Here is a 137,506-nt window from a genome sequence, read left to right on the forward strand (position 1 = left end):
GTGTGTTTAATGTATATAAAGGGCATTTTCTCATAAATGAATAATGACAAAAATGAAACAAATAAATTAACACTTGAAAATTAGAAAAAAAAAAGAAATAAGTAATTATTAACGGCTAAATTTTAGAAAAAAGGGAAATAACCAATAATTAATTAACAAATTAATAAAGGATCGGGTCTTCAAAAAGGAAATATCCATCGCTAAAAAAATATCAAATTTTAAAAAGGACGAAAAAAGGTGGCGACTGTTAAGGCGATTGCCAATCGATTAGGTTTTCTAAAATTTCTCGCCACGATCTTTGTGGTTGAGTGTGATTATGATGATAGAGTGGGGCATTTTCTCTCGGAATCTCACCACGATGTCTTTTCTCCCCACGAAGGAATCCATTTGCTTTCGTGATGCTGTAACTGCGAAACGGTTTGAGAGGATGTGTGTGTATAAAACCCCTTTTCTAGGGTCTATTGATACCACATTTCCTTTCAAAGCGTTAGCGAATCTCTTGCTTTACTTTTTGAAATTTACAATATTTCTGAGAGAAATATCGGAAGGTTTACGGAGATCAATTCAAGACATCAATTTAGGGTGTAATGATGCCCCTTTTGTGTTACCAATGGAGGTGGTTCGTCAAGCCGAAGAAGAGAACCGGTTCATCATCATTGGGCGCCCAGTTATGCCTAGACGCCAGAATCTCCGCGCAATTGTTGCATCTATGCCTCGAATCTGGGGTCTGGAGGGTATTGTTAGGGGTCGAATCATCGAAGGACGAAGGTTTCAATTTGTGTTCCCGTCTGAAGAGGCTTTAGAGACGGTCATGCGAAGAGGACCATGGGCATATGCTGAACGAATGCTCGTGTTGCAAAGGTGGACGCCATTGATGGATCTGGAGATGCTCAACTTCATTCCGTTTTGGATTCAAATCCGAGGCATTCCTCTTCAGTTCATGAACCAGGTGATTATGCGCATTGCAAGGGAGATGGGTCAGTACATCCAGATGGAGTACAATGAAGAACTTGGTGGAAGATTGGAGTTTGTTCGTGTAAGGCTAAACTGGAATGTATCTCATCCATTGAAGTTTCAGCGAAACTTCCAATTTACTCCGGGAGTGAACACGCTGCTCAAATTCCAATACGAGCGGCTTCGTGGTTTTGTGAAGCTTGTGGAATGATCACTCATGACACTGGAGCTTGTGTCATTAACAATTGAGGACCTGAACCAGACGACTGTAATGATGACAATGGGGTTGAAGATGAAGAGGAAGAGAGGGTTCCCAATCAAGGAGTCATCATTGAAGAAGTTCAGGAAGAGGAAGACATGGCTGAAGAGGATCAAGAGGAGGATCTTATGCAAGCAGAGTACAAACAAAATGTGGCCACTTTGGAGGCTGGGAATGATGATGAAGAGTTGTGGAATGCACCATACAGAGAGACGTTATTCTCTGAGGATTATTACCCTGTGGAGATGTTTAACGCGGGTAGCAATGTTGGTAGTATGAGTCAAAAGAGGAAAACTTGGATGCAGGAAGCAAATGGAAACATGACCAAGTTTCTAATCTCGTGGCAGGAGATCAAGCAGAGGCAATGAAGTTAAGCGACAGAGAGGAGGAGGAGAGACTGACATTGCAGAGAACACTGAAGACAGTCAGGCAGAGCAGAGAGGCGTGGTGGGCCCAGAACCACCTCTTCCTCCATGAGGACACTCAGTTGGAACTGTCGGGGTCTAGGCAGTGACTTGACAGTTCGACGCCTTAAGGAGATAGATAGGAAATATCTCCCGGACATCATATGCCTGTCAGAAACCAAGCAATCAGATGATTACGTTCGAGATGTTGGAGCTCAGCTTGGCAGTGTGTTTTCAGTTTTAGTTCCGCCGGTAGAAATAGGAGGTGGTTTAGTTATCTTTTTCAAGCATCATGTTCAGCTTTCTGTTATTAGTAGTTCTGCTAATCTCATTGATTGTAAAGTTTCCTGCAATGAAAATCAGTTCTATTTGTCTTTTGTCTACGGTCACCCAAATCAAGCATATAGACATTATACTTGGGAACAATTGATGAGAATTGGTATTAACAGAAGGAGAGAGTCGTGGTTTGCACTTGGCGATTTTAATGAGATAATCAGCAATCAGGAGAAGATAGGAGGCAAAGTACGACCTGAAGCTTCCTTTCATGATTTCAGAACGATGATGAGAACTTGTGGGTTTACTGATCTTCAGTCTATTGGTGATCGTTTTTCGTGGGCTGGACAGAGAGGTACTCACCTGGTTAGATGCTGTCTGGATCGCACAATGGCCAATGGCAGTTGGTTTGACCTTTTTCCAGTCTCTCATACGGAGTATCTTGAGATGGGTGAATCAGATCATCGCCCAATGATTACATTTATGTCGGCAGAAAGAGAAACACCTCGAAGGTTTTTCAAATATGATAACAGAATGTTACATAAAGAAGGTTTCAAAGATTCTGTGCGCAGAGGATGGTGTGGAATGGGACAATCTCAACTTGTTCGCATACCGTTAACACAAAGAATCAGTAGATGTCTCCAACACATATCTCAATGGAAGAGACTCAACAAAAACAATGCAGAGGAAAGGATTAGTTTCCTAAGAAATAAGTTGGATAATGCGGTTACATCTACATCTTTTTCTACGGAGGAAAGGAGCGCTATTAAGGATGATCTTCATCAAGCATATCTTGAGGAGGAGATTTATTGGAAGCAGAAAAGCAGAATCATGTGGCTAAGGTCAGGGGATCAAAATACACGGTATTTTCAGGCATTTACCAAAGCCAGAAGAGCTAGAAATACTATAAGCTCCATTCAAGATGAGCAGGGCGTCATACGGAAAGGTCATAAGGAAGTATCTGAGGTGGCTACAACAAACTTTCAGAACTTATATTCTTCAGAAGAGACAAATTTGAATCTCTATAATGAGGTTTTCTCGGGGTTCACACAGCGGGTTACTCAAGACATGAATGATGACTTAACAAAGCCGATCACTGAAGAAGAAGTTCAAGCTGCATTGTTTGATATGGGCCCTCATCGTGCCCCTTGTCCTGACGGATTTTCAGCGGTGTTCTATCAGAAGTTCTGGTTGATATCTTGCATATTTCCATTATCTTATCCATTCGTCCATGTGCATTTTCATCATATAGATTAGGATTTAGCCATGTCTAGGTTGCATTTTGCATACATATGTCTCCATTAGGTATTGGAGTACCACATGGAGTTCCTGGAGACATTTGGGTACATTTGGAGCTCAAGGGAGGTGATTAGAGTGATCATTGGACGAGCAATGCATGGGAGCGACCTACCAGGGCGACGCCATGAACTCTCTCGCCATCTACGCTTCGGAGCGACCTCCTAGAGCGACAAGGCAAAGTCGCTCCAGCTCCTAGAGCGACCTCACCGCAGCGACACCCAGAGGTCGCTCGGGTTGTGTTGATTTGAGAGCGATGAACAAGCCGGGAGCGACCTCCTAGAGAGACACCCTAAGGTCGCTCGCGTCTATGGTTTCTGAGCAAGCCGGGAGCGACGTCTTCGGAGCGACACAGCCAGGTCGCTCGCGAGGAAACGACCCGGGAGCGACCTCTCGCAGCGACGTGCCGAGGTCGCTCCGCGTCTATTTGTTTGGCGAATTCATGATTTCTTAAGGGCCTTTTGGTCATTTCATTATGCACGTTTTTACTTTTCAAAAACCTATGTTTTAAACATCTTTGGGAGCCACCAGGAGATTATCTTTTCTGATCTATTGAGAAATACACAAAAACTCTCTTGAGAAGTTTATCTCTTGGATTTTGATTGTTATGTTTTTGTGTTATTGTTGATTTCTTATCTATTTCTCTACATGATTAATCTGAAATCCAATATGGGTTTAAGAGGAATCATGGAGATTAGTGAGTAATCACCTTTTGAATTCATGGGTTAGGGAGATTAAGGGTGATTAGGTTAGTTCTAGGATGTTTTAGTGTAGATCATTCTTGTTCCTTGCTAGTAGAGTATTCCTAATGCATCTTCTGAGTTGGCCACTCAAAAGTTGATCAATAGGCATTTCCCACCCCAAAGGTGTTTGATGAAATGCCTGAGACAATTCTCCTAGGCTTTTAGTATACTTTGCCAAAGACATTTGTTGTTAAAGGTGCTAAAATAGCTAATAGACTTATTTGTAATGATTGCTTTCATATTATTCAACCAAAGACAATTGATGTTTGAGATATGTTAGCAAATGAGCATTCATCTAGACATAGAGCTTGCTTAGAAATGTGCCTAGGCTTAAGGTAGATAGTTTGATTGATCATTTGTCATCCTTAGTTCGAAACTTGATCACCCAAGGTCTAATCCCTATGCCCATGAGTTCTCTTTTCCCTTAGTCAAGAAAGTATCATTCTGTTATTGCTTATTAGTTTTAGTCATAGCTTAAAACTCATCTAAATCATTGGTTCCACTTAGATTAAGTGAGTACTTGCATTCTCGGTGCTTTGATATCCCTCAGAACTGGTTCGACAATCACTATACTACAACATTTGTCTTAGGAGCCTTGAAAAATCCTAACATCAAATTGGCGCTGTTGCCAAATTCTGAGTAGATTTAAACATTGAGATTTAGTCACTTGCTTGAGACTAAGTCATTTTAATTTTGTTTTGTTACTGATTCTTCTTCTTCACCTACCTTTCACTTTCAGATGTATGAACTTGAGGAGCAAAGGTCCATCAAACCTAGTTCCAATAGTAGCAGCCATCATAGCTTTCGAGAGGGAGTGTACTAGAGCTAGAAGAGAAGAAGAACAACAAGCCCACTTACAGAGATTGGATATTGATATGGCAGATCCACCGCAAGGGGCAGAACACCAACCGCGGGCAGCTCGACCCATTGGTACTTATGACCGGCCCAACATTCATGGTCATAGACTGGGAATCCGAGCACCGGCTGTGGCAGCCAACAACTTTGAGGTCAAGTCAGGACTCCTCAACGTGATCGAAAACAACAAGTATCATGGCTTGGCTCTAGAGGACCCATTTGATCACTTGGACAAGTTCGACAGCTACTGTGGGTTGTCAAAAACCAATGGTGTGTCCGAAGATGCCTTAAAGCTCAAGCTATTCCCTTTCTCTTTGGGGGATAAGGCACGTCAGTGGGAGAAGTCTCTACCCAGCGACTCTATCACCACTTGGGATGATTGCAAGAGAGCATTCTTGGAGAAGTTCTTCTCTACTTCAAGAACTGCTAAGCTGAGAAATGAGATTTCCAGTTTTCAACAGAAGAACTTGGAAGGCTTCAGCGAAGCGTGGGAGAGATTCAAGGGCTACCAAGCTCAATGCCCACACCATGGTTTTTCTAAGGAGAGCTTGCTGAGCACATTCTACCGTGGTGCTCTTCCTAAGTATAGGGCCAGACTGGATACAGCTAGCAATGGGTTCTTCTTGGGGAGAACTGAGGAGGATGCAGAGGAGCTGGTTGACAACATGGTAAAGAGTGATGCAGTCTACAGTGGAGACCACGACAGAGGCAGTCGAACAGATGATAAGCAGACGAGGAAGGAGTTGAAAGCTCTACAGGATAAGATAGACATCCTCCTTGCTGATAAAGCCACACCAGAGCAGCTGCACTTTGTTGGTAACCCAAGCCAAGAGACACCCCCTGTTGTCCATGAGGTTGAGGGTTTGGAAGGTCAGGAAGAGCTGTGTTTCATCAACAACAATGGTAGCTGGTACAAAAAAGAGCCCAACTTTCAGTACAACAACTACCAACAGAAATCCTATCCCAACAACCAACAGAGTGGTTATCCGCCTCGAAACAACCAGCATGGCAGCTATCAACCTCAGCAAAACCCCTCATCTGGTTCCTCTGCTCCTCAAGAGAGCAGCACTGACACCCTGCTGAAACAAATCTTGGAGTCTCAGACTAGAAGTGAGAAGCATGTTGGTTATGAGTTGAAGAACCTTCATTCCAAGATTGATGGGAGCTACAATGAGCTCAACAACAAGTTCTCACATCTTGCTTCTACAGTCAAGAATTTAGAGAATCAGTTTGCTTCCATGAACACTCACCAGACTCGCCAGCAAGGATCTCTACCTGGAAAATCTGACCAAAACCCCAAGGAGGCCAAAGCTATCACCCTTAGGAGTGGTAAGCAGTTACCTCCTACAACCCTCACTAGGGATGCTGAGAAACTAGGTGAAGAGGTGGCCATCAACTTAGATGATGAAGTGGTGATTGTTGATGAGAAAATCAATGATGAAATCTTGGAGAAGATTGTGGAAGCCAAGGGTAAAGGAAAGGTTGGGGAAGCGAAGAAAACAGTGAAAGATGGTGAAGTTCTTGCTCCAGCAAGTGAGAATTCTTTTGTTCCTCCTCCCTATGAACCCAAACTACCATTCCCTGGTAGATTCAAGAGGCAGCTGCTAGAGAAGTACAAGGCTTTGTTTGAGAAGCAAATGAGTGAAGCTCAGGTTGCAATGCCCATCATCGATGCTTTCATGTTGATTCCTCAATACAAAAAGTTCCTGAAAGATGTTGTAGCTGCAAAGAAGAAGGAAATGGAAAGCATGATGATTCTTACCCATGAGTGCAGTGCCATCATCCAAAGGCTTGATGTTCCAGAGAAGTTAGAGGATCCAGGATGCTTTACACTACCTTGTGCTCTTGGACCTATGGTATTTGAGAAATGTCTCTGCGATTTGGGGGCTAGTGTCAGCGTGATGCCTTTGTCTGTTGCAAAGAAGCTTGGATTCACTCAGTACAAGAAGGGTAGACTCTCTCTGGTGTTAGCTGATCGTTCAGTGAAGTACCCTGTGGGCATCTTAGAGGACCTACCTGTGAAGATTGGAAGGTATGAGATACCTACAGATTTTGTGGTGCTTGAGATGGGTGAGGAGGCTCAGGACCCATTGATTCTTGGAAGGCCATTCTTAGCTACAGCAGGAGCAATTGTTAAGGTGAAAGAGGGCACGATTGATCTCCATTTGGGTAAAGGGCATGTTCTCCACTTTGACATCAAGGAGAAAATGAAGAAACCAACTGTGTTCGGGCAAGCCTTCTACATTGAAGAGATGGGCACTCTTACTCATGAGCACCTTGAAGAGTTACCACCTGAGGACGACGAGGAGGGAGCATCTCCCTCTACTCATTCTCCATAGAAGGTAACCCACTACTTTCCCTTGTATATACCATTTCGTTTTTGCATATTAGTTTTCTCTTTTTGGGTATCTCTCTCTCCTTGACAACACAGAGACTGTGTCATTTAAATTTGGGGGAGGTACCAGGTATTTGATCACGTTTGCTTTGATGATTTTGAGTCTCATGCATTGCATTATACATATATATTTGCATAAAAAAAATTTCATTTAGTTTGCATCATTGGCATTTGTAGGAGAGTCTAGAGCATATAGGTTGCATTTACTTGCATTGGGAGCAATGATTTGAAATGCCTTGTAAAGAACATTACTTTGCACCTGAGTAGCTTATGCACCTCTCAGAAACACTTGTATGCTTCGAGCCTTGAAGACTCTTCTTGAAACTTGTTGATTGCTGAAACTCAGTCTTTGAAACCAACTACAACCTTATTTGAACTAAACGAACTTAATGCTTCTTGCTCATGGTCCCTTGTGTACTGAGTCATGGCTATACACACCTGAGTTGTCACATCCTTTATGCCAATCTTATTTTGACAAACTCTAGTGGTAGACCACTCCCAAAACCTTTCCCTCCTTTTAAGCTTTCATTGTTTGATGAGTGAGGCCTTCTTCGGAAAGTCTTACATGTGCATAATGTTGAGAGTATCGGGAACGACAATGCTTGATCTTCATTCTTGCTAGATTGGGCACTCTATTGTCTAGCTATAGGTGGGGGGGGGGGGGTGAGAGTTGTGATTATGATTTGGGAGCAATGAAAAAGGAAAAGAAATGACTCTTTGTGTTTAAGTGAATTGTCTTATTGGGATAAGTAGAAAAACCTCTAGCTCAAGTTATGAAAAGTCTTGGCCCCCATCTAAAAAAAAAAAAAAAGAAAAGAAATAAAATATGAAAATAAAAGAAAAAGAAAGAAAAAGGGGCTAGCAAAGTTGTTAGAAGCTAAGTAATGTTTTGAGGTTGTGAAAAATCCCTTGTAGATTTCAACGAGAAGGAGTTAGTTAATGTTCTTAGGATCTTTTGGTGAGAGATGTGAGTTGGGTTTGACATTTGGGAATGATTGTGTAATTGTATGTTTGGGAATAGGGTAGAACAATGGAGATTGAGCATTGTATACATGAGTTGATCCCTTTCTTAGATATATTATGTACAATGTCAAGGCTACTTGTTTTGAGAGTGAACCACCTTTAAAATCATATATTTTGAACCTCTTGACTCACTTGAATAAAAGCCTTCCCTTACCCAACCAAATGACTTGGACCAACTGACCATTTGCAAGAATTCACATGATGTTTTGTGCTTAATGAATGTGAGAGTTGGCTGATTTGCATGTGTGAATGCATGATGATGAGTGTAGGGATGAAAAGAGTTGAATAGGCCTAGAGAAGCTAGAGTATAATAAGAGAATGTGTACTAATGCTGAATTTAGATGTTGATTTGAGTGCTTTGTGTGTTTCTTTTGGCTATGAGCTCTCACCTTCAAACCTCTCTCCCTATGAGTTCTAGAAAGTTCACTTGTGGACAAGTAAAAGAACAAGTTTGGGGGAGTTGATATCTTGCATATTTCCATTATCTTATCCATTCGTCCATGTGCATTTTCATCATATAGATTAGGATTTAGCCATGTCTAGGTTGCATTTTGCATACATATGTCTCCATTAGGTATTGGAGTACCACATGGAGTTCCTGGAGACATTTGGGTACATTTGGAGCTCAAGGGAGGTGATTGGAGTGATCATTGGACGAGCAATGCATGGGAGCGACCTACCGGAGCGACGCCATGAACTCGCTCGCCATCTACGCTTCGGAGCGACCTCCTAGAGCGACAAGGAGAAGTCGCTCCAGCTCCTAGAGCGACCTCACCGCAGCGACACCCAGAGGTCGCTCGGGTTGTGTCGATTTGAGAGCGACGAACAAGCCGGGAGCGACCTCCTAGAGCGACACCCTAAGGTCGCTCGCGTCTATGGTTTCTGAGCAAGCCGGGAGCGACGTCTTCGGAGCGACACAGCCAGGTCGCTCGCGAGGAAACGACCCGGGAGCGACCTCTCGCAGCGACGTGCCGAGGTCGCTCCGCGTCTATTTGTTTGGCGAATTCATGATTTCTTAAGGGCCTTTTGGTCATTTCATTATGCACGTTTTTACTTTTCAAAAACCTATGTTTTAAACATCTTTGGGAGCCACCAGGAGATTATCTTTTCTGATCTATTGAGAAATACACAAAAACTCTCTTGAGAAGTTTATCTCTTGGATTTTGATTGTTATGTTCTTGTGTTATTGTTGATTTCTTATCTATTTCTCTACATGATTAATCTGAAATCCAATATGGGTTTAAGAGGAATCATGGAGATTAGTGAGTAATCACCTTTTGAATTCATGGGTTAGGGAGATTAAGGGTGATTAGGTTAGTTCTAGGATGTTTTAGTGTAGATCATTCTTGTTCCTTGCTAGTAGAGTATTCCTAATGCATCTTCTGAGTTGGCCACTCAAAAGTTGATCAATAGGCATTTCCCACCCGAAAGGTGTTTGATGAAATGCCTGAGACAATTCTCCTAGGCTTTTAGTATACTTTGCCAAAGACATTTATTGTTAAAGGTGCTAAAATATCTAATAGACTTATTTGTAATGATTGCTTTCATATTATTCAACCAAAAGACATTTGATGTTTGAGATATGTTAGCAAATGAGCATTCATCTAGACATAGAGCTTGCTTAGAATTGTGCCTAGGCTTAAGGTAGATAGTTTGATTGATCATTTGTCATCCTTAGTTCGAAACTTGATCACCCAAGGTCTAATCCCTATGCCCATGAGTTCTCTTTTCCCTTAGTCAAGAAAGTATCATTCTGTTATTGCTTATTAGTTTTAGTCATAGCTTAAAACTCATCTAAATCATTGGTTGCACTTAGATTAAGTGAGTACTTGCATTCTCGGTGCTTTGATATCCCTCAGAACTGGTTCGACAATCACTATACTACAACATTTGTCTTATGAGCCTTGAAAACTCCTAACATCACTGGTCAGAGTGCAAAGCTGATATAATGGAAGAAATAGAGAAATTCTTCAACACAGGAGAGTTAGATCAACAAAACAACCATACAAACCTCTGTCTCATACCAAAAATATACCCTCCTAAGGGTATGAAGGAATTTCGCCCTATTGCCTTATACAACGTTTCATACAAGATTATATCCAAAATCTTAGTTAACCGGTTGAAGACTCATCTCCCTAATATTATTTCGGAGTATCAGAATGCATTCATTCCAGGCAGGTTGATCTCAGACAACATTGTTGTGGCCCATGAAATATTTCACAGTCTTAAGGCTCGTAAGAGACAATCCAATTCATACATGGCGGTTAAGACTGATATCACAAAAGCTTATGACCGGCTTGAATGGAAGTTCCTTCAAGAAACGATGCAGCACATGGGTTTTGGAGAGAAATGGATAAGCAGGATTATGGCTTGTATCTCTACAGTTACTTTTTCAGTTCTTATAAATGGAGCTCCAGAAGGTTTTATTACTCCACAGAGAGGATTAAGACAAGGAGATCCTCTATCTCCTTATCTTTTTATCCTATGTGCTGAAGTCTTGTCTCATCTGTGCACCAAAGCTATGAATGATCGCTCTCTTCTTGGGGTTAAGATAGCAGTTCAGGCACCTGCAGTGAACCACTTGCTATTTGCAGATGATTCTATGTTCTTCTCTTTAGCAAATATAAAGGCGGCAAAGAAGTTAAAGAGCATCTTCTCAAATTATGAGGCTGTCTCAGGTCAGGCTATTAATCTCAGTAAATCTACAATTACTTTTGGAAGTAAAGTTCGAGCTGAAGTTAAAACTAGGATGAGGAATGCCTTAGGAATCTACAATGAAGGTGGTATTGGAAAATATTTAGGATTGCCTGAGCAGTTTGGATCAAAGAAGAGTGAGATGTTTGCATATATTGTGGATAAAGGGTACAAGGATGGAAACAAAAACATCTTACACAGGGAGGCAAGGAAGTACTTCTCAAATCTATTGCATTGGCAATGCCTATATTCTCTATGAATATTTTCCGGTTACCAAAGGAAATTTGCGAGGAGATTAATGCAATTTTGGCAAGATTTTGGTGGGGTTCAGGTGAGAAAAGAGGATTACATTGGTATGCTTGGAAGAGAGTATGCATTCCTAAGAAAGAAGGAGGACTGGGATTTCGAGATTTGGAAAGCTTCAACCAAGCACTTCTGGGGAAACAGGTATGGAGAATACTGCAGAACCCAAATATATTGATGGCAAGGATTCTGAGAGCACGTTATTTCCCTGATGGTGATATCTTAAGTGCTACACTCAAGAGAAAGTCTTCTTATGCTTGGAAATCAATTCTTCATGGAAAGGAATTGATACTAAAAGGGATGAGATATATAATTGGAAATGGAACAACGACAAAGATGTGGACAGACTCCTGGCTAAGCTTACGCCCACCAAGACCTCCACGGCCAAGGAGGGTAATCAATCACAATACGAGGGTCAGTGATTATATCAATGAAAATAGAACGGGATGGAATCTGGAGAATCTTAGAGAAGACGTGGTGTAGGATGATATTGTCAAAATACTGGCACTAAGGATATCTCCCAAGGCAGAGCAAGATCTGATGGGCTGGCACTACAATGATAGCGGTCTCTATACAGTAAAATCAGGCTATTGGCTGGCAACGCATCTCCCTGACAACAATTTTATACCACCAACTTACGGGAATGTGGCTTTGAAGAAAACAATATGGAATACAAAGTTACCATCTAAATTGAAACATTTCCTTTGGAGAATATCATCTCGGAGTATAGCTACAGGAAACAACTTGCGAAGAAGACATGTAACAAGAGATGTGATATGTAAAAGATGCTGGTTAGAAGAAGAAACAGAGGAACATCTATTCTTCACTTGCCCATATGCGAAAAAGATTTGGAGGGCTTCAAGTATTGCTAACAGAATTATTGATAGCATGACAACAAGTTATGAAGAAAAAATAGAGGCATGTCTACAAGTGTCAAACGTGATGAGATTGAGCCATCTTCAGGATATACCTGTTTGGATTCTGTGGAGAATTTGGAAGAGTAGAAATCTACTACTATATCATCATCGACAACTATTGGAGTATGTGTTGGGAAACGCTAGAAGTGATGCTCGAGAATGGAAGAATGCAGATCAACAAGAAACTGATACATTAAACTGTAATAGTGTATCTTCTGGAGTAAGGAAAAAATAAAAGTGGAAAGCACCACCAGCACAATGGTTAAAATGCAATGTAGATGCATCATTTATTAACACTCAAGTACCGGCGTGTGCTGGTTGGGTCATTCGGGACGATAGAGGACGATATCAGGGAGCAGTACAGACCCAAGGTTATGCAGTTTGCTCTTCTCTGGAGAGTGAGTTACAAGCTATCCTTATGGCACTAGAACACTGCTGGAGGAAAGGATATAGAAAGATTATAATTGAATCTGACTGTAAACAAGCTATTGATATTCTCAATGGTAAAGTGCTACACTTTGCTTGTTACAATTGGAAAAGAGAGATATGGTGGTGGGCTGAGAAGATTCATGACGTCTCTTTCACATGGATACACCGTGAAGCAAATAAAGTGGCTGATGCGTTAGCTAGAATAAGAAACCCCTCTATGCCTAGCTTTTGCTTCTATTATTATGTTCTTATTTTGATAACAAATCTTCTACATGAAGATTATGTACAAGTTTGATTTTAATAATAAAGTTGCTGTATTCATCCGTCTCTTTCACATGGATTCACCGTGAAGCAAATAAATGGCTGAAGCGTTAGCTAGAATAAGAAACCCCTCTATGCCTAGCTTTTGTTTCTATTATTATGTTCCTACTTTGATAACAAATCTTCTACATGAAGATTATGTACAAGTTTGATTTTAATAATAAAGTTGCTGTTAGAAAAAAAAAACGAAAAAAGGAACTATATTGGTTGGCAAAACAGAAAAAAAAAAGTATAGGCGATCCTACATCAGTGTCTCTATAAATTCCCACCCATCAGTCCCCTAACGAAAAAGATCTGACAAACACTCTTTTCTCTCTCGCAAGCGAAAACAAATCCGAGACTTAAGTTTCATCCGTCTCTTTCACATGGATACACCATGAAGCAAATAAAGTGGCTGATGCGTTAGCTAGAATAAGAAACCCCTCTATGCCTAGCTTTTGTTTCTATTATTATGTTCATACTTTGATAACAAATCTTCTACATGAAGATTATGTACAAGTTTGATTTTATAATAAAGTTGCAATTAGAAAAAAAAAAACGAAAAAAAGAACTATAGCGGTTGGCAAAACAGAAAAAAAAAAAGTAGAGGGGGTCCTACATCAGTGTCTCTATAAATTCCCACTCATCAGTCCTCTAACGAAAAAGATTTGACAAACACTCTTTTCTCTCTCGCAAGCGAAAACAAATCCGAGACTTAAGTTTTTTCTTCTTCTTTACATTACTGTTCGATTTCGTTCTCTCCCTCTTTCAAATCCAAAAAACTAGGGTTTAGCAATGTGGACAGCAACAAGTCTGGGTCGTGATCCGTTGTTCATGTCTTCTTCCTCCTCAAATTCTGATCGTGCGGCAGCAATAAAGATTAGGTTCGCAGATATAATTGTTAAGTCAAGTAGTAACAAGTCCGAGGCAGGGCCGTGCCTAAACGAAAGCAAGTAAAGCATGTGCTTTGGGCCTTAGATAAAATTAAGTATTTAAAGGGCTAATTATTTACGAAATCCTTCCCTAGTTTAGTTGGTTAAAAGAGCATTTTGTAGGGTTAAAGGTAAAAAGTTTGATTCTTTTCCTAGAATAAATTTTTAAATTTCACTAAAATAGCCATATAATTATTTTGTGCTTGGGGCCATTTGATGTCAGGCACGTCCCTGGTCTGAAGCTATGATGAATATCAAAAGAGAGAAGCTACTTCTTCAGAAAAGGCAGCTTCAAGAAAAAGCCAGGATCGAGGCAAGGATGAAAGTTAGACAAGAGGAAAGGCTTGCGTTAGTTAAGATGGAAGAAGAAGAAGCAAGATCAAACTGTAAGTTCGAACAAGATCCCTTGTCTGCCGAAAAAGTCGAAAACGAACTGTTAATTCTCATTGGCGGTTCCCGTAAGGCAAGAGATCGATCTTTGCTTAAAAAGTTTGGGTTGGTTTTAAAAACTGATCATATTGATGATGATCGTCTTTATGATCTTGAGGAAGGTGAAATCTTTTAAGAGTAGTAGTAGTTTCCTCACAGTTGTTTGATTAGAAGATCGTGTAGAATTGTTTGATGGTTAATTGGTCTTTGATCCTCTAAAGTTTTGAGTTTTATTGTCATGTCATTCTTTCTTGAAGGTTGTAACTGATTTACTAGATAACATCAACTTGATTTGACTGCTCAAGTCATTGCTTATTTGCTTACGCTTCTATGGATATTACACTGACACCACTGGACATTGCCTTACATTCCATGGTTTTGTTTTGATTTGGTCCTTTCATCCTTTGGATCTCTTTGATTGATCTTTCTTCTTTCTGTTTCAATGTATTTTGTGAGGTCAAATGGCTTCCTGTATCCCACATATTTTCTCGTGATACTTAACCATCTGCATCTAAGCAGCCATTCAGTGTCTAAATATAGCAATTATGAGGAAAGGCTGAGTTCAACATCTTCTGTAAACATTGGTGTAAACCGACTCTGTTTCTTACTTAGAATCCACCTTGATCTTCCGTCTAACTTCTTATGCATGCTCTGTGTTCATCAAATGTGGCAGATCCGAGGGATCGACAAACACCTCTTCATTGACCATTCTGTTGCTGTACCTTTTACCAGTGCTCAGGTAACACATAATTTTCTTTCAAACTGGTTTGTTTTACTCCTTTCATGAATCATTTTGGTAAGAGAATCTTCAACATTACTGAAATTTGAAAGCATACAACTTGTATTGTTACTGTTCAATATGGTAAAACCGAACCGTACCGAACCGAACCGAACCAAAATAGACAATATGGTTTGGTTTTGGTATATACCATATAAACCGAATGGATATAATTTTATAAAAACCGTAGGATTTGGATATGGTTTGGTATATAACCGATTAAACCGAATAAACCGAACAAAACCGATTAAAAGTAGAAACATGTAAATATGTATCTATTTTATAACAATACATGAAAATCTATTTGTTATATAAGTTAAATTTGTGTTAATAACTATTACCATAATGTTATAGTAATAAAGAACCTTATATAATTTGTAAAACACTTGAATACATCGCAATTCAGACATCTTATTTTCTAAGTTATTTTTTTTTTATCTTTTTGCTTTATTTTAGTATTCACTAAATTAATATGAATATGATAAATTTGATGGAAAATAATTAATGGAAAATTTTTACAACTTTTTTCTTATCTATAAACAAACAGAGTTTCGTGTTCAATCGAAAAATCATGACTTTAATGAACACTACATATGGAAGAGTGGAAAAACTTTTCTTTCATGTTTTTGTTTTGTTTCATATTTTTATTTTCAAAATTTCAGGCTCTGATTTTAATTATAGATTTGATGATTTTATTTGATGGTAGAAGCATTTTTACGTTTTTGTTCATTTATTTGAACATGTAATATATTTTTAATAAATGACTGTGTTGACAATATGACTCTAAAATTCATTTTATATGATTTCAAACTAAATAATTATGTTTTTTGGTATAAAACCGAATAAACCGAAAACCGACGGTATATAAACCGAACCGAACCGAAGTAAATATGGATTTAGAATGGTAGTTATATTTTACTAACCGAAATACCGAAAACCAAAAAAAACCAAACCTAAACCGAACCGATATCCGGATTGAACACCTCTAGTTAATATCCAATTTCTGCATAATAATACACATTTACTCCAAATGTGGGTATTTAATATTAAGGCAAAGTACTGCACAAATGGCCTATTAGCTCAGTTGGTTAGAGCGTCGTGCTAATAACGCGAAGGTCACAGGTTCGAAACCTGTATAGGCCACTCTATTTTTGTTCCCCTTTTTTCACTCATTATTTGTTATTTAGGAGGATTAGTCAGGCTTTGAAGGAGCCAAGCTTCATTTTCTTCACAGTTACGCTTCATGTTTTCTTATAGCTGGTTGATCTTAGTCAAGTTGAAGATCCAAAGCTAGGCTCTCCATCGACCTACAAAGATCAGAGGTATCAACATAAAGAATGTAAGCGCTGATGATTTCTATACCATTGTGGTTTCAGGCCAAACGTTTGATTTGATCGCATCTTTCTATACCTCACGTCTCATCAACTTTAAAATGATTATTAAGAAGGCTTCTCTTGTTGTGTCTATATGTCATCATCACTTGTTAATTCTTTAAAACAAACCCGTTTGTTGAGGACACTTCGGCTCATGGAAAGATCATAACATAGGGTTTCCAAAAGATGACCAAGAACATACTGTAACTTAAATTCTGTCACCCCCCACCCCCAAGAAAAAAATGATTCGCTTCTTTGTTCCCTCTCTTGGTCTTATAATCTGAAGAACAGTACACTTACCATGAGATAATAGCATATGATTTATAGTCTTTTATTTGATTGATTTCAAGAAAAAAACGAACAACCGTCGATTATTAGAAAAATAGAAAAAAGAAGGAGTAATTAGTAACGGTTAGATTTTAATAGATTTGTAGAAAAAAGGAAACAACCAATATATTTATTAGAAGAAAGGGAAAAAAAAACTATTGGTTGTTTCCTTTTTTCTAATACGTTTATGATCAGGGTCTTGAGAAATGAAAAATAAATAAATAACTAATTAACACTGAATATTAGAAGAAACGAAAAAAGAAATACCTAGTTATTAACGGCTGGACTTTTGTCTAAACAAAAAAAAAACGAAATAGGGAAATTAGGTGATATTCATATAACCAAACAAAAACCCATAATTCATTATATAACCAAAATCACACCTTCTTTCCTCTTCTCACTTCCTATCTATCTATCTATCTCTACCTTCTTTCTACAAAACAAATTTTACTTTTTTTTTTTGGTTATATCACAAATAACTCCAAGGAAATATACCCATTGCAAAACAATAATCGAAATTTAAGAAAAAGGAAAAAGGAAATAGAGCGGGTCCCGCTTAACAACATCACCTCTCCTTTATAAACACACTGGGTCTCTCCTACAGAAATAGATTTTCTTCACAGACACGCTTCGCTCTCGCAAGACAAACAACAAATCTGCTGTGTCGATCACGTTCTTTCCCACTCTCTGTTTCAAATCCAAAAACTAGGGTTTTAGCAATGACGACAGCAACAAGTCTGGGTGGTGATCCGTTGTTCTTGTCCTCTTCCTCCTCCTCAAAATCTGATCGTGCGGCAGCGATAAAGATTAGGTTTGCAGATATAATTATCAAGTCGAGTAGTAACATGTCTGAGGCTATAATGACGATCAGAAGAGAGAAGCAACTTCTACAGAGAAGGCAGCTTGAAGAAAAAGCCATGATTGAGGAAAGGATGAAAGTCAGACAAGAGGAAAGGCTTGCGATAATGAAGATGGAAGGAGAAGAAGAAGCAAGATCAAACTGCAAGTTCGAACAAGATCCCTTGTCTGCCAAAAAAACCGAAAAAGAACTGGTAAAACTCATTGGCGGCTCCCGTAAGGCAAGAGATCGATCTTTACTTAAAAAGTTTGGGTTGGTTTTAAAAACTGATCATATTGATGATGATCTTCTTTATGATCTTGAGGAAGGTGAAATCTTTTAGAGTACTAGTAGTTTCCTCACAGTTGAATCATAGTAAAGTTTGCATATTAACAGTTTTAACCAGTGATGATGATGGATGATCTGCGTGATGATCCTGAGGAACGTGAAGCGTTTAGAGTAGTATCTTTTTTTATTTCTGTGTATGATTTAGGAAACATGTCTACACTTTTTAAGTGGAAGATCGTGTAGAATTGTTTGATGATTAATTGGTCTTTGTGTTCTCTAAAAAGTCTTGAGTTTTACTTGTCTTGTGTTTTTTTTTTTCACTGCCTTCAAACGGATGATGATGATGATCTTCTTGAGGAATTTCTTAATAGCTAATTGCTCTTTGTTTCTTTATAAAAGTAATCTGAGTTTTGGTTTTGATTACCATTGCTGATTGGGTTTCAATCTTTTCAATCCCCTGTTCTGAATACAGATCCAACAAGTTTTAATTCTCCTTTAGTCTTCTTGATTGCTTTCAAACTCGTTAAATCTATTCAAAGATCCTACTTCTTCAGCTGAGATTTTGCTTTGTCTGTGCTAAGTATTTCAGATTTTCTTTAGGCAAATTAGTCAAAGTCATCTCCCTAAACCTTTTTTGACCACTCAATTGATTCTCTTTCTGATTTAGGATGGAAGTGACCAAAGCTTCATTCTCTTCACAGCAAACAAACGCACAGAAACAAGGCTCTGTTTCCAACCACTGTAACAAGGCATTACGCTTAATGTTTTCTTATAGATGATTGGTCTTGTAAAAGTAGAGATCCAAGGCTAGGCTTTCCATCGACCTACTAACAGCAGAGGTATCAACATAATTGTATATACTTCTGTTTTGTGTAAGGATGAATTTCTTACAGTTTAAGAAGATTCATATGGTAACCTCTGGTAGTATGGTTGTTTCTTTCAGTGATAGTCGCAGGTTGTGGCCCATGGAATGGAAGCTTCATTGTGCAAAGGCTAGTCTTGTTTTCAAATAGCAGAATAACTAATTTCTCTCAGCGTAATCGACATCAGAGTACATTCCCTTGGATCCTGAGAAAAGGTCGCTTCCTTAAGGGTTGTATTGATGATACTTGTGTAATGATTATTGAAGCATCAATTGGCGGTGGCTGCCAAGGCTGAGGCTAGTTCCATAAGTTACATAATTGCTCAGAATATTGATGGTTTAACATTTTCTTATTTTCCGAGAAATTCTCTTGTAAATCACACTTTTGTTTTTCATGTCATGTGGTTTATTGTTTGATAAGAAGAGGTGATTGTAAAGACAACAATACAGTCATTGTGATGTACTATGATTGATAAAACTAGAGTGTTAAGCCATCCGCATTGATGGAATTCTCCCCTGTTCGGAATCGCGGTAGGCGCTAGTCGGGCGGTTAGTCTACACCTAGCGATTTACTAGAAAATCGGAGAGTAAACAGAGAGTACGCGGGATCTAGTTTTTAATACAATTTAATATATTTATATATATATTTATAGTTATGCAATAGATTTCAAAGGCTGTGGTGTGGTCTGGTGGCAGTTCCCTTGATTTAATGCCAACAGGTCTTGAGTTCGAATTTCCTCAGATTTATTTTTGATTACCCTTCACTATAGGAAGGGTGTTTTCGTAATAAGCATTCGTCTTCCTCATTCTTAGGGTTTCTGCAAATGTTTTGTGCGGCCGCCAAGATTTCTAATACATTATCTTCACTTTTTTTTTTGCGTTTCAACCCTGATTTTACTCTTTGAACATACAGATTAGTCATATATAAAACGATCTGGAGCTTTAGAATGACCAAAACCGAAGTTTAGAAACAAAAACGCCTAATTCTTCGATTTGGACCAAATCGACTCGTCTGAGAACCGCCCAGCGTTTAAACGCCGCAAATCCGGTCGCGGCGGCCGCATTTTAGAACAGAGGAATTCTCAATGGGTTTCTTATAAACTAAAACAATACAAAAAGAAATAAAAAAGCAAAGAACGGATGAAAGAGACAAGAGAACATCTCTTTACGAAGAGACTTTGTCAAAAACTATGAGAAACGTTTGCCACTTGTCTATTATTTATTCGCTTATCTTTTTTTAACATTAAACTCTTTTTTTTTTCAGAAACGCTACTGCGTTTCTACCGCTGTGGGTGCCCTTACAAAACTTTCCTTACCTTTAACCAAAATCTCAGTTTATGCCCAAATTCTAGATTCATGCTTTCGATACCTTTGTGGTTTATGGGCCAAACTTTTTCAAGATTTGGTTGAATCTGTAACGCCGTAACCATCCACATTTCAAAGGTTCGAAATCATTGTTTACTGCTTTTATAATCACCACATGACATTTCTTCGTGTGGTGGCCTCATATGGTATCGCGAATCACTTACGATAGGTCACCCATAATTCCATTACTCTAGTTCAAGCACCCTTAACCCTGGAGTTCTTAACAGATGTGTGACGAAAAATGTAACTACACTTTGGTGACATAGGTAACCAAATCAATTCTCTTAAGTCTTTCCATATACCATAAACCGGGATGTTACAATTCACCCCCTCTCAAAAACGCAACGCCTTCGTTACGCCCATGATCGTTATCCATGTCAGTATGAGCCCTCACTGATTCAACACTCTCCTAGGTCCGGCTCTGATACCACTTGTAACACCCCAACCGTCTATGGCTAATGGGCCATCCATACCCGTTCACTCAACCCGTGGGCCCTATCCCATCCGATGGATTGTGCATTAATTTTTCGAAGGCTCGAAATCATTGTTTACTGACCTTTTAATCACCAGAGAACTTTTCCCCCATGCATTGACCTCACTCGCACGGTATCGCAAATCACTTCCCGATAGATCACCCATCATTCAACTACTCCAACTCAAGCACACTTAACCATGGAGTTCTAAACAGATGTGTGAAGGAAAAGGTAAACGCACTTTGGTGACATATGTAGTCAAATCAATTCTTTTAAGTTTTTCCGTATTCCACAGACCGGGATATTATAGAATTTTTCCACGCTTCACGGGTCTCTTTAATTTCGAACTGATTATTTGGATACATATTGAAGGTTTCTTTTGTTGTGATGTCTTCACTTGTTAGTTCTGTTTTTATGAAAGATATCTTCACTTGTTAGAGTGTGAATGTTTAGTGCCGTTCCTGCGGGACAGTGAATAAACCGCTCATTTGTCACCATTCAACCAAGTTTTAGTATTGTGTTTTGAATAAAAATAAAAATATATAAATACAAACGCACACAGCTTTCCGGTGGACCGCAGCTGAAAACAACGAGAAGAAGAAAAGGTGCGGTTGGTTTTACTGTTTAGCTGTTTAGTTATTTTATTATTTTTTTGTTTTCGTGTAGAATTTTATATATTTATTTTTTTGTCTTTTTCTATGTTCCATGTTTACCTTGTTTTATTATACCTCCTATTTCTAAATAAGATCTAATAAATACTAATTATATGTGTTTCAAAAAAAAAAATACTAATTATATACTATTGACTTTTTCTGTTATTTACATACGATTACTCTTTACAAAATTTTATTAAATATAATTTGATCACTAATAAAACAAAACAATTAATAAAAAATTGGTTAGTTTTTTTACCTATCTCACATTATAATATGTAATCTAACTTTAACAACAAGAGTCCTTATAATATACTAATTTCATTCTTTAAAGATATATTTTATTGTTTTTAAACATATTAAAAACACATTAAATCATTATCATAAATATAATATGTTCTATAATTTAAAATTATAAATACCTAGTGCAATTATAATTTTTAAAAATAAAATAAGATGTTGGCTATAATATTTCAGTTTGCATATTAACTTTTATATTTCATATATATATATATATATATATATAATATTTTAAAAATAAAATATATATGCTTCAAAAATTTTATTAATATTATTAGATTTTTAGTTTGTAACATATATATATATATATATATATATATTATATGTATCCTGCAGTTACTGTTCATTACATATGTTACCATTCATATTTTCTTAAGCCGTTTATTTTAAGTGGACCGCAGTTGTTCCGCAGTATGCGTTTTTCTTATACAAACCATAGTTGAACCGCACCGCAGTATCCAAACCGCTTATCCCGCACCGCTCAATCCGTTGTTACCATTCGGACCATTAGTTCTTTAAACCAAATCCGCTTGTTGAGTACACTTGAGTCATGCGACCATAACATAGAGGAACTAGTTATCAACGGTTGGATTTTATGCAACGCTCCAGCCATTCCTTGAAAGAGTTTCCTCTAAGCTTAACTCTTGGACTGTCAAATCACTCTCTTTCGCTGGAAAAATCACGCTTGTCTCTTCGGTAATTTATGGCATGGTAAATTTTTGGAGCTCGGTGTTCTCCCTACCTAAGAGATTCTATGCAAAAGTCGACTCTATGTGCGCCTCCTTCTTGTGGAAAAATAACACTACATCAGCTGCGGGTGCTCGTGTTAGCTGGGAGAATATATGCAAGCCTAAAAATGAGGGAGGACTTGGTATAAGACGTCTAGAAGAGGTTCAACAAGTGTTTGAGCTCAAAAGAGTGTGGAACTTCTTTTCTGAATCAGGTTCCCTTTCGGTGGCATGGCTGAGACAAAACGTTTTCGATGGTCAAAGTCTTTGGACAGTTTCTACTTCGGTCAACCGAATGTTGAAGCTGAAGCCGAAACTGTACGATCACATGAGATGTAATATAGGGGATGGAAAGACCGCTAGCTTCTGGTATGACTGGTGGACTGACATTGGCCCCCTCCTGTCTGCTTTCGGGCCTAGAGGTCCAAGAGATTTACGAATTCCGGTCAACTCTACGGTTGCCTCGGCCGCGGCAAATGGAGCTTGGAATCTCCCCTCAGCACGGTCTGATGAAGCGCTAACCCTGCAGATTGTTCTCACAACCATGCAACCTCCAGAGGAATCTAGGGGGAAGGACATCTTCCTATGGCGTAGTGGAGATTGGTCCTTCTCGAAAAGTATCTCTTCTAAAGCAACTTGGAATGTTCTGAGACAGAGATCCCCTGCTGTTCCCTGGTGTGATCTTGTCTGGTTTAAAGAAGCGGTCCCGAGGTACTCTTTTGTATCTTGGATGACGATGGTAGAAAGGCTGCCTACTAGAGATAGGCTCATCTCCTGGGGAATGTCTGTCCCAGCAGCTTGTCCCCTGTGCTCCTTAGCAAATGAAACACATGACCATTTGTTCTTCAATTGTGTCTTCTCCACCGCGGTTTGGTCTCATTATACTGGATGGATGTTCGCTGCAGCTCCGGCCTCCCCTGCAGCTGTTTTGGCTATTCTTGATCAGCCTCATATTTCCTCTTGCTCAGGTGCTGCGGTTATAGTAAAACTCTCGATGCAGGTCATCGTCTACAATCTCTGGACAGAAAGGAACCATCGCATTTTCAGGCAAAGCTCTTCATCAGAAGCCGCAATCATCAGCAAGGTCGATCGCTCTATCAAGGACCGCCTTCTGTCTCTGCCTCCACCGCGCGAGGGCTCCATCTCCTTCCTGCTGCTGTATCTCACCTCTCGCTCACTGTTTCCGCCTTAGTTCTCTCTACTGTTTAAGTTTTTTATGTTTCTTAATTTCTGCTGTTTCTTTTCTTTCTTCCTCTGTTTCCGTTGTAATAAGTTGTTCAACAACAACAGTGTAACTCTTTTCAGAAAATGGTAAGCTTAACATTTTACCAAAAAAAAAAAAAAAACGGTTGGATTTTAGAAAAAGAAGCAAATAAGCAATACACTAACAAACTATCACGTCTTCAAAAAAAAAAATTAACTCATCGTAAAACAATAAAATAGTAAAGTTAAAATTGGGATGGTCTCTTCTTTGGAGATTATACAACCGTAAATAATTACGTATTTCTTTTTTCACTTTTTTTAAATATCATTGATTTATTTGTTTCCTTTTTTTCTTTTTAAAATTAGATGATTTATTTTATTTTGTTTTCTTTTACTTTCAAGAACGAATGAATATATGACAAATAAAATAGGTGAAATTTAACATGATTTATTGAATTTGATAAATATGTATTATAACAGAATTTCATAGTAATTGATAAAGTATATTTCCGAAAACAAGTTTGAAAGTATGTTTTTATATTTTTGGATTTACCTATTTAGCTATATATTAGTACTATGATAAGACCTGCACCTTGAGCAGAGTGAATTTATATGAAAAATAATTAAAAAATATCGTATGAAAAAATAAAATTTATATTTTTGATAGAATTAATATTTTTGGCTTTTAAATAATTTTTTAAAAATTTTTGTTAATTACATAATTTGTTTACTGATGAGTTGATCTCATTTTTAAAAATATTTTAAATCAAAAAATCACTTATCGCATAAAAACCTAACGTTTAGGCCGAAGAATCTGAGGCCTACTATTTGGTTATAATGAAACTATGTCAGCTCGGTTTTATATCATGACTTAGCCATTTAAAAGTTAATTATGGTTAAGAGAAGTTTACGTTCACGTGTCAATCCTATCTATGTTCAATATTTTTTTTTTGGCCTGAGATTTAAAAAATGTTTAAGATTTAAAATTATTAAAGAGATACATACTTAGGTTAAGATCCGTGCCTTGTGCATAAATATTTTATATTTATAACTTATTTATGTTTTTCTGCATATTATGAAATAATAAAAAATAATTATATATTAAATAACTAAGAAATCAGTTACTATTATGTAATAAATTGGCGTGTGCATATAAATCAAACGGCCGCTCTTGTTTATTCGCAATTATTTTATGGTAAATAAATCAAAACAATCAATCTTGTCTATCTTATATGATATATAATTAAATTTAAATGATATTAACATAGATATATAGTATACTTTTAATATGGATATTTATTAAATGAGGTTTCTACTCATATGATTTTATGATTATTTGCATATTTGTGTAACAAAATACTACACCAACGATTTTTTTTAATGTAGAATGTTTAGTGGTTTCAATAATTTATAATAATTTAAAAAAATAATGAAGATTTCAAAATTAAAATATTAACTTTTCAATATATGTTCAACGCATATATCAAAATATAAGTATGTATTTTCATATGACGCATAGTTTAATTTAAACGATATGAAATATATATATATATATATATAAACATAAACACATATTAAAAGAAAATTATTTATTCATATGATTTTATAATCATTGTATCTTATTATAGAAAAATATTTAAACATTGATCACAAAAGTTTATGTGAGACTTTTAACAATTTTAGTAATTTATACGCGTTTTGAAAAATTCAAAATACAACATATACAACAAAATCTAAAATTTTATTATATGATTAATGTAATTGTGTAATTTATTTTAATAATAAATAATTAAACAAAAATGATAGAATATATACATATTGCTAGCAAATCTTTATTATTTAAAATCATTAATTGCCTTATATATCTTTATCATATAAGGTAATTCCGTTGGTTTTATTTACGGAAAATATATATAATAATTTAAATTTGATAAAAGAATGGTCCATAATGTACATACTATATAATATAACATTCCCTAGCAATTTAATTTTGGACTAACAAAATTCTTAATTGATTTTCAAGCCACCTAATCACATTTAACATTCTAATTACGTGACAACTCAGCATGACATTTTTTAATTAATATAAACTTTCGGTTTTAACTTTTTAAATGTTTCTCAATTAATATAGAGGAGATTACTATTCTTTCGCCTGGAAAGCAGCAAACATTGGTTATTCTGATTCTCTTTTCTCCTGTACTATTTTGGAAATTTACTGTCTCTCTCTCAAGTCTTGTATTAAGTTTTTTTAATTAGTTCAAAGTGTTCATATTTGGGTTCTAGTTGTCCAATTTATAGATTTATGTTTCTCGGGATATTTTTCATTTTTCGCTACCCTTTGTATTTCAGTTTGGTTCTTTCAGACTTTCAGTATGAATCAATATATATCTTCAGAGGAAAAAGGCAGCCTCACACTTCTGCATAATATATCATTCTCAAGGTCACACATTAGCTCAAGATTTGGTTATTGAATATTACGTTGAGATTAAAATAAATGGCTCATTAGCTCACTTGGTCAGAGTGTTGTTCTCAAGGTCACTTCTCATAATATATCTTTTTTTTTTTTGTAAAATGCTTCTGCATAATATATCATTCTTTTTTAATCTCAAAACCACAGATCGACAAGAAAATATGAATTTTCTTTGTTTCATTTATTCAAGTTTAGAGATTCTAATTATTTTTATTTTCTTAAATGTGTTTCCACAAAAATTATTTCACTTGTATTATATAATTAGTTTTGTCATATTTTTGTGGTACAAATGTTCATGGTTAATATGCTATATATTTTAATATGTAATATATATGAAAACAATTTTTTAGTTCTATTATATATATAGATATTAATTTTTTGAATTGGTTAAATGTTGAAAATGACTTCATTCATAATATGATTCACAGAGAAACTCAAAACATCTGATGGTCAGATGGGGCAAGAAACACAAGATGTATCATTTCTCCTTTTACATGTGGAATTGATAGCTTTCATCTGGACGATAGATTGCATGAAGAATCTTCGAAAGTTTCAAGTGACGTTTGCAACAATTTGTTCTCAACTGGTGAATATGGTTTCCGAACAAAAAAAAATGGTTTGCAACATATTTGGAAGCAATTCAACGACTTAGGGAAACGTTCTCCGCAGCTGAGATCATCCATGTCTCTCAGATTTAAAATACAAGGGCATATAATCTTACACGCGGTGCTTGCAGCCAATCTCCTACTTTGTCTTTATGAATGCAGAGTCTCATGTTTGCTTAGTAAAATCAGGATATAATCTATTTATGATACTGATGACTAAAAACTTAAAAATTATAATCCTATAAACAATATTTTTGTTATTAGATTTTTCTGTTATTACCATTTTCATTGTTTTATATCATTTTAAATATGTTATAATAACTATTAATATATAGTATATTTGAAAATTGCATTAGGCCCCTAAAAGGGCTCGTACGGGACTGACCATGAGATTTGCGAACAAAAATCAAACTTGGATTTGTTTAACTGCAGGATTTTAGTACTTTTTGCAGCAACTGATCGTCATTTTAACTTTTAGTAATGGGACAAGACGAAAAAGCAAGGGAGGAGGGGATAAGGCTCATGTATAGCCATTTTACGAGTAAACAATGATGATGTAATCATTTGAACTATCCAGAACCACAAAATTATCAGTGCTTAATACATTCCTGACGGCATTTCCAACCTATTCCTATGATACTATTTTACTATCTAGATTACACTATTTTAGTATCGTTTTAGCGCTAAATATTTTTGATTTTTCAACCGTAACACCAAATATTACACTAAAAAAATATTCTTCACTATTATATTATTAAAGAAGATTCTCTTAGTTTTTAATTGTTTGGTAAAATATTTATAATGTTATAACTAAAAGATATTAACAAATATTAATTTAAATGATATTTCTATTTCACCTGTTTAAAAAATATTTCTAATTTAAATATAAATATATTATATGACAAAACTTATATTAAAATATTATTATCAAAACAAACTCTTACATTTAACAATTAAAAACACATAACAAAAGCTAGATTACATTATACAAAATTTAAGAATTAAAAACACTTGACAAAAGCTAGATATTACGTTATCTGATTGTATGCAATGTTATCTTTTATGTTGTTTTTTAGTTTTAATTTTGTAATTTAATTTTTCAGTGTGTAAATTAATTTTCTTATGTATTTTCAACTTGTTTTTTTGTTTTCATATAAATTAATATTTTATATTAAATAAACTTAAAAGATAACAAAACAAATATGGCATATTTACTTTATTGAGATATCATATCCAGTGAAAAAAATAATAATAAGATACATAAAATATATATGTAACTAGTTTTGATCCCATGCTTCGCATGGAAAAAAAATTTGCTTGCAAAGAAAACCAAATTTCAGTTATAAGTAACTCTAATTGCTTTGACAAAAAAAAAACTCTAATTGCATATAAAATAACTTTGATTTACCAGGAGGAGATGAGTACATTTTATTTTTGACTTCGGACACACTATGACTTGTTTATGTCTTGCTTTTTACTTCTTTATGTCTTGTTCTTCTTATATTAAGTTATGACCGTAAAAACATGTAACAGAAAAATACCAGTAGCAAATCAAGAGGTAATATCAGTAAATAATCATGGAAAATCATTAAGTAATCAAAGTTAGCTGACTCTTTAGTTTGAGAATAGGTGATATTTACTACTTAGTGTATGCTATCATACCTTTAAGATATAAATGACATAAATGATAAATTTACACATTACATAACCAAAACATCAAACGTAGATTTAATATTGGTATTGAAACGGTATATTGAAAGTATATGTATGATAGTTGCACATTAATTTGATGAACATGACAGAAGAGAGAAAAATGAAGTATAATCGTTTTTCCGATTTCAGATTTTCTGACCATTATTAGATATATATTCTCAGGAAAGAATTCTTTTTAAAATGTTACCTTAGAGAATAAAAGCATTAAAGCACTGAATAATTTGATTGTTTGAGTGCCGACTATATATTCCTTGCAGTCAAGAGTCAAGAAAATGCAGTAGAGTTGAACTAAATTATTTTTCGCTTTCAATAAAAAAATATATATTCAAAAAAAAACATCTAAAATAAATAAATTATGAAGACTGTGAACCAATTTCTCAAGAAACTTGAAATGATATATACCTCTGTTAGTTTTCCTCAGAATTTGATCAAAGTTTCCATGTCATCATCGATTTTGCATCTTTTCAACGCTTGACGATCCTACACAAACCAAATTTTCTCACTGAATATCTAAAACATTAAAATCAAGAAAACCCTTTTACCTTATTATCAAAATTCGTTTATCTTATTAGCTATTGTACCATGTCCACATCTCCTTTTTTTCCTCCTCCTTTCTTTCTCTTTTAAGCCAGATCATACCCACTCTTTCTTGAACCATCTTATCCCAAAACAGACAGCATAATCTTACAGAGGATTAAGATAGTATAACTGGGGAACTTGGATTGCTGAGATCTGTTTACTCGGTAAATAGAACACTGGCTCATGACATTTTGAATTAGGGTATTGAAATTGAAGGAGTATTAACCTTTCATATTCTACTTTCATTGGGAGTTTTGATGTCGCTTTTCTATCAAATTTTAGAGATGTGGGAGTATAAAAAAAATAAAAAGGTGGACAAATGATGATCATGGGTGCCGTAGTGGGATTCTGAAACAGTTAATAATTTTTTCCCTTTATTATTATTCTGTTTTAATTGATTTAAAAAAAATGTAAACACAAATGATGTGACATCATTTGATTTGTTATGTGACTTGTGCTTTAGTATATAAGGGATATATAAATAAACAGTTTTGAAAGAAAAAAAATACAGTTTTTTTTACCGTGTGGTTGGAGAGAGAAAACTACAAATGTTGCACTATTGTACAGTTATACATAGTGTTCAATTTGACTTGGCCTAAGAGCAACATTATAGGTGGGATTTGATTTTATGTCCTTAGAATACTTTATGATTAATTTGGAGTTAAGGACAAAGTTAAGGATTTTCCCTCAAAAATTAGATTATTGGTGGGACTTTTGAAAGTCCCTTAGTAAATAAATTAATTTTTTTTAATAATTAATGACAAATTATTTTAATAATTAATGACATTAAAAAGAGAAGTTTAAAATAAAAATACATATAACATTAAAATTAAAAACATAAGGAAAATTACAAAGTTGTGAAATTTGTTTTACAAAAATCATAAATAAAATCAGACAAACATTTTATTTAATTCATAGAAAGCAAATAACATTATATGTTATTTGGAAGATGTCCAAATTTATCCCATATATTTTCAATCAAATCTTCTTTTAATTGTTGATGGATATGTGGATCCCGAACTTCTTTACGACGAGCAATTATATTGCCGGGTTTTGTAGCCTTTTTGACGGTATATGTAAAATCCTCATCTTGAAATTTTTCAAGAGTGTTTGAATTCCGTTCATCTTGGACAATCATATTATGGAGTATGAGACATGCTCTCATAATATTCGATATTTTGTTTTTATCCCATAAATTAGAAGGATTTCTAACAACGGCGAACCTAGCTTGCAGGACCCCAGAGGCACGCTCGGCATCCTTTCGAACGGATTCTTGGGTTTTAGCAAATAAAGAATTTTTCGCACCCTGTGGCAGTCGTATAGATTGAATAAAAGTTGCCCAAGGTACATGTTCTGATATAATTGTTTATTTGAATTCAAGCTTATTTGGAATATAGTGGATCACGAGACAACTTATATGTGGATCCCGAGACATAATTCAAGCTTATTTGTCATATAGTACAAAACAAATATATGTTTACAGTCCATTACATTACATATTGTCAACAGAATCCGATACACAAAACACAACACCATCTTCATTTACTTTACCATAAGCACAATTCCTATTAAAATTGTCACGACAATCATTACCTCTACAAAGTACTCAAATCCCTGCCTAAACTTCGATTGTTCCTTGCCTATATCACCCACAATTTTCTCTACTCTAGCCAGCCGCTGGTCAGTCTCATAGTCACTGTAAAGTGTAAGATTTTCTACCTTTTCTGCCAGCTGAAGCACGTGTCTATCTCTGGCTCTCATCTCTTCCATCACGGCGATATCCCACCATTTCCAAACATGGCAGTCTCCATCGTTCACGTTCTCACATGTGTAGTATCTTCTACCTGTGGTGAGCACACACGCAAGAGTATATGAGCACACACGCAAGACTATATGAGCACACACGCATTGACAGTAGCATTTTACTTAACCTGGATCATTCCGAGTGGTAGATGTTGCAAGGAGAGGCGTAGCACCACAGTAGCAAGTCTGTGGGAAGCCAAACTCAACCTCTGGTTGCGGCGGATACTGAACCTGTGAACGAGCATGTAAGCTTATCTCAGCTTGGTCACGTCGAATGAGATCTTCCGTCTCGCTGTAGCCACCGTCGTCTGAGTTTCCAAATATATCGTCTGACTGCGAAGGCTGGCTGTAACTGTAGTCAACTCCCATCTTTAAGTCCACCTGCATAAACACATAGTAATTATTAGATACACATAGATATATAAGCAGTTGTCAACTTTTTGTGGTTGCAGAGGACACATAAACAAGACCCGGAAGACAAGAACATAAAAAGACTTAGTTATTATTAGCCATTTAAGCAATCAAGACATACTAAAACAGAGATTATAAAACAGAGAATTTAAAAGACATAGTTATCATTGAAGACATACTAAAACAGAGATTTTAAAACAGAGATTTTTAAAGCTTATATCCTAATCTTTCAGAAATACTTGGCTAGGAGCTTATTCTTCACAACTTCCTCCGGCTCAGTTAATGGTTCTTTCTTGGCGAGGAGAGTGTCTAGTATGGCTAGCTTTGACAGTCTCTCCTTCATAGCCAAATCCTCTTTCTTCATTTCCCATATGGTCGTATACTCAGCAACAGACTTTCCTTGAACAGTGGACCTTTTTAGTTTGGCAGCCTTGCAACCTTCAGGCCGGATCTCCTAATCAAGGACAGTGGTGCTTGAATCTGTCTCACCATCCTTTCTCTTTGAACTGGCAGTGGCTTTTGGAGTGTTAAGGCTAAGCCATTTTTGTTCAAAGCGCAACACACACCAAGCACGCTCAAGGGTAAACTTGGTTTGCTGATCAGAGTAGAAGATGTCGTGAGCCTTCTTGAGAACATCAGTGTCACTCTCACCTCTGCCAATTTGTCTCTCTGCTGCTGAGTATGCCCCACAGAACTTGGTAACCTGATCGTGTATTCTGTGCCACCTCTTCTTACAAGTAAGATCCCCTCTCTTTTCACCATCCTGTAGACCATGTGGACTTGCTGCATAATACTCTCCAACCCGTTTCCAGAAGGTCCCCAACTTCTGGTCATTTCCAACAACGGCATCCTTCGAAGTGTTAAGCCACGCAGAGATTAGAACCACGTCATCAGCTGGGCTCCATTTGCGTCTAACATGACGCTCCACTGGTGTGTCTACTGGCGTGTGTTCAGCTTGTTGTGAACTGAAGGGAGGGATCTCCGATTCTCCAAAGTTAACACTTGAATGAAAACTTTCATAAGGAAAGTTTTCATGGAGACCACTTCCATGTTGACTGTAAAGCAGTCCTACGTAACTAGAGGACTGAGTTTGATAATTTCTTGAATCCATACGAGTTATAAAAGAGAAAGATTTGAGAGAGAGTTGTAGATTATGAGATGATAGAAGAGAGAAAGCAGCTGTGTATATTTAAGGGGAATGAGATGGGAGTTTAATATGAGCAGGTGAAGAGTATTAAGTTTTCCACATAAAAACTAACCATAAACAAGATATGTCTAATCCGAAGTTATTACTAACCTATCTACGGTATCAAGTAACGACGACAGTGCCTTAATAATAAAGCTAACATTAACAACATATGTACTTTCACTGGAAGTGGTTTGTCTAGTTGAGTAAAGAGTTAAAGCGGTATCAAAATAAACGATTTCCCTCATTGCAATCTATTGAAGAACTAAACCATAATTCTAATTTGTTAAAAATACTTCAAATTTTAACAGATATCAAACCAAAGAATCTTTCGAAACAAAGAATCTATACGATTTTGCAAGCTAGAGAAGCTATACGAATTTTCATTCAAGCTATACGAATTTTCATTCTCAAACAACCATAGAATCTTTACGATTTTGCAAGCATGAAACAACCATAAAATCAAAAATCTACACAAGACCCGAGCCGACCATACAAGCTATACGAATTTTCATTCAACCTATACGAATTTTCATTCTCAAACAACCATACAATCTTTACGATTTTGCAAGCATCAAAGAACCATAGAATCTATACGTTTTTTTATATATCTATATCAACCCACCACTTCAATCACAAGAGCCGACCATAGAATCTATATCACAAGAGACGAGAGAATCAAATCAAACATATAATCAAATCAAACAACCATTAAATCTACATAGCCCTACTCGGTTTATCAATCTTACAAGGGAGGTTAAAGACATACCTTGCCAAGATTGGGTCGATTCTGAAACGATGTCGAAAGGACTGAGTTAGCCAACGATTCTGAAACGATTTGGAAGCGAACCGACGCAGGTGGAGTGAACTGAGTTAGCCAACGATTTGAAGAGATCGATTATTCCTTTTGATTTTACTTCGCCTTCGGAGATCGCGGCGTCGCCATTGGAGATTTCAGATGTCGATTGATTTTGGAGAAGAGAGAAGAAACACACCGACTAGGGCTTCATTCGACTTCGAATACATCTCCCACTCCTATGCTGCCACGTTGCTCACGGGACGCGTCCAAAAATCCCTTAACTAAGGCCCGAACCCAACGATATCTTTTCTTTTTCATTTATTTTCGAGCCCAAAAACACTAAGGACGGGCCTAGGGCCGCCCGATAATGTTGCTCTAAAGAGTTATAACCCCACTTCTATAGAGTTGATTAGTTATTGTTATACTAAACACTCACATCCGATAGGAATCCTGATCTATGGACGCGATTACTCATTAGCCCCAGACACTTTACTGATTTAAGCATCTTATAGCATTCGAAAAGAAAAATTCTTTATTTTTGTACTCAGGGCTTCTAAGGCCAGTCTTCTTGTGTATGCTAAGTTGTCAAGTAATAATCTAGAGGCCCAATGCACTTTTTGTGGAGAACAAAAATCCTACCTAAACTAAACCACTGTTCCTTTAAATTAAGATGCATCATGCATTCGACTATTACAAAAATCATACATGCAAAATAAATATCAATTGATCCTAAAAACTATTTAATTATAATATTGATTTAAATATCAAATTTTCAATTTTACTGTATAAAAACAATTTGACATTTTTAAGCATATTTTGAATAACATTGCTAATATGATTTTTGCCGTTTAGTGTCGTTTTCCAATGTTAGTTTCAATTCAACTATGGGGAGTCTTGTCACTATACAAATTTATTATAACTGTTTAAACCAAAAAAATAATTATTTTTAAAAATAACTCCACTCTTGTTCAATGGAGTTAACATTTTCAAAAATAATATAAACCAATGGTGAACTATAAGTTTTTATCTAATTTGAGAATGAAAAATTTAAATTTAAAATGTACAAAAAATTATGGCGGTTTAAAATGATTCATTTTATATGAATAACATTAACATTGCATGTTTCATAATTTAATAGATTTGCTATATTAAAATGTGATCTGCTTCATAACTGGAACATAATCGGATTGAATAAATGTATGTAACAAATGTGATGAAATCCAATGACAAAATGATTCTTTTTTTTTCCTAAGTATTTAAATAAAATTTAAAGTTATAAATAAGAAGAATAATATAGGTAAAACTAATTTATTTTTTATTATTGAATACTTTAATATGCGTCACTGAAAAACAATTTCTAATACATTAAGATTTATTACATTATTTTGGAGGACGAGGACATATAGCATCACACGAAGCTTTGTCTTTCCAACATTTGCGATCTGGTCCTGGACAGCACCAACAATCTTTTTTAAATATATGAAAACACCCAGCCTGAACACAATTTGATGTTATGACTATGTTTGAATCCTCTATTCCTTTAACACTCATCTTTGCACCTTCACATATAAATCATCATACGTCAAACAAACATTAACGACGAAAAAATAAGAAATAGTTTGAGAAAAAATTAAAGAATAAACAAAGAAATATAAATTTTAAAAATGATAAAATATATACATACACTGATGTAAAGCAAAGAAAGAGAAGATGAACATGAGTATCAAGGATGCCTGTATTTTCATGGTTTTTGAGTCTTAAACAATCTTGTGATGTGCTTCTCTTGAAAAGTGTGATTTTATATTCTTGGTATTATTTATACAAAAAGATAAATATAAAGTAAATTATGTCACCAAATAATTTTAAAAAGGCAATATATTTATCCATTAATTATCATTTTGACTAGTCTTTTTTTTTCTTTACCTAAAATATGTGCATATATATTTTCTTCTTATAGATTATTTAGAAAATCTTGCTATATATTCCTTCCATATCAATTTAAGTGGTGTTTACAGAAAATATTTTTGTAGCAAAATAATTGATGTATTCACTATTCTAAATAAAATTTAATATCATTCGAATTTCGTGACCAATTACAAATAGTATTTTTTATTGGTTGAACTAATTTTATTTAATGATATTCTTATGTAACCAAAATAAATTATATAAATTTTTTTTTTATTAATCTATGTGCAGAAACTTTAAATACCACTTTTAAACACAATATCCTTGATGACAAAAAGCATAATATCGCTAATGTTTTACTTATTTCTTTCTTCCTTTTTTTTTTTTTTTTTTGTTCACTACTTATTTCTTTCTTCCTTTTCTAAATAAGTGGTGTATAAGATTCGACAAATTAAAGGTCAAAGAAAAAATTAGGAACATTACTAAACAAGATATGTCTGATTGACCATTGACTATGACCATTCGATCTATAAAGTATGAATATTACAAAAATAAAATTATATTGAGAAACAAAGATTCATTCTTAAAAGGGAAAATTCCATAAAAATAACGCAACTAAGTTTTGTTAAACTTTTTAATACCCAAATTTTTTTTATCCAGTTTAATACCCAAACTAATTATTCTGCTCATTTTAATACATTTACTTTTAAATTGTGCTCATTTTAATACATAAAGTATGCTCATGTTAATAATAAGTTTCAAATAAAACTTAGAAATCTCTAAAATTTCAAAAAATCTTAAAATGATCAAATTTTATTTTAAATTTTAAGAATAAAAGTAACTATATTTAGATAATCTTGCATTTTCTTAATATTAGTTTTAGTTTTAATTTCAAATTTAGTTTGCTTTTTAAAGTTTAAAATCATTTATTTATTTTATTCAAAATGTTTTTTCTAAATTTAAAAAAATATCCAAAATTTAGATAATTTTATTCTTAAAATTTAAAATAAATTTTAAAATTTTAAGATTTAAATTTTGAATTTTAAATATTTTAAGCTTTGTCTGAAACTTATTAATATTTTTTTTATTAAAATTAGTATAGTTTGGATATAGGCATAGTTTTAAAAGTAAGTGTATTAAAATGAGAAAAAAAATAATTAGTTTGACTATTATATTGAGTAGCAAAAATGTTTGGGTGTTGAAAAGCTTAACAAAATATGGTTGGACTATTTTTATAGCTAGATAAACTTGTTACAGTAATACATCTTATATTACATTCAGAGAAGTCCTGGATGATGGGTCTACTATTATATTAAATAGTTTCGGGCCAAGAAGACAGTAATATTTTACTGTAGTCTAGTTGTTTTAACCTGATTTCTCCTTCATAATGTCATAGGTTCGAACTTTCATCCTACCCATACTTTTAGTGTTTTTAACATATTAATTATTGGCCTCAAGTATTTTAGGCTTGGGGTCCATCAATCTTCAAGCTTGACCCTGAGGATATTATCTATATATAAAAAAAAATGTTTGTCTCCCTCTTATTGTGCCACGTCATAAAGTCATTGATTGTGAGTGCGACACCTGTCTTCTTTGCCTAAAACTCATCGTTTCATTAACTTTTGATGTGAGATGCTGCGTTTCATAATTGTTTACGGTTTAGTGGGCTTTTTGTTCACACTGTGATATAGCCCAAATACAGAGACATAGCCACTATAATGAAAACATATGAAAATACTGAAACTTTTGAAACGGAAAAGAAAAGAAGGAGCGTACCGTGAGTTTCTGGATGCTACTGACTTCGCCTTGGTTGGAGGCGATATCAACGATGACGGTTCATTTCGCTGCCACCTCCGGTAACTCAATAACATTCAAGAGTTTAAAATTATTGGCGATAGGTTTTGCAGAGTATGAAGAGGCAGAGGGAAGAGGATGATGAGCAACAACACTGAAGAGGTTAAAAAAGAAAATCGAGCCAATTAATAAAAATATTCCACAGTTTAAGCGGTGGCGAGTAAATCAGATCGGTTTCTCAATTCCACTATGACTCGATCAAGAGAGAAATATAGTTTTTTTTTGTCCAAAGAAATGTAGATATTATCAAAGCAAAGATTGCTCCGAATGAATCATAAGAAGATAAGGGAAGCAATCAAAGGTTTTTATTTCATTTTTAATTAGTTATTGGGAATTAACATGAATGGAAGTGTCATACACGCGCAGAAACATGCGTGTTGGTGATATATGAGATACATATTTTAAACTTAAAAGGGAAATAGACATGAAGCAATACGTTCTATTCCAATTGGGTCTTTTCTTTTGAGCCTTTTGTTTCAAAGAAAAATGACAGAACATAACCAGATTTACTTCGGTTTAGTTTAGATTCGATTCAGCTTTAATGCATGCATGATTTAAGCTACACAAGTTTCATTCAATAAATAAACCAACGGAAAATTTTATTGTAAGAAATTGGGTTAGTTGAAATTCATAAGACAGAAAACAATAAATAATTAAAAATAATTTTTAATTATCTAGCTACTTATATTTATATAATATTTATATATCAAAATAACATATATATATATGATTATAATTAATATTTAAATAAAAAAACCCGTCCCTAGTATCTTATATATTAAAACAGATGTCACAACATTGATTCATGTGTGATTTTTAAAAAAATGGACCTAATGGACTTATTCCTAGAAAGTCATGTTACATTTAATCTCTAATCTTATCATTTAAATTTTGGGCGTAGCAGAAATTTTTATTGGGCTATCAATAATTGGATTTAAACAATAGATGATCCATTGGATTTATAGATAGTATAAATTAAATAGATATAATTTAATGTTGTAATACTAGACCTCCATATGTTAAATATTTAAATATTTTTCGATGTTAACTTTTAAAATTATAAAGATTTTTTTGAAATAACAAAAATCATATTATCTAACAATGATTAATCTTTACTACCTTAAGCGAATGAAAACAAATTTTAAACTATATAGTTTATTTTAAAAATTAAACAAAAACTAAATGTTTAATTATTTACTCAATAATATAAATCTATGAAGCGAAAAGTTTAATTTTTTAAAAACTTTATAAATTTGTGAAATGTTACAATATCTTTGAATATGACAATAAAACAATATTTTACTAATCTTTATATATATAGTTACGATTTTAATAATGGAATAATAATCCGAAAATATATATATAGAAGAAGATACAAATACATGTGAAAGTTTGAAACAATCTATTCAATGAAAAAATATACCGTAAACTTATTATGTTTTAAAAATTGATAGACACATATATATTATATGTATACCAATTTAGAATTGAAAACAAAATATTTATATAAAAATAAATAAAAACAAAAATCCGTGCGGTTGCGCGGATCGAGATCTAGTTCATATTAAGAAGGTTTCTTTTATTGTGCCTTAAATTAAATATATTCGCTTGTTAGTTCTTAAAACCAAATCCGCTTGTTGAGTACACTTGAGTCATGCGATCACAACTTAGATGAACTATCAACGGTTGGATCCCCTATATATTAATTGAGAATCATTTAAAAAGTTGTTACCTTAAGTTTGTACTAATTAAAAAGTGACCCTGCTTAGGTGTCACTTAATTAAGATATCAATTTAGCTTACGTGGCAGCTTAAGAATCAATTGAAAAAAATGTTGGTCCAAATCTAATTACTAGAGAACATTATATTAACCAAAAATATAAGAAGTGTGTATTCTTTCCTTAAATAAAAGCTACGGAATTATCTAATATGATTAACATATATATGGTAATTAATGATTATGAATAATAAATATTTGATAACAATTTTTGCATCCTTCTTCATTTTTGTTTAATTTTATATTATTAAAAAAATTAAACAATCACATTAACCATGTAATAAAAAATAGATTTTTTCTTATATGTCATATTTTGAATTTTTAAAATGACTTTAAATTACAAAAATGAGAAAACCTTATATGTTATATTTTAATTTTTTTTTAAAACGACTTTAAAATACAAAAATGAGGAAACCTTATATGTTATATTTTTTCTTATATTTTATATTTTTGAATTTTTAAAACGACTTTAAATTACAAAAATGTAAGGTTTCCTTAAGTATACGACTAAAAACATTAAAATTGCATGTATCAATTCAATAGTTGATCTGAAACCTTTCAAAACCATATGAAAGATAAAAGTCAAAATAATTCAACTGTAGAAGCAATACTGTTCACTTTTTTCAAGAATGTGTTTGATGGATAAAATAAGGTTTTTATGTCATAATTTGTTTAATGTCCAATCCGATCAACCCATAATATATTAATTATAGTTTTGTTCCAAAATTTTTAATAAAAATTGATCTGATCCATTGGAAAAAAATTATATAATAACAAAAAAAATTGTATATGTATAAATAAAATGATCAAATATATAAAAGAAATTATCGATAATATATACAAATAAACTCAATCTGCGCAAGACGCATGTTTTATCCTAGTTTTATAAAAAGAAGAAAGAAATAACTAATTTTCTAGTCATTATTTGAGAAGTGCTTTGTAACATATTCTCTTCACAATCAATCACATTCACAAAAAAATGTGACATGTCTATTAAAATTGATGACATGGATTACGACTAAATATGACATCGGCAATTTACATTTAATGTTGATTTATATTTTTGGTAAACTTTTTAGACCAAACAAGTCTAGGTTCAAAGCAAATGATTGCTTATCTTTCACTCTTTAGTCAATTCATGATGAATTGATGACCATCATTGTATATAACATGTACAGGATATAACGTTGTATGTGGAGTTGGAATACTTTCATTTGTTTGAAGCTGCCAAAGAAGGAGGATGGTTGGGACTAATAATACTGTTTATATATGGTCTGCTTTCTTTCTACATCAGAATACTCATGCGTTACTGCCTCGACAATGAGTCTGACCTCGACAATGAGTCTGACCTCGAGACCTAACTCGACATTGACCAAGCTGTGTTTGGTACCACCAGACGTATCTTTGTCTCGGTAAGGGGGCTAACATCTTTCAAAAAAATCGGAATCTACTTTTATAGTAAAGGTAAGAACCATATAAGAGAAATATGATTTTCCTTTTGGCTTTTGAACAAATGGACAGCTGAAAAAGCTAAGGGCAGCAAGTAGATCAGTCAGTCAATCTCTCACTAATCATTCCCTAATTGCTATCAAAAGTCAATAGTACAATACTATAAGTTTTTACTATGTTTCATCAAATATAGCAATAGAATATTACAACTATGTGCTTAGTGGAAAACACTACTCTCCTTTGTAGTAAAAGTATATTATTGTTAAGAAAAAGTAGAGATTATTTGGTAGCTTACCACCATTAATAATGGAATCTGATAACATTCATCTTCATATTATTTTGATCATATTCTTATATTTTTAATGTATTGTATATAGTACTCTACTTGGAGTACTCTATTTTAATCATATACTTATGTAAGTACTTTTCCAATCCATTAAATGACTTTAGTTTGAGTAATAGAATAGCCGTTTGTTGCAAAAAAAAAGACTTTAGTTTGTACTTTCGTAACTTTTTTGTCAAGCCCCTGCTCGACGGGTGGGTCTGGCGATTAAGCTCCTTTCTGCCTTTGCACTCGAGAGCCAAAGTACATAATTAAAGAAGATTAGAAGTGGCGTTAAAAACACACAACATAAGAGATTTTGAAGTATGTAGAATCCATGGCCTCATCCCCCATGTCGTGAAACAAGTTGGCATAGAGCCCCATTGATGAGAGCATTCAAACGAATCCAGTTTCCATTTTCGATTCTTCTGGCCTGATCTCTAATTTGATTATGTGCATGTTAGCCGTGTTATTTATCATATCCTTTTGTTTTGCGAATGATAGTAATTTCAGTCATTGTTTGTCAATTGTTAAGATACAAGTCTAGCCTCTCAATTCATTTATTTTCTTTTTTTCTTTTTGACATCAATTCATTTGTAATAGAAGTAACTATTTTTGGTCCTCAGCGTTACAAAAACCAATGGCAATATTGTGCACTAATGGGACCGGGACTGTCTAAGCATACACAACTGATTCTGGATTTAGAGTTTGCTGCAAATAACAAATAGTATTAATTAATACTTAAACAATAATCATATAAGCATTACCTTCTATAGTAAGTAGACATGGTAAGTTCTCTTACCACAATCAAGCTCTTCGCCATCTTGGATGTTTAGACAAAGCATCAAAGACATTACAAAAGCATTTGAAGTTAGGTTATGTTTTGCTTTGGCAAACATCATTATTTCTTCGATAGGAAGGTGAAGATAACTTTTAGAGCATCATTATCCATGTATCTTACACACAGGTTTCTTAGTATAATTGGGATTTAAAAAAAAAAGAAAAAATGTAATAATCATGGGAGACGTCACTTAATTAAGCACTGGAAGAGACGTCTCTTCTCTTCATGTCTTTGCCTTCCTCTCTTCACCTTTCTCTCTTCCTCTCTATCTCTTCCTCTCTGTCTCGTGCTTCCACAGTTTGTTCACCGTGAAGATGTCGTTGACGGAGCTAGACGATGGACTGGTACGTAGTATGGCCATCGGAACAGTCTTCTCCGACTTCGTACGCAACTACTTTTTTCTATGATCTCCGATTAACTTTGCCAAAATCCAATTCTCGAGATTGATCTCATCGTTGAATTTGCAGGGAGGGAAGATACGTTCGGTGGGGTTCCACAGGACTGATGATCAGCTGGTGACATCGAGCGAGGATGATTCGCTCCTTCAAGATTCTGCTTTGTTTCTCAGATTTTTGCTAATGTTTTTCTTGGTCTTCTGAAGGTAACGGAATCAATCAGTTTCAATCTGAACTTTTAGTTTTTCCAATCTTCAATCAATTCCAAGTTTATTCACAGTTTTGGGGAAGATTTGCTGTCTACTCTCCAATTCGTTTTCCATAAAGTTCGTTTCTTTCCTGCTTAAAAATGGATGCTTCGAGGTGATTTCAAGAAAAGTTTGTACCTTTTCTAGATTTGGGGTATCTTTGTTGATAACGACGAAAAAATTGGAGTAACAATATGACTATAATGGAGGAGAAGCAGAGTGTCGAGAATCATCATCCCCCAAGCAGGCTCGGAAGATCAATGGAGAAATAGCAGAGCTTCCGAGGTGTTGCCACTGTACATAATCAGAAACGTGGAGTTATTATGGAGAAGCTTCCTAGTTTTGGCAAAGCAGCAACGATGGAGAGGCAGAAGAGTTTCCGCGGCGGGTTTCTAGAGAAGCAGAAGAGATTCCGTGTGGTGATGGAGAGGCAGCTGAGCTTCATCGGTGAGAGGAGGAAGAAGACTGAGTCGCCAGGGAAGAGAGGTGACTCGCCTCTCCATATAGCTGCTAGAACTGAGAACTTAGGGAAGGTTAAAGTGCTGATTCGAGGCGGTTGCGATGGAGAGGAGTTGAGAGAGTTGTTGTCAAAGCAGAATTTTGAAGGAGAGACTCCTCTTTACACTGCTGCAGAGAATGGTCATTCAGCTGTTGGTGAGAAGATGTTGAAGTGAGCTGATCATTTTTTCTTTGTTTTGTAGAAATGTGGTTTTAGTTTGGAGCCTTCACAAGGTACATCCCTAGAAGCCACCTTCACACCAGATGGCAAGTATTTTCTGCCAGGTAATATGGTCATACACTTGTCCAGATAATGCTAGATTCTTTTTGATTGTTCTGTCTTTGTTGCCTTTACATGGATGGATCAAGTGACATGAGTCAGGTTCCAGTTGCAACAGAGGTAAATCTAAAAACTTTCAAACTTTTAAGTTGTTTCTTGTTGCTTAACCTTCGGTTTAATTCTCTGTTCCTTGTAGTTCAAGTTTCTTGTTGTTACTGTCCTTGTAGTTTAAGTTTCAAGCGTCTTGTTGTTTCACTGTCTTGTGTTCTAGAGCATTAAAAGATTTGTGTTTCTCATTCTTGTTGTTTCAGGTGGTGAAGTGGAGTGGAGCATTGGAGTGGAGCATTCATGGGTATTGGAGTGGAGCATTCACGAGTGACAGAGAGTTGTTGTTTCATTGTCTTGTGTCATTGAGTCATTGAGTTGTAATTGTGTCATTGACTTGTATTTGTGTCACGGGTGTACAAGAGTGACAGAGAGAGTTGGAGTCTTTTGGTGTTTGTAGTCTTCTGTTAAAGTTCACACATATAGTTCACGAGTGACAACTTCCATCCTTCTCTATATATATTTGCAATTCACTTGAAAAGCAATTCACAAAGTAATCTACTCCATTCTCTACTTCAACTTATCTTCACAAGCAATTCACAACAACTTCTATCCTTCTCTATATATACTAGATTTTTTACTCGCGCTACGCGCTAGTCTGCTTTAATAATTTAATTTAATTTTGCAATATTTTTTAAGAAAAAGATGAATTTCGTAAAAAATATTTTTATTAATATTATTAAAATATTATTTGATTTCCTGTTTACATTGTTTTTATAAATTTGTTATTTTTGAACTTAGCTATTTATTTGTTTGTATTATAAAAGTAAAATTACTGTTACTAAAGTATTTATAGTTTCTTATAAGTACATAATTTTAATATCACATAGATTTCTCAGTACATATACACTACTATACTATGCTATACACTATTATGAATACTTTATTAATAATTAGTTTTATTTTTTAATAATATTAAGATAATATAATAGAAAATTGTTTTATTTACATTTTTCTATGAAATTTACTTAAAGTGTGCTTTATTATTTTTCATAGTTAAGTTTTTATACAATTTTACCATTTAAATAACTAATATTTAGATATCAGTTTGTTTGTATACGTAAATGTATAAATGTATTTATAAACATGTGTATATTGTTTCTTAATAAAAAAATTAAATGCGTCATATAGATTGTTTCATGCTTATTAACTAATACAACACTGTTATAAATATTTTATTATAATTTTATATGTATTTCTATTTGAATGACATAAAAGATTAATCCTTATGCAATATATCTAACTTTTTTGTATTTACCAAATTTTTAGAATGAATGTATTATTATATACTTATTTTATGCATATTTGTATTTAAAATACTCTTATTTAATTCTTTTAAATGCATATCTAATAGTTTTATATGTATATTTAGGTCTAAATCATAATAAATATTTTGATGAAATTTAAATAATAGTAACTATCTGTTTGTTAGATATAAGAAAAGGAGAAAATATATAAAAAAAAATTATGCTAATATTAAGTAATATTTTATTTATTAAAATAAAAAATAAAAATCTAAAAAATTAAATATATCTCCTACTTGATATAGTTACAATATAAATTAGTGGTGGGATTATGATGTTTTAGCGGTACACAAAATGTTTTCCCCGATTGAGAAGTTACTTTTCTCGGAAAAGGGTTACCATGTACTTCGATTTATTATTATTAGTGACCTAATTTAAAAAAAAAATATTTTAGATAATAAAAAAATTTAGGTATGTTTCATAAACATATGTTTGGTTAGTTAAATGAATATTTGGATTATGACTTTTTAAAAACAATGTCACAAAATTTATTAAAATCTAATTGTTGATGAGTAAATAACTATGTTAATTTATTTAATTGATAAAATGCAATTCAAAAGCATATAAACAAACTATTTAATCAACAATATGTGTATTAATTGTGGATTATTCTTACCACATTTTATTTTTAATAGAACTTTGTAAGCTTATTATAAGCCAAAACTGAATTAGCCCGGTAAGAAAGAAACGAAAATTGACCAATGTTTTTAAGAACCTTTTATAATCTATTATAAAATTAGATGATTTTGTAGCAAACACCAATATAAAAATACTAAAATTTTTATTTTTTACTTATTTGATTAGGTTAATTATTTTAATATTAATTATATATTTTATTTTTATGTATATGCTATTTTATGTTTTGACATACTTTATGAATTTTTTAAATAAATTTTAGTGTTATGTTTAAAGATAGTTAGCATATATATCAAGTTAGTTAATTTTAGTTCATATTTTGAAATTAATTTATAGATTTACTTTAGAATTATTAAGATTTATAAAAATATTAAACAATGATACTGATTTGGAATATTTTTCGTATTTTTATTTATATATGAATATTTTTAATAGTATATAGCCCTTATCGTAATATTGGCTGTGGACATAATTTTTTTTTTCTTGTTAAACTCTTTTTATGTTAAGTTTTCAAGAATTTAGTATAAATACCAATCTAATTTTTAAGATAATTAATACATTAGTTAATTTATCATTTTTGTAATTTTGTATTTATTTTTATTTTACTTTCACTTACATGATTATTAGAACATTTTTTTATGTTGATTTCTTTTTTAAAATGTTATTTTTGTTCGATAAAATTTTATTTTTAATTTTCAAATATTTAGTTTAAAAATAAAGTTAATTATTTCTGGAAAAAAAATTAAACTTATTTAATTTTATTTTGAGAGAAATAAAATATCTGAAATTTTATATTTAAAAATATCAAATTAACATTTTGAGAATACATATTATTAATAATAATTTTAGCTTCTATGTGACCACTTTAAATAACATATAGCCTCAATTTTAAAATCATATGTGCTTTAGATTCATATTTTCTTTATTATTTCAAATTCTTTTATTTTTAAATATTATATTTTTTACGTAAAATTTATGTTATTCTTCCAAATATTTAGTTTATATATCAATATGATTCCTTTAATGATTTTGGCTTTTTCTAAATTTTACATTGATTATGAAAGAAACAATTTTTGAAAGTTCTATAAGTAATATATAAAATGGTGATTAACATATTTTTCTTGGTGCTTCAAGATAATATATGGATATTCTCAATAATTTACGGCATCAAATTATATATAGTATATGTTATTTTTGAATATTTTCAGTTATTTCTGTTTTTTAAAGCATATAGTCCATATCATATTAAAGGTTACATACATAATTATATTTTTAGTAATAATATGCGATCACTACCAATTCCTATAAGGTACGTGAACAATCTCTTATTATATTAAGTTTTCAATAATTAGCTACAAATATCAATCTAACTTTAAAGATAAGTTTTACAAATTTTAATTTATCTTTTTATAGTTTTGTGCTGATTTTTATTTATTTTTACATACGTGATTATTTATAAATATGTTTTTTAAAACTTTGTTTCTTTTTGAATATTTTTATTTTTGTTAATTTTTTGTTTAATTTCAAATATATAATTATTTTATATATCAAGTTAATTATCTTTAATAATATTTTTATTTACTTTATCAAATTAAGATGCTGATTTTTATATTATTATAATGATATTTTTAAATTCTATGTGAACACTTAAATAATATATATCCTCAATTTTGAAATCATATGTTATTTAGATTCATATATAATGAAAAAGTGATTTAGATTTACATTGGTGAAATTGCATCTCATATACACAATTTTCCCCATAATTAACTCAATACCCTAAATCCCACACCAAAGTATCTTTGTTGATTTGTTGATAGACACACAACTTGTCACATCATGTGTATTCCCCTAATTTCCAACTTCTTTGTGGATTTTTAGCTAATTGACTCTTTACATTGTCTTTATTATTTGAAATCCTTATATTTTTAAGATTATTTTTGTTACTTAATTTTATGTTGATCTTCCAAACATTTATTTCTTATAATAAACTGATTCTTTTAGTTATTTGGCAATTTTGCTTACAAAATTTATTATTGATATTTTTTTGAAAGAAATAGCTTCTATTTTGAAATCATATTTTGTTAGATTCATATGTAATGAAAAGTGCTTTAGATTCATATTGTTTTTATTATTTTAAAATCTTGTATTCTTTAAGATTTTTTTTGTTAGTTGATTTTATGTTGGTCTTTCAAAGGTTTACTTTATATATCAAATTGATTCCTTTAATAATTTTGCATTTTCACTAAATTGAATAGTAGTTTCCTTTTTATTTTGAAATAAACATTTTGTGAAAATCTTGAAATTTTTAAAATAATAATTAAAATGGTAATTTGACATATTTTGGTGCTTTAAAATAATATGTGGATATTCTCAATGATTTATTGCATAAAATTACATATAGTACAAATTTTTGTTGAATATTTTCAGCAGTATATAACCTAAATTTTGTAAATCATGTGTTTTACATTTATATAGTTATAATTGTTTGAAAGTATTGCATTTTTAAATTAACTATTATATTTGTTTGTTATTTTTATGTTAATTTTCGAAACTTTATTTTATATATTATAGATTTGTACATGATGTTTTTAACTTTGTAAGTTTAACTTATTTGATAATTATTTATATTTTATTTTGAAATAAAAAATTTCGTAATATTAACATTTTTAGAAATACCAAATTGAAAAACGATTTGGTATATTTTTGGTGCTTTAAAATAATATGTGAACATTCTAAATGATTTATAATATCAACTTATATATAGTATATGTTAGTTTGAATATTTTCAATAGTATATAACTTAAACTTTGAAAATCATGAGTTTAAATTTAGATTTATATAGTTATACTTGTTTGAAAGTCTTGTATTTTAAAATTAATTATTCTTTTCGTTATTTATTTTTTAATTTTCGAAAAATATTAAACATTATGTTAACTTAATATAGTATTTATATTTTTGTAAATTTACCTTATTCGATATTGATTTATATTTTAGTTTGAAATAAACATTTTTTGGTAATATTAACATTTTTAAAAATAGTAAACTTAAATAATAATTTGTCATACTACGATTGGTCGTTTAAATTCTATGTGGACGCTCTCGATGGCTTATAGCCTCAACTTTTATATAGTATAGATTTGCAATTCACTTGAAAAGCAAAATTTTCAAAATTTTCAATCTTCCATTCTTCTTGTCTTCACAAAATTTTAAAAATTTCATATATGGCATCCTCTTCTCATAACATTTTTGAGGGACGGATGATAAAAATTTTGATCAATATTTATTTTTATGTTTTTATTTTAAAATCAATGTTTAAAATGTTATCTTGTACTATGTTTTAAGAAAAAATTTAAGTTTAATAAGAAAAATAAAAAAACTTTGGTGTTTAATTAATTTTTTTTAAGAACCCTTAAATAAGAGACTTGCAATGGAGCACATAAATTTTTGGATCTCTTAATCCAGTCTCTTAATTAACTTTTACAATTAAAATATTTAAAAAAAATAAGAGACCCATTTAAGGTATCTAGGATAATGGTGCTCTTAAAAATGATCTGGTAATAATTGGCCCACATGTATCACCTTTTCTGTTTGTCTAAGGTTTAAATTTTTTACCACAAAACATAATTATTTAAAAGGGTCTTTTTTGCTCAATATTCATATGAGACTTGATAATTAAAAATATAGCCATCAAATAGTATAAGGGGATGGATGGGACAATTAGGCCAACAAATTTCCCTTTCTCTCCCTCTATGCGCGTGAATATCATATAAGAAGATAAAACCCATGTGTTCTATTCTATTTCACCAAACCTATGGTATAGATATAGCATATCAAAGCTCTATTGTAACAACACATCTTGAGAGAGAGAGAGAGATTGTAAGAGGAGGCAACTAGTTATGAGGTTGGGTTTCATCTGTTAAATAGCTATACTATACATTATTACAACATAGTATGGAAAACTCGATACAACCACTGGACGTGTTATGCATAACATACTATAATATACTATATCAATTAAAAAATAGTATAGACAACTTGATACATAGAAACATCACAATGTAAATCATTTATAGATTAAGAAAGAGTGACAGTGATGCCTCATCGCGACAAAGGGGTAGGAGAGGAGGGGGAGGGGCACCGTGAAGGAGGGGAAGGGAAGGAGGAGGAATAAGAAATCATTTCTATTCTAAGTTTATCAAATAGAATAGTACACCACAATGTTCTGTGCATTATTTGTTTCTTAATCTACATGTATCAAAAATAACAAAATTGTAAAGCCAATCAAATATATGAAGAAAAATAATCAGATAATCAGTTGTTGTGTTTGATGATTATACAGCGTGCGAAATCAGAATCTTATGCTCTTCAATCTAACCGGATTACTTTGATTAGTTCGTTTTGATTGCAAAGTTCATCGCAAAATTTAACGGTTCCATGACTTTTGTGATGAAGAGGAAAAAAAAAAGAGAAACAAAAAAATAGAAAAAAGAAGTGCGTGTTAGTTGGTAAGAGGTGAGGGTAATTTTGTATATATTGTAGATAATATATGGTATATCATAACACATACCTTATAGTAGTTATGTACTTAAATTTTCTTTTTTCCCCTAATTTCTCTATTTAAAACCAACCTACCAAACCTTTGCAAGTCTATAACAAAAAAAAACAAAACAGTGATCCCACTCATTATGGACTCAAATATTAAAAAAGCCAACAACACCAACACTATTGAAAGCTTACGTAGCATATCAAATATGTCACATTTATTACACTTTAGAGCAAATTTACCTCTATAATAGAGTTTTTTTATTTTAGATAAAAAATAAAAGAAAAATAGGGATGGATTGGAGATAGGCTGGATCAAATTCTCATATGGCTTATGAAAATTCTAAAATAGACCTTTTTAAAAAATAAAAAATAAAAATGGTACATTGTCGAATTTGCCTTTTTATTTTTATTTTTTGTTTCTTGTTAGTTGTTTGAGCATCAAAAACACATCGGCTCTTCAATGCTATTATTTGTTTCTTTATAAAAATTGAGTTTTGGTTTTGATATCCATTGTTTTACTTCTCATATCTTCTTGATTGCTTTAAATCTAGCATCCTACAATCAGATTATAAGACATCACACTTCTTTTTTTTTTTTTTGGGTCAAAATAAGACATTACGCTTCATGTTTGATTATACCTGATTTAACACCATCTCTAAAGCATTCTCCTATATTTTCCTCAAAAATAGGAGAATTCTATAATAAGATGAACACGTTTTCAATGTATTATTCTATTTTTCCTCTAAAATAATATTTTAATATATTTATTTCTATTTTAGATTAATATTTTATTATGATAGTTAGAATTTAATTCTATTTATATTAAATTTTCATGATTTTAGAAAATTATTATATTATTTGAACTTAAGTTTTTTTTGGAACACTAAACTTAAGATTTCTTTAAAGAAATAATATGTAAATAAAAAGTGAGACTCTGTTTTCTTAAAACTTTTATTTCTGTATAAGTATTTATTTTGGTCCTAGTTAAAAAAAAAGTTAAAGTTAGGGAATTATTTTTAAAAGAAAAAAAATGAATTTATATTGAATGCTATGTCTTCATTATTTCAAATTCGATATCTTTTAAAAAAGGAAACAAAATATTATCAAGTTATATTATGTTTTTAAAATAAAAAAGTGAAAAAAAATAGCAGCTACAGAAAAAATAGCAGCTACAGCAAAACACTAAACCCTAAATCCTAATCCCTAAACCCTAAATCCTAATCCCTAAACCCTAAATCTTAAACCCTAAACCCTTTGGTAAACCCTAAACCCTTTGGTAAACCCTAAACCCTTGGGTAAACCCTAAACCCTTGGGTAAACCCTAAACCCTTGGGTAAACTCTAAACCCTTGGGTAAATCCTAAACTCTAAATAAAAACACTAAACCCTAAAACTCTAAACCCTAAATCCTAAACCCTAAATCCTAAACCCTAAACCCTAAACCCTTGAGTGTTTTAGTGTTTGGTGATTTTGATTTAGAGTTTAAGATTTATCCTAGAGTTTAAGATTTATCCTAGAGTTTAGGGTTTATCCAAGGGTTTAGGGTTTAGGATTTAGGGTTTAGGGATTAGGATTTAGGGTTTAATGTTTTGCTGATGACGTTAAAAATATTTTTTTTTGTAATTACTACTATTTTTTATTTATTTATTTTTACTTTTTAATTTTAAAAGATAATATAAATTGGCAATATTTTGTTTTCTTTTTTATAAAAGATATCAAATATGAAATAACACAATCCTATTGGTTGGTGAACCTAGAGGGGGTGAACTCAAGAATAAGTTTTATTCATATACATCGGACATACACAAACCAACACACAACGACTCTTATAGGATGCACCACACAACAGTCAACAAACAACGTAAGTTTACTTTAACAACAGCACACACTTACAAACAAGGAGTACCCCAACATAACACACAAACACACTCCCTGGCAGTTTTCTTTTGCTTTCAGTTATTTCCTTTACTTACCAAACCACGACTTGTCATGATCACAAGCCAGCTTCCAAGCCTCTCTGCCAGTAATGTCATCCACCCACGTACGTACTTTAGGTCGATTTTCAAACAATCTTTTCGTTGGAGTCCCCAAAAGGTATTGTATATTGGGTAAGTGGTGAAGATCAACCAAAGTAAAGGTATTACAAGCCAAGAATTTAGATTCTCCGAGTCGTTTTTCATAGACATTTAGAACATTCTCTAGACTAGCTTCATTTTCTTCCACGACCGTCAGGTCAGTCTCTAGACCGTAGAGAGGTTTAATGACTTGCTCCCAAGTGAGTACAGATGCGAATGGATCGAACTGGTGAGCTTCGATTTCCATCCACATTGTTAGTGTTCCCATTGTCTTGTGGCTTTGTAAATTCAAAAGCTGTGTGCCTCTTGAGCTATGCACATATGCAATGTATTGTGTGATGGCTCGAGACTCTGTAAGAAGTTTGAAACTGAAATTAGTATAAAAATAGATTAGATAGAATAGAAAACAATTATCATGATGTTGTTTATTAGTGCGTAATTTAAATTAAATCACCACATAGCTTAATGTTTCCATCTTCAAACACTGGGACTTGACCAAATGGCTGCATCAATAACAACATTGTTAAAACTTGACATCCTTGTGTCACAAGTAACCAATCATTAGGTGATTATAAAACATTCAGAATCTATATCTAACAAATATAAGTAGAAGATTCACGAAGTCGTTCTATAAACCTGATCAAACAGGTACTAATAATTAGATTGAAATTTAGAAACATGCAAATATATACATCAAGTAAACATAGACGAGAATTAAACCTAGATATAGCATGATTTGAATGAAAATAATCCCACTTTGAAGAAACTAACCCCGTGTTCGGAATTATGATTAGACGTTAGTCGGGTGGTCGGATTGGGTTTATCCCCCAAATTAATAAGTCCAGGACTAAACGACATAAATCAAGAAGATAATTTGTGCTCTCTACCCACCAAATCTAAGAAAATTAACTCCATACCCTATTTCCCCTCCTTCCCCACCCCCCAATCATAAACATTTCCCTCCCTTCTAAAGGCATTCCACTTCTTTTAGGGTATTCACCTAATTTCTCCAATCAAGAATTAGTTTTGTAAAAGTTTTTACGTATGTTTGTTATTTATATTACTTTGGTCACATTATACAAAAAGTTTAACGTGACACTGTGGTTTAAATCCTATACTCTGTAGACATATGTGTTCATTTAAGCCGTTTTTTCTGTTCTTAAACCATTTTTCTGTTTTAAGCATTTAATGAGCATGTAAATAACATACATGCTCCTGTCTTCTTCTTCTGAAGATTGATAACTGCAACTCTACTGCGGTCGACTCTTTAACCTTCGTCACAATTACCATCTTTTTTCTTGATTATGTATTAGTTATAGTAAATAGACAATAGTGCTAAATCTATCAACTAAAAACTAGTGTTTAACATTTTAATGAAAGAAAAAAGTGAACTTTTAAAAAGCTCTGAGTTTTTGTCCTAACAAACCATAATCGCCGCAAAATCGGACTCCTAACATGACTGCTGACTAATCTTTCTTTCTTTCTTTTTGGCGACAAAAATACGTACGTTGATCCATAATCGAACAAGCTCAAAGTTTTTTTTTTAATTATATAAATTATTTCACGATCCGAAATGGGATTTCAAGTTTCGATTACAAGCTCAATTTGAACAAAATGATCTAAATCAAACGTAAACTAAGCTAGCTTCGCTCAACCACCACCCCGGCGCATTCCACTAGCCGTCTCCGCAATCCTTAGATTATCAATTGCCGTTCTCAACCGTTAATGGTATCCACAAGGAAGGTGGCGTTCACCTCGTTTCCTCGGTTGCCGGTTACTTCTCGTACCATTACCGGAGTAGCTGGTTCTTGACGATCTCACCAAGCTTGTTCTCTCCACCGACTTTAAGCTCATTATCCGAGTGGAAGAGAGGCAGAGATAACATACCAGAGCCTCGAGAATCCAAGGGGGACTAGGAATTGCATCAGATCCGAAAGGACCACCAATACAATTCTAATCCAAGAAACAACAGGTTGTGATGAAGGCAAAAACCAAAATCGAGCGTTCCTTAACCGGCACCAAAGAGAAAGCTGAGCCTGTTCAAACGACCAAGAGGCCATCGAAACACCGGGATGGCCAAACTCCCGACAGGTCTCCTCGCCGCCAGACTCCGACTGACCCAACCGAAGTAGCAAAAACGGCGCCCTGACCCGAGTAAGAGAACCTCACCCGGCCTTCGATGCGCTTCAGGACTGCATCCCGTTGGAGAGACAGGACGAGCTCAAAGATTGATGGTACATATGTACCCAAACATTTCAAGATTGATGGCTAGAGAACTAACATCTGGATGGAGCATATTAGAGACAATGTCCTCATATATAGCAGAAGTTAGAAGGGGTTATAAGTTATAACTATTATAAGTGATATTGACCAATCAAGTTATCACAAATTGGCTTTAATTAAAGTAGATATTCATCTAATGTAATATGTATTAGGATAAGACTTGCGCCTTGCGCATGGTGAATTTATATGAAAATTATTTAAGAAATATTGTATGGAAAAATAAAATTTATATTCTTGATCGAATTAATATTTTTGGCCCTTAAACAATTTTTTTTAAAAAAATTTGTTAATTACACAATTTGTTTATTAATGAGCTGATCTCATTTTTAAAAATATTTTAGGTAAAAAATCACGTATCGCATAAGAACCTAACGTTTAGGCCGAAGAATCTCAGGCCTACTATTTGGTTACAATGAAACTATGCCAGCTCGGTTTTATATCATGATTTAGCAATTGAAAAGTTAATTATGGTTATGAGAAGTTTACGTTCACGTGTCAATCCTATCTATCTTCAATATTTTTCTCATTTTGTGTCGTTTTTTTCATTTTGGTTATTGCTCGATATAAATATTGATTTTTGAGCTTATTCTAATTTCGTTATTTTTTTTTGGCCAGAGATTTAGAAAATGTTTAAGATTTAAAATTATTAAAGAGATGCATACTTAGGTTAAGATCCGTGCTTTGTGCAGAATAAATATTTTTATTACTTATTTTATGTTTTTCTGCATATTATGAAATAATAAAATAATTATTATATATTAAATAACTAAAAAATCAGTTATTATTATGTAATAAATTGGCGTGCGCATATAAATCAAACGACCGATCTCGTTTATTCGCAATCATTTTAGGGTAAATAAATGAAAAAAAAAATCAATCTTATCTATCGTATATGATATATAATTAAATTTAAATGATATTAAAATAGATATATAGTATATATTTTACACCAACAATTTTTAATATGAAATGTTTAGTAGTTTCAATAATTTATAATCATTTCAAAAAAGAATGAAGATTTCAAAATTAAAATATTAACTTTTCAATATATGTTCAACGCAGATATCAAAATATAAGTATGTATTTTCATATGATGTATAGTTTAATTTATATATATATGTATATATATATATATATTAACATAAACACCTATTAAAATAAAATTATTTATTCATATGATTTTATAATATTTGTATCTTATTATAGAAAAAAATTTAAACCTTGATCACAAAAGTTTATGTGAGACTTTTAACAGTTTTAGTAATTTATACTCGTTTTGAAAAATTCAAAATACAATATATACAAAAAAAAAAATTAAATTTTTATTATATGATTAATGTAATTATGTAATTTATTTTAATAATAAATAATTAAACAGAAATGATAGAAAGTATACAAATTGTTAGCAAATATTTATTATTTAAAATCATTAAATGTCATATATATTTTAATCACATTAGGTAATTCTGTAAGTTTTATTTAAGGAAAATATATATAATAATTTTAATTTGATAAATGAATGGTCCATAATGATCATACTATATAATATAACATTCCCTAGCAATTTAATTTTGGACTAACAAAATTTTCAATTGATTTTTAATCCGCCATGTAATCAAAATTAACATTTCAATTACGTGACAACACAGCAAGACACTTTTTTAATTAGTACAAACTACATGTTATAACTTTTTTAATGTTTCTCTATCAATATAGAGAGGATTTAACATAGATAATAATTTAACCTAGAATTAGCAAGCCTTGAATGAAAAGTATGTAGAGGTGTGTAACCCAACCCCCAGTCTGAAGCTATCTTTTGTTTTCTTGGCTATACAATAACTTACGTTGAGAGAGAGGTAAGATTCCCGTTTGTGCTCCCCGGTTTTCAAATTAACGGTAATGGGCTCGTAAGAGATCCCTTTCTCAAGGAGAACAGCTAGAACACGCCTTGTGTTGGTGGAGAAAGGATCGCCATGGACCTTGTAACCTTCTCACATATTATTGTTAAGTTAGAATAATTATACAAAAGAAATTCATAATGTGAAATCACGAATAGCCTATTTTATTTTTACCAAAATCAGCATTTGGCATCAGGTTGAACACCATGTTACTGTCATCCATCGAGACACTATTTGTATAGCTCATTGATTTATAATGGGTTTTCAACTAAATGATGTAACTATACATATCAAAAAAAAAATATAAGATGCTAAGTTATATATATATATATTACTTTCTTTCGCAATACAAAAGCGAGGAACTTTTTGCTTTAACTGACATCCACGTAAAGAGTCGCCACCTTTCTTGTGTCCCAGGAGATGAATTGTTCCAATGATTAAAATAAAAACAAGGGATCGACAGTCAGTAAGATTTGTTTTAGCTGTTGATTAAAAAAAGACTTGTTTTAAAATTCAATCAAAAACTTGTATATAGAGAGATCTTGTTTGGTGTTCAAAAAAATAGATAGATCGTGTTTTATTATTTTTTCAAACAACTTAAAAACACTACCGCTAGTAGAAAAAACAGCTATAGTCACATTTCTTACGTGAACAAAGGGTAAATTTTGTGGCTATATAAAACTAGCTAACGTTTGTAACTAAAAACATTATGACTAATCGTAACTGTTAAATACCAATTAGTCACCAAATACTCGTGACCAATTAGTCACGATTTAATCGCTTTAGTTGTATCTTATTTAATCACAAAATAAATCGTAGCTAATACGTGACTACTTACGTGGAGTCATACCACTTAGGGAAAGCATCCAGTCAGGTAATCTATAAGTTATCACCATCAGATTCGACTCTTGTACACAATACCGGCGTCTAACAATGGCCTCTAAAGTTTCGAACCTCTCGCCATCCTTCATGATTACCGCAAATCCGCAATCCGTCACATCAGTTATGAAATGACAACCAGTCTTCTGACATTTATCAAAAATCAAATCAAATCTCAGACTTGGAAATCGTGGATCGTAATTCGTAAGTAAATTCCTACTTTACTTCATATAAGAACCCCTTTTATATCACTTGTGTGTTTCTACTACTCACCGAACATAACTATTTAATGGAGCAACGAGCTAGGTAGATGGTTAACCAAGGTTAACATTAAACGGAGACAATATAAATGCATGCGACATCAACATTAATTTTGTTTCACCATTTAGGACAGTAAACGACATACCGCTAGTACATGGCTTCTTCCATGCAACTAATTATTTTAACGGGGGAGGGGCTTAATCTTCATTTTGTTTATACCTTATCTTCAACGCAACTAATTTTTTTACTGGTTTTTGTATTTAGCTAATTTCGCTATCTTCTATGGTTTCTTTCACAATTACCTCTTTAAAATGCACGTTATTCACATTAAAACAAATGAGTTATCATTGATCCAAATCCATAACAATCCCATAAACTTTAGCATTGAAAGCTAGAAGCACATCCTCACAATGCTTGTTTCTCATTCACACAGACAAAATCAGATCAGTAAAGTCGAGAAAGATGATGAAACACAGGAAGATAGGAATCACGATGGATTTCTCACAGAGCAGCAAGAACGCATTGAAATGGACGATGGATAACTTAGAGGATAAAGGAGACACACTACCAATCTAATCTTGCCACAGCCTCTGGTTCAATTCCGATTCTCTTCAGTTCCTTCTTCTATTTTTATTCTTCTGGTTTTTTTGGTTCCGTGATTGATCTATCGGTTTAATCCGGTATGTTTAGTGCGCCGGGCATCATTACTCATTACTCGTATTAAATTCGCTATTTGATTTGTACCCGCGTTAAAAATTCAAGTACTCTGTGTTGTCAAAGTAAGTAACAAGTCAACAATTTTTATTACTTGCAAGATCAATTCAAGTATCAAGTATCATTATTATTTTTACTACTTACTCGTCATTTGCTCTGTTACTTACTTCATTACTTGTTATTTGTTACATGATCTACTAAATACTAGTTCTTTTTTTTTTAACACTGGTTAATTATGTTATTACAAACTATGAGAAACGTTACATAGATGATACTACAGCCGAAAATTCTACCTGCCTTATTAGGATTCGCGTCTGACTGTATTACCATGAGCCGCCCTATAAGATTCATTGACGATACTCCTTGCCCGATGCCGAAGATTTCTTTTAAGCATTTTTTCCAGTATTTTGCATAATTCGCCTTCTCCGGGGATTGAAACTAAGATCTTCTGATGTAAAAACATTAATAAACCTTTGGTCAAACCACTGGACCAAGAGGGCTTCCACATTAAATACTAGTTCATATTTATCCTTTATTTTACTTGTATTTAGGATTGGACAAAAATACTCATTACTCTTCTTATACTTGTTACTTGTTTCGTATCCATCTTGATTTTTAAATACTTGTCATCATACAGTCAAGTATTAAATAGTAACAAGTATAAAAAATTAGCTATATGGTTTGTTATTACATGTTACTTGCTTAGAAAAGACATTTTTTGTCATCGTGAAAATTATACAATGCTTATATATCATAATATTCATATACTTTTTTATTGTTATTCTTTATAATATGAACAAATATTTCATTTAAAATATTTCACATGTTATTTTAAATAAAGAATACACAAAACAAACTTGCATGTCTATTTTTAATAAAATATTATTTAGTAAGTAATTCTTAAGTACTCAGAAAAATTCGTAAAAAGTTCACAAGTACTCATAAATAGTTCATAAGTACTCGTGAATAGCAAAGTAATAGAACGGGGCAAGTAACTTGCAAGTAATTCATTTTCTCAAAATAGTAAGTACTAGTTTTAAACAAAGTCAAATACAAGTCAACAAATTTATTATCCGTGCAAGACAATTCAAATAGCAAGTACACGTAAAATTGCGAGTACTCGTCTTGTGTCCAGCCCTAGCTGCAAGCTCTCTTACCGTTTTAATGGTGGTGGAGTTCAGCGAAACGGAGTTTAATTATGGAGAAATACAGTGTCAAAAAAAGAGGGGTAGGGGGGGGGGTGTTTATATATTTAACGGTTTTGAGTAATTAAACCCCTCAACTAAAGACTAATCGTAAAAAAACTCTCAACTAAAAATCCTATGAAATTAACCCTCAACTTTAATTTCGTTAACATATGTTACCCTCCGTCTAAAAAACCGTGACGGAGGGTGACATACGTTAACGGTTTATAATTTGAGGGTTTATAATGTTGAAAACTTAGTTGAAGGATTTTTTTACGATTTAAAAATAGTTGAGGAGTTTTATCACTAAGAGTCATTAAATGGTTTAATAACTTTATTATCATTTATACGTTGTTTTATATTGATTTTTTTTTGTCATCAACTTATACAGACTCATACAGACTCTGTAAACCAAACCGGGAGATATTGATCCATGTGAACGACGAAAGAGAGTTGCTTCCTGACACTGTGTGCTAGGCTATCCGCCGTTGAATTTTATGTTCTTGGTACATAGATGATCTATGATTGGAAGAAACTTTCTTTCAGGATTTTAATATCTTCAAATAACTTGCAAAAGCTGTGCATTCTTCTGGTTCTGAAACCATCTTCACCAATTGAGAACAATCCGTTGCAAACGTAACCTGAAATTGACGTAAGTTTCTCATACATTCCATTGCCCAGAGTAGTGCTTCCATCTCCGCGTGAAGAGGAGAGAGACTAGCCCGAACATTCCCCGCTCGCATCAGCCCATCAAATCCTTCTAAAGTGCTGAACCAACCCTGTCCAGAGAAAATATCATTCTATTTCCAGGAACCATCTGTGAAACATCATCTTCCTGGAATTGACGGTAAAGACGTAACCTCTACGTGTGATATTGTCCTCTGTTCATTCACTATATGTACCTCAGCCCAGAGTGTTGATTTTGTTTCTGATATAAGCGTTTAAAACTAATTTAAAAAAAATAATACATTAATTTATTATAAAATTAGTTAATACATCCTAAATTAATATTTTTTAGTAATACTTCCAAGTTAATATAACTTCAAAATATTAAATTATTTTATATTTGGCAATAGTGATATAAGAAAATTTGTGTGTTTATATCGTCATTGTCAAATATCAAATAATTTAAAGTTTCTAAGTTATATTAAGTTTTAAGTAGTGTCAAAGATAATTCATCCATGACGTCAATTTTTCTATTTAGAGTAGGATGCATTTTTTTTTCTATTTTCATGATTTTCGTCATCCGGCTAATACTTTCCCCCTATATCCCCCCCCCCCCCCCCCCCCCCCCCAAAAAAAAAAAAAATTCATGATTATTTTTATTCTCATTGATTTCTGAACAGATATGTTATATTTTTGTTTTCTTAATCAATAAAATAATATATTTGATATATTTTTCTTCATTTATTGTATTACTTTATGTTTCAGTAGTATCACGAAGAATATTAGATTATTTTATCCTAACAAGTAGCAGAAATTGTAAAAACTTATAAAAATCGTATTAATCATATGTAAAAGTATTAAAATATTTATGAAACTTTATAAATCGGTTATAAAGTAATGTATTAAAATTTATAAATTAGTTTAAAAGGCGTATATCAAAATATAAAATAATGTATAAATGATAATAAAGTTCTTAAACCATTTAATAACTTTTAGTGATAAAACCCCTCAACTATTTTTGAATCGTAAAAAAAAACTTCAACTAAGTTTTCAACATTATAAACCCTCAACTTATAAATCATTAGCGTATGTCACCCTCCGTCACAGTTTTTTAGACGGAGGGTAACATATATTGACGGAATTAAAGTTGAAGGTTTATTTCACAGGATTTTTAGTTGAAATGTTTTTTTACGATTCATCTTTAGTTGAGGGGTTTAATTACTAAAACCCCTATATTTAAATGAGGTGCATGCAATGACAAAATTGTACTGGGGAAACGCAAGAGTGAAGCTAGTTTTTTTTTTTCTTGCTAAAGAAGAGAGAAGCTAGTTGCTGCTGTAAAAGATCTCGAGCTTGATCCTTTTGTCAAGTGCAGAGGGGACTCAGTGTCCTTGGTTTTTTTTCCTTATCTCTTCCTTCATTCAAAAGAGTTTCTTTTTTTTTTAAATCTAAAATCTTCTTGCCAGAATGCAATTATTTGTAAGGTTAGTATATTTGTATAGGAATTATAACTTATGACATAATATGGAGATTAATATAAGAGAATTTGGTGTTGGTCCAAGTTCATGATTCAGAAAATATTCGTTATCTTCAACTCCAAGACAATGATGTGAAATCCAGTGATTTGGAGACGATTGTTTACCAATTTTAACCTTTACATATTTTTTTGATAAAACAATCTCGTTTTTGCTTTCGACATATTATTTTGTGGAAAAACTATGGTGGATAAATATATTTATTATTCATATAAGATAAACATTGTCTTCTTTTTAATAAATATCATTATTATTCATATAAAATAATACATGAAGACAGAGAATGATGTAAAGCTTGTTTGGGCGTAGTATTGAACCTTCTAATCATCATCTGCTCACGGACGCATTTATGCTACAAATAAACAAACAAACAATATAATTAGTGGTAAATATATTTTTAATATCATGAAACTTTACGGGTAACATAGGGTTCGATTGGTAACCTGTACCTTTATGTTTTATACTCGATTTAGACTTTAGATTTTTAATTTTGGATTTAATTTTTTTTTTCTGTAGAGATCTTTTCAAAACACTGTATAAAAACTCTAGAGTAAGTGTTTTCTAAATCTAACGTATTTCTTTTTATAATGTTTTAGTTTTAGATTCAATTTTAAAAATTAAAGCATGATTTTTTAAAAAGAAAACTATAGAAATTAAATTAAAATGACTGTCCACAGCTCTAAAACCTCTAGCAATCAAACACTATATATATGTTAATTTAGGACTACCAAATTAGAAAATATCTCAGTACCAACATAAGAGAAAATAAAATTCTTAGGTTTGATATTTTTCTGTTTGTTTTAGCAATATATCTGGTTTATTAACAAGTAGATCTTTTTAATCACGCGGTATCATCAAACATATGTTTATATTTCGTAGTTGAAAGCTAACTTTATGACTTACGGTGTAGAAATAAAGGGAACAATAAATATTATGAAAAAATAAATAATGCTATTTTTTAATAGAACGCATAATACTTCTCTTGGTCGACAGTATAACATGAAATAGATCTTACTGCATTAACACTTACATTCACACTTGATATCGAAGTTAAGAAAGCATAGTTTGGGGATGGTACGGATAACATCCGCCTTGATGCCGAGGATTCTAGCCGCGTCAGAACGAAGAACGGCGCAGAGACATTCAGGGTTCTGCTGGTAACTCCACAGCAGATTACAACATTGTGCCGTCAAGGCTGTAGGCACACATTGAGCCAGCTTCAATGCCTCGCTAAACAGCGAAGAGCTACCCACTACAAGAAAACAGCGGCATACTGAGGGAAAAAATCGTCGGTATGTCGTCGGAATAACACTATTCCGACGACATACCGACGAAAAAAGTCCTCGGAAATAACTCCTCGGAAATTCATCTTTCCTCGGAAATCCCTCGGAAATTTCCGACGGAATTCCGAGGAAATTCATTACCTCGGAATATTCCGAGGACTTTTTTCGTCGGAAATTCCTCGGAATATTCCGAGGAATATGTCGTCGGAATATTCCGAGGGATACACTTCCTCGGAATATTTCCAAAATTCAAAAAAAAAATTATAAATTTATTTTTTTAAATTGAAATTCAAAAATATAAAATTAAAATTGAAATAGAAAACATATTTAAAATACAAAAAATAATAAAATAGTTTTTATAAATAAAAAAATGTTTTATAAATAAAAAATTAGTTTTAATAAATATAAATATTTTTATAAATATGAAATCATCTTTTTATAAATACAAAATAGTTTTTATAAATACAAAAAATAATAAAATAGTGTTTATAAATAAAAAAAATGTTTTATAAATACAAAATTAGTTTTAATAAATATAAATATTTTTATAGATATGAAATCATCTTTTTATAAATACAAAATAGTATTTATAAATACAAAAAATAATAAAATAATGTTTATAAATCAAAAAATGTTTTATAAATGCAAAATTAATTTTAAAATATGAAATCATCTTTTATAAATCTAAAAAACGAATTTATATACAAAGAACGTTTTGTATATTTAAAAATAGTTTTTATAAATACAAAAATAAAAAAATAGTGTTTATAAATCAAAAAAATGTTTTATAAATACAAAATTAGTTTTAATAAATATAAATATTTTTATAAATATGAAATCATCTTTTATAAATCCAAAAATCGAATTTATATACAAAAACGTTTTGTAAAATCAAATTTATATAAACGTTTTGTAAATACAAAAATAATAAACAATTTATAAAAAAAGTTCTAAATCAATTCAACACAACCAAATCACAATTCTAAACCTATTACACAACAAATCACAATCCTACCCAATCACCCTAACAAAAATCTTTCAAAAAACTTCTAAAATCATCAAATCTACTTAAAAACCTAACAAATAGGACCTAAGAGAGTGGGATAAGGTCCTTACATGATTTGTAAAGGAATGGAAAGGATTCGCCGGAGAGATCGTCGCGAGAGAAGGTGGAGAACGCCGGAAGAAGAGAGAGATCGCCGGAGAGGAAGAAGAGAGAAATGGGGAAGACGAGAGAAATGGGGAAGAAGATACGGTTCGAGTTTATAAAACCTTGGGTCTGACGGATATTTTCCGTCGGAATTCCCTCAGTATTTTCAATTTCAATTTTCGCGAAATATTTGGCGGCTTGTTTGCCCGGTTAAATGAAAATATTCCGAGGAAATTCCGACGGTCACTTAAATATCCGTCGGAATTTCCTCGGAATATTTTCATTAATTCGAGGAAAAAGAATATCCTGTGCATGTATTTCTATTAATTTATATTGTTCCTCGGAATTTCCTCGGAATATTCCGAGGAAATACCGAGGAACTAGTGTTTGGGGTTTCAAAACATCAATTTTTTTTGCCGTATTTCATTTCTTATACAATTGTAATGCATACCATTGAGGATTCTTTGTATAGATGAGCATAAACCATGAAATAACAAATTTCAAAACGAATTGTAAGTATTCCCTTTACCGTTCATTAAAGTGTATAAGTGTTTCTCTTATGTTGTGGGGATTTCGTTCATACAATCGGAAAAGTGTTTATTATAGGGTAATGAACAAATTTTTGACTTCATAATGAACGTAAGACACTTAATAAGGGTTATATAGGTGTTATTCAAACCGCAAAACGTTGTTTTCGGTTTAAAAACCCTATTTCCTCGGAATTTCCTCGGAATATTCCGAGGAAATTCCGAGGAAACCCTTTTCTTCCTCAGAATTCCGTCGGAATATTCCGAGGAAATTCTGAGGAACTAGTGTTTGGGGTTTCAAAATCTCGAATGTTTTTTTATAAACGGATCGATCGATGTATTTATGTCCAAAAACGCATCGATCGATCACTAAGATGGACCAAAGCGTAACAATGTGATCGATCGATGAGATTATCCCATCGATCGATCAAGGATATCAAGTGTTCCTCGGAATTTCCTCGGAATATTCCGAGGAAATTCTGAGGAGCTAGTGTTTGGGGTTTCAAAATCTCGAATGTTTTTTTATAAACGGATCGATCGATGTATTTATGTCCAAAAACGCATCGATCGATCACTAAGATGGACCAAAGCGTAACAATGTGATCGATCGATGAGATTATCCCATCGATCGATCAAGGATATCAAGTGTTCCTCGGAATTTCCTCGGAATATTCCGAGGAAATTCTGAGGAACTAGTGTTTGGGGTTTCAAAATCTCGAATGTTTTTTTATAAACGGATCGATCGATGTATTTATGTCCAAAAACGCATCGATCGATCACTAAGATGGACCAAAGCGTAACAATGTGATTGATCGATGGGTATATGTCCAAAAACGCATCGATCGATCACTAGTTCGTCGGAATTTCCTCGGAATATTCCGACGGATTGATGTTTCCTCGGAATTCCGTCGGTATATTCCGAGGAAATTCCGAGGAAACACAAATTTTGGGTTTCCTCGGAATTTCCTCGGAAATTCCTCGGGAAATTCCGAGGATTTCATTTTCCGTCGGAATGTCCGTCAGAATACCGATGTTTTCTTGTAGTGACCGCACTCTCCTTGACCGTCGACAACGGCTCCGGTAAGGAGGATCAGACCAAGTATGCAGATAAATTTCATGGAACATGCCATTTTGATAATGTTAGTTTGGCATCGACGCATCGTGAATGTGTGATTTATAGAACGAAATTGTCAAATTCAGACGATGGATGATTTTTAGAAGAAGTCATCCAAAGCATTTAATATTGCTGCACAAGTCAAGAAAAGTATATAAGCATATGGTAAATGTTGCGAGTAGAATATAATATTTGACTGAAACATTATAATTTTATCAAGGAAATACATTTACAGAAAAAGTCGTATCAGAAATTAATTATTTTGTTATAATATTTGAGAAGCAACACTCGTTTTCACATATAAAAATCAGTTTTTGCAATTTTTTTCTTTGACATACTTCAGTTTCTTTTACAACTGAACTATGTGATTTCTATACGTAACATTAACTTAATTCTAAATAAATTTGGATTTTAAATATAATCCAGGCAACCACATCATGCAATGCAAATCATTTAAAAATAATTATAATTTAAATTTAAATAGCGTAACAATCAACTACACATTCACGCGAGACTTTTTCTTGGGTTCTATCTCCTGGGATGAACTTCTACGTCCACCAGCTAATAGGAATATATTATATCATATTCGATATCTTCTAAAAAAAGAAACAAAATATTGTCAAATTATATTATAATTTTTAAATTAAAAAGTAAAAAAAAATAAATAAAAAATAGTAGTAAATTACAAAAAAATATATTTTTAACGTCGTCAACAAAACACTAAACCCTAAATCCTAATCCATAAATCTTAAATCCTAAACCCTAAACCCTTGGATAAACTCTAAACCCTTGGATAAATCTTAAACTCTAAATCAAAATAATTAAACACTAAAACACTCAAGGGCTAAGGGTTTACGATTAGGGTTTTAGTGTTTAGTGTTTTTATTTAGAGTTTTAGGATTTATCCAAGGGTTAGGGTTTACCCAAGGGCTTAGGGTTTAGGATTTAGGGTTTAGGATTTAGGGTTTAGGGATTAGGATTTAAGGTTTAGTGTTTTGCTTACGACGCTAAAAATATTTTTTTTTTAATTCTTTTTTCTGTAACTACTATTTTTTATTTTTTATTTTTTACCTTTTTATTTTAAACCCATAATATAACTTGACAATATTTTGTTTCATTTTCTAAAAGATATCGAATTTGAAATAATGAAATCTTATTGGTTGGTGAGCCCAAGAATAACTCTTCACGTGGTAACCAATTTTTCTGCAATTGGTTATATACGGTAACCAATTTTTTCTTATATAATTTTTGATCCGTGCGGATGCACGGATGTTTACTTTATCTTTTATATAAATATATATTTATTGTAAGTAGACAATGTTATATATTTTCTATTAAACGTTATTTTGTTTTTCTTATAAGTATAATATAATATTCCATATATTATTTTTATCAAAATATGTTGCTATTTATTTTTCATGTCACTATTATATATCATATATGTGTCATCAGATAATTAATGTATTTTATACATACCATCATATAAGTACTCATATAATTAATTGTATTTTATACGTACCATCATATAAATAATCATATATATTATATATTTTAAAAATTGATGTGAAATATAATAACCATAATTTAATTTGGTGTTTGAAATTAGACTTTGTATTGTATTTTTCTTATATATATATTTAAAGCATTTTTTATAATGGTTATTAGAAAAAAATTTAGTAAAAATCAATTTCTAAATATATGTATATTTTTGAATCATTTTTGATATAAATCAATTTTAAATTAATATTTTGATTTGAAATATGTATATAAAGTTTAAATTTTGTTTTATGATTATTTTTGACAAAAGATATTTTTAGGTAATTAGCTTGGGATATTTTCATATATTTTAAAGCTGGCCCAAATATATAGTTTCTTATAGTATAATGAACTTCTAATAACTTTTTTAATAACATAAGTGTTACTCTTTTTACTTAATATAATGTTATCTATGTTTTCAAATAATATTATATTTTTTTACTGCTATCTATGTTTCCAAACACTTCCTAAAAATACTTCTACTTTAATAAGATAGAATTTCCTTCGTCAATGATCATTGAGGAAGAAGAATCCAACTGTCATTTGATTTCTATACGCAAAGTTAATTAAAAAAATTTTGGATATAAATATTTTTTAAAAAAATATAGATATATTAATTAAACCTCTAAATGGATATAAATATTTGATCACCATAATTAGGAATGTCAAACAGGTTTATCCGTCACGTCCCGTCCCATACCGCAGCGGGCTCGTCTTCGAGCGGGTCACGGCGGGTCTGGTCCGCGCGGGCAGCGGTTGTTAAAATGGCTGACCAAACCCGTACCGCAAAACATATAGGTCTTTGGGGATCGGCCCGCGGGACATAGATTTACAACTGACATATGACTCCCGAACGCTTCAAGACATGATTCAGGACGCTTTATCAGTTTCATAACGCATCAATAAGTGAGTTTAGTCGAGGATTGAACAAGATAAAGCAATACACTTGTTAGTTGAAGATTTTAGTTGGATCAAAACACTAGTTTATTTACTTTTGTTAGACTCCAAACATTTTAAAAGTAAACAATATTTTAGTTGCTGAATCCAAATATTATAACTCATAAGTTCATAACAAATGCTTTAGTTTTTTGAATCCAAAATTAAATAAAACCAACACCAAATCAAAGATGCTAATCCCAAAAATAAATAAAAATAAAACACCAATCACACTTCTTATTCTTCATTTTTATCACCAACAAGCGACAAAAAGATGGATATTTCTCTTCTTCACCATCAACTTCATCTTCTGCAGATAAGAATAATAGAAATCAGTTAAAGATATATTGAAACCTAAAACTCCAAAATGTATGATAATGTGAACAAATACATATAGGCAAAAATACGAAGAACTCATGGCGGGAACTAGAACATCTTCTTCAGTGGAAAGTGAGTTTTCAAACTTCTTATGATGACTCGAAAAAGCTCCACCGGTGCAGATCGAAGGCGATTGGGAGACCGGAAGCATCATCGACCCTGAAACCACCATCACCGGAGCTACATAACGTCAAATCGCCTTCTCTCTCTCTCTCTCAATGTTTTAGGTGAAAACAAAAATTGGGACTTAGGGTTACGGGTCTTCAAAATCCTGCAGGTTAACCTATAGCCCATCCCACTTTCGACATGTCCTGTTTTGAACCCGTCCCGCGAGGCCCGCAATTTTGCAGGCTTACCAAATGGAGACCCAATCCCACCCTGCAGCAAACCTTTACGGGCAGGCCCGCGGTCCAGGTCCTTGATCGCCTACCCTAACCACAATACTACATGTTCAAGCAAATCACACAAAATCAATTGTAATAATTAAAAAGTGCTAGTGGATATTTTTAGGTCAAAATTGAGATGTAACATTTTCTTTTTATTAGTCGTGACAAGAAGTTAATATTCTTCAAATACGAAATTATTAGGTATATAATTCATAACTTGTATGCATGGCGTCCATTAACAGAATTATATTCCAACATAAAATATTATTTTTTATTAAATGTTTTATAGGAGTTAAATACATGAGCTTCTTTCAAATATGATTTGAAACTTGTGGATAGACACAAAAGTAGTGCCTTTTGAATTTTTATTAACCGTATTAATTTTAAAATTCAAATTATTCATGAACATACCATTATTATTTGTGTAAATGATTATTTTACTCAATAATCTTGATCTTTTATTTACCAAATTAACATTATCATCTGTACACTAGCCGCTATTAACAACCAATTTCAACATTTAAATGCACATAAAAATCAACAGTTACTTCTTCATATTCCATTTTTATACACATCAACATTTTTATCCAATTTCTCTCTTATTTCATCCAAAACTCCCAACTTTTGGATTTCAAAATTTGTAACCTTATTGGAATTACTCTAATTCATGATTATTGATTAATACTTCATATGTTTCATTATAAATGTCGTTTTAGGTTTCGGCACACGGATTAAGGAAACAATTAATTTTGTACATTTCCTATAGAAAAACACTATTACCTATACACTTAACCATATTTCAATCAATCTCTTGTTTATATTTGTTTTAGTGATACAAATATAAACAAGAGATTGAGAGTCGAGACTAAACCAGGGTCGGAAATTTAGAAGGCTAGAATACCAAAACACCTTAGATACTTTTTAAATACCAAAAATATGTTGGGTAATTGCATTCAATAACTACACAAACTTTAGTTAATTCTCTAGAACAATTTAAGAGCTATGATATGTTATACTCCCTCCGTTTAAAAAAAAAGCATATTCTAAAGAAAAAATTGTTTCAAAATAATATATATTTTATATTTTCAATACAATTTTTGTCAACTAATAATTAGAAATTGTGAAGTTCAAGAACATGAATTGCATTTTTTAAATTCTTATTGGTTTAAAATATAGAAAATATAAAATTACAAAAAACTATGCAGTTATACCTAAGTTTTAATATGTTTTATTAAAAAATGTGAAAAAATTAAAACATGTATTATTTTGGATGAAAATGCTCTCTAAAATATGGTCTCTAAAAATATGTTGGGTAACTGCGAGTTACATCTCTAAAAAGACTAATAACTAGCGAGTTATAACTATATTTTTAGTAAACTTTTTAGAATATGATAGTAAATTATACATCATTATTAAAGTAAAAATATTCAAATATGACATTAAATAATATAATAATAGAAATAGAAATTATATTTTACAAATTTTAAAATATTATTTATTTCTACTTTTTATAATTACAAAATTATTATAATAAAAAGGATTTTCAGATTTTTACAACTTTTTTAAAAAAATTATAATTTTAATTGTAATATTATTAGCTTTTTCTATATCCAGTTGTACTTTTTGATAATTACACAAATTTTATATTAATTTTTTATTAATTTTATAAAATTTTAATTAATATATTCTATCCAAAATAAATAGATAAAAATCTATCTAAATTATAATTTTAAATATATACATATCTATTCTTAAATATAATTTAAAATAAGCAAAAGATAATTGTTTTATTTATTTTAATTTTATGTTCAATTAAGTCAAAATTTGTATTAAAATATTAGTAAGAAGATAATAAATTAAGTTTATAATTTGTATTAAATTTATATCGATTTTTAAATATAATTTTATAATTTAAAGCATTCGAGGAGAAAAGAAGTTTCAAATAAAGTGTGCGTCGTATTATACAATTACATGTGTGTTGGTCTCGTCTCTATGAGCCAATTAAAGACTATATTAAGCAGAGCAGGAGCCCTTCTACTCGGATCCGCTCTCTCCGCGTCTGCTCTAAACGCGCCGTCTCTATCCTCCTCAGCCGCCATGGAAACTCACAAAACCAAGGTCTGCATCGTCGGAAGCGGCCCCGCAGCGCACACGGCGGCGATCTACGCGGCCAGGGCGGAGCTCAAGCCTCTCCTCTTCGAAGGATGGATGGCCAACGACATCGCTCCCGGCGGCCAGCTAACCACCACCACCGACGTCGAGAACTTCCCCGGCTTCCCGGAAGGCATCCTCGGCATCGACATCGTCGAGAAGTTCCGGAAGCAGTCGGAGCGATTCGGCACCAAGATCTTCACGGAGACGGTCAACAAGGTCGATTTCTCCTCGAGGCCGTTCAAGCTCTTCACCGACTCGAGGACCGTGCTCGCCGACTCCGTGATCATCTCCACCGGAGCTGTGGCCAAACGGCTGAGCTTCGCTGGATCCGGCGAAGGCGCCGGTGGTTTCTGGAACCGAGGGATCTCGGCTTGCGCTGTGTGCGACGGCGCTGCTCCGATCTTCAGGAACAAGCCTCTGGTGGTCATCGGCGGCGGAGATTCGGCGATGGAGGAGGCGAATTTCTTGACAAAGTATGGATCTAAGGTTTACATTATCCATAGGAGGGATACGTTTAGGGCGTCGAAGATTATGCAGCAGAGGGCGTTGTCGAACCCTAAGATTGAAGTGATTTGGAACTCTTCGGTGGTGGAGGCGTATGGAGATGAGGATGGGAAGGGGGTTCTTGGTGGTTTGAAGGTGAAGAACGTTGTTACTGGTGTTGTGTCGGATTTGAAGGTGTCTGGGTTGTTTTTTGCTATTGGGCATGAGCCGGCGACCAAGTTTTTGGATGGGCAGCTTCAGCTTGATGAAGATGGGTATGTGGTGACCAAGCCTGGTACCACGAAGACGAGCGTGGTTGGTGTTTTCGCTGCTGGAGATGTGCAGGACAAGAAGTATAGGCAGGCTATTACAGCTGCAGGAACTGGTTTGTTTTTCCTACTTCTCTATTTATTGTTTAAGGAACCCTTTTTTAGCTTTTTGAAATCATTAGCTTTTTATGATGAAACCCTTTCATGTGCTCAACGTGCCTTGCTTTGTTTACCATTTTATTTGTGAGACCATTTTAAGTGGTATTTTGTTGAAGTGAACAATTCTTTTTTAATTGTTTGATTGCTCTGTTCAAAATGAGTTGGGTTTTTGAAAGGCATTAGCTTTTTATGGTGGAACCCTTTCATGTTCTCAAAGTGTGTGGCTTTGTATATCATTCGGTTGAGACCTGATTTGTGTTTGCTATAGAGTGTTCATGTGGTTAAAGTCATTAGCTTCTTATGGTGGAACCCTTTCATGTTCTCTAAGTGCCTGCCTTTGTCTGTATATCATTTGATTAACTCAAGTAAGTAGTTTGAGACATGATTTGTGTTTGCTATATAGTGGTCATGTGGTGTGTGGTTGAAGGGTATCGTCTTTCATACTCACACTCTTTGGTAGACTAATAGTGGTCATTAGTTGTTCTTTAGAATCCTGCAAGTTAAATTGAACTGTTTAGATTTGTTATCTTGATGTTCTCTTGTTACAAAGAAAAAAATCAGATATATTTAGCTCTTTGCACGGTATGGTGTGTGGTTCTTTGAACTCTAACTAAGATGTAATCAGATTGTTCTCTAGTGGCTACTTGGTTCTATGAAACCCAATTTGACCTTTCTCGACAGTGATTACCTTCAAATGTTTTCTTTTTCTCACATTGATACATGACTCTGATGACAACTAATGGATGTTGCAGGGTGCATGGCCGCTTTGGATGCAGAGCATTACTTACAGGAGATTGGATCTCAGGAGGGTAAGAGTGATTAGAGAAGATGTAGGACAAGGACCGAGCTATTTCACCAATAAATGGTCTTAAAAACAATAATATGTGAGGGATTTTGAGTAGACTTTTGTTATGTGCGTTTGCAGTTGGAGCTGAGTCTGGATTGTGTGCCAAGTTGTAACACTTTTGTAGTCACACCTTCGACCCATTGTTCTTGGTTTATTCCTCAGGTGGGGACTTTTTAATTAATTTGATTATGTTTTTTATAGCTTCAACTTAATCAATGGATTGATGCAGTCTTAACGGATTGACAAACTATGAAATGGGTTTTTCTAGACTTTAATCCGGATTATAACAGACAAATAGAATACGAAGTCCTGTCAATAACTGTATGTAAGCTGCGCCCACTTTTTCAAGAAACTTTATAAATGGTGACTGATTCTTCATAGCTGATGATTCTTTGATTCATTCCTTATTACTCCCACCTTTGGTGAAGCACACACTCTCAAGATCTGCGTTCCTTCAAAAGCTGCTATCTCTCTCTATGTTATCATGTCTATTTAAAACGCATACATAAATACTCTCTCTCCATCTCTTAGTAGATATCTTGTGGCAGCTGGTGATGTATCTGAGAATAGCAAAAACGAATCTGAGCTACCACATAACGTTGAAAGGCTTGCACCAAATTTCATATCTTGTGTGTTCTTCTTTGCCATATTTCATACAATGATGCTTAGCAGACTTAAGGTACAAGAATCTAGTTAATGATCAAATCAATTTCTTATAAACAAGTTTGGTTACATGGATGCTTCTTAAATCTTAAGGCAGTGTTTTGTATCCGTGGGAAGAACTGATTACTTGACTCTGCGCCGCAGGGTCTCATCTCTGCGGGTTCAAAATCTTTCCCTTTTCTTCTTTCACGTTCTTAAATCTTTGATGTGTGATATTCTTGAACTGATTCAGGCTCATTTAGAATTAGCCCTGGGAAGAAGATTCATTTTCAAGCGATATATAAAAAGATCTCTTCAGGATGATTGCAAGTACAGCACAAACCAAGCATTGTTTGGACATCAATACCTACTGTGTTCGTAAGAGAATCTCTTTCTTCCTACGTATACAAAATTTCCAAGAAGATTTTGTGAATAAGAAGTCTTGTTGTTAGTGCAAGGTTCAGTCCGATGCTTTTAATTTGATTGCCCTCAATTGCTTCTTAATCTTATCCACACCGCCTTGTGTAATAAGTAGAACGCTTATTCAAACTCTTTCTATAGTAAAACACTAATTCAAAACTCTTAAATGTGTTTCATATTAAAGAAACGATTAAACATTTAAATACTAGTACTAAGTAAAATCAAAAGAAGCACTGACATAATTTAGTTAATATCTCATGAAGCAGGTGTCGACGTTTACTTGCGGTTCACGGTAAGGCTACGGCCACGAGAACTTTCAATTTTAGATATAGTTTCAGCTTCCTTCTGTTTTATAGCGTTTTCCAAACCTTCATATGAAGGCTTCAAAACCCAAAAAAAAAAAAAAAAAAACAATAAGACAATCAAACAGGTACCAGAAAAATCTTAAGAAATTATCCAAAAAAAGAAGAAGAAAAACCTTAGTGTGATCAGAGAAAGTAGGCCATGAGTCCAAAAATGCGGCATATTCTTTCTGACTTTCAATTAAGGCATCACGAAACATCTTATCTTCCTCATCTAACATCTTAAACATATAGTAATTTCACTACAAGAAAACAGGGGATTCTGATGGCCGAAATCGTCAGAAATTCGTCGAAATAAACCGATTCCGATGAATTTCTGACGAACCAATTCGTCGGTATCATTTTGTCGGAAAAAAGTATTCGTCGAAATTTCGTCAGACCTTCCGACGACTTTCTGACGAATACCGAGAAACGTCATTCTGACGAACTTCCGACGATATTCCGATGCGTACACACGAGACCAGAGTTCATCGGAAAAACTATATACTAACGGATCACGTTCCTCGGACTATACTGACGAACGTAGTCCTCGGAAAATACCGACGGACTATGGTTCGTCGGAAGGTCCCGACGGACTATGGTTCGTCGGAAGGTACCGACGGACAATGGTTCGTCGGAATTTTTCGAGGAACCTTCTTCCTCGGTATTTTCCAACGAACCATAGTCCGTCGGTATAGTTCGACGCCCTCAATTCGTCGGAATATATCAATTTTAAATACGAATTAATTTTGCATTTTTATATATTTTTTATATTAAAAATTAATTAATAAATAAATAAAATCTGAAATTTAAAACTAATAATATTATAGAATTTAAATTCATACAAACCGAAATAGAAAAAAACATTCAGAAAGTTTGAAATTCATACAAACCGAAATAGAAAAAAAAACATTCAGAAAGTTTTAAAAAGCAGAAAAAACTAAGAACTCGAAGACATCAACCGATCTAGCTTCTGCATTATCTCGGTGTTGAACTTCTTCTGGGATGCCAGCTCAGCAAGGATAGTGGCATTCTCCGAACGGATAGTGGCATTCTCAGAAAGGATAGTGGTGTTCTGCTCCTCCAATGCCCCAATCCGTTCATCTTTGTCATGTAGCTCCTCGAGAATCATGGGATCGGCATACGGAGCTTGCGAAGAAGATGCCGGATACGAAGAAGCACGGCGGGCCAACCCAACTAAACGGCCTCCTTTCCTTTTAGGAACCGCCTACAAAAATATTTAAAGTTAGTAAATAGGGACAAATTAGTAATCGACATTATGAAAAAAAATATTAATTAAAAAAATTACCTTTTCAACCATCTCATTTATTTGCAATAGGGACAAGTTGGTTGAAGCTCACGTAGAATCGCCGTCATCAAAGAGAAGCTGAGATTGAGATGCTATTTCAGCTTCCACCAAATCAACGACACCTTTAATCACGAGGTCTTGAATTTGACCCGTCTTCTTGTTAGTGCGAGCCACCTTAATGAGTTGGAGACGATCAACGGGATTATCGTCATTTGCTTCGATCTAAAAAACCGCCATTATTAGCCAAAGAATATATAAAATATTTATTTAAAAAATATAAAGATAAATAATAATAAAAAACTTACAAGTTCATCCTCCTTAGTAGACATAGAGCAAGCGCCGAGGTTGTGCACATACATACCTTTCCCGCCACGATCGCTCTTCCGGTTCTTGGAGTTCCTAGAAGACGTCTCTGCAGTTTCTTCCTTCTCCTAATGAGCTATCAACTGCTCCCACACCGTCGCGTTGATGAACCGTGGCCTCTTGTTCTTCTGCTGAACTGTCTTCCACGCGTTCATCTGCTTTGTATAAGAGTCCTAGCCTTTTCGTTGAATTTCTTACGGACTGTTTCCGTGAGATCGGAGTGCCAGTTGAACTCTTGTTACAAAAAAAACATAATTTAATAAGTAAATATATTAAAAAAATGTAAATTCTTTAAAAAAATGAAGAGTTACTACCGCAAACTGACGAAACCACAACTCTCGTTCGTCGGAAGGGATCACACTCCACTTTGAATATCCAAAACGGAGTATTGAGTACATCATCTGGTTGATGCTCCTGCTAATGTCATTTCTCGACTTGGTGAACCTTTAAAAAAAATACAAGTGAGCAAGTTAATTAATGGAAAAAAACATAATGCTACAAATAAAAAAAATACTAACCAAGTGCTATGTCCTCGTCGTGGGTTGGATTGGAGAACCGGGAGATGCTCTCGACCTGGTTGTTGAACCAATAGATCAACTGGCATGACCCCCGGATCCTGTTGAGCAGCAGCGGGAGGGGTAGCGGGAGCTGGAGCAGGAGGGGCAGCGGGAGCTGGAGCGGGAGGGGCAGCGGGAGCTGGAGCGGGAGCTGGAGCGGGAATATATGCGGGAACCGAGTTTTGTTCGTGAGACGATCCTGATGCACGGGAACTGCTCACCGAACTACGTCGAAGACGGGCTGCGGGGCGGGGTTCATCCTCGGACCTAAAAAAAAAATTAATACATTCAAAAATCTTTTCAAATCATTTCTATTTTTAATGTTTTCATTTATATATTTACAAAAGGTTTTATAAATGTTTTAAAAAAACTATTAAACCTTTTATTATACATAGTTTATTACTGGAAACTTATAAAAATTATAAAAATTTTAAAATTTTTTATTATACATGATTTATATATATATATATATATATATATATATATATATATATATATGTATACAAAATTATAAAAAAATTATAAATATAGAAAAATGTTGTTAAATATTTTAAAAAAATTTTAAAAATGTTTTATTATACATAGTTTATTACTGGAAACTTGAAAAACGTTTTTAAAAATCAAAAAACGTTTTAAAAATAGTAAAACGTTTTGAATTTCAACAAAAACACAAAATAATTCCAAAAAAAAACTAAAACAACAATCCAAACAACAATCCTAACTTATATATCCTAAACTATCCATTCAATCCTAAAATTTTCTATCAAACAACCTAAGATCCGAGATCTAACTTCCAAAACCCTAATAAATTGAGATAAAACAAGGTTGGGATGATTCTTACATGATTTGGGGTTTGGGGAAGAGATATGAGGGAGATAAGAGGATTCGCCGGTGATGGGAGCTCGAGAATGGTCGGAATCGCCGTGAAAGGGAGAGAAATCGCGGAGAGGATTGAGAGAGAGGCGGAGGCGGAAATAACGAAGAAGGAAGAAGAAGGATAATTATATTTAATGTTTCCGACGGACACGGGTTCGTCAGTATTCCGTCGGGATAATTAAATATATACCAATTGGCGATTCGCGAAAATTTTCACGCGGTTTGGTTTTCCCGGGTAAATTGAAATTCCGACGGAATTGGTGTCCGTCAGTATATTCCGACGGAATACTGACGACCTTTTCCGACGGAATTCCGACGACTTAGTGTTTAGGGTGTTGATTACAAGTTTCTAAATGCAAAATCCAAATCTTTGATAATATATATAGTATTTGCATAAAGATTTAACAATATACCGACAACATTCCGACGAACTTGTACTATACTAAACACTTATTATGTGTTATTTTCATAGTTTTGGCATCTAAATTTATAGATTTTTATGTTTGAAATTTTTTAGAAACACATGTCGTCGGTATATTCCGACGAATTACCGAGGACATTTCCAAACTTCAATGAAACCCTTTGTCGTCGCTATATCTTTGTCGTCGCTATGTCGTAGGTATTTTGCAAGGGATTTCCGACGGACCAATAAAAAAAACTAATTAGAATCTTCAGAATCTTCAGAATCTTCATCAAACTCCTCAACCTCAGCTTCTGGCTCCGAATGTACAACAGCATCAAGTCCAAACACAGTCAAATTCTCAACGAGTTCAACATTTGCCAAATCTTCAACTGCCTGGGCGTTGCTGGTAGACTCTGGTAGCAATGGTTCATCATCATCAGAAGTTCCATCTACTCGTCCTCTTGGGTTGATTTGCGTTACAGTAACCTATGGATCGTCTCTGTACGTCACCCGAGGGTAACTGATGTAGCACACCTATACATATCAGTTATACAAGTATTAGTAAAACATATAACATTAATTAATTATATTGGTAAAAAATTATGAATAGATTGACATACCTGATCAGCTTACGAACCAAGAATGAAGGGATCATAATATTGAAGATTCCGCCGCGAATGAACTGATGTAACACCAAACGCATCAATCATCACTCCTCTATCTGGGGTGGTGTCATACTTATCACAATAGAATACTACACAACGCAATCCAACCATTCCAGGAAATTGGATTTCCAATATTTCTTTTGTGTTGCCGTAGTAGACATCGTCACCGGAAGAAGATGAAACACCAGCATCATATGTTGTCTTAGAATGACCTTTCCTTGTGAATGCATATCCTCGCGTACAAAATTTTGGATATGATTTGACCACATAGTTTGGTTCCTGCACAAATTCGCGTATCCAATCATCGAACACAAAACCTCTGGCCAAACCATCATTCACCTATAAATTAAAAACATATATGATTGAAAAGTTAATTAGTTTACATTAAATTTAAACTACTCATTTGCATAGGGTAATATGATATATGACTCACATAACTACGAAGCCATACAGCAAATCCGTTATCTCTAAGTTGTTGAAGCTCATCTTCTGTTGCATGCCTGTGAGTCATACGCAACTCCGCCATATATACACTATATACAAAAAATATTATCAATATGAAATAAATTTATTGAATATTAATCTAACAGTAAATGAATAAATATTTTTACATCTCATATTGTAGAACATCTTCACAGTTGGTGAGCAAATATGTTTGCAAATGAGCGTGCTCAGTGTCCGTAAGCCTCCGCTTCGTGAATTTTCCACTAAGTCGTCCTATTTCCTTGAACATGCTTGGGACAGTAACATGATATGTTGCTTTCTCCCCTCTGTCATCATGCCGAGCAGGTCTTCGGTGTTTTGTATGCACTTCTGGTGGAAAATAATTTTCAGCAAAGATTGCAGTTTCTTCACTAATCACCTGTGCCACTATAGATCCTTCCACCCTGCTTTGATTTTTGACCATCTTCTTCAGATGATGGATATAACGCTCAAAAATATAAATCCATATGTACTGCACAGGACCACCAAGTTCCAATTCTCTTGCGAGATGAATAGCAAGATGTTCCATTACATCAAAGAATGATGGAGGAAATATCTTCTCAAGGTTGCACATGCTGACTGGTGCGTTTGTCTTCAAATTATTAATACCCTCTTCAGTCACTACTCTGCTGCATAAGTCGCGGAAGAAAACACTTATCCCTACATAGATAAAAGACATAATTTTCATAAGTATTAAGTTTATTTAAGCATAATTGTTAAATATAAAAATAAATTAAATTGTAAAAATATAAGATACCTGCAATTGCTTCATGAACGTTACGTGGCAATAATGCTGAAAAAGCAAACGGAATGAGGCGCTGCATAATTACATGACAATCATGACTCTTCAAGCCAGTAAACTTTCCTTCGCTTCTATCAACACAGTTCCCCAAATTTGATGCATATCCGTCAGGAAATTTCATTTTATTTGTAATCTAATCAAAGAACTCTTCTTTTCTAGCACCATCCAGCCGATAAATGGGAAAAGGGGCTGTACCGTTTTCATCAACGTGAAGTTCAGAACGATCACAGATATCGACTAAATCCAACATTGACTTCAAATTATCCTTCATTTTACCTTGGATGTTAAGGACTGTGTTCATCAGATTGTCGAAGAAGTTCTTCTCAATATGCATGACATCTAAATTATGCCGCAATAGATGACTCTCCCAATATGGCAGATCCCAGAAAATACTCTTTTTGTGCCAGTTATACTCTTTTTGTGCCAGTTATGTAGCTCTCCAACCGTACTGACTCGAATGTTTTCATGTCCACCTACATCTGGCGTCCTTTCTGCATCAAAATACCTAAACTGCTTCAACAAATCTTTCCCACTAACTTCCTCAGGTGGACCATCAAACATCTGCTTGTTCTTCGTAAACGAAGTCTTACTCTTGCGGTATGGATGATCAGGTGGTAGAAATCGTCTGTGACAGTCAAACCAACACGTTTTCCTTCCGTTCTTTAGTTGGAAAGCATATGTGTCATCTTGACAATATGGACATGATAGCCTCCCATGTGTTGTCCATCCAGATAACATACCATATGCTAGAAAGTCACTTATTGTCCACATAAGTACTGCCCGCATCTAAAAGTTTTCTTTGCACGAAACATCGTATGTCTCAAAATCATGCGCCCATAGTTGTTGCAAATCATATATCAGTGGTTGAAGAAACACATCTAGTGATCTTTTAGGATGATCTGGCCCGGAGACGAGAATTGAGAGAAACAAAAACTCTTGTCGCATGCACAAGCCCGGCCGTAAGTTGTACGGTGTCACAATAACTGGCCATAGAGAATACTGTCTTCCATGCTTTCCAAATGGGCTGAAACCATCAGTAGATAATCCAAGATAAACATTTCTTCTCTCTTCCGCAAATTCTGGATATGTTGACTGGAAATATTTCCAAGCCTTCGCATCTGAAGGATGTCTAATCTCCCCATTTGTGGAATGCTCTGCATGCTATCTCATTGCTTTTGCTGTGCGCTCACACTGATACAGCCTCTTCAATCTTTCCGTCAAAGGCAAATACCACATTCTTTTGAACGGGATCGGAACTCTTCCCCTCGTCTCCTGATAACGAGGTTTCCCACAAAATTTGCATACATTCCGTGTCTCATCCGCTCTCCAGTAGATCATGCAGTTGTCAATACATACATCTATCACTTCGTACGGTAGTTGAAGACCGGCAACAAGTTTCTGAACCTCGTAGTATGAACCCGGTGCAAAGTTATCCTCAGGTAGAATACCTTTGACAAAATCAGTAATCGCATCCATACATTCTTCAGCCAAATTATAGTCTGTCTTAATACCCATTAATCTAGTTGCAGATGATAAGACTGAATGACCATCTCTACAATTTTGATACAAAGGTTGTTTTCCTGCATCCAACATGTCAAAAAATCTCCTAGATTCGGGATTTGGTTCTTCCCCTCTATAATGATCATGTACCATCTGCTCAGTACCTACACCATAATCTATATCCGTTCTAGATTCTTCTAACCTAACATCAGGCTGAAGTTCACTAACAGGCTGAGGTTCGTTAGTACTATCATATTCATAACCAGTTTCCCCATGAAGGTACCAAACTTTATAATTACGTGAAAACCCTTTCATATACAAACGAGTCCAAACATCAAATTCTTTTATAACCTTATTATTATTGCAAGTAGAGCAGGGACATCTTAACATACCACTTTTTGCATCCGGTTGCTGTTGAACAAGCCTCATGAATTCTCCAATCCCTTGAACGTATTCTTTCGTAAGCAAATTGGTGTTGGGATCCAAATGAAGTTTATCCATCCACGAACGATAATAAGCTCCTGAAGACATGATTTTCACGGAATTGTTATGACTAAAGAGAATGAAGAGAGAATGAAGTGTGAATGAGTTGAATGAGGAGGGGTTGCATTTATAGGAAATTGCTTACGACCATCCGACGACTTTCCGACGGAATTCCGACGGATGTAAAGTAGTCCGTCGGAATACCGTCGGTATTTTCCAATCTCAAACGGCTATAAAACGGTCATATATATTTGTCGGCAACGGTCACATGGTTCGTCGGAAATTCGTCGGAAAATTTCGACTGAATACCGACGACGGTAACGGTTATATCTGTTAATCGGAATGTCGTCGGAAGTTCGTCGGTATATTCCGACAAATTTCCGACGATTACAACGGTTATATGTTTTATCGGAATGTCGTTGAAAAGTCGTCGGAAAATTCCGACGAGCCATATTTCCTCGGATATTCGTCGGAAATGGCCGACGGAATTCCGACGACTTCAATTTTTTTGTTTTCGTCAGAAATTGGTCGGAAATCCGTCACAAACGTCCGACGACATTGAAGTCCATCGGAACCTCCGTCGGAATTCGGCGTGTTTTCTTGTAGTGTTTGACGGCAAAAAAAACTGAGTCAGTGTTTCAGAATAAAACAGATGAATGAATGATTTATAAACTCACCATAGCAACAGAAGGAGGATTAACCGGAGCAGCATTACGATCCATGTTACCAGAGCTAACAATGCCGGGGATTTGTACAAGACTGCGGCGAAAGAAGAATTAGGTTTCGAGTATTATTTTCTTGACAATATTTTCGTCATCTGTTATGAAGATATTTTTTCTCTGGTCCATTTAAACAGTGGGCCTGTTTAAATGACATAAATTTTAGCTTTTTCAAAAATATTTAAGTTACCCGCAAAAAATTATTGAAGCTAACGCCTAACGTGCACCAATTAAAAATATTTATAATTTTGTCCATTCTTTAATTTCTTTTATGAGAAAACTGTTTTCAGAAATTATGATTTCAAATTCGAAAACTATAACTCTATCTTTTTAGGTTGGACATGAAATTTGGTTGGAAATTTTACTCCAAAAAACAAAATTAAAAGTGAAACTTTTACACCTTTTAATATTTCCTCATATTTTTTGTCTTATTGTTTGGATCATCTTCGATGATAATTTTAAGAAAAAAACATATTACTTCCTCCGTATCACTTTAAGCGGTGTTTAGAGAAAAAAATTTTATTTCAAAATAATTGATATTCTTTTTATTTTAGGTAGAATTTAATATCATTTGAACTTTATGACCAATTACAAAATACTGAACTTTTTTTTATTGGTTTAATTAGTTTTATTTATTAATATTTTTATGTAATCAAAATAAATTATATAGAATTTTGTGTTTTCTTAATCTATGTGCAAAAACTTTAAAAACCATTTAAAGTGATACAAAGGAAGTACTAAAAATTAAGAAAATTTATCTCTATTATTTTGAAAAAACTAAATTTATGTATAAATAAAGAGTTGGCTAAAATAAAATTATAATTAGAGTATTATTAGAATTAATAGTAAGCAGTAATAATATAATATAATTTGAAATACTCTTTTTGAAGATAGAAATGGAAGTAATTATTAGAGAAATGTAATTTTGTGTTAAACTCATTTCGAAAGAAAATTTGAAGGTAACCACTAATACCATCTATCTGCTTGTAAATCAATTGTTCTGTTATTTTCTTAATTAATGATCCGGTTAGTGTACACTACTAGGCCTATACACTAGTTTATACATTTGACTACCGGAAACAAGATTTTTTTCTCCTTTCTCGAAATTTTTGCTTTTAACAAAATAGTACAGTTACTGAAGAAAAATATCCCAATAAATACTTTTAAAGTCGCTAATTTCAATAATTAACTATTAGAAAATGGTAGTTGGTTGCAAGAAAGGAAAAAAATATATATATGCTTTGCCAATAGCAGTAGTTGATGTTTCGCTAATTTCATTGTAGTGGTGGTGGTGGATCACTCGTATAAAATATAAAAACACACACTCTTTTATGAGAAAAGAATGCATAGAAAACCGGATAAAGTGGAAAGAACGTGACACACTGACATACGCCGAGTTTATAGATAAGTGATCGAGAGTGACTCACCTTCTTCATTCTCCTTCAATTTTTTTAATTACTCATGGAGTATTATACTAATTCATGTTTTTTTAATTTGTACATCATATTATATCGATTATGTTGCCGACAAAAAAAATAACAATCATGTTAACACTTAATTAAGGTTTACGTCGAGATTAACAAGATTATCATCAAGTCAAGGTAAAATGGAAAAGGACAGTAGAGAAAAAGTTGTCATTATACTACTAAATATCATTTTCTAATTATTAAATTAATTATTTTGCAGTTCGAGAGAGAGAGACTAGAAGAAGAAGAAGAATGAGAAGCGAAAGAGAAAACAAGATCATAAGACAGAGAGATAATAATGGAAACAGCTGTTATTGTCTGAGGCTAAAACAACAATCATCTCTTCTTCTTATTTCAATCTAGATTTGTTGCTGGTAGAAGACGATGGATAAACGTTTGGATTCGATGAATCAGGTGGCGGAAGTGATCATGAGAATCCACAGATCCTTACCGTCAAGACCAGAGATCGACGACGTCGAAGCCGCGAGTTCTCTGATACAGAACGTCGAGAAGGACGACCAGAACCGCTTGGACGCCATTGATAGACAGGTCAAAAGCTCCGAGGTTCCTCGGGAGCTTTTCGACGTGTTGCGGGAGATGAAGAGAGGTCTCGTTCGTTTCCAGAGCAAAGAACAGAAGAGAGAAGCCGCGAAAGTCCTCGATCTCGAGTCTGCACACGTCTTGTTCGACGAATTGATTCAGAGAGCTTCTAATTGCATTGCTTCCCCGCCTTCCTCCACGGCTAAGGAGCCGGCACCTGCTCCGGTTGTTTCTCCGGCGAGTTTGTTTTATTCCGATAAGGCTCCTGTCAAGTCCAAGGAGATGTTCACGCGCGACGATACGTTTGTTTCCAAGGTTAAGTCTTCGCTCCATAGCGACAGTTTCTTAGCTCCTCGCAAGCCTTTGGATTCAACACTTGAGGCTAAGAAACTCAACGGTGAGTTTGATTTGACCAAACTCTTGAATTGAACTGTTCTTCGAGATAGAATCTAATACAAATTGTTATGGTTATGCGTAGGCCATGATGGGGAGAAGATGAGTCTCATAAAGCTTGCTACTTTGATTGAAGTGTCGGCCAAGAAAGGTACTCAGGAGCTGAATCTGCAGCACAAGCTGATGGATAGTCTCGAATGGCTTCCAGATTCTGTAGGCAAGCTGTTGAGTCTAGTTAGGCTAGATCTGTCTGAGAATTGCATTATGGCACTACCAGAAACCATAGGAGGGCTATTGTCATTGACGATGCTTGATTTGCATTCGAATAGAATCAGTCAGCTCCCTGAATCTATAGGAGATTTGCTAAACTTGGTCAACCTGAATCTTAGTGGAAACCAGTTAACATCTCTTCCATCATCGTTCAGTAGGTTGATCAATCTAGAGGAGCTTGATTTGAGCTCTAACAGCCTCTCTGTTCTCCCTGAAACCATCAGTTCTTTAGTGAGTCTCAAGAAGCTCGATGTTGAAACAAACAATATCGAAGAGATTCCTCATAGTATCTCAGGCTGTTCTTCCTTAAAAGAGCTCCGTGCGGATTACAACCGGCTTAAAGCTCTTCCGGGAGCTGTTGGGAAGATAGCCACTTTAGAGATTCTGTCTGTTCGTTACAATAACATTCGGCAGTTACCTACGACAATGTCCTCCATGGCTAACCTCAAAGAGCTAGACGTGAGTTTCAACGAGCTTGAGTCAGTGCCAGAGAGCTTGTGCTATGCTACAACGCTTGTTAAGCTTAACATTGGGAACAACTTTGCCAACCTGAGATCGCTTCCGGGGCTAATAGGCAACCTTGAGAAGCTGGAAGAGCTTGATATGAGCAATAACCAGATCCGTTTCCTTCCTTTCTCTTTCAAAGCGCTTTCGCAGCTCCGTGTTCTTCACACACAGCAAAATCCACTTGAGGAGCTTCCAAGGGATGTAATCCAAAAGGGCGCTCAGGTTATTTCTCTCATCGCAGTTTCTTTTTGTCCCCGTGTGACATCTCTGTTCTTTTACCTGATTGCTTTGTACTATCCTCTCAGGCTGTGGTTCAATACATGAATGAACTAGTGGAGGCGAGAAACACCAAGTCTCAAAGCACAAAACAGAAGAAGAGCTGGGTCGACAGTATCTGCTTCCTCTGCAAGTCCACCAACTAGAGAACACATGAAGAAGATACTTTAAACCATACTCTTTGACAAATTCTGACCTTTTTATCATCAGGTAGATTTGTTTTCTCACCGGTTTTAAACGATATGACAAGCTTAAACAAAGAACCCAAAATGTATAACTTGTATTCGTTCATATACCTGACTGGGTCTTGAGGTAAAAATGTCATTCAGTTTCGTAATCTCAAAGTGATTGTATTCTTGTTCCTCTCGATGTAATTCAATTCTTGTTTCCTTTTGATGTACCAAAACCCTTTGCATACATTTGAGACCATGACCGGAGTTGTGAATACAATGTTTAATATTAATGAGACAATCACAGCCTTCAGCTACTTAGTAATTAATTAGTTTGGTTCCCCTATTTTGCACCAAATCAGATGGTTTCTTCTGATCCATTCAGCTCATATGAAACTCCACACAGATTCTTCATGAGATTCACAACACGTTTCCACAGGTTCGGGCCGCTCGGCTTTTTCAACTTCTCTTTTAAGCTGTTCCACATTTGCCAGTCCATCCCTGCAGATCTGAAGCAGCATGAGAAAGAGATTAATTACAGAGATCAAGCACAATCCTTTTTTAAAAAAATCAAAAAATTTTGGATGCATTAACACCATTTCTTGTGTGTTTATTTACCTGCAGATTCTCGTCCAACTCTTTTCTGAGTTGTTTCACCTTAGCCAGCTTAGCCCTATACTCCTGAGACATTACAGGTCAAGCAATATAACTATGTCTTTTCAAAATCAAATGCATAACACCATTGCTTGCTTACCTCTTCAAAAGACTTGGCTTTAGCCAACGCCTGAAACATGAGAAAAAGAGACATAAGAAATCAACTGTAACTGTGACCTTTCACAAACACCAATTCTTGATTACCTTTTGGGATTTTTTACTCAACTCATTTGGATAAATGGTCAAAGCATTATCTGAAGGAAAGACAAATAAACACACACATCAAAATCCCAAAACCAACTGCAACAAAATCATAAAAACTAATTGAATGACCCAAAGATCTTTTAGTGCCACATACGCGTGCAGAATCCAAGACCAAAGATTGCTGATACCTTCAAACCTCTCCACAGTACTCCCTTCTTCTCCTGCGACGAGAAACATAAGATCAAGCAAAAAGAAGATGAAAACAAGAACAAAAGAAGCAGGAGAGTGATACCTTTAAGAGAAAGAGAAAAGAGCCCATGATGTTCTTAACCCTCTGAAACAAGAAAACAGAATCACCATGGACATATATCATAAGCAAGAAAAAACACAACTTTCGCAAGGAGTATTGTCTCTTTTAGGAGAAAAGCACTAGTCTTTAAGCACTAAAGCACGAGTGATCTTATGTGTCTAAAGGACTCTGGACAAAACGACACTAACAAAAACCCTAACAACAAAATAGAACACGAACCTAAGAACAAAACCGAACAACAACAGAAACCCTAACAGGAAAGTCAGACGGGAAGGAAACAGAAACAAACAGAGAGACGGTGCTGACTGTAGAAAGAAAACGGAGGGTATGATTCAGGAGATTAGATGTTGACTCTTCGATTTTGAGGAGGCAGAGGCAGTGAGGGAAAGCAAGCAAATGTCTGTCTTGTGTACCGTTAAGGTGAAACGCTGGACACCAAAAAGGGAAGAGAAGGGGGTCCTCGGTCTTACTCGGAATTAAATTTTGGTTCGCTCTGCAAAAACTTAGAATTTGCTTTTAATTCTTTGTTCTATTTTTGAACAAAAAACTCTTTAAAAAATTTAAACCTGTTTAATTAATTTTTAATCAAAAACATAAACTTTAACCCCAACTTTGTATTACCACTTTTTAAAACTGATAGGTGTTTTGTCTGCAGAGATAATAATTTTATAAATATTTATAAATAAATACATTATCAATTTAAAAACCATTATAATAACTCATTATTCATGCATTTAATATTTGATAATAAATTGAGTAATAAATTATTTATAGGGCAAATCTCCAAAATAGCACATTTCTAAGTTTATATCACAAAAATAGCACTCAAAAACTAAAATGACCAAAATAACATTTTATCTTTTGAAAATTTTAATTTTTTATTTTTCAAAATTTAAAATCTTATCCCCAAAACCTCAATTTTCAACTCTAAACCCTAAACCCTAAACTCTAAACCCTAAACCCTAAACCCTAAACCATAAACTCTAAACCCTAAATCCTAAACTCTAAACCGTAAACCCTAAATCCTAAACTCCACACTTTAACTCTAAACCCTAAATTTGTGACTTTTGATAAAACATTAAGTGCTATTTTTGTGACTTTTGACCTTGAGTGCTAGTTTGGGAACAAAAATTTGATTTAGTGCTATTTTTGTCTTTTTCTCTTATTTATATATAACAAAGTATTTCATCACAACTTAAGTACTTTTATCATCTAAAATAAGCTTAAAAAATATATTTAGTAATAAATTAATAAGTATGTGAAAAATCGAATGCAAAAATTCATTTCGCAAATAATAATATAGATTTTAATAATTTAAATGATCCATAAGAAGAAGCCTCGGACCTCAACCACTATTATTAGACCCATTGTTTACCGGTTAGACCGGAAGAACCGGGCTGAGAAACTATCTGGGTGACTTTGTTCTGATATATGGTAAAGAGAGATCGCTTAATCTCCTCAGCTGGTGGGATGAATGTCAACGAGGCGTTAGTCGTTGTCAATATACAAGGCTTGAGAGTTGGAATACCTTCTCGGTTCCGTCATGGCCAGTTAACATGAAGATGTTACTCAAATAATGGGCTAAACTATTTTTTAGATACTGATAATTATCAAATTAATGAAATTATTTTTTGATTTATGGTTTATTTATATTATATATTAACAAATTTAATTATTCACGAAGAGTAACAACGACTTTAACCGCTTTAACTTTCAATGTGAGTTCGAACGCAAAAAATCATTTCGCAAATAATAATATATAGATGTTTATTTTATTTTATTTTTCAAAGAAGAAACTATTCAAATTGTTGTGGTGAAATATTAGGTCTGATTTCACATGATTTATTTTGGAGATTTGTCACAATAGGTCAAAAAAACATACATATTGTCTATATACCCTTTTCTTCACCTTTTGATTTTCTATAAAATACCCTTAATTCAATAAAAATGATTTTAATTTTAAAAAGAAATGAAAAATATAAACTTGGATTAACGATCAATACTGGTTCTGAATTTTTCTTTTTTTGAGAAGTTACTAATTTTTTAAAAAATTGAAAACGTTGTCTTCTATTTTCAGAATGACGTTGGATTGTTTTCTAACCTCTTTTTTTTTTTAAATGAAGATTTTGAGTTGGAACCATAATATACCTAGCTAGATAAATCGTCTTGAATTTTTAGAGTATCTCCAAAAAGAAACTCTATTTTGAAGTTTCCAAAATTCTATATTTGAAGTTTAAAGGTGTTATTCTTCAAAAGCAAAACTTCAAATTTAACTTCAAAACTATTTGTATTTTATAATATGGTCCTTATATTTGTTATAACTAATTTGATTTCATAAAACTTTTGTAAATAACTATCACATTTATAAACATATTACAACAATATTAATTAATAAAATATTATATTAAAATATAAATTTTAAACAAAATAACTTAATTAATATTAAACTTCAAGCAAAATATCATATTATTTCATAAAGTGATTTTCGTAAAGCATATATGATCTACTAGTGCATTTCGAAGTAAAAATAGCTCTCCTCATTTTTAATTTGTAGATTAGAGAAAAAAATTGTTGAAATCGGGAGATATTAATACTTGTAAATACATTAGATCAGAACAAGAAAGTACAAGAGAAACATAAAATATTGCTAACAAACTAACTTTCATCGATGATATTAATACTCGTGAATATATTCAATATGAACAAGAAAGAATTGTACGAAAAAACATCATCATAAACAACAACAACAATAACCATCTTAAATTAAACAAAAAAAATTGGACAATATTTGGAAATTTTGAAGGTTCCGGATCAAACTTATCTGACTATTAGTCTTGTTGTAATATTTAAATATGTGTAATAGTTATGTCTATGTAATTTTTTTTAAAGTTTTTTTGTATATTTTGTTATCTAAACCTAGTTTTAAATATTTTAAATCTTCTTTTAAAGTTTTATTTAATTTTATGTGTAAACTTAAATTTTGTAAACAAAACTTAAAATATTTATAAGATATAATTTTAATAAGGATTAAAATAATAGACAAAAAAATATTTATGAATTATAAATGTGATGTGTAATTGTAAGGAACAAAATACAAATAAAACTATGAAACTTCAAATTTGAAGTTTTGAGAAGTGAAACTTCAAATATAGAGTTTCACTACTCAAAACTTCAAATTTGAAGTTTTGAAGTTCGTTTTTGGAAAGCAAAAAACTTCATATTTGAAGTTATAAAGTGATTTTTGGAGATGCTCTTAATACGAAGAGAGGACTGTGAATTGCTCTGCATTTGTCGTTAGTTGGACTTGGATGTAGCGCGTAGCGGGCGGATGTGGCTCGTGCTTGCTTTGGCGTAGTCTGCGTGGCTGTGGGATTCATATGTTTTGGGCTTCCGTACTGGTCTTGTTGCTTAGCCGTTGAAACTCAAGCTTATAAATTAATTAAAATATTAGTCTCTTTTACATAACTTACATGTTTAAAAGTATATTGAAGATTTTGGTAGTTTTTTTCTTTTGACAACAAGATTTTGGTAGTTTTCTATCAGTCTTTTGGCTTCTTTTTTTTAAACACGTCTTTTGGCTATTTCAGATATTTTTATTATCTGATTTTTAAATATTTTCTGTTAATTTTTATTTAAAGTTTTTATTTTAGGATTGGGTGCTTTCGGACATTGGGTATGACCCAATTCTAGCCAAATCCATGAAGAATCAAATCAAATCCGACCTGAAAATTAAAAGAATTTAAATGAGATTTATGAACATGATCCGAAGATCCAAAAAATAGACCGAACTCGAATTCTAAAATGCCGAGGCCTAAATATCAACTTTTCCTTTCGGTTCACCATTATTAACTGATCCGTTATATCCGTTGGGCTGTGTTTGTTGCAAGGCTCTAGAAACCCATAGAGAGAAGTGGCTAATCTATATTATAATAGATCAGTTTTTGCTCACTCCTCAGCGCGGCACGTCATTGTTTTGTGGACCCCACTTTTAAAAAGTGTAAAAAAGCGTCAAGTCCATGGCTCGAACCCGGGTTATTGAGATATAAACACCAACATTTATACCACTAAACTAACTGATACATTTGTACATTGATGGCCGAACCTAATATATATTTATGAAGGTCGAAAGCCCTTGCTTCTTCGGCTTCCTCTGAGGGTTGGACCTACAAGTGTGTTATGGATTTCATTTTTAAATGAGATTCATCACGTTATATGAAAAAAACTTAAGTTTGCAACAATTATGGTTTTCCTATATTATAAATTGTTGTAGTTTAATATGGGTTCTTTTCATCTTGTCTCAAACAAGTCTGAGTTACAGAGTTGCGCCGTGTGTATATTCGTAATCTATTTTTTCACCGGTGAACTCTTCATGTCCCCATCTTAAATCGCTTGATCATAAATGTTCCTGATTTGTAGCCCCTCTGTAAACCATATATATATGATTCTCATCTTTGATGAACCCAATCTGCATCTCCACAAAACTCATTGATTCCTCTTAGCTTTAACCATCTTCTAGAAAATGTTTTTCTCTACCTCTCCAGTTCGTCAAATCGGCGTCCCGGCGTCCGTCACTCAACCTTCGAGTCTCTCCGTCCTGGTCTTAGTAGTCAGAGCATAGCCTCTGGCTTCCTCCGCTTCTGGGATTCCCTGAACTTCAAGAAAGACAGGGAGTTTGTGGGAATCACGGTTCTTTTCCTCGATGAAAAGGTAAGTTAATCTTCGATCTATCACACTTATTTAACATAATTGTTTTAATTTATTTCCTGATTCTTTGTTGGATAAACTATTTGCAGATTCTGTGATTCATGGGTTTACTCCCATCGGACGTGCTAATCATTACATGCCATCTTTGAAAGCAGATTCCATTGTGAAAGTCGATCGTTTTGAGGTTGCTAGGTGCTCCAAGTGATTGCGAACACAAACCTAGAAATTGGTAAACATAGCATATTTGGCAGCTCCAAGCAAGATTACAATCAGGCAAATTCAAGTGGAATGACATACCAACAACTGAAACTGGTAATTAGTCAATAACTTATCCCATATTTTCCTTATCTGAAAAAATCTATTGTGTTTCTGATCTATGTTTTCATCTACGCAACTTTAGCCTCTGTCATGGATAGTTTTCTCCCAAGAATTGCATTGACTATGGTTTCCGGGAAGAAAAAGATCTTGCTCCTGAAAAAAGACCGTGACAACCCTGTTGTAAGATTTTAGTTTGTGCAGAACAAAAAACGTTGATTTATTTTCTATTTAGTATAGTGATAGTTGTTGACAATCATTAGTTATTTGCCAATATGTTTTTTATGCGGCATTTCAGAACTCTCTATTCCAAGCAGAACAGCAGATGGAAGCTAATTTTTCTGGAAGCTCCTCGACTTCAAGACAGAATCAGAAGATAGATGTTGGTGGGAGGTTAATCAAGGGAATACTTCAGAGAAGTGAGACGGTCTAGCCAGACTTCATCTTTTGTACAACCTGAGCAAAGAGTGGAACCCACAAAACACGAGAGAAGAAAAAACAAAACACGAAATTAACATATTCAGATCTTCTCTCTTGCATGTCTAACATCTGGCGGTAACACGAGAGAAGAAAAAACAAAACACGAAATTAACATATTCAGATCTTCTCTCTTGCATGTCTAACATCTGGCGCCGACGAAACTCAACACCCACGGCAGACGAAGCTGATGCAAGTAAACCTCTCATCAATCATGCTTAAAATCAATCTACGCTTTTCAATCTCACAAACTAAGAAACAATTTTACCTACATGAATCGGGAAATTAGTGCCCACATTCCCGACATAGAGAAAAAAAGGAGTTGAAGTCCTAACAGTTTTTTCAGTATTAGACTAAACCACAGATTCAAGGTCCAATTATTTTGAAACCCTAACATTTTAAATCCAAATTTATTATCTTTTTCCATGCACTATTTGATTTACATACAAACAACTACCTAAGTAAACACTAACAAGTTCTATCACCCTCAACTTTGAACATATAAGATATAAAAATATCAACATATGACTTCGTCGTTCATTCTTATATCAAACTCATCAACCTATGTAATATCCAAAGTACCATCAATCACATTATAGACAAAAAAACAATAAAATCCCGTAAACAAAACTATACAATACACCTATAATGTAGTCGACTCCGCGCTTGCGCGGAGACTATGCACCGAGTAAATTATAAAATTTCTAATGATTCGACCAAAGTGTAAATAGAAATATTTACTGGAGTAATGTATACATTTCGTTAAACCTTTGATAAATGTTACATACTTCAAATTAACCGGATATGTCAACATTTATTAAACATATTTTTATATTGCAGAATTTTGTAAAACAGCTTTTACTCTAGACAAGAGAAAAACAAATTTTATCCAAATGTAAGAGAATTATTTGGGTTGACAAAAAAAAAAAGAATTATTTGTATTTCCCTGGAAATAAATTTGGTAGTTTTCCGGAGGGACCGAGGGGGGATGGACTTTGTGTTCAGTTCAGGTATCACATGGCCGTCTCCAGAACTAGGCCTGGGCGTTCGGGACTTTGGGTCGAGTTCGGGCCGGTTCTTTTTGGGTCTGTATATTTTCGGGTCCTGAATATTTAGACCCAATAGGTAGTTAAAAATTTTCGGTTCGAATTCGGGTCGGTTCTTCTCGGATCCGGGTCGGTTCGGGTCTATAATTAAAATACCTATAAAATACCCGTAATTTTTCGGGTCCATATCGGATCCGGATCAGGTCCGGATCGGGTTAGGGTATTTAGGATCTGAAAAAGACATGATATACCCAATTCCATCAACTTTAGTTGAATATTTGTCATATATATCTAAAATTTTACAAAACAACTTAAATGAAACTATTAATAATTAAAATAAAACATTTTAAAACTCTAAATTTTACATTTTAAAGCTTTATATTACTTTAAAAATATTAAAAAATAATAACAAATGTTGTTAGCAAAAGATATTTCAACTAAATCATAAAATAATATATATAAAATAGAACACAAAAACATCATAGTTTTAGATATACATGTTTTAAGTCGGGTACAAATCGGTTCTTATCGGGTCAGGTCTATTCGGGTCGGTTCTTTTCGGGTCCGGGTCTATTCGGGTCGGTTCCTTTTCGGTTCCGGTTCTTTCGGGTAAAAAAAATTTAGATCCAAAAAATACTTGTAAATTTTCGGTCCGGTTCGAGTCGGATATTTTTGGGTCGGTTCCGGTTCTGATCATGTTAAAATGCACAGGCCTACCAGAAGCTGTCTAATCAATACTCAATTTATTTGTGTACTAAATTCATTTATATTATATAATTTACTGACCTTGTAAATAAACATCAAGAACTATAAACTCCTTTGATAAAAAAAAAAAAAAAGAACTACAAACTCCATCTAATTGATTTACACACGATTTGACAAAAAAAACACGATAACTTACAAGAAAAATCACACAAAACTACAAAAGATCTCTATTTCCCCTTCTAAGAATTTTACTGATGAAACTCACTTTACATACTTTCTGAATTAATTATTCAGATACTTAAGAAAAAATTAGTGTTAAGGAAGAAAAGTAGGAATAGAGGAAGTGAGCTGCGACGAGTGTTGGTGATGTTGATGATCTTTCAATTGACTCCCCGCCGTGGAAGCGTGACCGCACCGGTCACATCTCACCGGCCTAAGAATCCGGCGACAAGAAGGACACGAAGACCTAGAGACAAGCCATTTGTCAATACACTCCACGTGGAAGGAATGGCCACAGAGAGGAAGCACTCTGATCTCTTCGCCGTCGGCGAAATCACTGAGACAAATCGCACATTCAGTCGAATCTCCACCGTCTTCGGCGGCGGTGCCGGAGGTTGATTCCGCCGCGGTGAAAGTGGATCTTGGGAGAGACTGGAGAGCTTTCTTTTTCAGGCCTTTGTTTGCCGACGGAGAATTTTCTCCGGTAGTAAATTGCCGGAGCCAAGCGCAGCGTACGACGGCGGCAAGGCCAGCCACGCATATGAGAGCGCAGAGAAGAGCCGACAAGATCACAACCATGTCGGATTCGGGCGCAAGCATCTGCTCCGACGGTTGTGGTGGCGTCGCCGCCGTCTCGAGGAATCTTGCCGGTCGAGTCATTTTCTAGTTTCTTTTTCTTTGTGTGAGTTTGAAGACAGAGGAATGTGAGTGATGAAGATAAGAAAGGAATCTTGATCCACGTTATAATAGAGACACACAGTGATAGATACATCTATATAATATTTTTTTTACAATATCTGCACAAATTCATAAATAAGATATCTTATATATTAAGATTCATTCGCGGTTTTCTAAAAAATAGACTTAATGTCAAGTCATGCTACATTTAATTTATAATCTTATCATTATTATAGGTCTAAATAACCCACTATTATAAGAACTAAATAATATGTCTATAACACAATATTGTTACATTATAAGAACTAAATAACTATCAATCATTTCTAAGCAAAAAAAGATGCTTGAAAGAGACTACAAGGAGCAGAAATATTTCTCGAGATTTCTACACCTAGTCAAATACATTTTTAAAACTAAAATAATTTCACATTGATTTGTCTTTTGTATATAGTTCATTTACAAAATATAATTAAATGTTTAATTAAATTCTTTATAAAATTTATACACGAAGCTTTAAGTTTAGTTTTTGTTAACTTTCTTATTTTTGTGAAATCTTATATATTAAAACAGAAGTCACAACCTTGATTCATGTGTGATTTTTTTTTAAAAATGAACCTAATGTACATATTACTAGAAAGTCATTTTACATTTAATCTCTAATCTTATTATTATTATAGGTCTAACTAACTCACTTTCTAGATTATAGGAACTAAATAATATGTCTATAACACAATATTTCTACATTATATGAACTAAATAACTATAAATCATTTCTAAGCAAAAAAAAAGTGATCTGAAAACTCTGTTATCAGTTTTTACTTCCATATCATGTACCATCGTATTTGAAATAGAGTCCAAGGAGCAAAAATATTTCTCCAGACTTCTACACCTAATTAGGTACATTTTTAAAACTAAACTGTTTTCACATTGATTTGTCGTTTGTATATAATTCATTTTTTGAAATGTTTGATTATCTTTGGAGATGATAATATTTTAATATTTTCCAAATTATATTTCTATTTATTTATTCAATAATGAATTACTAATCCAACAAACAAAAAAATATATAAGAAGAAATAAACACATGTGAAAGTTTAAAACAATCTATTTGATGGAGAACAAGTATACTCTAATATTATTATGTTTGAACAACCTTAATATACTCGACAATGTAAATCTACGAAGCTAAAAGTTTAATTTTTTAATAACTTGTGAAAGTTTCAAACAACCAATTCAATAAAAAAATATACGTTAAAATTATTATGTTTTAAAAAGTGATAGAAACACCTCATATACATTATAATATATACCAATTTATAATTGAAAACAAAATGTTTATATAAAAATAATGAAAACAAACATCCGCGCGATCGAGCTCTAGTTTTATATTAAACAAAAACCATATAAGAATATCAACGCAAAAAATTGGACGGACGTGAAATACAATTAGATACTAATTATTCTCAAAATTAATGGCTTAACTAGTGTTTACATGCAATTGTGCATCTGCTTAATTCGAGTATTGTTGTTTGGTGTGGACACATAATCTGGTTACAGCTTGAAAACAAAATAGTTTGCTCTAAAAAACTAGTTTGCACTTAACCAAGATGCGTCTAACTATGGGCCTAACGGGTTTTCCCGCTACGACCCGCAGACGCAGCTTTTGCGGTTTGATAGCGGTTGACAGTGTTTCGAAACAATCATACAAACCGCTACAAATTGCTCCAAACCGCTCCGAACCTCTTAAAATCAAAAGTTGGTTCCAACTATCGTTTGCGGTTACGGGGGTGAAAAATAAATATAAAATTATTTTTAAAAATATTTTAAGATTTTAAAATTAAAATTTTATAAATAAAAATATATACATATTTTATATATTAATTAAAATTCACAAACAATATCATAATTTGTTTTATAAAAACTTTAAACTAACTATTTATTAAATTTTTAAACATTTATATACACACATATATAAAGATATAGACATATATAAAACGAAATAAAATATTTTTTAAAAAGTTTTAATATAAATCTTCAAAACAAATTTTATTAAAATTATAAATTTCAACTAATTTATAATTTTTATAAATAAACATAATATTTTTATTAATCATATTATATTGATAATTATTATCTTTTATTACAATAGTATGTTCTTATATTTTTATAATGTTATAATATGTTAATATGAGTAATTTATTATTTAACCGCTGCAATATCTTATAATCAATCAGTCACAAATATCTCGCAAACGCAACAATTTTCAATCGTTGTACCAGTCATATAAAACACTTAATAACACTTGAAACCACAACCACCCGGATCCGCAAACTCCCTCACCCGCAATCGTAACCGTAACCGCAACTGTTGTGTTTAAACCAGTCAAGGCCTATGTCCAACTACTTTGATGGATGAAAAACCATTTAAAATGGTATCTTTTGTGTATTTTCAATTTGATTAATGAAGAAACTTCTGTGACTGATGAGTCGATGTTGAAATTATCACGACTTGTTTCAATTTTTTATACGTATATTTTTTTTTGTCACGGATATTATACGCGTATTTAAAGAAGATAAAGTATGTTTTTATGTTAGTTATGTTGCGCAAAAGAAATAATATTATGTCAGTTAAAATTGTGTGTACTAAACACACTTCATTATTAAATTCGAGCAGAAAATATATTTTTTTGTTTGGTCGAACAGGGATAGATATATACTAAAATTGGAAGGAAACTTGGAGTAAAAATAAAATGGAAGAAAAGATGGGGGTAGGTGGATTGGGTTTATAGGTTCAGTTTTTACGAACACATTACCAGAAGGTACAAGCAAGCTTCTTTCTTACCTAAACAACTACACCTACCTTCGATTAGACCCCTTTTCTCTCAAATTTATCCTTTTCCATGGTAAATGAACAGAAGGGAAATCACAAATGAAGGATCAGCTGGTGGGAAATGGTGTTTAAAGTTGTTGAATATTGTGTCTAAAGTATAAATCTCGACTTAGAAATTCAAGTTTAAGGATTAAAAACTAAATAAAAATGCTGCGGAAGTGAAAAGTACTGATAAAAATAAAAGAGAGTTCAAAACCATATACGAATGACATAGTTAAACATATACGATCATATTTATTTTCGGTTCCATAGTGAACTTTACTCAAAGGTACTTAACTGTTCTTTGTAAAAAAAAAAGAACTTGATTGTTTTAGTTATAAATGTTTAGTCCACTTCAGATATACATATATATATATATATATATCATCAAATATTAAATTAAATAGAATAAACGTTGTTAAGCATAACTAAAATAAAAAAGAAATAAATACGATATAGAATTCTACGTACACACTTCGACTCTTTTGGCTTAATTTGTTTACATCAAGCTCTAAAGTTATTGATATTATAAACTCCTCCCCCCCCCAAAAAAAATTTCGAATTCTTTTCACTTCAGTCACTTACTTTGAAGCTAAATATTTAATATGTTTGCTTATAAAAATACTCAATTCTTTATATTGTGTAAGCAAATCTTGTTTCAAATTAGTTATATATACAGTAAAAACTCTATATATTAATAATGTTAGGATTATAATTTATTAATTTATAGAGTTATAAATTCATATTTACATTTATACTTCAAAAATATATTTTTAAAAAGTGAAAAATATTCCTTTTCATCTATTTCATAAGATTACTAGATATAATTTAGGTATGTAGAATATGTATGATAGAATACAAATGTGTTTTATATGTAATTTAATAAATTATAACTAAAATATCGAAATAAAAAAATAAGTTAGAATCAAATTTATTTTGAAGAAAATAAATCAATAAAAACCTAATTATGATTATTGTCTTATTTGCATTATTACATTTACACTGAAATGAAAATCTAATTAAGAATTATGACACTCGATCTCTAAGATAAAAGCTTCGAATGGTGATAGGTCGCACCGCCATTAATAAATAAAAAAATATATATACATATACATATATTTATATATATATATTTTTTTTTGTTACTATTATAACCGCATCGCAATTGTTCTGCAGTTGTTCTGCACATTACCATTTGGGCCCTAAAATAACCTATATAAAAGTTGAAACATTCCATCAAACGGAAAATATTATTCTATCCGTTTCATTTTAGTTGTAATTTTAGATTTGTGCACATAGATTAAGTAAACATTTAATTTTGTACATTTTTTATATAAAAACATCATTACCTATACATCTAGCCATACCAATAGAAAAATAAATTGAAGAATATAATTTTAAAATGATACTTATTTTGTAACAAAATAGTTACTCTATAACGACAATTAAATGAAACGGAAAGAGTAGTAAATTATTTTTTGTAAAGATCTTAATAAATTGAGTGAACATCACCTGGAAGAGAATATTAGAGACCTTGAGAGATCATCCTCTAACAAGAGATGTATCATGGCCGACCGGCATGAAGAAACTTCGGATCGAAATTTTTTTTTTTGTTTAGAGCTCATGAGAAAGGAACGATTGATAATAATTTGTTGTACTTTAGGTAATGTCTGAACCTGATGGAGACTCTAGTAATGTGGTCATATCGAACCACGTAGAGGTCTTCTGAACAATACTGAAAAAATAGTGTTGTTAGTTTGGTTGACGCAACTTTCTACGATTGCGTCTACGGCAATTTTTTTCATAAAATTTGTTCGTCTGATTGACGTGGATAACTGCGTCTGGATGCTGTCCAGAGTATAGAAAGCTGCAGCTATCAGACGAACAGGGCTATATATATATCTAAACCGGATCATATTCTATGCTACAAAATTGTGCTGTAAAAGATAAGATAAATATTGCATTTACCTATTTCACAGAAGGATAGACGCACAAATTCAAGGACACTAAAGTCTAAAGTATACTCCACATCCTAGAATTTAACCGACCATTTATTGATAAACGAGCTAATTTATACGCTATAACCTCGAAATTCACACTTCGATTTTAATAAAAATTGGATCTTGTATTTTTTGTATAGCCTAGGTGGGATCTGGCACCTATACCTACTACCAACTCAGAAGCTTTGAAAGTAGATCTAGGTGTCCCAAAATTTGGTAAGGAAACATATCTTTTTTTTCTGTCGTAAACGTAAACAAATTTATGAAATTTTTGCGAACTAAACTGATAACTTTGCGATTTATATGAAAGACGAATGATAGTTATGTCTTGGCACTGCATACGAAGCTGTTCACCTTTAAATTTAGTGTTCTATGGATATAGATGACTTTCCAACTGTGGAAGCTTCCTTTGAAATTTTTTATAGTTTCCAAACAACTTGTAAAAATTGGCCATATTTCTGGATTCAAAACTATATTCACCAATGAAGAGCTATATATTGCAAATGTAACAGAAAATTGACGTAAATTGTTCATACATTCTATTGCTCATATGGAGACTTCTACTTTCGAGTGGAGTGGCGAAAGACTGGTCCTAGTACTTTGCGCCCCTATTAATCCGTCAAATCCTTCCAATATACTATATCAATCTTGTCTTCAGTGATTTTCATGAGCCTTCCATAATCCATCCATATAACATCATCTGTGCGGTATAGAAAGTAACGTTGCTCCGTCTATCTTCCTATTTTGAATATATTCCTTTTATTTAATAAAAATGTGTTATTTAAATATTGTTTACGCATATTAAAAAAATTATTTGAAAATTCTATTTTATCTTCTGCTTGCACACCAAATATTTTTTTTTTCTCTAATTAATACACTAATATAATGAAATTAAAATGAATATTTAATTAAAATTTTGCATAGAAGACATAAAATGACATTTTTTTCTGAAACAAAAATAAAACTCTAAAACGACACTTTTCAAGAGACAGAGAAAGTAACTACGTAATGTTTAGGCGATATAGCAATGAATAATCGGCAGGTACACGTTAATATATTAATTTTATGTTCGTAAAAATATTTACATGAAATTCAAACCTTTACTTATGTGGATCTTGTAATATCCAAATTTGTGTTATATAGTAGTGCATATTAAAATGCTTAAAATAGATTTAGCTATTTATTTTATCAAAATGCGTTTTATGCTGTTAGTTATACATTTAAAAAATTACAAAGTTAAGCGTATTTGAGATAAAATAGTAAAATGATGAATGATTTATTAGAAAGTGATCATTGAATTGTGTAAGTAATTAAAGTAAAATATTAATATTTTTATTATGTAATATTGATATATAAATTTTTAAGAAGTTAATTGGGTTTATTAAAATTTTGGTTAGCTAAAAATTATAGAAAAATAGTTAAATACAAAACTCATTACAAAACTTACGAAGTTATGACCGGGTGATTGAGGTCGAGTGGTAAGGAGACGGGACTGAGACGCCAACACGTTTCAGGTTCGATCCACCTGCTGCGCGAAACTAAGTCACAATTATCCTGGTCACCTAATACGGATATGGGCCTATGCTTTAGGGCCCATTTGAATACCCGGAGAGAGAGTCTATCCGTGGGCTGCACCTCCCCTTGGGGATTAGTCTGGGCCTTTCCATGGGTCTGGGATACCCCAGGTTAATCAAAAAAAAACTAACGATTTTTTTTTTTGACCAAAGGCTTATATTTATATAAAATGAAAAAGAAACAAAGTTTACAAGCCCATACTTATATATAGTATAGCTATAGTCCCTCCCAAAGTTTTAGCCCATTTGAACCCATAGTAATTGAACAGAGAGCGATCCCAAGCCCACCCATTAGAAAGAGGAAGAGACAGTTTCGTTCAAATTTGCGTCGAAAACCAAAGTTGCATGAAGATCGAAGAAATCGCAGGAGAGTTCAATCGATAACCGGAGATCCGATCCGTGATTTGACGAGTGATGAGAGAAGTAATAGCCTCTGATGATCGAAATTGTTGATTGTGAAGCCTCTTATTCCTCTCCTGCCAAATCCAATAAATCGATGATTGCCAACAGAGAAGGGTAAGTCGTTTCTTGTATTTGTTTCCTTGAAGAGATTGCATCTGAATCATGGTATGATCCCAATTTTTTAGCGGTTGCAGGTCACATCTCCTCCCAATTTCCTCCCAGATTGCAAAGCTGAAGGGGCAGTGGAAGTATAAGTGATCTCTAGTTTCAGGCTCCTGGTTGCAGAGCAGGCACACAACATCCGTCTGGAGTCCCCAGCTCCGAAGACGGTCTCTAGTAGGGCATCGATTCAAGATGAACAGCCAAGTGAGAAAACTATGGCGAGGGATGCCTCCTGTAATCCAAACGCTTTGAGCCCAAGGTACGCTAGTTTCCTGACCCCTTAGTTTCTGATAAACCTGACTGGTGTTAAATCTTGAAATCGGTTTGTCATCAATCACCCATTCATAGCAATCTTCTGTATCAGTGAGGGCAAAAGCAGTGAAGAAGATGTGTAGTTGTACCATTTTCTCTGACCGCGCCGGGGGAATCATCCATCTCCCATCAATAAAGAGGTCTGAGACAGTGGAGTTTGCATCAATGCCCATGCGAGAAGTTTGATCGCTCAATATAAATTGCGAGAGCTTCCCAAAGGGGGACCAGTTATCCGACCAGAATCTACATGATTCTCCATTTCCCACTTTCATCTTTATCCAGGTAAAGACTTCATCTCTTAACTTAAACAGCTTGTTAGCCAACCAAGAGTTTGTTGTTGTCGCTTTCATAGTCCAGAAGTTAGATAGGGAACCTTTTAAAACCTCAGTCTTGAACTATCCAACCCATATCGATCCTGCTTGAAAGAACAACAACCAGATTAGTTTTATACAGCAAGCTTTGTTCCAAGTATGTAGATCCTTTACTCCCAATCCTCCAGTAGATTTTTCCTTGGTCACCACCTCCCATGAGACCTTTGCTGAGTGATGCATGTCTAGTCTTCCTTTCCATAAGAATAAGCCACACATAGAATTTATTCTTGTCACACAGGCTTTACGGAGTAGGAAGGTAGAGCACCAAAAGTTGTTTATACCCGCCACCACCGTTTTTATTAAGAGAAGCCTACCAGCAAAAGAGAGAGTCTTGACACTCCATGAAGTGAACTTTGCTTTAATTTGTTGGATTAAGACCTCACAGTTTTCAGCCTTCAGCTTTTTTGTGCAGAGAGGTACCCCAAGGTAGCGAACAGGAAGGGTCCCATTGGGCATGCCCGTGGAGACTTGGATAGCATCAACCTCCTCTTGTGTTAGTCCCGAAGCATAAAAGGAAGATTTTTGCACACTGACTGCCAGTCCAGACCTCAACTCGAATTCCTTGAGGACCTGTAAGACATTCTGCACTGAGCTTAGCGAGCCATCCATAAATATCAGCAGATCATCTGCAAATGCTAAATGAGTGAGTTTTGATTTGCTGCATTTATGGTGATATTTTATCTTCAGGTCTGCTGCCGCCTTATTTAGCATCAGTGAGAGGACGTTCATTGCAATCACGAACAGGTACGGGGACAAAGGGTCCCCCTGCCTTAAGCCCCTTTTCCCTTTGAAGTAACCATGTACTCGTCCATTGTAACCGATAGTGAAGTTTGGAGTGCAAATACACGCACAAAGCCATTCAGTAAGTATAGGGGGTAGCTGAATTCCTTCAAGGCAGTTGAAAAGGAAGTCCCAAGAGAGCGTGTCAAAGGCCTTGGCAATGTCAACCTTTATAGTAATTCTTTTCGGCCCTTTTTTCTTGTGATACCCATTGACAAGCTCTCCGGCCAATACCGTGTTCTCCATGATCAATCTGTCTTTCACAAAAGCCGTTTGATTAGGAACAATCAGCGCAGGCAAAATAGGTTTGATTCTTCTCACTAGCAATTTTGCAATGACTTTATAGAGAGTGTTTAGACAACTGATTGGACGGTAATCTGTGACATCCCGGGCGTTTTGGGACAAGCGCAAGGATGGTTGAGTTGGCTGAAGCGGGAAGAAAGGAATGCTGGAAGAAGTGAGTGATCGCAGTAAGTACTTCCACTCCAAGGAAACTCCTGGAAGATTTGTAAAAAGCCGATGTAAATCCATCAGGACCCGGGGACTTGTTTGGGTTTAGCTTAAACAATATCTTCTGGATCTCCTCAGCCGAAGGTATGGTGATCATCGCAGATACATGCGACTCAGATGGGCAGAAACCTATTAGTTGAGCAAACCATTGAGGAGGAGATTGATAGCTTTGCAACGATAAGGAGTCTGGTCCAAGGAGGTTTTGGAAGTGAGAGATAGCGTGCAAACTCATCAAGTAGGGGTCAGTCAGTAGGACGCCCGAGGAGAGCATAAATGATCTGATGGTGTTGTAGCTCGTTCTCGTCTGGAAAATCCGAAAGAAGTAAGTTGTGTTCTGATCTCCCTCATGTAACCAATTTACTCTTGATTTTTGTCTGAAGTAACATTCCTCAATTTGCCTTAGGAAAAGCCATTTCTGATTGAGTTCTCGTTCTTCTTCAAACAGGTGGGTGGAAGGATGTTGCAGTGCATGTACCTGCACAACTTTTAACAAACTGTTAGCTTCTAAAACCCTCTCCTGAATATTTAAAAAGTTCTCTCTATTTATCTGTTTTAACACTCCTTTAACTCTTTTTTGCTTCCAACAAAGATTTGTAAGGGTAAAAGCCATGCTTCCGACTTGATTCCATGCCTCAAAAACCATCTGGAGAAAGAGAGGGTGTTTGGTGAGGTAGTTAAAGAACCTGAAAGGTTTGGTTCCGGCTAGTGGTAGAGGGTGAGCTAGGTCTAGGAGACAGGGGCAGTGATCAGACATTTCAGGAGGGTGGAAGGTTGCTGTGCTGTTGGGGAAGAGAGAGATAGCGTGTGACTTAACCAGGAGGCGATCAAGTTTCTTTGCTATTGGGCTTTTAGGTTGATGGTTGGTCCAAGTAAAAAGGGGGCCTTGAAAACGAAGGTCAAACATCCCCATTTGGTGAAGTGTGTCTCTGAACTCTGCCATCTGAGGGGTAGTCGAGTGAACTACAGAGAGGGAGTGTTCAGAGTGGTGGATGATCTCGTTAAAATCACCACCGAGGATCCAGGGAATGTCTGAGAGGTTTAGCATTTGGTAAAGTTGGAGAAGCTCCACCCACAAGCCAGTCATTTCAACTCTTTCATTTGAAGCATAGATCGATGTGTAAATGAAAGGAGAGATAGTAGGGAAACGGACTTCACATAACTTGTTGCCTCGACTGGTTTAAAATGGTGACTTTCACAGGGTCCTTCCAGACGAAAATGATTCTTCCGTCTTCATCAGAGGAGTGATTAGAAAGGTAATTCCAACCACGACAAAGGGTAGACATAAGTGGGGCTAGATTATGTTTCTTTATATGAGTTTCTAGGATAGTACCAAAAAGAGGCTGGTGGGACTTTAGCCAATCACAAAAAAGGGCATGCTTGTCCGTGTCATTTAGACCACGGACGTTCCAAAAAAAACTTTTGTACACATCTAAAAGGTGGGGGGGGGGGAACTCTCCTTTAGAAAAGGAAGAGTCAGTAGCCAAAATAGAGAAAGGGTTAGGGTCAAAAGAGGAAGAGGAAGAGGAGGGCAGGGTTAAAAGGAGAGGCGGGGCTAGTGGTTCATTGGTATGGATGGGAGGTACATGAGGTTGCAAAAAAAAGGAGTTAGGTTGTGATAAGGAAGAGTCAGAGCGAGAACGCTTTAGTGACTGCCTTAGGCGTGGGTTTGGGGGGCTTTGATGTGAAGAAAAATCAGGGAGAATAGACAGGGAAAGATGTTTAAAGGTTTGAGGTGAGGCAGTTTTTGATGATACAGGTGGGGGGAGGGTACAAGATGAGGGAGATTCAGTCACTGAAGGAGAAACAGAAACGGTTGAGGCTGGAGGGGTGGGGTTGGAAGTAGGGACATGCTTAGGGGTGGGTTGCTTAGGGACATATTTAGGTGGAAGGTTGCGATTTGAGGGGGCTTTTTTGGCAGAGCGTACAGCTGGTGGAGGGGGCTGAGCGATAGGAAGCAGGAGGCAATTCTTTGCAATATGTCCTAGCTCATTGCAATGAGAGCAGGTAGGAGGGAGCCAGGGGTAGGAGACTAGCACTTCCACTACTTCGCCAGATTCTCGAGTAAACTCGACCACATCAGGAGCATGCTTTGTCAAGTCAAGCTCCACTTTGACATGAGATAGGGTAAGGCTAACCAGGTTTTTAGTAAAGTCAACTGTTTCTTTTGGCTCTCCCACTAAACCAGCTACTAAACTTAAACCTTGTTGATGGCGCAGGTCAAGAGGGACGCCTGTTAAGTGAGCCCAAAGTTGAATTGATTTTGGCGATGGAGATTGAGTTGAGTGAAGGGATGTCCACTGGATCGTATAGAACAATGAATCACCTACATACCAATAACCTTTCTCCAAGATCTTTTGTTTGAGGTAGTCGCTTTGAATCCTCACTAAAACTGTTCTTTGAGCAGGGTTGTTGTGAATCTCCAGCTTTCTCCCTTTGCCCCACATGTGATTTAGTACGCTTTGTATTTGACTGTAGGGAGGAGGCCTGCCGTTGAAACAACAAACAATAAGGTCCTTATGGAGATCAGCACCTTTCTGGAAAACAACATCAGGGATAAAAACGGATGGCCTTCCTGAAGCTGATAGGGTAACTGGAGCAAGACGCGACAGAGTTTTGTCTTCAAATCGTCGGATCCTATCAACGAGAGAAGGCTTTGGTGGAGTGGGTTGGGTTTTGCTCCCTTGTACTTCAGAAGGGGTAGCAAAAAATGGGGTAGACAGTGGTTCTGTTTGTTTTTCTAGCAAGGAAGGGGAATGTGAGTTTGAAACACCAGTATTAGGGTTAGAGGGAAGGTTTGAGGTTTTGTTTGTGTGGAGGGGGGAGCTAGGCTTAGGAGGAAGGGTAGTGAGATTTTCAATTGTAGGGTTTGTGTCAGCAGTAGTTACAGATCTGGGAAGGTCAGATCTAGTTTCAGAAACAGAAGAAGGATCTACACAATCCATCTCTGTATCAGTGGGTGAGACTAGCCGATTGGCAGTTGAGGGGGAGGTGGTAGAACGAGCCTTAGTGCTGGAGGAAGGGGAGGCTAAGGCACGAGCAGTTGGGTTGTTTGGCGAAAGAGGAGGATAATGAGTGAGAGAGAGGTGAGGGGAGGCAATGGCAGGGTCGAGAGGGTCAGGGGGCGAGGAGGGATTAGGCTAGGCTCTTCACCGGCGGCGAAAGTCGACGGAAACAGGGCGGAAGCACAGTGGGCAGAAGCCCAGAGATTTGACATTGGGAAGCGGGTCAGAGAGAGAATTGACCGTACAGACAAAACTTATGGTTTTATAACTTGTAGGCGGAAAACCATGAAATTTGTTTTTCTTGCATGCTTTAGTGGATTATATACTTTCCCGTCAAATCGCTTAATTACCTATTTCGGTATAATTTCATCTATTGAAAATGCTGTAAATAAATATCTAAACATTGCATCAAAAATCAATTTGGTTTAGTCGACTTGTTAGTTTTTTGAAAAACAAATTTCAGCGTTAATATACGCTTTTAAATACACATTAATTTGGTAGACCTTTTATGGAAAAACTAATATCATAACTTCTTAAGAAAATTTACTCTATTCGAGCTGAGTTTTGAAGTCTACTCTAATTTTCATTACAAAATTTCGATCTCAACTATTGTCCACCACTGATTATATTCCCAAAGTAACAAAAACGACATACCAAATAATGGTGCACATGTGCTTGACTGTCCCCTTCAACCTTTTATTTCCAATCTTTATTTTTGCTCCGTTAAAGCGAAGGATGCCTTTTAGTTTTAAGTTATCTGTGAAGTACCAATCACAGGGATTTTGTAAGGAAACCTTTTATCATCTTTAAGATATCAAATGATATGATACTTCATATCTCATGTGCTCCCCCACCTGCACATAGCTTATCCATCACCTATCTCAATTATTTGCATCATTATGTAATGGTATGGTCACTACCAAACATATATAGGATAAAGCAAACCGAATTTTTTGGTAGCTTTTCCCATCAGAACTCAATTTTAAAGTTTAATATACATCTATATATCTTTATGCAAGTTAAATTTACATGAACCATAAGATCTTTAAACATCTAGGTTAATCACATAATAGAATCATATGATTGTTTACAGAGTTACATGGATTCATTGTGTCTGAGAGATCTTCCTGAATTGATTGAATCATGAATGGAAAATGAACAACTCAATCTCTTCTTAGGAACTTTTAGGTTTCTCTCGCTTTGCCTATAACGTTAGTTGTTGCTTTTAGAATATATTTATGATGGTCTAAAAATATGTATTAATACATAGAGAGAGAACATAATTCCTCTTTATGGTTTCTTTTAGATTAATCTCAACCGACCATTTTCAATTTTATTGGTCACCAAATATACTAAGAAATAACAATATACAAATAGAAAACAGATAAGTATAAGACCATATAAAAGGGAAAGGAAATATTCCTTACACTTTAATCACGATAGAATAATTTATTCAATAAAGAGTTATGTTGTTTCTTTTTACAAAAGCCATGAATGTATTATAAATAAGTTAACTATGGGTAATTTTCTTTGAGTTTTGATGTTATTTTAGACTTCTTTATACGTACATACAACACGGCTAAAGGGTAATGATAGCATATATTGGAAACAATGATGATTTCACACCTGTTCATTTTGGGTAAAAGGTATGATAATGTAAAGTGGGATAGTGTGATTAGGATATCAATAATCACTAAAGTGATCCTTAAATAAATTGACTAGGTAAGGGCTTCCAAGGTGATTGAGAGGGCGATTTCACAGATCGAAAACTTCCTTTAAAGTTTTGATCTCCACCTGATCAGTACGTTCATTGGCGTGCTGGTTTCCTCCTCGACGACGATCCTCTCCATGGCGATCTGGCGATCACTGGTAATGTGGTTCCATCTCTGCCGTCTCTCTCACGTCACGCAAGGTGACCCGCAGTTTCCACTCTTCCGACGGTTTTCGGTGACTCTCATCGCTCACGAGAGCTTCGGGATCTCTCTTACGGGGATCTCTCTTACGGCTTCGGTGATCTTCTTGTGTTTCAACCGCAACGATGCTGTGCTCTGGTTTGGCTTGAGTTCCTGGTAGCTTGCGATTGAGATATTTCCATTGAAATACCAATTTCCCTCTGATTAATACAATCTTTGTTGTAGAGATCAACTGCTGTTTACTGTCTATTGACTCTGTTTCCGCGACTTCTCTCTGTCTCAGTCACGATCCATCTCAACAAGGATCAGATTCAGTGTTGCTCTGTAATGGTCGTTTCCGTAGTGATCGTTTGGACTCGTATGATCTGATCCGCGAGAGACAGTCTTGTTTTGCTTCGACCATAAGTCACAGTAGTATTCTTGTTCTTTCTTGACCCTAGTATCTCCGTATAGGGTTGTTTCACCAGAACAAATCCAACCATTGGATGGATATTAAAGACAAGGGAATTCTCTATGAAGAAGATGATGAACCGATCAAGCTAACTGATCAAGACACTACTCAAAACATTACAAAGTTTCAGCTGTCTTTGATCGGCAAGATACTTAATCCAAAGAAACAAAATGTTGAAAAGCTTCTTCAGAAAATGCCATCACAATGGGGCATGGAGGAACACATTACCGCTAACGATTTGGGCAATGGAAAGTTTCTTTTGAACTTTACCACAGAGGATGGTCTTAACTCTGTCCTTCGACAGGGTCCTTTTCACTTCAACTTCTGTATGTTTGTGCTGGTTCGATGGGAACCTATTGTCCATGACGATTACCCCTGGATAATTCCTTTATGAACTCGATTGATTGGTGTGCCTCTACACCTTTGGACTGACAATAATCTGAAGGGGATAGGATCTCGGTTGGGTCACGTCCATCAGGATACAATTGAGCTAATGAAAGGCAGAATGCTTATTGATACAAATACTCGTCGGCCGCTGAAGTTCGCGAGAAAGGCTGAATCTCCGAAAGGAGACGAGGTCACAATTGAGATCAAGTATGAAATGCTATTCAAGCATTGCTCTACTTGTGGTATGCTTACCCACGAGAAGGAGTATTGTCCTTCTATGAACGCTCATGCCATGATACTTCCGCCGCTGATCCGCCCTGGTGTCTTTGCACGGGTTCAAGTACCAGAAGAACGAGCACAGTATCAGCCTGTAGAGAAGGAGCCTCAGACAAGAACACAGATTACGCGATCTCACAGTGAGCACAAGTCTCGGCATTTCAACGGTTTGAGATATGGCCATAGTGAAAGGATATACAATCTGGAGTTTGTTTCCTCACGTGACGAAAGCAGAGGTCATGCTAATAAGATCATTCGACGTCGGGATGATCTCTCTCGGAGCAGCCGGTATGGTGGTTCGTGAGCTGGTAGCGGTCCTTATGATCGCAATCAAGGAGTAGTCTGGAGGGAGAATAAGGTACAAAATCGACAAGGAACAGAGCCTATGCGCGATTACTTGGAAAGAGGAACGGGTGCGCAAGATGTTATCTTTTACGAACACATATCTAGACAGAGTAATGGCTCCACAATACATGATCGCAAGAGATCCGAGCGTAAGAGCACATGGAAAGCTCAAGGTATAAGAAGGTTGGCCAGTACTATTGTTACACCATCTCGGATTGATCATGATATGGATGAGAATGTTACCAAACGTGCCAAAAGGTCTCATCGGGCTATATCTTTTAATTCATTGGGTGAGAAGGATCTAATGGCAGCTGACGGAGATGATCAGATTATCGACGCTTTAATTGATATGGATATTGCGGACCAACAAGATGGTGGGATGATGGAATGCGAAGTGCAGAACGATGATCTAATGGTATTGGAGCTTGCAGAGATGGAGGATAAGGCAGGGCAAAACGTGGCACACAAGTCTCAGAAATCGGCTGTTAAAGCCTTGAGAGGTAGCAAGTATGGCTCCAAACTGAGTGCCCCCTTGGGTATTCAGAATAAAAAATTTGAGATTCTTCTTCGGGGATCTCCACACAAGAGGTCATCTTCATCTTCGTCTCATGAAACCCGAACTACTGGTGAAACGGGAAAATCGAGACGCCATCACCTCAGTTCGCAGAAACAAAAAATTGGGTCGTCTAAAAAGGATAATTCGATGGGGTCCAAAAACCCATCCCACCTCCATCAATGAGGACACTTAGTTGGAACTGTCGAGGTATTGGGAACGACCTTACAGTTCGACGCCTTATGGAGATGTGTCAGAAGCATCGCCCAGGACTTGTGTTTCTTTCTGAGATGAAGAATAGGAGGCTGTTGTTGTAAAACACTCAGGCTGACTTAGGATTTGATCATTTATTTACCGTTGAGCCACTTGGTCTCAGCGGGGGTTTAGCTCTTTTTTATATGGATGATTTGCAAGTTAATGTTTTATTTTCAAATAACAGAATGATTGACATTGAGGCAGTCATTGATGGAATAAAAGTATTTATGACGTTTGTTTATGGGGATCCTGTCCTAGATCGAAGAGAACTTGTGTGGGAACGTCTTACGCGTTTCTCAACAACAAAAAATGGACCTTGGTTCATGATACGAGATTTTAATGAAATTACTGGACCTAATGAAATGGAAGGCGGAAGACAACGTTCTGACATCTCTTATCTACCTTTCAAGCAGATGTTAAATGACTGTGGTATGCTGGAGTTTCCATTTACTGGGAACATGCTCTCATGGGTAGGAAAGAGAGCTGGACGAATTACTGTTAGATGCCGTCTAGACAGAGCAGTAGGAAATGCGAATTGGCATGAGAAGTTTCCTCATTCAACTGTAAAGTACATGAGGTTATGGGGATCAGATCATCGTACGATTCTTGCAGACATTCTCACGAAACCAATCAGGAGATCTAAAAACTTCAAGTTTGATAAAAGGTGGCTAGATAGAAGTCCTTTGATATCCCTTCGAATGCAAATATCATAGAACATATAGCTAGCTGCCGGTAAGCTTTGAGTGAATGGAGGAGACAACACAATGTGAACTCAGCGAGACTGGTGGAAGAGCTTAAAGAAAAAGTGGAAGGTTTGTATGCCAATAATGATACTACGACTGAGGAAATTTCAGAAGCACTGAAAGAACTATCTGATGCTCTTAAGGCACAGGAAATGTTTTGGAAACAAAAAAGTTGAATTTTCTGGCTCAGGGAAGGAGATAGAAACACGAAATTCTTCCATGCAGTTACTAAGCAAAGGAGAGCAAGGAATAGAATCACTCAGCTTCTTGATGCGGATGGAAATGTGGTTGTGATGAGGAAGGGTTGGTGGCCATTGCTAATAGCTACTTTAGACAAATCTTTGAGTCTTCCAATCCAGAAGATATAGAGGAGGCACTATCTGAGGTATCCTCGACTATTACTGTGCCGATGAATGACAATCTTACTGCCCCGGTCAAAAAATGGGAGGTCAAATTAGCACTCTTTGTGATGCATCCAGAGAAGGCCTCAGGTCCAGACGGGGTGACAGCTTTCTTCTACCAGAAATTCTGGGATATTGTAAAGGAAGATTTAACTTTTATGGTTAATAAATTCCTTTTTGATGGGACGATGGCCAATTGACTAAATGATACAAATATATGTCTTATCCCGAAGACACTTAAGCCAAATGAGATGTCTAAGTTCATGCCCATCAGCTTATGCAATGTAAGTTATAAGATAATTTCTAAGGTCTTATGCCATAGATTAAAGAAAGTTCTACCAGATAGAATCTCAGAAACCCAGTCAGCCTTTGTTGCTGGAAGACAGATTTCAGATAATGTTATGATAGCGCAAGAAATGTGTCATGCTCTGAAGACTAAACCGAATGGACGCAACAAGAGGATGACCATCAAGACGGATATGAGTAAAGCATATGATAGGATGGAGTGGTCATTTACTGAAGCTGTCATGCGAAAAATGGGTTTTTGAGAGACCTGGATCACTTGGATAATGAGATGTATTACATTTGTGAAATACAAAGTGCTGATGAATGGGCAACCAAGGGGAAATATCGTTCCAGGCAGATGCCCACGCCAAGGAGATCCTTTGTCTCCTTTCATCTTTATTCTATGCACAGAAGCGCTTGTTAGCCTTCTCAATCATGCAGAGAACCAAGGGAAGATAACGGGGATGCGCGTTACACGTGCGTGTCCCTCGGTATCTCACATTCTCTTTGCTGATGATAGCTTTTTCTTCTGTAAGACGGAGTCACGTGAATGTGAAGAAGTGATGAAAGTAGTCAGGAAGTATGGAAAAGCATCAGGCCAATGTATCAACTTTTACAAATCCTCTATACTCTTTGTAAGAGGATTAACACGACAGTCAAACAAGAGATTAAAGATACACTTGGAATACATAACGAAGGAGGAATGGGAACATAATTAGGGATCCCAAAAGATATTAGTGGATCCAAATGCAAACTCTTCTCTTTTCTTAAAGATAAGTTAATGCATAGGGTGAATGGATGGACAAGTAGATGGCTTTCGAAAAGAGGAAAAAAAGTTCTGATTAAATCTATTCTGCTTGCACTTCCGACATATGTTATGTCTACCTTCCTACTTCCATTGGAGATATGTGAAAACCTCGTGAGTGCCATCGCACAATTTTGGTGGAGTTCAAACCCACCAAAAAGAGGAATTCACTGGGAGAAATGGGAAAATGTTTGTTTGCCAAGGGAAGAAGGTGGGATTGGCTTCCGTATGATCCACGAGTTTAACCTCGCCTTGCTAGCAAAACAATTATGGAGATTAGTCCAATACCATGATTCACTCATTGCCCGAATCTTGAGGGGAAGGCATTACCGATTGAGTTCGCCTTTGCGAGTAAACTCTGTGAGCAGTCCATCCTATGTGTGGACTAGCATTTCAGCTGCACGAAAATTACTGCTATTTGGAATCAGACAGAAGATTCATTCTGGATATGAGGTCAAGGTATGGGAAGACCCCTGGATTCCTACAATTCCAGCGAGGCCGGCTGCACCTGTAGCTCCAGTTTTGCACCCAAACATGAGAGTTAGTGACCTAATTGATCAGGAAACGAAGGAATTGAATGTTGGTTTGTTGGAAGATTATGTCATCCCTGCAGATGTACCTCTCATAAGGAGTTTGGCCATAAGCTCAACTCATCGCCATGATACATTATGCTGGTCCTATACTATGAATGGTCAGTACACAATTAAATCTGGATATTGGGTAGCTCATCACTTATTAAAACTTGGGGTTGAAAAGGAGGTACTGGAGCCATGTATCACCAAGCTCCAAGCCTTTGCTTGGAAGGTAAAAGTGCCTAAAAAGATATGTCAGCTTATATGGCAATTGATAACAGGTCATGCTGCTGTAACGAGGAACTTAGTACGACGTAATATGAGGTGCGATAATTATTGCCCACTATGTGGAGAACCAGACGAATCCGTAACTCATGCCATCTTCGAGTGTCCGCCAGTTTGGTCCCTCTCGGCGACCCCTACAAGTCCAGATATCTTCCCGGTACCGAGTATTTATGCCAATATGAACTATCTCTTTTGGAGGAAAAACATCATTCTTGAACCTGAATTAGACATGGATCCTTATCCTTGGTTAATTTGGTTCATTTAGAAGGCCCGTAATGACAAGCTCTTTAAGGGGATAGACAGAGACCCATTGAAGTTAGTTCGTCATGCAGAGAGTGAATGTCAAGCGTGGTTTAATGCAAATGAGATGGTGTCGCCAATTGTACAAGATCACCGAAATGAGGAATCTTAAGTCTTATGCTTGAGAAATATTTTCTTGATAGATGGGTCATTGACACCCACAGCTCAGTTCAGTGGATGTGGATGAGTATGGATGTACAGTATGGGAAAGGCTCAGCTTATGGGGACACGAAACCACATTCGACGGGAATCACCTTTGCATTCGGAAGTAGAAGCACTGCGATGGGCGATGGAAAATATGCTTCAACATTCGACATGCCAGAGCTTTGGGACAGATTGCAAGGAGCTGACTGCTATGATAAAGGAGCCTCTTGTATTGCCGAACTTTGCAACAAAATTAGAAAGGATTGAGATTCTGCAGATATGCTTCCCAGACTTCAAGATCACCTATGTTCCACGCATGCAAAATCAGATTTCTGATTCTTTAGGTAAGATTGCTAGGTCTTTTCATAGGGAACTTTATTTTATTGGTTGTTCTATTCCGGTTTAGCTACCCAGATCACCTCAAGTTTGAGTAATAGAATAGCCTATCGTTGTCAAAAATAAAATAAATAAATAAATAAATAAATTGACTAGGTAATGCGAATAATAGCCTATATGATACCTGTAATTCAGATAAATTAAATTATTGCCGATATAAATAATGGCCATATTTTGATTTGTATATTTCAAATAGTTTTATGTAAATTTGGATGATTTTGTTCGTTTTTTTTTTTTTTTTTTTTTTTTCTGTTTTCTCGTAATCTAATCTTAAACCAACGAGTCACACGCCATAGCAATTATATCTAGAATAATTTTGTTAATTCTAGAAAATTCGTGGGGTTTTTTTTTGGTTAAATGTGGTATATAGTTTTGGCACAACTGAAAAACAAAAAAAAGTTTTTTTTTTCAAATATGATTTAAAACTCAAAGTTAAACATAAAACTAACCCATGATTTTTTTTTTTTTGCAATTTTTATTTGCTCTATTCACGCCAAAAGCTCGGATTATTTACGAAATTGTCACTATTTTTTTCGAAAATAAGTTTTTTACTCTCTCATCCTCATTTTCTTCGAGTATTTACAATATTCCTATTGTCATCAATACACCAACCATCATGAACAACCAATTTGAAGCTCTTAATGTACCTAAAAATCGATTTTGACTCCTTCTATCTCATTTCTTATGAACTAAAAACAATATCTCTCTCACTTTGTCTCTATACTTATCCAAAAAACCTAAGATTTTGTTTCTAATTTTTTTAAAGTTCATAGAACCATTTATGCTATGATTCGTGGTCATTAACAAGTAGGTTGTTTTGGTGGTGAAGTATTGTGTGGTTGGAGAAGCTAAACAAGTTATCTCACTGGTTAAAGCTATGAAATGATTCTAAATTTTTTTCTGTCCGTCAGAAGATTTCCGTGTAACTCTTCTCCAACGAGAAGACTTATACGAAAGTCTTCTGGTTAATGCATAAGTTAGTTTCGCAAGTGACTTTATGTGTATCTTTGAGAGACGACTTCTCTCGAAGTCTTCCAGTTTTCTTTGTTTTCAAAAAAATTAGAGAAGACTTCCCGGTAAGTCGTCTAGGATAAACATGTTAATTTTTCATTTGACCGGATTGTGTCAGAAATTTTACTTTTCCTAAACGACTTACACGGAAGCGTCCAACAGAAAAATAAAAATACAAAATTTAATTTTTACTAAACGACTTCCAAGTTAATCGTTTCAGGTTACTTTTACAATTGAAAAATATAACTTAAATATTTAATTTTATCCGGACGACCTCCATGTAAGTTTTCCTGTAGACGACTTACACAGAAGTCTTCCAGGATTTTATTCTGAGATTCTGGTCAAACCTTGGTTATTACAGAAGACTTTTGTGTAAGTCGTCTACCGGAAGACTTACATGGAAGTCGTTTGGATAAAATAAAATATTTAAGTTTTATTTTTCAGTTGCAAGAAGTAACTTGAAACGACTTATATGGAAGTCGTCTAGAAAAAAATATATTTAAATTTTATTTTTCTATTGGGCGACTTCCGTGTAAGCCGTCTAGGAAAAATCAAATTTCTGACACATAAAGTCAATTGCAAAACTAACCTATGCATTGACCAAAAGACTTCTGTGTAAGTCTTCCGGACGACTTCTGTGGAAGTCGTCTACGTAAACGTTTAATAAATTTTCATTTTCTCTTAAACTATAAAGACTTTTTTACATTTTCTTGTTAATTCATATATATTAGTCAATATTGGGGCTCCTGGATAAAATTCATAACTTAATTGGTGATAATTATGAGGTTAACAACATTCATGCTTATTAATGTTTCTAGCTAATGAGAGAAGAAGTTTTCTACGTTAGTTTTTGTAAAACTTGTATTTTCAACTTTAAGATATATATTTTTTTAATTTTCAAAAGCGTTAAGTAACTTCAAGAATATCAAGTTATATGGTTTAATGTGTCTTCCTAGATCATAAGATATACTTTTTAACTTTCATGAAATTTGAAATTTTAATTTTCACCTAAAATTCGAGTTTCCCCCTTATATTTCCCTCTTATATTTAAATTTTCATCTTAAAATTTAAGTCTTCCGAAAAGTCTTATGAGAAGAAGTCTTCCGGAAGATTTTCCAGAAGAATTCTAGAGAAACTGTTATAGGTTTGAACTAATGTAATGTTTGATCTTTGTGAATTTGACTAAGTTTTTTTTGAAAAGTTTTCTCCATTAGCTGTAATAAATTTGACTATTTTTTTGTATTATTGTGTTTTGCTATTGAAGTTTGACTAAATTTGACTAATTGTTTCTTGAGAAGTTTTCCAAAAGCATTCAAATGGCTTCAAAACATAGAAAAACTTCAAAAATAAGTTAAGAGCTTAAAACAACCAAAAGAATTTTCAAAAAGTAAGAGTTTTAAGCAACAAGAGGTTACCAAATAAGAAAATATGATTTATAGATCTACCTTTTAAAAAGTGGAAGATGAAAACCATGTAATGAAAAACCTACAAAACAAAATGAATTAGTGAGAATGACATGAGACATAAAATGATAAATTGATATAAATTTTGGTGTTTACAAAACATGAGAAATTGTGAAAATATAAGAGCTTTAAGCAACAAGAGGTTACCAAATGAAGAAAATCAGACATATAAACTTACCAAAACACTCAGATCTGAAATGAAAGAGGAGACATGGGAGAAGACTTTGTCATAAGTCTTTTAAATTCTCTAGTGCATTAAATGTTAGAAGACTTCCGAGAAGACTTCTAGAGAAGTCGTCTATGTCTGTCTCAAATCTGAAAAACATGCATATCCAAAAGAATTCAAATGTCTTCAAAACATAGAAAAACTTAAAAAATAAAGTACGAGCTTAAAACAACCAATTTTTTTTTTCAAAAGGTAAGAGTTTTATGCAACAATAGGTTACCAAATAAGAAAATATGATTTATAGATCTACCTTTAAAGGAGTGGAAGATGAAAACCATGTAATAAAAAACTGCAAAAACAAAATAAATCAGTAAGAAGACATGAAATAAACTATAAATTGATATAAAGTTTGGTGTTTTAAAATTCAAAGAGATTAGAGAGAGGTTGGAGAGTTTTAGAATTGGAAACATTACATTTTTGTTGCAGCCATTTGAGGAGAAGAGAGAGAATGTGTAAATTGTCTTTATAAAGGGAGACAAAAATTCCAATAAGGTTAAATTTTTGTTGGGATCGAAAACGGATACGACAAATTTAATGTCCAAATCTCCGCGAAAATCAGCATGAGCATTTTCTACGAAAGTGATTCTTCGTAAAAAATATCTTTACAAAGAGCCTTGCGGTAAAACTCTTATTCTAATCTTGATCGAGCTAAATACCGATTGTCCCAAGGCAACAGACACGTATCCAAACCGGCCACGGACAAGCTCGAGTATGGCAATCGGACCATGCACAAGCCAAGCTCGGTCGCTAACACACGGCTCGGTCGCTACGTAGCGATTGAGCACACAAACGGCTCGGTCGCTACGTACCAAAGCTCGGTCGCTACGTAGCGACCGAGCACACACACGGCTCGGTCGCTACGTAGCGACCGAGCTCGAGCCTAAGCTCGGTCGCTACGTAGCGACCGAGCACGCACACGGCTCGGTCGCTACGTAGCGACCGAGCACGCACGCGGCTCGGTCGCTACGTAGCGACCGAGCACGTACGCGGTTCGATCGTTACGTAGCGACCGAACTCTCCCATAACGTCGATACGACACGAATCCATGCATTCTCGTCTACTCTTTAATGCTATCTCCCGTGAGCCATGGCTAAACCATTCTTTGTTTCTCATCACTCGAAGTCATCAGTCAAACTTTACGATAAAAACCGCGGGAAGTGTGTTTTTATCGAAGAAACCGTAATAAACGTTTCGAGTCAAAGACGGCCCAAAGAGACCTAAAACGTAGCTCAAAGCCCACTTACGATTTCTTAACCGAAGACCCATAAGCCTTATGACGGTTTATGCTTGGTTCGTAAGGCAAGATAAATGTCAAGTTTCCGCGGATAAATGTAAAGTTTCCGAAGATAATCACGAAGATCGAGGAAATTGGAGTATCTCCATTTTTGAGCTATGACGGCTTAAGGGCAGAAAACGAAAGGCGCAAACTGACCTAGGAGCAAGTATATAAGGAGCCCTAAGTGAGAGACAAGAGGGGGAGAGACACAGCAAAAAACTTAGCACTTAGAGCGATTTAGGCAATTTTTCGTTTTTGTTATTCGAGCTGCGACTCAATTAGGTTTAGCAGCTTTAGGGTTTTAGAACTAGAAATCTCGCCGACAGCTCTCGCAGCCCAGACTCTTACCTTGTTGTAACGCTCAAACGCGAATTCGGAATAAGATCTACTTTGCTCTCTTTTCGATTTCTCATATTTTATCGATTTTATTTCGTGTTCTGATTGTTTGGTGTGTGGTATTAGCAGATATCCGGAACCTTTGGGAAACTAGAGTTCTCCTACTTTCCTTATTTAAATGGAAATCGACAGTATGAATTTCGGTTCCCACAATTTTTTCGATTTAGAAGACTTTCAAGTAAGTCTTCTAATAGAAGACTAAAATATTTTTATTAAAATATTTTTATTGGAAAACTAAAATATTTTTAAGGGGAGTTAGAAGACTTTAAGGGAAGTATTCTAACTGATACAATACTAATCACCGGAAGATTTCCCAGAAGTCATCTAGACCCTAAATATAAATCCTAAACTCAAATAGGTAATTAAATAGAAACAAACACTTCATTAAACTTAAAAAGTGTTTAATATACACAAAACTAAACATATATATGTCAAAATTTAAAATTTCAAAAAAATGTTAAGCTTCCAAAATCTAACCATAAGAATACATACAATATTACAACATATGTTGTCAAACCCTAAACCAAAGAATATCATGACTCACTATTTTTACTCATCTATGTTGAAAACAATTCAATTTTATTATATTTTAATTTATATCACTTACAACTGTTTATAATTACATGAATTCAATTTTTTTCTATCAAAATATTTTTTTACAAAATTTATAAATTATTTTAAGTTATAATATATGAGAAGAGTTACAGAACTTCAGAGGACTTACAAAATCTCAAAAGATTTTACGGAGTAATATCGTAAAAATGAATTATGGTTTTTTGTTTGGTCATAAGGAACTGGTTGTAATTTCACTAGCCTTTTGGGTTACTTTTGCATTTGATTCAAGTTTGGAATACTTTTAGGGTTAAAATCAAGTTTTGAGTCATATTTGAAAAATTCCCGTAAAAAAAGTTGTATTGAGAAACAATATTAAAGTTTCAAAAATTTACTGCCAATTATCTAACTTTCAAAGGGGAAACAAAGTAGTGGAGACTGAGTCCAAAGATTGAGAGTATGATCTGCCCATTTGTCAACAAGCTTTCTAAGAAGAGCAACAACACTAACTGCTAATCGCACAAAAAAGAAAGAAAAAAAACAGTCGCACCAAGCACTTATAGCATCTCCAAATTTTTCTTCTATTTTTGAGTTCGCAAAATTCTATATTTGAAGTTTCAATGTGTTTTTCTCCAAAACCAAAACTTCAAATTTAACTTAAAAATTATTTGTAATTTACGCTATAATCCTTACATTTTTCATAATTAATATAAATCTATAAATATTTTTATTAATAACTAGCACATATATAAAAATATTACAATAATATTAATTGATAAAATTTTACACTAAAATATAAAATTAGAAATAGAAATACACAATTAAATATTAAACTACAAGCAAAATACTTCCATAAATTTATTTCCGTGACGTTCCATCTTCGGTTACACAAAATTTGTTTCGACAATATTTTAGAGGTTCCGGAGCAAATTTACTAGAGTATTAGTGTTGTTGTAATATTTAACTTTGTGTAATACTTATGTTTTCATGTATCTTTTTTTTAAAGTTTTTCTATTAACTTTCTTTTGTAATATTCCTGTTGTGTAAATCTAGTTTTAAAATATTTAAAATATTATTTTATAACTTTTATTTAATTTTATGTGTAAAATTTGAGTTTGTAAAAATAAATTTGAAACTTTTATGATATACACAAGTTTTAAAGATTAAAACGATAAATTAGAAAATACTTAAAAATCATAAATATGTTGTGTAATTAATTATAAAAACCAAAATGCAAACAAAAAGATGAAATTTCAAATTTGGAGTTTTGAGTAGTGAAACAATATGAAGTTTCATTCTTTAAAACTCTAAATTTGAAGTTTTGAAGTTTATTTTTGGAGAACAAAAAAACTCTATATTTGAAGTTATAGAGTTTCTTTTTGAAATACTCTTAATCTTGTTTAAACACAAAACCTTAATGAAATAAGCATACTCTCCGTTCCATAATATAAGATGTTTTTCATAAAGCACAAGAATTAAGAAACTAAACTTTTACAATAAAATATTATCAATAGCGTAAATTTAAAATAAGTTAACCAATCGTAAATAATAGAGTAAAATATTATTGGTCAACCAGTTTCCAATAAAATTAAAGTATTTTAAAACTATCAAAACATCTTATATTTTGAAACATAAATCTTCTTCAAAACATCTTATATTATGAAACGGAGGGAGTATATGTTATCAAGAAAACCACATGATCACTAGTGATGCATTCATTAGATACTGAAATAATGATATATAATGTCTTCGACTTCTGCAATGAACACAGAGAGAAGTACCACATGAACGGTGAACCCTACCACAAAACCAGAATCATCAACCAAACCCTATTTTGATTAACTAATCTACTTTTCATCATCAATATAATCAAGCACAACCAACCACGAACGTCTCTTCCTCGTCTTCCTCTTCCCACAATGTCATCAATAGCCTTCAATTCGAGACCAACAACAATGGTACTAACAAAAGTAAAAGTAGCAGCAACCATCTCCATACATTTTCAGTGTAAGAAAGAGCAACAACAATGATCATATCATCAGTTACCACAGACAGAATAACAACATTGTCTATGGCCTGATTCTCCAACAAATCAATCTACAAAATAAAAGATATATACATTTTAACAGGTTGGGAGTTATTAAATCCATGTCCAACTCTATATTGTTTGATTAGTACGATATTGTCTACTTTGGGGCTTAGGCAGACCCGCATGGATTTACTTTTAGTTTCTTTCCCAAAAGGTCTCGTACTAATTAGAGTTGGACATCTCTTTATAGATTAGACACTTCTTGTCTAATTCTCCAATGTGTGACTTAGTTTGATATCTCACATTCTCCCCCTCAAACTAAGGACCACACTCATCTCGTGTGTTTTTCCTTTTTTAGCGAATTATCTTGGCACCACCTTGTACCAATAATCGCATGGTTTCCTTTGAGAATGTTTGTCCCATAACATCACATGTTCTATGATCTTCTGACGTTTTTGCCACATACCTTCTCTTCCACCTTGAAGGGTCCCATTCCTACCCGAAGGGTATTTTGGTCTTCTTGCAGATCTTCGTCAACCTGGTGCTCTGATACCAATGTTGGGATTTATTAAATCCATCTCCAACTCTATATTGTTTGATTAGTACTTGTCCACTTTGGGCCTTAGGCAAGCCCGCATGGATTTACTTTTAGTTTCTTTCCCAAAAGGCCTCGTACTAATTAGAGTTTGACATCTCTTTATATATTAGACACTCCTTGTCTAATTCTCCAATGTGGGACTTAGTTTGATATCTCACATTTGATACCAATTGTTGGGTTTGTGATGAGCTCATGTCCAACTCTTTGTTGTCCGATTAGTACGATATTGTCCATTTTGGGCTTTAGAGGCAAGCCCGCATGGATTTACTTTTGGTTTCCTTCCCAAAAAGTCTCGTACTAATTAGAGTATTTATATATTAGACACTCCTTGTCTAATTCTCCAATGTGGGACTTACTTTGATATCTCACATTCTCCCCCTGAAACTAAGGACCATATTTATCTCGTGTCCCACAACTTACTTTCAGGATCTTCTGGCTTGATCTCTGCCACATACCTCCCAATTCTAATTCGATGGGTCCCGTTCCTATTCGAAGGGTATTTTGGTCTTCTTGCAGATCTTCTCGTCAACCTGGCTCTGATACAAATTTTGCAAGAACATAAAAGATTATAAGAACTAACTCTTCCTACTCGAAAGTTACATCGAAGCTGCAGCCATACAAGCTTGGATCGATGCAATGAAGGCAGAGATCAAATCTATCATAAAAAACAAAACCGTCAAGAAGCCGGCATGGGTGAAACCGATAGGTTTAAAGTGGGTTTATAAGATCAAGAGGAATGCAGATGGAACGTTGATCAAATACAAAGCAAGACTACTCGAAAAAGGTTACGTGCAACGACAAGACATAGACTTCAAAGAAGTATTTGCACCAGTCACTCGGATAGATACCATACGACTACTCTTAGCTTTGGCAGCGACCAATGGATGGGAGATCCATCACTTAGATGTGAAAAATGCGCTCTAAATGGAGACTTAAATGAGGATGTATACGTAACTCAGCCAGAAGGTTTTGAAGAGAAAGGTAAAGAGAACCACGTATACAAACTCAATACGTCAAGCTCCGAGAGCTTGAAACATCAAAATTGACCGTGTTCTCAAGGAGATGGAATTCAAGAAGTGCACCAAGGAACCTGTGGTATATCAAAAGAAAGAGAAGGGGAAGCTTCTGATCATAGCTATATACGTCGATGACTTGTTTGTAACAAGGACTTCACTCAATGTCATCAAGCAATTCAAAGATGATATGTCAAGAAGATTTGAGATGTCAGACCTCGGGAAGCTTACATACTATCTTGGTATAGAAGTAACGCAAGGAGCTGATGGCATTCGAATCAAGCAAAGAGGATACATGCAAGGTATACTTGTCAAGACGAAGATGGAGTCATGTAACTATACTCACGTTCCAATGCACACAAGTTTGAAAATATCAAAGGCAGAGGAGGAGCCTGAGATTGATGCAACATCGTATCAAAGCACCATAGGATGCTTAAAGTATCTTCTCTATACACAACCGGACTTGGCGTTTTCGGTTGGTGTATTAAGCAGATATATGCAGAGTCCAAGAGAGAGTCATGGAAAAGCAGTGAAACATCTACTAGGATACATAAAGGGCACTACAAAGCATGGTCTCTTCTTCAAACTGAATGGAACAACGAAGATTACATGTTACAATCACAACAGCCATAGCATAGACATTGATGATGGAAGAAGCACTACAAGGTTTATGTTCTACCTAGGAACATAGCCGATCACGTGGACATCGTGCAAGCAACCCACAGTGGCACTCTCTTCATGTGAGGCGGAGTTCATGGCAACTACGGAAGCCGAAAAACAAGCAATATGGTTAAAGGAGTTAATGGCCGAGATCATGAACAAAGAAGACAAGAAGGTCGTGTTGAAGATTGACAACAAGTCAGCGATAGCCCTCACCAAGAACCCGGTGTTTTATGGGAGAAGCAAACACATACTCTCGAAGTACCACTTCATTCGAGAATGTGTGAAGTTCGGATTGATCGAAGTTAAACACGTACCTGGAGTGGAGCAGAAGGCAGGCATACTCACTAAGCCATTGGTGAGGATCAATTTCAAAGAAATGCGCAAGTTCATTGGGGTTCAGAAGATCAACATATCCGAGATTCGAGTTGGAATTAAGGGGGAAAATGTTAGATAATTCTAATTAACTTGAGGAGCAAGTTAACTTATTAAAGTGAAGTTTTGATAGGTTAAGGAAAAAAGAAAAACATATCGATCTTAGGATTTATGTTTCCATATTACTATTTGGTTAAGGAGTAGCTTAGTCCTATATAAAAAGAGTTCTCATGGAGAATTGTAACATCAAGAGAAACACATTGATTTAGGTGATGATTGTTTCAATAGTTTTTAGTTTTAGTTTTTGGTTTTTAGATTTTAGTTTTTGATTTTTAGGTTTTAGTTTTTGGTTTTTTGATTTAGATTTTGGTTTTTGGTTTTTCTGTATTTTTTTGTTTTTTTTCAGAAAATAATTAATACATTACTTTAAATAATACATCAAAATAGCAATAAAATATTTAGAACTTACCATTAAAATTTATCAAATTATCCTGATTATTATTTTAAAATAAAATAAAGTAACATGTTTTTAGTTATTATTTTTTATAACTTATATTATAGTAAAGTATATATCATAATATATATATATATGTTACACAAAAATAGAAATATTTAAAATGAAAACTACTTAGAAAATTTTGGAATATAAGTTATTTTTAATTTTTAAAGCTATATAAATATTATTTTCTTACCCTTATTTCACGTAAGTAAGGAGTTTAACAAATACTAGATTTTGACCCGCGCTTTGAAAGTGTGTGATATTTTATGTTATAAACATTGGAATGTTTTGGAAATCAGATCGGGCCAACCAGTCAAAAACAGTCTGACCATGACTCGTCTAATAAGTTGAGTTCGATTCAGTTTAAAATTTGGGATTTGAAAAAAAAAACTGGAAAATCCAGTAAAACCGATGACTTGAAATTTTGTTGTAAGAAAAAATATATATGGTGATTTGAATGTTAATCTTATGTATGTCAACAATTTAAGTTCACATAGAATTCATTTTTTCCTTAAAACATGGTATATATACATATATAATATACAATAAAATTTTAAAAACCCGTTAAACTGGTCAGACCAGTCAACCTGGATTTTAGAAAAAATTGGAAAATCCAGTAAAAAGATGATTTCGAACAATAAAAACTGTATTTGAAAAAACCCAGAAAACTCAGTAAAACCTTTATAGTCTTTTAACTGTTCTAAGAATTTTGTTATGAAGCTGTTAGTGATTAATTAGTTTTTTCTTTTCAGTTTTCGCATATTTTTTCATACGAAAAATTATAAGTCTTATCCCCACTTGTCATCTAAATATTATATGTTTCAAATTTTTCCATTAATATAAGATTTGAAATTTTGTTGTAAGAAAAAATATACATGGTGATTTGAATGTTAATCTTATGTATATCAATAATTTAAGTTCATATAGAATTCCTCTTCTTTTTTTCTCAAAGCATATGGTATATATACATATATAATTATAATAAATTTTAAAAACCCTTAAACATGTTAAATAGGTCAGACGAGTCAACCAATATATATACTGAGTCGATCTTGGTTTGGTTTTCAAAATGTTTAGAGAGTAACATGATAAATGTTTTGCTATAAATTAATAGTTTTATATTATTATTTTCTAACGTGTGTATAAATATTACCAATAATTAATATTTCATTAATATTTTATAGAACTATACAATTTTTTTTTTTGACGTAGAACGGCCATTCTATTACTCAAGCTTGAGGTGGTCTGGGTAACCAGACCGGAATAGAACAACCAATGAAAAGTAACTCCCTACGAAATGTCCTAGCAGTCTTAGCTAAAAAATCAGAATACTGGTTGCACACTCGTGGCACATGAGTGATTTTGAAATCCGGAAAACAAATCTGCAGCGTCTCTATCTTCTCCAATTTTGTCTTGAAGCCACTCCTGGGGTTCCTTTATCATTGCAATCAGCTCCTTGCAGTATGTTCCAAAGCTCTGGCATGGCGAGTGTTGAAGCATATTCTCCATCGCCCATCGCAGTGCTTCTACCTCCGAATGCAATGCTGATTCACATCGAGTGAAATTTCGTGTTCCCATAAGTTGTATGTTCTCCCCACTATCCATCCAGACCCAATCACATCCACTAAATCGATCAGAAGCTGTCCAAGATCCATCTAACAAGCAAATATTACCCAAGCTTAAGACTTGGTTTTCCTCATTATTGCTGGCCTGTACCACTGGTGGTATCATCTCATTTGCATTAAACCATGCTTGACACTCACTTTCTGCGTATCGAACTAGTTCCAAAGGGTCTCTGTATATTCCCTTGAAAAGTTTATCATTACGAACCTTCCAAATATACCATATTATCCAGGGATAAGGATCCCTGTCTTGGTCCGGTTCTAAGATGTCATTCTTCCTCCAGAAGAGATAGTCCATGTTTGTGTAGACGCTTGACACCGGAAATGTACATGGGCTTGTAGGAGTTGCTGATAAGGACCATACTTGGAGAGATAGAGGACATTCAAATATTGCATGAGTTACATATTCTTCTATTTCTCCACACCTTGAGCAATAATTATCGCACTTCATATTCCGCCTTACTAGATTCTTCGTTACTGTCACCTGACCCGTTATCAATTGCCAGACTTTCAACTTTCAAGCAAAATCTTGAAGTTTAGTGATCAACTACGCTAAGTTAATAATTTTGCTAAAAATTAAATGGTCAAGCATATTAACTGTGGTGGTCAGATATGATGGTCAGCTATGGTGGTCAATTTAATCGTGAAGTTTGCATATATTGTGGTCAACTACATTAAGCTATTAATTTTGCAAAATAACAAAATTCCTTTTAATATGGAAGTTGAGAGATATTGTTGATTAAACATAAAATTTGGGTATCGTGATTTCTGCATATATCATGTATCCATTTCAATAACTAAATTATAGCAACTGGAGTTTATTTGAACGTTTTATGAATGATTTTTTAAACAAAAGGATTTTCTGCTGTTTAGTTAATATAAAATTCAAAAAATATAGAATTTAATTAAAAGCATATGTTTTAAATAAATCAGTGGCACTGGCATATAATTACTTTCAAAAAAGAAGGGCATCTCAAAAAAGGTCTTCTGTTTTAATAGTATAAATATGCATTTAACTAGTGTTGATATACTATATTTATATATTTACACAAAGGAGTCGTGAATATTTTGAAAAACAACAAAACATGGATTTTGGTTTTTCAATGAAAACTTGGTTAAATATCTAAAATCTAGTTTCCCTATTTTATAAGAAAAAACTTTTGTTAAAATCTTGATTGGGAATAAAACAAATTTTTGTTTTCCTTAATTTTAGAAAATCACTTTTTTAGAAATCTTGATTGGACAAACAAGTAGTTTTTGAAAAACAAAAACCAAAAACCAATCTAAAAACTGCAAACAATCAATCTCTTAGTTTTGAGAAAGTTTCTAAATCTTATAAGAAGAGTTAATTCTTATAATCTTTTGTGTTCTTGCAACATTGGTATCAGAGCCAGGTCGACGAGAAATATGCAAGAAGACAAAAGATTATAAGAACTAATTCTTCTTATTAGATTTAGAAACTCTGTCAAAACTGAATCAATGTGTTTCTCTTGATATTATATCTCTCCATGAAAACTCTTTATATAGAACTAAGCTACTCCTTAACCTAATAGTAATATGGAAACATAAATACTAAGCTCGATATGTTTTTGCTTTTTTTTTAATCCATCAAACTTAACTTTAATGAGTTTATTTGATGCTCAAGTTAAGTTAATTGGAATTATCCAACTTAACGTCCACGTGAAAAGCTCGAAACTTTAGCTTTATATATATATATAATGAAAGCAAAGTGTACCTGGTGAAGAACGACGTTGGTATCCACAACAATAATCTTACAGGAAGACAAACGAGCAGCTGAAGTATCGCAAGAATTGGAGGAATAAACTTCACAATATATGTCATCTCGTCCATAATACACTCCCACTTGCTGTCGCAACAAAATAATCAACAAAACTAAAATCTTGCAAGGAAGAAGAAGCATAGAAAGAAGAGGGAGGGAGAGAACAGACCTTTTGAATTCTTCCTCCTCTGGGAAAGTTATTCTTTTCCAAACGGTTCGGTCTGAATCGTCTGATTCCTTTAAGGAATAACTGGTTTTTCTACTACCATCCGCAAACACAACTTTTCGTGGTTGGTTGCGGTTGTTGGCGTTTTGCAGCAATCACTCAAACCGCTTCAAACCGTTTCAAGCCGCTCTAAACCTCTGAAATTCAAAAGCTGGTTTCATCTGGCGTTTGCGAGAAGGTAATTCTATTTTCTTTTTTTAAAAACAATATAAATACAAAAATAAAAATAAAAATTTTAAATTGAAATAATAGAAATACTAAAATATATCTATTATATTTCAATTTATATTATAAAATTATAAAATAAAAAATATTTGCTATAATTTTTTAAAATTTAAAAATATAATTTTTATATTTATTATAATATTATGTTGTTTAATATTTTTATAATTATATAAAATGTAAATATTATTAATTTATTTTTTAACCGTTGTTGTATTTGGTGATTTACAAGTCATAAGCCCTGTTCGAAACTACGCTAGACGTTAGTCGGACGTTAACCCCGAGCCTAGCGAGTTAACAAAAAATCGGGGATTAAGTGAGGTATACGCGGAGCATAGTTTTAATTATTATCTTAAATTTTAAATAAATATATATATATACTTAAGGAACATGTAAAAGTAATGTAGTCTAGTGAAATCGCCACTGTGGACCTCCGTCGAGCGCTCCGGCGCAGCAGGGCTCCGTGGGCGTGTTTTAGAACAGGGGTCATAAGTATCCCACAACTGTATCAATTTCTAACTGCAGTACCAGTCGTACAAATCTTTTAAAACCGTTTAAAACCGTAACCACCCACATCCGCAAACTACCGCAACCGAAACAGCTGCGGTTACACCAGTCAGACCCTAAACAAAACTTAAGACCAAGAAAATTACAAAAAACCCTCAAATTATTCAAACTTTACAAAATAACCTCTGACTCCAGAAAAGAGTTAAACCAACCAAATCTAATTTAACTTAGTGGATTCTAAATTTTGAATAGAAGTTCAGAACCCTTGTCAAAATAAATCTAAGATGCACTAATTTATTTATCAAAAATTATCATATTATAGTTCATGTTTTTATTTTAAAAAATAAAAATACTCTCGTAAATTTTTGCATGATAAAAGTAATTTTATCTTTTTTTTTTCTGAGAAAGAGATTTTATTGATCATGTTTTGTCGACTATATTCAGGCTGGACTTGTGCATATTCTTTTGAAACATTTCAATGGAACCTCAACTTTTGGGGCCTCCATTTAAAAAAAATAAAAATAAATTATATATGTATTATGTAACTATGATTTTTGATATAACAACTTAAAAAATATTAAATTTTGAAAAAGTAGATAAATTTTTTAGTTTACGAAATGTATACAATTCTGATGGATTTTATATTGGTATGATTGAGATTTTGGATAAATTTTATACTATGAAACTATATTTATAAAATTTTTTGTAAAGTTTATGAATAGTAATTTTTTTTTTTTTTTTTTTGATCTTAGTAATACTGGTGACTATAGTAACAATAACTTTCTCATGATGGTTGATGTTTGAATATTAATTACATCGATTGGCAAAGTTTCTCAAAATCTTCTTTGAGGTAAAAAGTTCCTGAGGTTTCTTTCTGTAAAATCTAATTAGTTTGAGGTTTTAATGTTATTTTTCATTTCTTCTGTACCTTTCTATCAAAGTTAAAGAAATTAACGCGTCGGCTCGGCTTGGCTTAATAGTTGGGAGTAAGGTGGTGGGGGAGACGAAACTCGACGGCAGAGAGATCCCAAAACCGCAGTCTCAGACCAAGCTTCGCATCTCTCTGTTGACTTTACCCACAAGTCAATTCCAAAACCCTAGCTTCTTCTCCCATCTCTCCGTGAGGATTCTCAAATCCTTATCTCTTCTTCTTCTTCTTCTTCTTCCTCTCTCTCTCTCTCTCTCACAGATCAATCATCTTCTCCTCTCCGATCCATATGCTCCCGACGATGCCAAGATGCCACTTTCTCCGCCATCTCTTCCTCTTACTATTGCTGGTACTGTCACCATGGACATCTTCTTGCGCCGCTGAATCGTCCAATCTCATCTCCGTATACGGACGAGCCGCTAGCAGATCGCTCTTGTCTTCGTGAGTTTCTCTTACGAACCTTTTTGATGTTTTGCTTTCTGTTATTGGTTGTGATGTGTCTTTTGTCTTTTGTCTTTTGTAATCAGTGAAGAACCAAACACGGAGCTTGTCGTTGATCTCTCCGGGAAAGTGTCCTTAATCATGCACCCATCGAACAAACCAATCTGGTCCTTTTCATCAGGATCGCCCATTCATTCCTCCTATCAGGCTCCTCTTAGTGTTGTTAACAACACAGAGAACGCTACTGAGATAAGCAAAGCTTTCGTTGTTGAGTATATAGACAACTCTGAGGTCACCACGGTTGATGATGGCTATACTAGAAAGGTATGAAACAGTTTCATGCATCTATCTTTACATGGCCGGTCCTCGGTAATGCCAGATGAAACACTAGCCCCCAAAATTTTAGGAAAAAATTATATATATATAGGCCCCAAATTTGTAAAAAAATACTACCTCCTTTTCATAAAGAACTTCAGTCAGACACTTTATTAAGAAAATGATTGACATGTATTTATGTTTTCATTTGAGATAAACAAATGTATTTATAAGATCAATTCATTTTGTAATTAATATTGAGCTGAAATTGATTATAAATTGCATTGGAATAGGAGAATGACATTTTTTATGTAACAAAAAAAAAAATGCTAAAGTGAAATCTTTACTAAATTGTCTATGGCCCCCAAAATACTCGGTTGAACTTCTATCTCACACATTTGTTTATCAAGTGCAGACCATGGAGGACTTGCTCATGGAGATGCCGCGCGTGACTGATGATGGTCTAACTCTTGGATCCAAAACATCTACTACTTATTTAGTTGATGCCTTATCAGGGAGGCTACTCCATGTTTATAAAACCACACAGTCTTCAGGAGATAATAAGAACACTAACGTTATGGTGAAGCCCACTACCGCTGATAATTTGGTCAACCTACAGCTTCTCATCACGCGAACCGACTCCAAGCTAGAGCATTTCGATAAAACCTCGCAGAAGCCTGTGTGGAACGTGACGGTTTCTCATTTCCGAGCTGATTTGCGCTGTGATTTGGCTTTCAATAGAGACAAGAACCTCGGTCCTGAGATTCTCACTGGAATCTATATGCCGTTGCGGTGTGGTGGTAATCACACTGACATCCGTGCGCTCGTTAGATCAGGGGTTTTCATCAGGGTGCCTCAGGGTCAGCGAGTGGGAACTGAAAGTGGCTATGATGCGAAAATGCTGCCCTCTGCAGCAACCAGAGAGTCAAGGAAGTTATGGGAACATGATGTGTTTGCCAAAGGTTTCAGATGGTCGCCGGTGAAGTTATTGGTCCCTTTGTTTGTTGTCTGTGCTGTTGTCATCTCTGTTTTCGTAAAAAGATCTTGGTCGAGCGGCGGCGACTTGAATTCAAAGTCTGGACCGTCCAAGAAGAAGAAGAACCGTAAATCAAGGCAGTCAGACTTCGAGCTGATTGAAGGAGGTCAGATGTTGCTAGGCTTCACTAACACTCTAAACGGTGCAGCTGATGGGAGAAAGATTGGGAAGCTGTTTGTATCGAATAAAGAAATCGCAAAGGGAAGTAACGGGACCGTGGTGTTTGAGGGTGTTTACGAAGGCCGGCCAGTAGCTGTGAAACGGCTTGTTAGATCCCATCACGAGGTTGCTTTCAAGGAGATTCAGAACCTCATTGCGTCTGATCAACACTCGAATATCATTAGGTGGTACGGCGTGGAGTATGACAGGGATTTTGTTTACCTCTCTCTGGAGCGTTGCACATGCAGTTTAGATGATTTGATCAAAACCTATTTAAATGTCTCTGTGACTAAAGTAATGGGAAACAGCGGATCTACAGAAGCTGCGAATGAGATCAAACTGGCTTCCTTGGAGGGAGTTGCGGAGGGTAACAATTTGTGGAAAGTGGGAGGCCACCCGTCACCGCTCATGCTCAAACTAATGAGGTTAGATCTTGGCTTCAGGGTCTATGCATATATCATAATATTCTTGGATTAAGAAATGGTAGCAACCTTAGTTAGATGGTCTTGATAAGTGTAGGCTATGTAGTAGATTAATTAAAAAAACTTGTTTGCTGGTTTTCTTGTACTGTTGTGATGCAGAGATATAGTTTTTGGGCTTGCTCACTTGCATGAATTGGGAATAGTTCATCGGGACTTGAAACCACAAAATGTATTGATAAGTAAAGGGATGAATTTGAGTGCAAAGCTTTCTGATATGGGCATTAGCAAGCGTCTAACTGGGGATATGTCATCCTTGGGTCATTTTGCCACAGGTTTGTTCTTGTCTTTGTTTGATCATAGTTAATACATAATGGCCTAGGTTGTTCAGGAAAATGCTTGCTAGTGTCTAAACGTGGTAGATGATTGATTGCTGAATATGTTATTAAAAGTTGTTATGCTTATAAAATTGCAGGGTGTGGTAGTTCTGGTTGGCAAGCACCGGAGCAGCTTCTTCAAGGCCGCCAAACACGAGCTGTGGACATGTTTAGTTTAGGATGCATCCTCTTTTACTCTATAACTGGTTGTAAGCATCCATTTGGAGATGATCTTGAACGTGATGTCAACATCGTGAAGAACAAAGTTGACTTGTTTCTAGTAGAACATGTTCCCGAAGCTTCAGACCTGATCTCTCGTTTATTAAATCCAAACCCTGATTTGCGGTAATGGCCATTTTCTTATCTAACGACTCAAAATTCACTCAACAAAACCCCCCAAAATTTTTAATGTGGTGCTTGATGTTTGCAGACCAAGTGCTAAAGAAGTATTGCTCCATCCAATGTTCTGGAACTCAGAGATGAGACTCTCTTTTCTCCGGGATGCTAGTGACCGAGTAGAGCTCGAAAACAGAGAGGCTGATTCCAAGATCTTGAGAGCAATGGAGAGTACAGCTCCAGTGGCTATAGGAGGGAAGTGGGATGAAAAGCTAGAACCTATCTTCATTACTAACATCGGACGGTACAGGCGTTACAAGTATGACAGTATCCGTGACTTGTTACGTGTCATTAGAAACAAATTGAATCATCACCGAGAACTTCCTTCAGAGATCCAGGTTTGTCTTTCTCAAGTAAAACCCTCAAAAGACTGTTACATAGATGAGCATAAACTGGTTGTTTTTTAATGTCTTAGGAACTTGTTGGAACGGTTCCAGAAGGATTCGACCAGTACTTCTCTGTTCGGTTTCCGAAATTGCTGATTGAAGTCTATAGAGTCATCTCTGTGCATTGCAAGGAAGAAGAAGTATTCAGAAAGTACTTCAAATGCAACAACATGTAATATAAACCAATCCGCTCTCCAGCCCTTGTTTGTAATCCATGTTTGTTGTTGCTACATATTACATAAATTAACTGCTATCTATCTAAATCGATTGCTATGTGCGTTACTAATCTATGTAAACATAATATATCTCATGTAAGGCTTGTGTTTCAAATGACATTCTGCAACAAAAAATAAGATTTGTATATTTTAATGTTTGTTTTCGTAGAATCTGGCAAAGAGAGTACTTGCGAATTGTTATTTTAATATGCAGGATCAGTACAAAAGAGAGATGATGGATAGTGGGATCCAAGCTGATGATTTTAATGGAAGGGCTTTGCAGAAGGTGGTTCAGTCAATGGTGCTTCTGGAGAAATGCTTCAGTTTGGGTCTTGTTCTCGATGATGTGACGGTAACTAAGGTGAATGGAAGTTCTATGCAGTGTGTCTGAGGCACTCGAGGTTTTAGAGAAAGTGGGAATGCAAAGGAAGTAAAGTCGATGTTGTAGCTTGTAACACCTTGGTAAAAAGGTACTGTGCGCTAGGGAAAGTAAGGGTTGCTCAACGTGACAGTGTGAAAGCTGGAATGGTGGATTCAGCTCTTGACGCTTTTCACAGATCCGTACAATAGTGTTTACCTAGGGCTTTACCAAGGAACATCGTTGGGAGGAAGCTCTTGAATTCATGTTGTCAAGAGATGTTGACAGAAGCTTCAAGTTGATAAATTTATGTGAGAGAGGCAGTGTGGAAAACGCAAAGATGGCATACGATCAAATGATCGGAGAATGTTGATTGCTTGATTCATAGATACATCCAAGAAGGCTACTGGAAGAAACACTTGATGCTTTAAAACGACATGGGGACCAGAGGCTATTAGCTTCGATCATCAACAGTCAATGCTGTCATTCTCGGGTTCTGTAAGCAATATGAGTCATGAATAGCATCAAGTTTGTGGAAGACATAGCTGAAAGAGGATGCGTACCTGATGGAGAAAGCTACACAATCTGTTGCTTGAAAAATTGTGCGTCAAGGCTGATTTTCAGATGGCTGGGTTGCTTTTCTCACGGATGGTGGAGAAGAGATTATCCATGATTCTTCTATGTGGATTTCACTGATGTATTGTCTCAACCAAAAAATCGCGTTCCACATAGAAACCTTATTGCAGGAGATAATCAAAACTTAAAGCTGGAGGCAGTGACAACCTTGTTTGAGGTCATGGTAGTGCATCTGCAACAAATACAAAGAAGTCTAAACAAAGATGGTTGGGTTGTTCTGAAAATCTGCTTAAAGCAAAGAGCTTATGGAGAAAAGGAGAGACCTAAACGAGAGCCAAAACATTACAACAACATGAGAAAATGGCAAAATGGAGAAATGGACAACGTTTAAAATGGGACAATGTAACTCGGATCAAGCGGTGGAATTCAGACAGGGAAAGAGAGAAGAGAAATGTCGTGTTCAGATGAAGAACATGAGGGCTTCGATGCTTACCGTAAAGGTGGATATCACGCCGTTAGAATCGGAGACTAGTTTTCAGGTGGACGATACATCGCTCAGAGAAAACTCGTTTGGGGCCAATTCTCCACCGTTTGGCTTGCCTACGATACTCACACTTCTGTAAGCTTCTCTCCGCTCTTATACCATCTCGGTTTACTTTGCCAACAAGATCTTAAATGCAGTATTCCAATTCATAAATATGTTTCTTTTTTTCTCCTTATGATTCCCTGTAACCCATTCTGGTGCAAGATCTTGGCTTCTTATGAATTCATCTTTCAGAAAAAAAACATAGTTTTAAGTCTGTGGATCATGGTTCTGGATTTTGTCACCCTACTCTCTAGTTTAACAACCATTGCAGTTTGTTTAAGGAAGAAACTATTGCTGCGTGTTGTGCACGTAAATGCGTATTAAATGCCACTTTATGAGTGTTTCATCAGCTATAGGCTCAATCTCATGTTTTTTTTTTCTCTCTTCTGACGTCAAACCAGAGAATAGGAGTTCTTTACCGTCTCTAAAACAGGAAAACACTTTTTATTCTCTTACATTCTGATGTTTTGCTTAGAGTGGAGGAATGTATGTTCATGTTTATAGATTAGAAGCCCTAGTTTTAATAAAATTGGAACTGAAACTAAACTCCTTCAAGGGTTTGTAACAGCTAATAAAGATGGACAGATGGTAGTAGAAGAGTGGTGGGAGAAGGCTGTTGAAGTCGTTACGAAACGCGGATAAGAGAGGACACGTAGCATTAGCTCGTTTGACGATCATCAAGAAAGTTTGTTACGGGTTGTTACGTAGAGCAGATTATAAGAACAGAGTGTTGTGCTCATTTACATTCATTCAGATTCATTGTAAACTTTTCTCTCAAATCTAATAAAATTCTTTGGTGTTCTTGAGTTTACTGGGTTTGAAGATCGCTCTCTTTCGAGATCTTCCACAGGTAAACTTTGATTCCACGTTTTACGAACGTTGAATCGATCATAGTGCTTAAACTCACGTTTAACCTCTATCAGTGGTATCAGAGCCCTCTATCCTCGGAATCAATGGCGGAAACAAGAGCTCAGACGTTACAGAAAGGCGCAGCGTCGAAGGAGATCGACGGAATGATTGCGAATCGTTTCGACGCAATCGAGAAGGAGATGACGTTGCAACGCGAAAGAGAAGAACGACGAGATGCGGATCTACGTCAAGTTCTAGCAACGTTAGCGAAGATGGCGAGTAATCAAGCGATGAACGCGTCGACGAGTGGAACTGCAGATCAAAATGAGTTTCCATCGATGAATGCGGATCTGAGAGATCAGATTTGATTGCCGCCAAATCAACGATCACAATACGGATGTGTGACTCGTTTAACGAAGATCGACTTTCCTCGTTTCAATGGTGAGAAGTACAAGGAATGGTTAGGAAAAGCAGAACAATTCTTTACGATTGATAATACTCCAGAAGAGAAGAAAGTAGGCATTGCGTCGATGCATTTTGTTGATGAAGAGTCAACTTGGCATCTAGCTTTGATGCAAGAAGATGAAGATGCGTTGGTATTGAGTAGTTGGAGGGAGTATAAGAGTAGACTCAAAGAACGTTATGAGGAGATTATGGATGATCCTATGGCGGAGCTGAAAGAGTTGAGGGAGACTGAAGGAATTGTGGAGTATAACAAAAAGTTTGAGCTTATAAGAACTCTTCTCAAGATGTCTGAGGAGTACTTATTGAGTGCTTATTTGGCAGGCTTAAGGATGGATACACAGATGCATGTGAGGATGTTCAACCCTCAATCAACTCGGCAATGCTTGGTATTGGGAAGATTATATGAAAAAACTCATCCGAGGAGAGATGTGAAGAGCAATTGGACTACAACTAAACCTCAGATCATCAATCACCAACATAAGGGAATTTTACCAATGAAGAAAGACGAAGGCTGGAAACAAAAGGAGAATAATGGGAAGTTGAGACCATTTCTTTCTCAAACAGAGATGAGTGAGAGAAGAGCTAAAGGCTTGTGTTACTACTGTGATGAGAAGTTCACTCCTGAACATTTTCAAAAACACAAGAAGACGCAGCTTTACTCACTGGATTATGAGGATGAAGGGGATTTGGAGATGATTTGGAATGAAGAAGGAGAGAGGGAGCAAATGGATAGAGAAGTAGTGCATATATCCATTAATGCTATTGCCGGTATTAGTGATTACACTACAATGAAAGTGAAAGGGATGCATGGGAAGAGAACCTTATATGTGTTGATAGACTCAGGATCTACACATAACTTCATTGATAGTAAGATCATTGAGTTGCTGGGATGTAAAGTCAGAGAAGCTGGGAGAGCGAAAGTAGCAGTGGCAGACGGTACAAAGATCAATGTCTCTGGGCGTATTGACAACTTCAAATGGAACTTTCATGGAACTCAGTTCATGACATACTTCATGGTAATTCCTTTGGGTGGTCATGACATTGTCTTGGGAGTACAATGGTTATCTACTCTTGGTCCTATCACTTGGGATTTTCAGAAGTTAGAGATGGTGTTTAAGT

The 137,506-nt window shown here is 34.4% G+C and overlaps 8 protein-coding genes, 6 long non-coding RNA genes, 2 other non-coding genes and 1 pseudogene across 19 annotated transcripts; 9 read left to right on the forward strand and 8 right to left on the reverse strand.

Moving 5' to 3' along the window:
• Positions 1-5,212: 5,212 nt before the first annotated feature.
• Positions 5,213-5,319, reverse strand: LOC125584619. The gene has a single exon (XR_007321531.1). It is a non-coding gene; the product is annotated as a small nucleolar RNA R71 (small nucleolar RNA).
• A 5,652-nt stretch (positions 5,320-10,971) lies between these two features.
• Positions 10,972-19,166, forward strand: LOC125583737. 3 transcript variants are annotated; one of them, XR_007320821.1, is made up of 4 exons: positions 10,972-14,163; positions 14,880-14,945; positions 16,242-18,649; positions 18,754-19,166. It is a non-coding gene; the product is annotated as an uncharacterized LOC125583737 (long non-coding RNA). The 3 variants fall into 3 exon arrangements; XR_007320820.1 differs by having other exon boundaries at positions 10,972-13,908; positions 14,001-14,945; XR_007320819.1 differs by having other exon boundaries at positions 10,972-14,945.
• On the forward strand, positions 16,054-16,127 carry TRNAI-AAU. The gene has a single exon. It is a non-coding gene; the product is annotated as a tRNA-Ile (tRNA).
• Positions 19,167-31,429: 12,263 nt separating the features above from the next.
• Positions 31,430-32,086, reverse strand: LOC106384456 (glutathione S-transferase T3-like). The gene has a single exon (XM_013824417.2). It carries the CDS (start codon positions 32,084-32,086, stop codon positions 31,430-31,432), a length of 657 nt encoding a protein of 218 aa, XP_013679871.2.
• A 2,168-nt stretch (positions 32,087-34,254) lies between these two features.
• LOC125583738 lies at positions 34,255-34,875 on the reverse strand. Its single transcript, XR_007320822.1, has 2 exons — positions 34,645-34,875; positions 34,255-34,519 (listed from the first exon to the last, which is right to left on the reverse strand). It is a non-coding gene; the product is annotated as an uncharacterized LOC125583738 (long non-coding RNA).
• A 5,542-nt stretch (positions 34,876-40,417) lies between these two features.
• Positions 40,418-43,108, forward strand: LOC106385928. 2 transcript variants are annotated; one of them, XR_007320824.1, is made up of 4 exons: positions 40,418-41,490; positions 41,575-41,708; positions 41,898-42,648; positions 42,840-43,108. It is a non-coding gene; the product is annotated as an uncharacterized LOC106385928 (long non-coding RNA). The 2 variants fall into 2 exon arrangements; XR_007320823.1 differs by having other exon boundaries at positions 41,575-42,648.
• Positions 43,109-50,883: 7,775 nt separating this feature from the next.
• LOC106385890 (glutathione S-transferase F4-like) lies at positions 50,884-55,671 on the reverse strand. Its single transcript, XM_013825791.3, has 4 exons — positions 55,551-55,671; positions 55,323-55,465; positions 51,650-51,698; positions 50,884-51,546 (listed from the first exon to the last, which is right to left on the reverse strand). Exons 1-4 carry the CDS (start codon positions 55,621-55,623, stop codon positions 51,086-51,088), a joined length of 726 nt encoding a protein of 241 aa, XP_013681245.1. The 5' UTR covers positions 55,624-55,671; the 3' UTR covers positions 50,884-51,085.
• A 255-nt stretch (positions 55,672-55,926) lies between these two features.
• On the forward strand, positions 55,927-57,336 carry LOC125583739. The gene is made up of 2 exons (XR_007320825.1): positions 55,927-56,459; positions 56,950-57,336. It is a non-coding gene; the product is annotated as an uncharacterized LOC125583739 (long non-coding RNA).
• Positions 57,337-69,874: 12,538 nt separating this feature from the next.
• Positions 69,875-72,037, forward strand: LOC106447044 (thioredoxin reductase 2-like). The gene is made up of 2 exons (XM_013888889.3): positions 69,875-70,947; positions 71,743-72,037. The coding sequence occupies exons 1-2, from the start codon at positions 69,897-69,899 to the stop codon at positions 71,811-71,813; spliced, it is 1,122 nt and encodes a 373-aa protein (XP_013744343.2). The 5' UTR covers positions 69,875-69,896; the 3' UTR covers positions 71,814-72,037.
• Positions 72,038-72,394: 357 nt separating this feature from the next.
• On the reverse strand, positions 72,395-81,768 carry LOC125583740. The gene is made up of 3 exons (XR_007320826.1): positions 81,359-81,768; positions 73,378-73,482; positions 72,395-73,267 (listed from the first exon to the last, which is right to left on the reverse strand). It is a non-coding gene; the product is annotated as an uncharacterized LOC125583740 (long non-coding RNA).
• Positions 81,769-83,086: 1,318 nt separating this feature from the next.
• Positions 83,087-85,319, forward strand: LOC106447045 (plant intracellular Ras-group-related LRR protein 5). Its single transcript, XM_013888890.3, has 3 exons — positions 83,087-83,803; positions 83,885-84,798; positions 84,882-85,319. Exons 1-3 carry the CDS (start codon positions 83,251-83,253, stop codon positions 84,996-84,998), a joined length of 1,584 nt encoding a protein of 527 aa, XP_013744344.2. The 5' UTR covers positions 83,087-83,250; the 3' UTR covers positions 84,999-85,319.
• On the reverse strand, positions 85,224-86,689 carry BNAA06G39260D. Its single transcript, XM_013888893.3, has 7 exons — positions 86,497-86,689; positions 86,173-86,214; positions 86,035-86,101; positions 85,881-85,930; positions 85,777-85,806; positions 85,641-85,703; positions 85,224-85,531 (listed from the first exon to the last, which is right to left on the reverse strand). Exons 2-7 carry the CDS (start codon positions 86,197-86,199, stop codon positions 85,409-85,411), a joined length of 360 nt encoding a protein of 119 aa, XP_013744347.2. The 5' UTR covers positions 86,200-86,214; positions 86,497-86,689; the 3' UTR covers positions 85,224-85,408.
• Positions 86,690-89,530: 2,841 nt separating this feature from the next.
• On the forward strand, positions 89,531-92,045 carry LOC125583741. The gene is made up of 2 exons (XR_007320827.1): positions 89,531-91,206; positions 91,295-92,045. It is a non-coding gene; the product is annotated as an uncharacterized LOC125583741 (long non-coding RNA).
• Positions 92,046-93,571: 1,526 nt separating this feature from the next.
• Positions 93,572-94,491, reverse strand: LOC125583742 (probable E3 ubiquitin-protein ligase ATL44). Its single transcript, XM_048751198.1, has one exon. It carries the CDS (start codon positions 94,314-94,316, stop codon positions 93,753-93,755), a length of 564 nt encoding a protein of 187 aa, XP_048607155.1. The 5' UTR covers positions 94,317-94,491; the 3' UTR covers positions 93,572-93,752.
• Positions 94,492-101,093: 6,602 nt separating this feature from the next.
• LOC125583048 lies at positions 101,094-101,924 on the reverse strand. The gene has a single exon (XM_048749591.1). The coding sequence runs from the start codon at positions 101,922-101,924 to the stop codon at positions 101,094-101,096; it is 831 nt and encodes a 276-aa protein (XP_048605548.1).
• Positions 101,925-129,827: 27,903 nt separating this feature from the next.
• LOC106389470 (serine/threonine-protein kinase/endoribonuclease IRE1a) lies at positions 129,828-133,709 on the forward strand. Its single transcript, XM_013829735.3, has 7 exons — positions 129,828-130,250; positions 130,337-130,574; positions 130,981-132,185; positions 132,342-132,514; positions 132,655-132,901; positions 132,987-133,290; positions 133,368-133,709. The coding sequence occupies exons 1-7, from the start codon at positions 130,099-130,101 to the stop codon at positions 133,512-133,514; spliced, it is 2,466 nt and encodes an 821-aa protein (XP_013685189.2). The 5' UTR covers positions 129,828-130,098; the 3' UTR covers positions 133,515-133,709.
• A 79-nt stretch (positions 133,710-133,788) lies between these two features.
• On the forward strand, positions 133,789-134,878 carry LOC106389471 (annotated as a pseudogene).
• Positions 134,879-137,506: the final 2,628 nt, after the last annotated feature.

Source organism: Brassica napus, chromosome C3 (assembly GCF_020379485.1).
Source record: "Brassica napus cultivar Da-Ae chromosome C3, Da-Ae, whole genome shotgun sequence".
NCBI classification, from domain to species: domain Eukaryota; kingdom Viridiplantae; phylum Streptophyta; class Magnoliopsida; order Brassicales; family Brassicaceae; genus Brassica; species Brassica napus.

Coding starts and splice junctions, on each gene's coding strand:
- LOC106384456 (XM_013824417.2), bottom strand. CDS start 32,086: ATGGATTCAAGAAATTATCAAACTCAGTCCTCTAGTTACGTAGGACTG.
- LOC106385890 (XM_013825791.3), bottom strand. CDS start 55,623: ATGAGCTATACAAATAGTGTCTCGATGGATGACAGTAACATGGTGTTC. Junction 55,466..55,550: donor GATGCCAAATGCTGATTTTG/GTAAAAATAAAA, acceptor ATATGTGAGAAG/GTTACAAGGTCCATGGCGAT. Junction 51,547..51,649: donor TGGAAACATTAAGCTATGTG/GTGATTTAATTT, acceptor AACTTCTTACAG/AGTCTCGAGCCATCACACAA.
- LOC106447044 (XM_013888889.3), top strand. CDS start 69,897: ATGTGTGTTGGTCTCGTCTCTATGAGCCAATTAAAGACTATATTAAGC. Junction 70,948..71,742: donor TATTACAGCTGCAGGAACTG/GTTTGTTTTTCC, acceptor TGGATGTTGCAG/GGTGCATGGCCGCTTTGGAT.
- LOC106447045 (XM_013888890.3), top strand. CDS start 83,251: ATGGATAAACGTTTGGATTCGATGAATCAGGTGGCGGAAGTGATCATG. Junction 83,804..83,884: donor TGAGGCTAAGAAACTCAACG/GTGAGTTTGATT, acceptor GGTTATGCGTAG/GCCATGATGGGGAGAAGATG. Junction 84,799..84,881: donor TAATCCAAAAGGGCGCTCAG/GTTATTTCTCTC, acceptor CTATCCTCTCAG/GCTGTGGTTCAATACATGAA.
- BNAA06G39260D (XM_013888893.3), bottom strand. CDS start 86,199: ATGGGCTCTTTTCTCTTTCTCTTAAAG. Junction 85,931..86,034: donor TGGTCTTGGATTCTGCACGC/GTATGTGGCACT, acceptor TCTTTCCTTCAG/ATAATGCTTTGACCATTTAT. Junction 85,704..85,776: donor AAGCCAAGTCTTTTGAAGAG/GTAAGCAAGCAA, acceptor GTAATGTCTCAG/GAGTATAGGGCTAAGCTGGC.
- LOC125583742 (XM_048751198.1), bottom strand. CDS start 94,316: ATGACTCGACCGGCAAGATTCCTCGAGACGGCGGCGACGCCACCACAA.
- LOC125583048 (XM_048749591.1), bottom strand. CDS start 101,924: ATGAAAGTGGGAAATGGAGAATCATGTAGATTCTGGTCGGATAACTGG.
- LOC106389470 (XM_013829735.3), top strand. CDS start 130,099: ATGCTCCCGACGATGCCAAGATGCCACTTTCTCCGCCATCTCTTCCTC. Junction 132,515..132,654: donor CTTGGGTCATTTTGCCACAG/GTTTGTTCTTGT, acceptor ATAAAATTGCAG/GGTGTGGTAGTTCTGGTTGG. Junction 133,291..133,367: donor AACTTCCTTCAGAGATCCAG/GTTTGTCTTTCT, acceptor TTAATGTCTTAG/GAACTTGTTGGAACGGTTCC.